This window comes from Vulpes vulpes, chromosome 5 (genome assembly GCF_048418805.1).
Source record: "Vulpes vulpes isolate BD-2025 chromosome 5, VulVul3, whole genome shotgun sequence".
NCBI lineage: Eukaryota > Metazoa > Chordata > Mammalia > Carnivora > Canidae > Vulpes > Vulpes vulpes.
Window position 1 is genome coordinate 127,883,184 of NC_132784.1, and position 125,632 is coordinate 128,008,815.

Sequence of the window (125,632 nt, forward strand, 5' to 3'; positions counted from 1 at the left end):
ATTCAGCTCACGTATGGGACCAGCCAGAAGGGCCAGGGAATTAAACGTCCCAGCTGCCGTCCTCAGCTAACGACTGATGGAAGCCTGCTGGGTGTATTTTGAGTAGGATGACTCTGAAGCACGTTCTACGTTATCTCCCAGGTTTCCAGCGAGTCTGAGCACCACTTTTTCACAGTGGTAATCTGATACTCAATGTATCTGAAATACTTACCCTTTTTCATTCCCTACTGATACTTGCTAGGATCACCTCTCAGACAAACTGATTGCACTCAAATGCTTGTCTCTGGGCCTGCTTCTAGGGGCGGTCAATTGAACCGGCGACCCATTAGGTAATGGGCTACAGGCAGGATTTGAGAATGGCTACACAATTTTTACTAGGGATGACTGGCTATTTGGAGGTATCGTCAAGTCACAGATATGAAGGAGAAAAATACGTATTTTTTTTTTTTTTAAATAAAATATTGGATAGGTGAAACGGAGGTGCTGGCAGGGTCACCCAGCTGGATGTGCTCAGTAGACAATTAAAAATATGGAATTAGGGCAGCTCGGGTGGCTCAGCTGGTTTAGCACCTGCCTCCAGCCCAGGCTGTGACCCTGGAGTCCCGGGATTGAGTCCCACATGGAGCTCCCTGCATGGAGCCTGCTTCTCCCTCTGCCTGTGTCTCTTATGAATGAATAAATAAATTTTAAAAATCTTTAAAAAAATATGGAATTAGGGCAGCCCCTGTGGCTCAGCTGGTTTAGCACCTGCCTTCAGCCCAGGGCCTGATCCTGGGGACCGAGGATGGAGTCCTGCATCGGGCTCCCTGCGTGGAGCCTGCTTCTCCCTCTGCCCTCTGTTGTGTCTCTCATGAATAAATAAATAAATAAAATTCAAAGAACATATGGAATTAGAGTCGGGGAAAAAAGTACAGACTGGACCTAGGGATCTGGGGGCTACCAGTGTATGAAGGCAGGTGCCAAAGCCACGCAAATGGCCAAAACGCTACGTAGAGAAAAAAGGACGACGCTGGGTTGACAAGTTGCAGCTTCTTCAACAAACACGAGGCATCATCCGTGTCTTCTCCCCGCAGACTGAGCACAGGTGGCTACGGGCTCCCTTCTCACTAGCGTGTAACCCACAGAGCCCAGCACACTGCCCCGCGGGGAAACATCAAGAAACGTGGAATGAAGAAGTTTTATCCGCAGTGTCCGGTTCCCGCAAAGCGAGCGCGGTCGGACCTTAGACCTCGGTGCTCCGTGTCGACGACGAGGGCTCTCCCCGGGTCTCTGGGGGAGGCCTTCCACCCCGCCCGTCGCCCCACGCACTCCACTTCGCTCTAACCGGCCGGTTCTCCTACTTAGAGGCGGACGCTGGTGACGCCGCGCCTGCGGGCCCGTCCCTCACGCAGCATTTGCTTTGGGGGACGGTGACCAAGCCGTCGTGCTTCCTCGGCGGAGTCCGCCTCAGGGCCTCACCCGGGAGCTGGCGCCGCTCGTAACGGCTCACGGGCTTGCCGCGAAGCGGGAGGACGCCCGCGAAGCGCCCGCCGAGCTCACTTTCCGCAGCGGGCACGCCGCGAACGCCCGGCCGCCCCGCCTCGCCCTCCAAGCACGCCGAGATCACGTTACAAGCCCGCACGGCTCCGTGCCACCGGGAGAACGGCACCGCCAGCCCCCGCTGCCGGAAAGCACCACGCCCCTTACGACAGTGCACGACTCCGCGCCTGCCGGGAACGCCCCCCGTCGCGTGCGCCCCGAGCGCGCGGGCCAATCGCGCTGCTCCCCGGCCCGTGACGTCAGCGGCGCTCGTGCATGCGCAGGGCGGGGAGACCTTGGCGAGACGGCGGAGGCGCTTAGCGGACGGGGAGGCGTTGGCGGAGGGGGAAGCGGAGCGGCGAGATGCAGAGCTGGAGTCGCGTGTACTGCTCCCTGGCCAAGGTGAGGCCCGACCGGGTGGCGTCGTGCGCAGCCCGGGGGCCCGCTGGCGGCGTCCGGGACGCGGGCCGTCCGGCCGGGACCACCCGCGCGCGGCCCCGCCCCGCCCCTGCGGGACTCGGGCCCGGGCGGCGGCGGGAGCGGAGGCGCCCCGCGGGGTGGGAGCCGCCGGCGGCCTGCGCGCGGGGGCCTGCGGGTCACGCACGGGCCTCCCGGTTGGCCGAGGAAGTCCAGCCCCGCAGCCGCCCGCTCTGGGTCTTCCCATCCCTCCTCCCGATCCTGGTCCCAAGCCCCAGAGTGGCGGCAGCGGGCAGGTCACCTGGGGGCCGCCCCTGGTCGCACCGGACGCGGTCAGCCCCGACAGGTGGCCCTAGGAACTCCCCAGAGGCCTCTTCATTGTTTGCAGCTGCAAGCCACTGTTGCCGCCGCCTCCTCCTTTTTTCGTTGCAACACCTCGTTAGGGCCAGCTTTTTCATGATAGACATGGGCAGAGACACAGGCAGAGGGAGAAGCAGGCTCCATGCAGGGAGCCCGACGTGGGACTCGATCCCGGGTCTCCAGGATCACGCCCTGGGCCGAAGGCAGGCGCTAAACCGCTGAGCTCCCCCGCCCCCCTCCCGCCAGGGATCCCCAAGCTTTCGCTTTTCGCCTACGTGCCGAATACAGCCCGGTTGTACGTAGGTGGGATCGTGGCTGGGTCCTCACTCCAGTGATGGAGACCTTAAAGGTGACCGTGAGTGATCAAACTCGTCTTTGTCCCTGAGACGGGTAATCCGTGTACCTGAGAGTTAGTGTAACCCCGGGAGGAGGCTTCCTTCTAGGCAGAGGCAGAGCTGGGGGGCTAGAAGGTAGGACTGACGTTGTGTCCGCTCCTCTTTGCCCGCTGTCCTGATCTCAGGTGCCTCGAGTTGCCTTGGAGTAGAGAAGGTTGCTACCTGAGCGTGGGTTTCGTCACTGCTTCCCATATTCCTACTGTGATAAGAGCTGTTTTGCTTTGTTTCTTCCTGCTTTACGGTTCTTAGGAAAGAGTGGACGGTTGGGATTATGATGCACTTTGTGAAACCATAGTAGCTCTCGAGCGTCCGTAACAGTGCATTTTCCTAAGTTACCTTCTCTGGTTTTCTGTTCCTAATTAAACCGTTCAGGAGCATCTTCAGAGAATTTGTACCTGGTAGTTTGAGGTCGGAAACAAGAATTAGAAGCGGAGGATTGCAATAGTAAAGATTATCGAGGACTTAAGTTGGAACCTAAAGAGCATTCGTTGTGACATTAAAATGATCCCTGGCACCAAAAATTAGCCATGCTTTCTGAAAATGTAAGAAACCGTAACACCACTGAATAACACTTTTTTATTGGCCTTTAGCCTATATTTATATGAGATGGTTCATTGAATATTCATAACGAACAGCTGTGGTGAGCGGAGGTTGAAAATCTAAATAATTACTGTTACGAAAGAGGAGAAATTGATACATAACCTCTGTGTAGCAATGGGTGATATATAAATAAGTGCTTGACACATTTGCTCCAAGTCATTACGTTTTCATTGACCTTCAGTAGTCCTGTTTTGAATTCGTATTTTACATGACATTTTCTTTTTTACAGAGAGGCCATTTCAGTCGAATATCTCATGGCTTACAGGCAGTTTCTGCAGTGCCTCTGAGAACTTACGCAGATCAACCAAGTGAGTACTTACTCAAATAGTTTTTCCTTAGATTAGTTCATAGTTCCTTTGTGTTTACATGTAAAAGCAAGTGACTATTAGAGTAATAATAATTTGTCATAGAATTCATTTGTTCTTATATCTATTATTCACTTAACGTGTTTATTGAGCACCTAGTGTGTCTAGGTGGTGAACTGGGCAAAGCCCTGCTCTCGGAACTGACAGTCCAGTGGTTAAAAACAACAACAATAAAAAAACAAACCCCCAAACAATCCTCAAGTAACAGGTAAGTATTTTGTGTAGTGATTGAAAATTAAAAAGCAGGTAATTGGGAGGAAAAAAGTATTGTAGGTAGGGTATCAGGGCTTTTCTAAGGAGGTGATGTCTGGGTGAAGAGAGGGATTGAAGTTATTTCAGGCAGAGGAAAACAGTGTTAAGGGTCTGAGGTGAGAATTAGCTTATCAGGTTTAAGGCATCGCAAGAAAGCTGGTGTGGCTGGAGAGGACACCCATGGATGTGAGATCAGAGAGGTAGGCAGGGATCACATCATGGCGGGCTGTGGAAGTCAGGTGAAGGAGTTTGGATTTTACTCCCAAGAGTGATGGAAAACCACTGAAGGGTTTTGAGCAGGGAGTAATTTTAATGTTTACATTAAAAAAGTTAATTCTGGGGACCCTGGGTGGCTCAGGATTGAGCATCTGCCTTCGGCTAGGGTGTGTCCCAGTCCTGGGATCAAGTCCTGCATCGGGCTCCCTGCAGGGAACCTGCTTCTCCCTCTGCCTGTCTCTGCCTCTCTCTGTGTCTCATGAATAAATAAATAAAATCTTAAAAAAAAAAAAAAAGTTAATCCTGTCCACTGGGTAAGATTGAGCGTGTTGGTTGTTTGACGCTGTTTAGAATCTGAGATGACTCTTTAGACATCCTTATTGAAAATTTTGATGGGCTTGTGAAAAACAGGTTTTGAAGACTAGGAGGATGTACCCTGAATGGAAGCTGTGAAATGTGGGTATTTTATTCTGCTTCTTTGAAAATAATTTTGAAGTTTCTATAAAGGATATATATTTTGTTTTTTAAAACAGGAAATTAACTTGTAGTAAGGTATTTTGACCTCCCAGTACCAAGAGGATTAATTATTTGAAATCATCTGTTTTGAAATTTACTGGAATCACCCGTATGATTATAACTAAAGTAGCATGTGGTATCTCAAAACTTCTTTGTAGAAACCATCAGCTAGGAGAAACTGTGACCAGTAGTCTCCCTGCATTTTCTGAAATAATTTTATCTTGTACCTTAATGGCTGTCAAACTAGTATCATTTGGGATATTTTATTTCCGGAAGAAAGAGTAGTAGGAGGATTACTGTCACCAGTGACCAACAGTGAATGATTACCAAGCTTTGAAAAGGGCAAGAAATCCTTTGAAAAATACTAATGTGATGGTGGGGTAAAAAATTGGATCCATTATACCCCCCCTTTTTTTTTAATGTTTCATATTTGTTTACAAAGGAAATTTTTTTTTTAAATTTATTTGAGAGAGGAAGAGAGAGAGAGATTCCGAAGCAGACTCTGCACTGAGTGCAGAGCCTGACATGGAGCTCGATCTCATGACCTCGAGATCATGACCTGAGTTGAAACCAAGAGTCTGAGGCCTAACTGAGTCACCCAGGGTGCCCCCCACCATTATACATTATATTCTTTTTTTTTTTTCTTTTTCAGTTTTATTGGGATATACTCGGCATACAGTTTGTTAAATGGGAAGAGCACTTGTTAACTCAAGCAACAGGAGAAATGTTAGATTTTCATTTCCAAAACATGCAGTTAAAGATGTTGTGGCTAATTCTTCACCTTTGGGATTGGATTGATTGACAAAGATTTATGCAGTGTCTTCTATTGCTGGGTAGTCTTTGAGCAGGATCTTAGATTTTAATGGAATGATGGTAACTAAGGGCTCATGAGTCAAATGGTTTAGTGAATCCTTGATATTGAATAAATTATAAATCCCTTAGTAGCCACGTTAATACAGTATGCAAAGGCTTTGATTGGGTGAAGTAACAAGCATTGTGTGTTCATATTTATATACTTATCTGAAGTATTTATTTTTTTAAGGATTTTATTTATTTTGGAGAGTGTGTGCAAGCGTGCAAGAAGGGGGGAGGGGGGCGGAGCCGATCAAGTAGACTCTGAACTCCATGTGGAGTGGGACACCAGGCTTAAAACTCACAGCCCTGAGACGACCTGAGCTGAAATCAAGAGGTAGACACTTTTTTTTTTTTTTTTTAAGATTTTATTTATTTACTCATGAGAGAGACAGAGGGAGAGGCAGAGACACTGGCAGAGGAAGAAGCAGGCTCCATGCGGGGAGCCTGATGTGGGACTCGATCCCGGGATTCTAGGATCATGCCCTGAGCCAAGGCAGACACTAAACCGCTGAGCCACCCAGGGATCCCTCGAGAAGTAGACACTTAACCAACTGAGCCACTCAGGTACCCCTGAGGTATTTATTTAATGGCTGTCTTTTCCTCAGGTATTTACATTTCACTAGGGCAGGGACTGTGATTGTTTAGTGCCCACAGAAGTACAGTAGGTCCTCAGTACATATTTGTTGACTAGATAAACCCCGGAACCATGTTTGGTTTAGTTACTGCTTTACCACAAGCATCCAGTATGGTGCCTGGTATAAAGTATCCAGCAACAACAGTGATAGTACTAACTGATCCCTGAGAGCTTACTCTGTCTCCAGTAGTCTTTAATCCTTGTTGCCATCTTAAACGACACATATGGCTCATTTCCACATTTTATAAGTGGAGGAGCTGAGTCAAGAGAAGTCCAACTAGGAAATGACAGAACTGGGAAAATTCTTCTGACCCGAGAACCGATACCTTTAATTTCTGTTCTGTTCGGCCTGCTTCCACTGAGTACTGATTGATCAGACCACCTTGAGAGGAGTTCAAAGTTTATTATATATAAACAGTCCCTATTAAAACATCTGGAAGATGTTTGAATATGTAAATGAGTGAAGTTCATCAAAATTCGAAGAGTAATGTGTGTTTTTGTTGATAGGACCTTCCATTTCATGACAGGAATGGACTCAGCACTTAATCGCTCACATTTGCTACCTTCATTCATTTATTAGTTCGGCAGATATGGAGTATGTACTTTGTGCTAGTTACTGGGCTGGTTGCTGGGATATAGCAGTGAACAAGTCAAACAAGATGCAGCTTTTGTAGACTTTGTCGTCCATTTTGGGAAGACAAACACCCAATAAGTAATTGTGATAGAGACTCCACAGGCTAAGCAGATGGAGCTATGAAATGTGTATATGGATAGTTCTCTCCTAAGGAAATGTTATACCTGAAAAGGGTTGGGGTGCAAGTGGTCTGGGAGGAGGTGTTCCTGGTAGAAGGAACACCGTGTGGGAGTATTTTTTTTTTTTTTTCACGTGGGAGTATTTTGATGTGAGGAGGAGCGTAGTGCCTTTGAGGAGCCTGAGAAGGGTCTAGTGTGGCTGATGTGTGTTGAAGATGGAGTTGACCATCTCTGCAGATCATGAAAGACCCTAACTCTTTAAGGGCAGTTGGAAGTCATTGAAATGGTTTAAGCAGATATGATTTGTTTTTGTTTTTTTTTTTTAATTTTTTTTAAAATTTTTATTTATTTATGATAGTCACAGAGAGAGAGAGAGAGAGGCAGAGACACAGGCAAGAGGGAGAAGCAGGCTCCATGCACCGGGAGCCTGACGTGGGATTCGATCCCAAGTCTCCAGGATCGCGCCCTGAGCCAAAGGCAGGCGCCAAACCGCTGCGCCACCCAGGGATCCCTATGATTTGTTTTTAAAGCTTATTCTGGTTGCAGATGGGGGTTTTTATTATAATGCTTTTGCTGTTTCTTACTAGATTATAAGAACCAAGGCTGTGTTATTTATAGGTATCCCTTGACCTTAGAGTAGCGTCTAAAGTGAAATGCATGCCGTCAGCATTTGTTTCTAGGTGATTGGAACAGAATATACATGGGTAGACCAGTGTAATTCTGTGAGTGTAAGCTAACAGTAATTCACTGTTTCTGAAGCGTAAACTGCTTAGTATTGATGCTGCATGAGCAGAATGTGGTGGGTGATGAGGGTGGAGAAGAGATTTGGATGCTGTATTTAGGAGCTTGGATTTTATCCAACAAGAGATAGGGAAACCTTCCTTAGCACCTGGCACTGTTGTTGTTACTTAATAAATGTTTGTTGAATGGAAAAAAAAAGGGGGGGGGGTGAGGGAACCAGTGTAGGAGGAGACCGTAATGTCTGAGTCGGACTTTAGTGAAAACACTGGCATAGCCGTGTATAGGGTGGAAATGAGATTGGAGGCCGTGAGAGTGAGAGGTGGATCTGAGAAGGAAAGAAACATTTGACTGTCTCATATGTACCTGTCTTGGCATACATTATCTCTGACTTCACAACCCTGGGATGTAGGTATTATTATATTTCTCCCTTATGGATTAGGGGGGATGTAGGGTTACCATCAGAAAGTAAAGTATTAGAATTCAAGATTTTAAAAGCTGAGTGGTTTGGGGTGATGACAAATATGGGGTGTGACTATGGAAGAGTCACTACAATAGACAGGAGATTAAGACCATTGAAAATTTAAAACAGCCCCCTCACCCCCAACAACAATTAAACCTTACCAAGTAACTCTTAGACTCATGTAATGAATTTGGTAATTAATGATTACTGCTTTATGATAACTCTTATTCCTTTTTTCTTTTTTTTTTTTTTTAATTTTAAGAATAAGCTTGCTTTATCAATATGTGCCTGTTTTCCCTTACTCTAAGGTCAGGCTATTGAAGGCAGTGGCTTCCATATAGGGTAGGTATTCATAAATATTTGTTGCTTTCATTATGATAATGAAGGAGCTTCTTGTCATTTTAGTTGTAGTTCCTGATTGCTCTGGAGATTATGGAATCATCTGAGTGTTTTGGGTGACATTAGAACTGAAAGGTGTAGGAGCAAAGGCTTCAGAATAGAAGGAACTTGCTTTGAAACCTGGCTACATCACTTTCTAGTTGGACAGCCTTAGCAGGTTAGTTACTCTTAGCCTTATTTTCTCCCTGTGAAATGGAGGTATAATAGTTGTGTCATAAAGACAAGAGGAGGCTTAAATAAGACAACATGAAACATTTAGCTCACTGCCTGATACAGAGTGTAGTATCAAATTGGTAAATATTATCTCAGACTGACTTCTTAGTGTACATCTTGCAACTAATTTATTCTGTAATTGATTTGTAACTTGACACCTTGACTTCAGTGGTAGCCTTGATAACATGGTGTGCTTACTTACCTCACAGGGATATAATACATAACATTTGTAGAATATTCCCCCCTCCTCCTATCTTTTCTCCTTCAGTTCATTTCATGGCATTAACTGCTATTTCTGTTGAAGTTAAACACCCCTAATTGTACCCCAGTATTTTCTAAAGAATTGACCTGGTAGCTTTCTCAGGATCTTTTACCACCGCCTAAAATCCACATTGCTATTCAACTTCTGCCATTATTTCTAACATAGTCCTCTTCCTCTCATGATATCAGTATGTATATCCTGTTCAGTTTTTCTTTTTCATTCTTAAAAGTCTAATGCTAATTTTGTAAAATTTTCCATCAGGTAGTCCTTGGTCTGTTTCATTGTACTATTTGTCTATATCTGTTTGGTTTTTTTTTTTTTTTTTTTAAAGATTTTATTTATTCATAAGAGACAGAGAGAGAGGCAGAGACACAGGCAGAGAGAGAGGGAAAGAGACACACACAGGCAGAGGGAGAAGCAGGCTCCATGCAGGGAACCTGATGTGGGACTTGATCCCGGGACTCCAGGATTACGCCCTAGGCTGAATGCAGGCGCCAAACGTTGAGCCACCCAGGGGATCCCCCTATATCCTGTTTTTTAAAATTGTATGTGAAAACCAAACTGAGAAATGCTCTTTGACAAGGGGATGGTGAGTCAGAAAAATGTGTTGTAAACTTTCACTTGTGAGAGCCAGCTGGTTGGTTTTTCCAACATTTTATTGTGAAAAATTGCAGACGTTTGGAAAAGTTGTAAGAATTTTACAGTGAACACTCTTAGATTCTTCCACTAACATTTGACTGTTCTTAAAATACTGCATATCTGTTCGTCCATTTATCTATTAGTCCATTTTATTTTTTTTTATACGTTTCAAAGTATATTGCAGAGATCCTGTAAATACTGGCTTGTTTCTGAATGTTTGTCACTGAATCACCCCTTCCTATATTCTCAGCTGACCGATCTTTACATAAAGACTTTACTTTTTTCCCTTCTTTTTCTGTGCTCCCTAGCACGTTAGTGGTATTCTGGTGGAATGGTACATCTAGTATCTTCAGTGAGAGGTGAATAGTTTTGAATTTCTGGTATAGTTGAAAAAAATTATCTAAGATCACATTGGGAAATGAAACTAAACTGTTTTGGCCTTTCTGTATTTAAATTTACTCCATAAACATATATTTTAATCATAAAAGGTGCTGAAAATTCAGCAAAGAAACCTGTTTTTGTAGCTTGTGTTTCATTACTGTGTATTAAAAATTAGAACCCAAATTTAAGGGATACTGTTTAGGACATCATTTGGTTCAAAACTTGAAAATACATGTTGTGCCCAAGATTGCGAATCTGAGAAACCACCAAGGAGCCGACACCGATGCAAACACATGAGGGTTTAACAAGCTTGAGCTTGGGTCCAAGTATACCCGACACAGCGGAGCAGGGACTTGGACCACGAGGCTAAGAGGCGTAGCAGCTTTATAGGGGCCAGTGGCCAATGGGATTGTAACACACATAGGAAGTTGCACAGTCATGTCAGTCCACACGCAGGTGGCCAATTGAATCACAGTTTACCCTATAGTGACCATTTGAACTGGCCTATCACTCTGGTCGGAATTGGCGGCAGTTTTGTTGGGCACAAGGCAGGGTTACATTTTTATGAGCCAATTTCCGGTAAGGTTGTGCTCAGCGGCTTGACTAGGGTGGGGAAGCGCCTTAAGCAATAAGCAGGTCATGTGGGGGTCATACAGGAGATGGCGGGTGTAGCACAAAATGGAGTTAGTCCTGCTCTGCTTGTCCAGGGGTAGGGGATTTTTGTTAAATTCCCTGGGTCCCACATACACATTTTATTATATACTTAATTCTGAACATGCATCAAGGAACCAAGTAGTGTAGCCAAAGAGCACAAATAGATCAGTGAAAATTGATGGAATACTTATTTCATGTATTGGAGTAGCTGTATATCTTTTTATGTACTGAATAATCCTAATTATTATCTGATATAACCAAGGAGAATCAGTCCTTTTACTTATTCAGTAGGAAGGGTTCTTGGATTTTTTTTTTTTCACTTGGATAACTTTAGTTCTGTGGTTCTTCAGGAGAGCAAAAGTTTTTTTTGATCAAAGTAGCACTCTCATCCCCTGGGGGGGATGGGTGGGTATTTTGTTGAGGAGGGGGTGATCAGAAATTAAATTGCTGTCTTCGTAGGTCAGAATATGGTTCTCATATAGCAAGTACTTATTATGTATGTTCCAGATACTAGGCTAAGCTATTTATGTATATTATTTTATTCTGTATTATAACCCTACGAAAGAGGTTTTTTGTATTCTTTATTTTGCAGATAGGGCAGTTGAAGGTAAAGGAGGTTAAACTACTCCCTTCCGGTCAGAAAGCTAGTAATTACAATGCTTGATTATTGCTTTTAGGATTTTAGTTGATGGTACTTTTTTTTTTTTTTTTAAAGATTTGCTTATTTATTTATGAGAGACAGAGTCTGGTAGAGACCTAGGCAGAGGGAGAAGCAGGCTCCCTGTGGGAAGCCTGATGCGGAACTTGATCCCAGAATCCCTGTGTCATGACCTGATCCAAAGGCAGATGCTCAACTACTGAGCCACCCAGGCATCCCAGTTTATGAGTTCATTTTTTAATTTAATTTTATTTTTTAGTTTATGATAGTTTAAATTTAAGAATAGAATACTGTTGAATATTGGAATGACCACTGGAAGTAGTCAAAAAGACAAAAAGCTTATTTTTGTCTCTGCCATTCACTTTCTAAGTGACTTTGGGCAAGTTAATTGACCTCTCTGAACCTAGTGTTTCTTCTCTGAAATGTCAGTTATATGGCATTCTTCCCCTCCTCTCTGAAAATCAAACAGGATAGTAGGTCTGAAAATGTATTATAAACTGCTAAATGCTTGGGGTTGTAAAGACAGTAGAGGAGGAGAAGAAGGGAGACTGTCTCCTAACTCTTAAAATTGATTATAGCTTTGTTTGAAGATGGCTTGAGAACAATGGGAATAATTGGACTTTTCCATTTGTATTATAATTATTACATTCCTAAGGCTGCTGATAACAAAGTTCATTTTCAGTTTCGTACCTTCATACAGTAAATACCCAGAATAGTTCATTTATTGTTCTGGTTAGCGTGTTACCATACACTAAACAAAATTTACGTAAAGTTCAAAACATGTTTGCCATCCATTACAGGGAACCTGATTTTTTTCTCTATATATCTCAGAAGTAAAGTACCTGAAAACGGTGTAATCAGTCCTAAATTTATTGAGAATACTAAGGCATTATACAAATAATTGTCTTCTTTAATCCTAACATTAATCATTTAAGGCAATGTTATTGTTCCTTTATAACAGAAAAATTAAGTCATGCAACTAATAAATGGCAGAGCTGAGATTTGAAGTCTAATTCCTAGGCTTTTTCCCTCATATAGATAGATCTTTCAGTGTCACTAATAGCTTGTCTTGTTATTTTTAATTAAAACGCCATGGAATTTAGGAAGGTCAGTGGATACAGTGGATATAAAACTCAGATGTGGAGGTTCCCGGATGGCTCAGTCAGTTGAGGGTCTGACTCCCTGGTTTTGGCTCAGGTCATGATTGTGGGATTGATCCCTGAGTCAGACTCTGCACTCAGTGGCAGTTCTATTAGAGATTCTCCCTCCCTCTCCCTCCATCCTTCCCCCTACTCAATGCGTGTGTGCATGCGGTCTCTCTAAAAGAAGTCTTAAAAAAAAAAACAAACCTCAGTTATTTCCATATGTCATAATGAACAAATAGAAAATGAAATTTAAAAATATGTACCATATTCAGGGACATCAAAGAATGTCAAGTGCCTAGTAATAAAACTGTGTAGAAAATGCTGGTTATTTTGTACTTTGTTTTTTTAATGCACTGTTTTTGGTCAGTATTAATTTACTGTTTATATCAATTTGTTTTTATTGTAGTCGATGCTGATGTAACGGTGATAGGTTCTGGTCCTGGAGGATATGTCGCTGCTATTAAAGCTGCCCAGTTGGGCTTCAAGGTAAGGTTTAGACTAAATGAGGTGGTGATTCATTTTTATTTGGGAAGACTTCATCATATTCACAAAGTGCTCTGCACATAAATAGTAATGGTAAATAATTTCTTTATTCTATAAGTTATATTTAGGCCTGAGACAAATGAAGAGGGTTATCCTGTTGCGTTGCTCTCATGAAATAGTGAAGTCCATTATTCCCCCCTCCCCACTATACTTTGTACATTTGGCTTCTAATTCCACTTTGGAAGCTATGGTAATAGAAATAAAGCATGTGTTTCATAATGTTAAACTAAAATGTCTTTGAGCATAATTCACTTTTGGGTTAGCCTGCATTTAGCGTTACTTTTGAAATGATGAATTTTAAAGGACTGTATTTCATTCTCACAAACACGTCACTTATTCTGTATAAGAATTAAGACAGATGTGTGGGAATTTTAGTGAACTGAGACACTGCAGGTTATGTGCAGTTAAATAATGTTTTCTTTGGTTGTAGACAGTCTGCGTTGAGAAAAATGAAACATTGGGTGGAACATGCTTGAATGTTGGTTGTATTCCTTCAAAGGTGAGCATATGTTTTGTACAGTGCAGAGGTGTTCTTCATTAGCTGTCAATTAGAGGGATGTATTAGGACTAGAACATTATTAGGCTAATACAGTTACTAAAAATAAACAACTGTGGTTGATGAAAAACATGTTTTCCTTGGTAAAGCTTAAACAGTGCTGTCACCAGTCTGCCTTACGTTCCTGAAATTGCTTTTTTGTCTTAGAATACCCAGCCTTTCCATTCAAATAGGCTCTCATGTTCCGTTTTTTCTTTTCAGCTTTCCTTTACCAGTGAAACAGATAATCGGTAGTAAATTTTTCCTTTAGGTGTTTTATGTGTGTAGATATGACTGCCTTTTTCAATTGCCACCCTGAAGAATGTATTTATTCCTTGCTTTTAAAGTAAAGAGGGTTTGTTTTTCATTCCTGCTTGTTGAACATTTTTTATGTCATTATTCTTTGGCTTAAATTAATTACATAAGAACAGAAACTGAATTGTAGTTCCTTGTACTATTCCATGTAGAGAATGTCATTTCTTGTGTTTTTTGATTGTATATTGTCTTATTATCAACATTTGATCATTTTGTCTATTTAGGCTTTATTAAATAACTCTCATTATTACCATATGGCCCATGGGAAAGATTTTGCATCTAGGGGAATTGAAAGTAAGTATACATTTCATATTTAGCAGTATTACCAGCCATACTTGGCTTTTCTGGCTGAAGCTTTATATATGTGTGATGAGTGTGTAATTTATGTTTTATTGAGGAAAGGGTAAAAAAAATGATTTTTAAAGTGTAGAGAGAGATTTACTTAATGCTTTAAATCCAGATTTTTACTATGATATCTTCTGTTCCTTTGAGAATTTTGGTGTGAGGTCTGCTGTGTGTGTGTATATATATGTATGTGTGAAGAGTTTTAATTTTCTTGAAATCTGGAGATCTCGGGGTGGGGAGTTGGTGCTGGATTCCTGAGTGCTTTGGGCAGATAAGGATGAAGGAATGTAGGTAGGTTGGTCTACCTTAATTGGTAGTGACAAGAACGAGGGGTGGGGGTACTAGCACAGTGTAAAAGGATGACATTTCAGTTTAATTTGGTATATCTTCTACCATTCTTTTTGGGCTGTTTTCATTTCATTCTTTCTCACCAGTTGTTACAGGTATATCCAGAAAGAGAGGTTCCAGGAAGAACTTAAAGATACAGGGGTCGGGGGAGTATTTTTCCTTCATTTGTTTGTAGCAGTAGGTTTCTGAGAGAATGGGCTATAGTAGGCAATCCACTGGGTATAGAGGTGATTCATATACACAAAAGCAAATAGATCAAAGTGGATGTAGGGTAGAGTCAAAGCCCACTTTCCTTAGGAAAGAAGAGACAGGCTTAGTCAAGAGGACCTGCATGGTAGGCACATCTTCCTGTTGTAGCTCTGTGACCTCAGGTCAATCCAATCTCTCAGGGCCTCCGTTTCCTCATCTCTGAGATAACATGTTGGTTCCATGGGCCAATTGCTACGATATCCCACTTCCAAAGTGTTGAGCAGCTTTATATTCTTATATTGTTGATTCAGATTTGTGAATAATATGAGTGATTAAATCCAGTTTAGTAAACTTTTATATTAAGTTTCTGTATTTAAAGTTTTCAGATGAGCATTTTTGTTTCATAAAATTGTTTCTTTTTATTTACAATTCAGGTGATGTTTTACTTTGCCGTTTCTATTTAAATCACATCTAGACTTAACATCAAAAGGTGTCTGGAGAACATGTTGCCACAGTGGGATATAATGTTTATTTTAGACTGCATTTTTCCCAAAGGTGGACTTTTTACAATGATAGGTTCTATTTATTGGAATATGATGCTGTTGGCCTTTTTGCCCACTACAATTTTTGTATCAGTTATTACACTTAGAAGTTTTATTTATTTTTAAAGATTTTTAGTCAGAGATCTAAGGAGACGGAGAGGGCAGGCTCCCTCTGGGGAGCCTGATGTGGGACTCAATCCTGGGCCTCAGGATCACGCCCTGAGCTGAAGGCAGATGCTCAACTGCTGAGCCACCCAGGTCTCCTTACACTTAAAAGAGTTTAAATACTGCCTTTTTTTTTACGGTTCTGTAAGCATAGGCTGAAATTTTCCACATCTTGATTAGTGAAAAATATATTGCTTCAGGTATTTAGCAAAGGACTAAACATTTGTTTAACAAACTACAGTGTCTGAAGTTCGCTTGAATTTGGACAAGATGATGGAGCAGAAGAGTACAGCAGTAAAAGCTTTAACTGGTGGAATTGCCCACTTATTCAAACAGAATAAGGTCAGTGTTTTATCGTGCAGACGTCTGGTTTATTTTACGTACACATTAAACATTATGCTGATAGAGTGATGCTGTTAGAACTTGGCTTCTGGGGTTTGTTTTTCTTTTTTTTTTGGTGGTTTTGTTTTTGTTTTTGTTTTGGTGGTTTTGTTGTTTTGTTTTGTTTTTGCTGGAGGGATTTATTTAATTTAAAACTGTATGTTAACCTGAGATGGATTTCCCTGACATATAGAACAAATATTTGCGGCTCCATGAGTGGCCTTACTAATAAGTAAGGAAGCATTTTGTATTGGATGTATTATTTAATAGAGTACTTTTTCCCCTATTAATCATGTTTTTTTTTATCACAGAAATCATTTTAAACTTTGTAAATCTATAAACATTATCTTATAAAGGTTGTTCACGTAAATGGATATGGAAAGATAACTGGCAAAAATCAGGTCACTGCAAAGAAAGCTGATGGCAGCACTCAAGTTATTGATACAAAGAACATTCTTATAGCTACAGGTTCAGAAGTTACTCCTTTTCCTGGAATTACGGTATGCTTTTTACAAGTGTTACAACCTCCCTTTATTCATGCTATTTGTGAACTGTGAAAAGTTTCTGACTGAAATACTATGTGTTGACAGTCATTCAGCTTTGGCAAGCTGTCTTTATTCTGTGGTAATTTTGATTGGAAATAGAACACTTTCTATTAAGATGAATTTGAATCTGTTATGAAGTTAAAACTGACCATTTTGTTTCAAAATACCAAATGATGAAATTTTGAGTGTTTTTAGTGGGATTTGGTAAAATTGAATGTATGGATTGAAGTCATAGATACCTCAAAATAAATAAATGTCTTAGTATTTTTTGTGAGGTCAGCTGATAAATCAGTAGGTTTTTCCAAATAATTTTGATTGTATATGTTTTATTATAGATTGATGAAGATACAATAGTGTCATCTACAGGTGCTTTATCTTTAAAAAAAGTTCCAGAAAAGATGGTTGTCATTGGTGCAGGAGTAATAGGTGTAGAATTGGTAAGTAATGCTTTTTATTTTCTTACTGCTTTCATGGAGTTGGAAGGGACTTAATGGTCTATTTGATTCTTTGCACAGCATTGCAAGCAGATCAGCATTGAGTTTTGCATATATACTTTTAGTCATTAGGCTTTGCAAGATAACTTATTTATGTAAGCATTGTAGTTATTAGAATATTCTTTTATTTTGAAATCTGCTTCCCTGTATCTGCCACCCTTCCTGTTCCCTAGAACTGAATTGATTTTTTTAAAAGTCTGATGGTCTTTCAGATACATCTCATGGCCCTTCAGTTATTCAGAAGATTGTTCTCATTCTGAGCAAATTGCATTTTAGATATGACTTACCTGGCTCTTCCCTTCCCCTCCATCCTCATCTTGATCCCTCTTAAGTTCTGTCAAACTATTGCAATTCTCTGACTACCTTGCCATTTCATGCTTTCTGCCTGTTGCTTTCTCCCTTCCTGTCCATCTGGTGACTTTCCTGTATTACCAGTGACCTCTCGATTTTTAAAAATGATTTTATTTATTTGAGAGCGAGCACAGGAGTTGGCGGGGTGGGGAGGTGGGCAGAGGGAGAGTGAGAAGCACGCTTCCTGCTGAACAGAGACCATCACCCCCCCCACACACACACACACCCCATCCCCCACCCACCCCTCACACACGTACACACACACAAGGCTCGATCCCAGGGTCCTGAGCCAAAGGCAGGCACTTAACCAACTGAGCCACCTAGGAGCCCCCCTTCTGTCCATTTTAAGGTATCCTTTGTCAGAGCTGTTTTACCTTGGTATCACAAAGAACTCCTACTTCTGCAGTCACAAATCCAGACATTTTATTCTCTAACCATAACATTCTTTCCTCCCTTACTCAGTTATTCTCAACATATAGGCAGTTTAACTTTATCAGGTGCTCTAGTCCTTAGGTCCCTCTGTGTTTTTGCTCTCATTTCCTGTCTTGACTGCTTTCCTGATGTGCTTAGACTCCATAGTCCATCACTATAGCTGCTCTTCTTGAGTCCCTTACCTCTTTGTTGCATCATCACACCTGCTTGGCACAACTGTAGTCCTGAATAAATTCAGCTGTCTGCTTTTTTTTTTTAAATTGAAGTATAGTTGACATACAATGTTATATTAGTTTTAGGTATACAGCATAGCGATCCCATGACTATATATTTTGCTGTGCTCACCACAAATGTAGCTGTCATCTGTCTCTATATAACACTATTAAAATACTACTGACTATATTATTTCCTGTGCTGTACCGTTTATCCCTGTGACACTGATTTTGTAACTGGAAGCCTGTACTGCCCACTCCCTTTGACCTATTTTGCCAGTTCTCCCCCGCCCCTCCTCCCTTCTCACCTCCGGCAACCACTAGTTCTGTGTATTTACAGGTCTGTTTCTGCTTTTTTCGTTCAGTTGTTTGTTTTGAGATTCCACATATAAGTGAAATCATATGGTATTTGTCTTTGTCTGACTTAATTTCACTTAGCATAATACCCTCCATGTCCATTCATGTTGTCACAGATGGGAAGAATCCATTCTTTTTATGGCTGAATAGTATTCTGCTGTATATATAGGTACATCTTTATCCATTTATCTATCAATGGACACTTGGGTTGCTTCCATATCTAGGCTGTTGTAAATATGCTGCATTAAACAAGAGGTGCATATATCTTTTTGAATTAGTGTTTTCATTGTTTTTGGGTGAATATTCATCAGATTACTGGATCGTATGGTATTTTTATTTTTAATTTTTTTGAGGAACCTCCATACTGTCTTCCACAGTGGCTGCACCAATTTACATTCCCATCAATAGTGCATGAGGGTTTGTTTTTCTCCAGGTCTTTGCTAACGCTTATTATTTCTCACTTTTCAGTGCTGGCCATTCTGACAGGTATAAGGTGATATCTCATTGTGGCTTTGATGTGCATATTGATGTAATGGTTAGTAATGTTGAGCATCTTTTTATGTGTCTTTTGGCCATTTGTATGTCTTTGGAACAGTATTCAGATCTTCTGCCTGTTTTTTAATTGCATTATTTGTATTTTTGGTGTTGAGTTGTATAAGTTCTTTATTTTTGATATTCTTTATAGGATATATTATTTGTGAATTTCTTCTTCCATTCAGTTAGATTGCCTTTTTGTTTTGTTCATGATTTCCTTTGCTGTACAAAAGCTTTTTATCTCGGTGTAGTCTCAGTTTATTTTTGCTTTTGTTTCCCTGTCTGAGGAGATCGATCTAGGAAAATATTGCTAAGACTTATGTCAGAGAAATTACTAGGTATGTTCTCTGCTAGAAATCTTATGGTTTCAGGTCTTAAATTAGTTCTTTAATCCACTTTGAGTTTATTTTTTTGTGTGATGTAAGAAAGTGATCCAGTTTCATTCTTTGGTGTATGGCTGTCCGATTTTCCCAACACCATTTATTGAAGAGACAGTCTTTTCCCCATTGTATATTCTTGTTTCCTTTATCATAGACTCATTGACCATATAAACATAGGTTTATTTCTGGGCTTTCTAGTTTGTCCTATTGATCTGTGTCTCTCTTTGCCATTAATAGTTTTTTTTTTTATTATTATTATTGTTTTGTAGTAGATCTTGAAATCTGGCATTTTAGAATTATTTGTTTTAGTTCTGTGAAAATTACTGTTGGTATTTTAATAGATATTGCATTCCGTCTGTGGATAGCTGTGGGGAATGCGGACATTATAACAATACATTCTTCTAGTCCATGAGCATGGTAGATCTTTCATTAATGTTTTGAAATTTTCAGCGTGTAGGTCTTTTACCTCCTTGGTTAAGTTTACTTGAGGTATATTATTTTTTTGGTTGCAATTGTAAATGGAATTGTTTCCTTAATTTTTCTTTCTGCCACTTTGTTATCAGTGTATAGAAATGGAACCAATTTATGTATATTGATTTTTGTATTCTGCAACTTCACTGAATCCATTTATTCTGATAGTTTTTTGGTGGAGTTTTTAGGGTTTTTTTTGTAGAGTGTCATGTCATCTGCAAATAGTGACAGTTTTACTTACCAATTTGGATGCCTTTTATTTCTTGTCTGATTGCTGTGCCTAGGATTTCCAATGGTATGTTGAATGAAATTTGTGAGAGTAGACATCCTTGTCTTGTTCCGATCTTAGTGGAATCAGTTTTTTTTACCATTGAGTATGCTCTTATTTGTGGGTTTGTCATATATGACCTTTTTTATGTTGAGGTATGTTCCCTCTAAACTTTGAGAGTTTTTATCATGAACAAATGTTGAATTTTGTCAGGTGTTTTTTTCTGCATTTATTGAGATGATCATATGATTTTTATTCTTCATTTTATTAATATGGTGTGTCCTATTGATTTGAGGATTTTTAAAAAAGATTTATTTATTCAGAGAGAGAGAGAGAGGGAGGAGAGACAGAGACATAGGCAGAGGGAGAAGCAGGCTCCTCGCAGGGAGCCCAATGTGGGACTCGATCCCCGAATCCTGGGTTCACACCCTGAGCTGAAGGCAGCTGCTCAACCATTGAGCCAGCCAGGTGTCTTTGATATGAGGATATTGAACCATCTCCAGAATAAATCTAATTTCTTCATGGTGAATTACCCTTTTAATCGGTATTTTGAAATTAGTTGCCAAGAATTTGTTTTGGATTTTTGCATCTATTCATAGGGATGTTATTCTGTAGTTTTCTTTTTTTTAAGTGTCTTTGTCTGGTTTTGGTATCAGAGTAATGCTGGTCTCATAGAATAAATTTGAAGCTTTCTTCCTATTCTGTTTTTGGAATAGTTGGAGGAAGATAGGTTTTAACTCTTTTTTAAATGTTTGGTAGAATTTACCTGTTACTCCATCTGGTCCTGGACTTTGTTTGTTGGGAGGCTTTTGATTACTGATTCAATTTTGTTGCTAGTAATTGATCTGTTCGTTTTTTATTTCTTCCTGATTTAGTTTTGGGTGACTGTATGTTTCTAGAAATTTAATGGTTTCTTCTGTGTTGTCCAGTTTGTTGGCATGTGATTTTTCGTTGTAGTCTTTTACAATCCTTTGTAATTCTGTGCTATCGGTTTTCACTTCTCTTTCTTACTTCATTTATTTGGGCCCTCTCTTTTTTTTCTCGAGGAGCCTGGCTAAAGGTTTATCTATTTTATTTTTAGAAACAGACAAAAATCAAACTGAGAGCTGTTTCTTTTTAAAAGGTTTTATTTATTTATTTGACAGCACAAGCAAGGGACTATCAGACAGAGGGAGACAGACAGACAGAGAGAGAGAGAGAGAGAGAGAGAAGCAGGCCCCCTGCAGAGCAGGGAGCCTGTGTGGAGCTGGGATCATGACCTGAGCCGGAGGTCATGGCTTAACTGAGCCACTCAGGAGGTCATGGCTTAACTGATTTTTCCTTCCTTTTACCCATGTTGGGCTTTGCTCTTTTTCCAGTTTCTTTTGTAAGGCTTAATTGAGATTTTTCTTGTTTCTTGGCTATGTCGCTATCAATTTCCATCTTAGAACTGCTTTCCCTGTGTGCCAGTGATTTTGGACCATTATGTTTTAGTTTACATTTGTCTCCATGTGTGTTTTTATTTTTTTTCCTTTCTTTGTTGTATAGTAGCATGTTCTTTAGCTTCTACATGGTGTTTTTTTTTCTTATAATTGACTTATAGTTGTCAGAAAAGATGCTTGAAATGATTTTAATCTTAAATTTGGGGAGACTTTTTTTGTGACCTAACATGTGATCTCTCCTGGAAAATGTTCCATATGCACTTGAAACGAATGTATTTTGTTGGTTTTGGATGGAATGTTCTGTATGTATCTGTTATGTTCATCTAGTCTAATGTCTTATTCAAAGACATGATTTCCGGGACGCCTGGGTGGCTCAGTGGTTGAGTGTTTGCCTTTGGCCCGGGGCGTGATCCTGGAGACCCAGGATCGAGTCCCGCCTCGGGGTCTTTGCATGGAGCCTGCTTCTCCCTCTGCTTGTGTCTCTGCCTCTCTCTCTGTGTGTGTCTCCTGAATAAATAAATAAAATCTTAAAAAAAAAAAAAAGACATGATTTCCTTACTGATTTTCTCCGCTGATGCAAGTTGGCTATCCCCTACTGTTACTGTATTACTGTCGATTTCTCCCTTTATGTGTTAATACTTGCTTTATGTATTCAGGTGCTCCAATATTGAGTACATGGATATTTGAAACTGTTACACCCTGTTGTTGGATTGATCCTTTTATCATTATGCAATGCCGTTGTCTCGTTAGAGTCTTTATTTTCAAATCTATTTCATCTAACGTAAGTTTTTTTTTGGCGGGGGGGGGGGGGCTACCATTCTACCATTTGCAAGGAATATCTTTTTCCATCCTTTCCCTTTTAGTCTGTATGTTTCTGTAGGTTTGAAATGAATCTCTCAGCATATAGATGGATCTAGTTTTTTTATATATTCTGTCAGCCTATATCTTTTTTGGAGTATTTAAACTATTTACATTTAAAGTAATTATTGATAGGTATGTACTTATTGCCATTTTGTTGATTGTTTCCTCATTGTTTTGTAGTTTTTCTCTGTACCTTCCCTTGTTCTTTTTCTTTATGATTAATGACTTTCTTTAGTGTTATGCTTGGCCTTTTCTCTTTTTTTTTGTGTATGTGTGTATCTGTTACAGGTTTTTAGTTTGTGGTTATCATGAGGTTCGTATATAACATCTTAACTATATAACAGTCTGTATTAAGTTGATGGTCATGTAAGTTTGAACGTCTTCTGAAAGGACTTCATGTTTATTCCCCTACCTTCCATGTTTTATGTATATGTTAGATTTTACATTCTGTAATTGGGTCCCCTTAACTAATTTTTTTTTTCTAATTTATAATTGTGCTCATTGAAGTGGGCTGGAGCTGGGAGTGCCTTGGCCTTGTGGGGGATGGCTGGAGTTGGTGTGGGCTATAGGCCCAGGGCTCACTGAGGCAGAAGGCCATATAGAGTTTCTGGCCCCTGCTGCTACCTGCACTAGGAAGGTGGAGGGGGAACGTAAACAGTGGCACTTGGCAGCATCTCCAACTCTGGAGAGATTTCCAGCAATTCCTTGTCCATTTAGCCCATGCTATAAGGTTAGTAAATGAGGTTTTTTTCGCTTATATAGTCCTTTGACCCTTTAAAAAGTTGTGTTTTCATTTTGCTGCGTGGGCAATTCTGCACATGGCTCCTGAGTGCTGTCCCTCTCCCCCGCTCCCTTTTTAAAAAATATTTATTTATTCATGAGAGACGCAGAGAGAGAGGCAGAGACACAGGCAGAGGGAGAAGCAGGCTCCCTGCAGGGAGCCCGACATGGGACTCAATCCCGGGTCTCCAGAATCATACACTGGGCCAAAGGCGGCGCTAAACCACTGAACCACCCGGGCTGCCCAGTGCTGTCCCTCTCTACTGCAGTTGGTGATGTGGGGAGTCGAGTTCCCATCGTTACCACATCTCAGGCTCTCCCCCTGTTCTCTGCATGGTCCCTCTGTCCTTTGTTGTACAGAAGCTGTTCAGTCATTCCTCAGTTCTTCAGGAGGAACTGCTGTAATGTAGATGTAAACCCCATCTGTCTGTGGCAGGTGAATTCAGTCTTCTGTGCTGCCATCTTGGACACTTCTGGACTTTTATATCTAAGCGCCAATCAGCATCTCTACTTACAGGTCTCACAGACGCTGGGTTCAGTAAATTTATAACTTAACCTTTCCTTCCTCTTCATTCTTTCAACCCCAAATAAACAAAAACTATTTCTTAATATTTCTCATCTCAGTGAGTCATACTGCCATTCATCTAGAAGCATAAGCTGGAAGTTTGGGAATTACACATGATTTGTGTCATGTCATCGTGCCTCATATGAAGCCAGTCAGCGGGTCCTAACATGATGCTTCAAGACCCGTATTTCATGAATATAGCTGCTTCTTTTGACACATCTACTTGATCCCATTTTGGGCCAGTGTCATTTCTTACTCTAACTCTCTGACTTCTTTCATCCTTTTCTAATCTCCCCAGAGTGGCTGAAGTCCTCTCCTGTAACACGAACATAAGCCTGTCTCTCTTGCTAAAAATCCTTCAATAACTAATGATAGTCATTAGGATAAATCCAAAATCTTTAATGTTGTTGAAAGGCCAGTGTGATGTGGCACTGGCTCAGTCCAGCCTTGTTTTTAGCTCCTCTCCCTCTCAAACTATGTTCTAGATATAGTGAAATACCAGTTTCTGAACTAGCTGCCACCCTCTCTTTTATCTGTAGGCCTTCTAATTTGGAAAATGATTTCCTCTCCCAGTCTCTGTGTTCTCAGAACCTTCCTGGACTACCCCACATGCCCTTAGGTAGTAACTCTTGCTGAGCGTCCCATTGCACCTGTATTTGCTACAGTATTTATCTCACTTAACTGATAGTACTTGTTCATTTTTCTCTCCTTCATTAAATCACCAACTGCCTGAGGGCAGAGATCATGGCTGTTTCACTGACTGCATCTTCAGCCTGTAGCACAGTGGCTGATACATACTAAATAGTCACACGTTAGCTATTATTATTGCTGAGTAAACATTTGTTAATAAATACCTTTCAGAAGTCAGCTTGGGTGTTACCTTTTTAGCCCAGACTTCGTTTTTTTTTGGAGAAAGCGCAAGTCTTTCTGTCTTTGAGTCTTTACTATATGTCTGCATCTTTGTATCAGCTCCTAATTAATAAACAGTGTATTCCATTTATTTGTTTATGTCTGCCTTTCCTACAGGACCATAAGTTCCTTGAAGGCAGGGACTTAGTGTCATTCATATTTCAATCTCTGTTGCTTTCCTTAATTTTTTTTTTTTTTTTTTTTTTTTTTGTTGTTGTTGTTGTTGCTTTCCTTAATGTTGCTTACCCAGATCTTGTAGATTAGCATAGCATCCATTATGTTGTTGTCATCCTTCTGATCCAGTCTAGTCAGTCAGGGTCACTTGGAAATAGTGTTGAAAACTAAGCATAATATTCTGGATAATGGAGAGAACTTATTTTTTTGTTTTTAAGGATTTTATGTATTCATGAAAGACACCAGAGAGAGTCAGAGACACAGGCAGAGGGAGAAGCAGGCTCCCCATGAGGGGCCTGATATGGGACTTAACCCAAAACTCTGGGATCACACTCTGAGCGGAAGGCAGAGGCCCAACTGCTGAGCCACCCAGGTGTCCCGAGAACTTGTTTTTTTTTTTTTTTTTTCCGAGAACTTGTTTTTGATATGTAATCTACTTTGTTTAATGTAATCCTTCAGGATCAGTTTAATTATTTTTTCCTTTTTAAAGCATTAATTGAGCTTATAGTTAGTTGAGAACTTCACATCTTTTGCTTGAGGAATTCTTAGTTTTTAAACCTAAATAAGTAAATAAACCCAAATAAAGGATTTTGAACCTTTTTATCCTTGTTTAAACCTAAGGCTCACTTGTACCCATTATTCCAGTCTTTGTCTTGATTCGGTCGTCCTTACACTTAACTGCCTTTTCTTGTGTGTAATTCATAAATGTGGGAAGCATGTTAACTAAAAGCATGTTGGCCTATCATCTGATCTTATATAAGTTGGCTAATGAAACCGTCTCTGGTGTCTTTCATGTCAGTATGAAGTATTGAAAGCCATCTGACTCTACAGTTTTTAACCTGTTTATAAGTATATTTAAATCTCCATTGATCCATCTCATCTAAGGGATATGAGATTTTCTTTCTTTCTTTTTTTTTTATTGAAGACTTTGGTGATAAAAATACCCTATATTATTATCCAGTTCAGAAAAGCCTTCAGAAAATAGTTTGTATGACCTCTTTGGAAGACTTGAGGTAGTATCTAATGATTATCAAACCAGCTATTTAATCATCTCTTCTAGTATTTAGCAGGGGTTGACCTCTGTTCCACATTTCAGAGTCTATTTTCCAGAGTCTATTCTTTTCCCTTTTGAAAATGTTAGGCAGTTTATTGCCAGTCTGGCTCCATTTGACAGTTCCTTATACTAATTAAGTTGGCAAAGTTCACTGTGTGTCTGTCATCAAATTATGATCTGATTTGTTTGGAGAGTTAACTTATCAAAAATGACTAGTTTTCTTACCTTGCTTAGTATTTCATACCCTGTTAATTCCACTTTGAAAATCATACTCCTGGGTGGATAAAATGAGCAAGAAAAAGGAATAACATAGTTTTACTTTTCTTGGTAAGTATAATAATATCCTGAAGCCATAATTCTCTTTCATTTTAGCATTTTTGCTTTTGGATATTTTTATAAAGATTTTTTATTCTATTAAAATTTTGCTTATAAATATATATTTGACCTCTCGAGAGAGTGGGCACATAAGCAGAGGGAGTGGCAGGCAGAGGGAGAAGCAGGGCTTCCCCCTTGCCCCCCACCCCCCAGGATCATGACCTGAGCCAAAGGCAGACGCTTAAGCTTAACCGCTTAATGAAGAAAACACACTGTACTTATTTACTTTCTCATAAAGATTAGTCATGTGACCATCTTTTTATTTTTTCATAGTTAACCTTTTTCCGTACCACTTTAATGTAGTGCTTAAGAATGTAGGTTTTGGGGCAGCCCGGGTGGCTCAGCGGTTTAGCGCCGCCTTCAGCCCAGGATGTGATCCTGGAGACCCGGGATCGAGTCCCACGTCGGGTTCCCTGCATGGAGCCTGCTTCTCCCTCTGCCTGTGTCTCTGCCTCTCTTTCAGTGTCTCTCATGAATAAATAAATAAAAATAATCTTAAAAAAAAAACCAATGTAGGTTTTGAATCAGATTTAAATTTGAATTTTTGGGGGATCCCTGGGTGGCTCAGCGGTTTAGCGCCTGCCTTTGGCCCAGGGCGCGATCCTGGAGTCCCGGGATCGAGTCCCACATCGGGCTCCCGGCATGGAGCCTGCTTCTCCCTCCTCCTGTGTCTCTGCCTCTCTCTCTCTCTCTGTCTATCATAAATAAATAAATCTTTAAAAAAAATAATTAAATTTGAATTTTTGGCTCTGCCTTTTAATGACACTGTGCCCTTGTTAAATGAGTGAGCTGCTCTGAACTAGTTGATTCAGCATAAAAATCCCCATTCTAGTAAGAGTAACTGCCTCGTAGGGTTATTGTTGGGATTTAGTAAGGTAATAGATATAAAACACTTAACCCAGTTTCTGATATCTAATAAGCTTTAACGCAAAGCCTGACATAATATCTGGTAGTTACTACTGGAATTTTCCTATTTCTAAGGATTTTGAAATCCATTTTCCTAAAGAGGAAGGCATTTGTCTAGCTCTCTCTGCTCATTGTTCCCGACTTTTCTTTTTTTTTTTTTCTAAGATCTTATTTATTCATTCATAAGAGACACAGAGAAAGAGAGAGGCAGAGAACACAGGTAGAGGGAGAAGCAGGCTCCATGCAGGGAGCCTGACATGGGACTCAATCTCAGATCTCCAGGATCACACCCTGGGCTGGAGGCAGCGCTAAACCGCTGAGCTACCCAGGGATCCCTTGTTCCTGACTTTGAGTTCAAGATGCTGCTGCTTATCATTTCCCATTTTCTTATTATTTCTTTTTGTTGTTGGAATGTCAAAAACGATTTTTGTTCTCTTTTATGGCTGAATAGTATTCTTGTGTATATATACCACATGTTCTTTTTTTCTCCCCCTCTTGTTTTTGTTGAGTTGTAATGGAATATATTATTAGTTTCACGTGTACAGTGTTGATTCAGCATACTCTTACTATTTCTTACTTTGTAGTTTAGATTCAGAGGAGTGTGTCTTTGCCACCTTCATTGAGATATAGTTCATATATCCTTCACCCATTTAAAGTGTTGTACAGTTCAGTGATTTTTTTTTTTTTTTTTTTAAGATTTTATTCATTCATTCATGAGAGACAGAGAGAAGCAGAAACATAGGCAGAAGGAGAAGCAGGCTCCTTGCAGGGAATCCTGTATGGGACTTGATCCCAGGACCCTGAGATCATGCCCTGAGCTGAAGGCAGACACTCAACCACTGAGCCACCCAGGCGTCCCCAATGATTTTTTTTTTTTAAGTATGTTCACAAAGTTGTGTAGTTGTCACCACAGTCTTAATTCCAGAGCATTTTTGTCCCCTCAGAAACAAACACCATGTCCACTGGCATTGACTCCACATTCCTCCCTTTTTGCAGGCCTTGGAAACCACTAACCCTCTTTCTTTGTGGAATTACCTGTTTTGGACTTCTCTTTAAATGAGATTCATACAATATGTGGGACTTACATGTCTCTAGCTTCTTTGCTTAGCATGATGCTCTCAGGGTTCACGTATATACTTCCTAGCTCTTGAGAGCCAGATACTCCGTTCTGTGGCTGTAGCCCATTTTGTTTATCCTTTCATTGGTTGATGGACATTTGGCTCATTTCCACTGCAGGACTGTTTATGACTAATACTGCTGTGAACGTTTTGTCTGGACATCTGTTTTCATTTCTCTTGCGTGGATACCTAGGCATGGAATGGGAGTTCTGTGTTTAGCCTTTCGAGGAGCTCTGCTTTGCCAAGTGTACAGTGCCACAGGCCCTGTAAGTTGCTGTTGTATTTCCTGACCAGCAGAAGTAGTAGTGCCTTTTTAGAAATTTGAACCATTGTGATGTGTGTAGTAGTATCTCCTAGGGGTTTTAATTTGCATTTCTCTACTGGCTCATAATATGGAGGATCTTTTTATGGACTTATTTTCTATCTCTGCATTGTCTTTTGTGCTGTACCTGTTTATCTTGTCTTTTTTTTTTTTTAAATAGGGTTTCTTTTGTTTATTTTGAGAGATCTTTGTGCAAAGGATATAAGTCTTTTATCAGAGATTTTGCAAGTATTTTTTTTCTCAGTCTGTGGCTTCTCTGTATTCTTAATATTAGCTTTAGAAGAGGAGAATTTTTCGATTTTGATGTGGTCTCTTCTCTTCTCTTCTCTTTTCTCTTTTCTCTTTTCTCTTTTCTCTTTTTCTTTCTTCTTACGATGTTGCGTGACCCTAAGTGAGGGTCACTAAGATTCTTTCCTACATTTTCATCAATAAGTTTGATAGTGTTGGGTTTCACAATAAGGTTCATGATTTATTTTGAGTTAATTTTTGTATTTGTTTGTGATTGGATTTTAAGTGCCACCGTACTGCCTTTAGTTGACTCAGCTCTCATTCCCAAAACTCAGAACAATGCATAAGCCTACTTGGAAAGGTCAACCTCTTATTTTAAATTACTGGATGATTTTAATACAGTTGTATTAAAATTTGATTTTAGTACAAATTCTTGGAAAGGATAGGTTCATAGTTTTTCATATTTTATATAATGCTATAAAATTATGTTCATCTTGCTGATTTCACAGATAGGCATCCTGAAGTTATAATTGTTAAACTGCATGCTGGTTTTTAACATTTTAAGTTATAATTTGAATGAAAAAAAATAAGCACATTTCTGTTGAGAAAATAAAATCTGAAGCCAGTTTAACATTTTATAAATACCAGTGGTTAGTAGGAGGAAGAGGCTTTTTCTCCTCAAGACCTTCCTTCCCACTTGTTCCCCTCTTCCTCCAGCAGTTCCTGTGTAGTTCATTCTCTCTCTTTTTCAAGTCTTTGCACACACGTCACTCACAGCAAAGCTTTCCCCAATGACCATGCTCTTTAAAACTACAGCCTTCCTCCTCCCAGCAGTCCTGGTTCCGCTTCCTGATTTATATTTTCTCAGAGCGCTCTACTAACCTCTCCATGAATTCTACTTATCTGCCTCATCTACCAGAGTATAAGCCCCCTGGGGGCAGCATTTCATTCATCGATGTGTGCCTAGTATATAGTAGGTGCTCAATAAATAAATGTTGCAGGAATGAACAAATGAATACATGAAATATATGAAGCATATTTATGTGGCACTGTTCATTTTAAACCTCAGAGCTTCTGACAGGGACATATTAAAGAAAAACATCTGACAAATTCTTTATGATGCTTCAGTCAGTAAATATTTGCTATAGAAACCTTTATTTTTATGAGTTTTAAAAATTATTACTTACAGGGTTCAGTTTGGCAGAGACTTGGTGCAGATGTGACAGCAGTTGAGTTTTTAGGTCATGTTGGTGGAGTCGGAATTGATATGGAGATATCTAAAAACTTTCAACGCATCCTCCAAAAACAAGGATTTAAATTTAAATTGAATACAAAAGTTACTGGTGCTACCAAGAAGTCAGATGGAAAAATTGATGTTTCGTAAGTATGCTGCATATGCTTTTGATACAATATCTTTATCTGTGTGCTTAAGAAAAATACTCCTTTTTTTCAGAATCAAAGTTTGTTACAACCTAGGGCCATTTTATTGCTTAGTATAACTCCATATTGCTTATTAAATCAGTCCATTGAAATTCATGATTAAGTTGATGCTAGGAAAATTAATCTAGTGTTCTTACTTTCTCATAGTATACAATCAGAAATATTTAAACTCTCAACGTTTCACAAAACTCAGTATTATTAGATACATGGGGAGAGCTTCTGCCCCTGGACGCCGCCGAGTAAGCATCGTTAAAGTCTCCCCTCCCACCGCCGTCATGTCTAAGTCAGAGTCTCCCAAAGAGCCCAAGCAGCTGCGGAAGCTCTTCATCGGAGGTTTGAGCTTCGAAATGACCGATGAGAGTCTGAGGAGCCATTTTGAGCAATGGGGGACGCTTTACGGACTGTGTGGTAATGAGAGACCCCAACACCAAGCGCTCCAGAGGCTTTGGGTTCATCACGTACGCCACTGTGGAGGAGGTGGACGCAGCCATGAACGCCCGGCCGCACAAGGTGGACGGAAGAGTCGTGGAACCAAAGAGGGCTGTCTCCCGAGAGGATTCTCAAAGACCAGGTGCCCACTTAACTGTGAAAAAGATTTTTGTCGGTGGCATTAAAGAAGACACTGAAGAACATCATCTTAGAGATTATTTTGAACAGTATGGGAAAATTGAAGTGATAGAGATCATGACTGACCGAGGCAGTGGCAAAAAGAGAGGTTTTGCTTTTGTGACCTTTGACGACCACGACTCTGTAGACAAGATTGTCATTCAAAAATACCATCCTGTGAATGGCCACAACTGTGAAGTAAGGAAAGCCCTATCGAAGCAAGAGATGGCTAGTGCTTCGTCCAGCCAAAGAGGCTGAAGTGGTTCTGGAAACTTTGGTGGTGGTCGTGGAGGTGGTTTTGGTGGGAATGACAGCTTTGGTCGTGGAGGGAACTTCAGTGGTCGAGGTGGCTTCGGTGGCAGTCGAGGTGGTGGTGGATACGGTGGCAGTGGGGATGCCTATAACGGATTTGGTAATGACAGAAGCAACTTTGGAGGTGGCAGAAGCTATAACGATTTTGGCAATTACAACAATCAATCCTCAAATTTTGGACCCATGAAAGGAGGAAATTTTGGAGGCAGAAGCTCTGGCCCCTATGGTGGTGGAGGCCAATACTTTGCCAAACCACGAAACCAAGGTGGCTATGGCGGTTCCAGCAGCAGCAGCTATGGCAGTGGCAGAAGGTTTTAATTACTGCCAGGAAACAAAGCTTAGCAGGAGAGGAGAGCCAGAGAAGTGACAGGGAAGCTACAGGTTACAACAGATTTGTGAACTCAGCCAAGCACAGTGGTGGCAGGGCCTAGCTGCTACAAAGAAGACATGTTTTAGACAATACTCATGTGTATGGGCAAAAAACTCGAGGACTGTATTTGTGACTAATTGTATAACAGGTTATTTTAGTTTCTGTTCTGTGGAAAGTGTAAAGCATTCCAACAAAGGGTTTTAATGTAGATTTTTTTTTTGCACCCATGCTGTTGATTGCTAAATGTAATAGTCTGATCATGACGCTGAATAAATGTGTCTTTAAAAAAAAAAAAAAGATACATGGGGAGATCAGTAATACTGGATTGTTTACTATATGCCTGGCTCTCTTTATTACTCATATAACATGATGAAATTATTTAGTTAAGGTCACATAGCAAGCGAGGGGCAGAGCCATCGCTTGATCTTTCTGACTCAAGACCTGGGTTATTAACAGGTGCTTTTCTACCTATAATTGTGAGGTTTTAATGATAGACCTCTAGAGGATTTGTAGTTTTAATATTGCCTGACTCCTGTTTGTTAGAAGTGTCAGCAACACTTGGGAAACATCAGGTCTTACAGGTCTCATTCTGTCAGCTGTTTATGTCCATGCACATTTAACGGTGACATACTGTTTGTCATCTAGTATTGAAGGTGCTTCTGGTGGCAAAGCCGAGGTTATCACATGTGACGTACTCTTGGTTTGCATTGGCCGACGACCCTTTACTCAGAACTTGGGACTAGAAGAGCTTGGAATTGAACTAGATCCTAGAGGTAGAATTCCAGTCAATACCAGATTCCAAACTAAAATTCCAAAGTAAGTTGGATAATTTATTTGCATTTTCAAAAATTTAAACATTTATTTTAAACACTGTCTTAAAAATAAGACTTTTACTATGTTTAAATGCACTGGCTTTGGGGAAGAACAGTAGACACGTATGTGGGAACAAAAATAATTGCATTTTTTTTCATTACCCAGGATGAGAACCTGAACTCAGAGATGTTTGAGGAGCTGTATATTATATATTTTTTTGGCTACTTAGTAACTAGAAACTTTTGTTACTATGGCATAATGAAGATGAATATCTGTGATGGCAGTGGTTCACTGTGTTTCTTTTCATCTCTGTGGTAGTATCTATGCTATTGGTGATGTGGTTGCTGGTCCAATGCTGGCTCACAAAGCAGAGGATGAAGGCATTATCTGTGTTGAAGGAATGGCTGGCGGGGCTGTGCACATTGACTACAACTGTGTACCATCAGTGATTTACACCCACCCTGAAGTTGCTTGGGTTGGCAAATCAGAAGAGCAGTTGAAAGAAGAGGTAATTCTGAATGCAGGGGTAGCTGTAACTCCAGTGCATGAGTTGGGTTAATGACACTGGAGGCTGTGACTCATTTTATTTATTTTTTATTTATTTTTTATTATTTTAAAGATTTTATTTATTTATTCATGAGAGACACACAGAGAGAGAGGCAGAGACACAGGCAGCGGGAGAAGCAGGCTCCATACAGAGAGCCTGACGTGGGACTCGATCCTGGGTCTCCAGGATCACACTCTGGGCTGCAGGTGGCGCTAAACCTCTGCGCCACCAGGCTGCCCTGTGACTCATTTTATTATTGCATTAATGCATTTTGAAATCCTGTAGAACATTTTATATTTTTCTCCTTTTCAGTAATGCAGAGGAAATCGTTCACTTGCCTGCAAACTAGTTAATTCCTGAGCTTTTATATTTTCCTTTGAAATACACCCAGATAGACTGACATTTGCATTTGTTTGTTGTTTGCACACAAAATGTATTTCATTAGTAAGCAGTTTTGGTCTTGCCCTCCATGTACTCTGAAGAATTGCCTTCTTAGGATTTATGTTCTCAATAAATGGTAGATGAGTTCACCAGCAGGAATGTGTTTTTTCCATTTATCTAGGTTCTCCTCTTCTGTCTCTCACAGGGCATTGAGTACAAGGTTGGGAAATTCCCCTTTGCTGCTAACAGCAGAGCTAAGACAAATGCGGACACAGATGGCATGGTGAAGATTCTGGGGCAGAAATCAACGGACAGGGTGTTGGGAGCACACATTCTGGGACCAGTGAGTATCATACAACCCCAAATCCCATTACTATTTCTGGAAAGCATTGCTATTTACTTTTAGGCCACCTGCTCTTTACATGCTGGGGTTAGTATTTACCAGCAGAAGTTTGTTTCTGATAAGGTGACCAGCAGCGTGCTCAGAGGCTGGCCCATCACATCATCTGCTTTCCATCCTGCAACTGACATTCATCTAACTCTTGAAACAGGTCCTGTGCCCGCTGAAGACTCTCCAGTGGCCCTTTTCCACTGTAAGCTGTTACAGATAACTGGTACCGTCTGCCTTCCTGACCTCATTAATTCCCTGCCTCATGCCCCTTCGCTCAGTTTCCTAACAGGCAAATGTTCCCATTTTAGAGCTTTTTTTTTTTAAGATTTTTTTAAAAAAAAATCTATTCATGAGAGGGAAAGAGGCAGGGACACAGGCAGAGGGAGAAGCAGGCTCCATGCAGGGAGCCCAATATGGGACTCGATCCTGGGTCTCCAGGATCAGAACCAAAGGCGGTGCTAAACCGCTGAGCCACCCAGGCTGTGCTAGAGCTTTTGTTCTTGTACGACCTGTTGCCTGGAATGCTGTGCCTCCAGGTCTTTGTACATCTGGCTCCTGTGAGGTTTGGGCTCAAATGTTACCTCCTAAGGGAAGCCCTTCCTACCACCGAACCTGCAGTATGCACCTGCCCTAGGGATCTGACATGATGATGATAAAACATTACTTACTCTCTAATACATTCTTCTCTGTATACATGCAATAACCATTTTAATTTTTACCATTCTGGGAGGCAGGAGTTGCTCTTCCATTTTTGAAGTGAATAAATGGAGGGAAACACAGAGTGTTACACTTGAGGAAGTGGTAGGATTTGAATCCAGGCCAGCTGGCTCCGGAGCCCAGACTCTTCAGTTCTGTGCCACCTTTTCTATTAAGCTTTTCCTGACTGGAGACAGTTAACTGCTCGAACCGTGAATCCTGTTAGCTTGTAGTTTTTGCCATGGGAAGAAAATTACTTGGTCTGTTATTTTAAAGGGTGCTGGTGAAATGGTGAATGAAGCTGCTCTTGCACTGGAGTATGGAGCATCCTGTGAAGATATAGCCAGAGTCTGCCATGCGCATCCGGTAATTATTGACAATATACAGAATTAATGGCTACAAGTTTCTTCTCACCCAGATATTTGGTATTTAATTTTAAATTTCTTCCCTTGCAGACCTTATCAGAAGCTTTTAGAGAAGCAAACCTGGCTGCATCATTTGGCAAATCGATCAACTTTTAAATTAGAAGATTATATTTTTCTGAAATTTCCTGGGAGCTTTGTGGAGGTCACATTCCTGTACAGGAAATGCTCACGTCTCCAAGAATTTTTAGGACTGAATTATGAAACTTTTGGAAGGCTTTAATAGGTTTGGACAGAATGGAATAATCTCATCTATTTTAAATAAATTTAATATTTTGTTTCAGTGCATTAATATTGCAGAAGAAAGCTACTTATCGTAGCATCCTGGAAAATTTTCTTCAACCCTTATTTTCATGCAGTTTCTGAAAGATTCAACTTCACTGAATTTATGTTACGTAGCTTTTATCTCTGCTATTGTAAAGTTGGATTTACGTGATGGAGCTGGCATAGAATATGTGAACCAGCTGTGTTTGAAGCAAGGTGACCAAGTTATTTTAAACTTGGTTTTCATATTGGAAATAGTTAATCATTAGAGTAAGATTAAAATATGTATAAACCAAAATGATGTAAATAAATGATGGTCTCTCACTTCTTTATTTAATCTCCAAATTCTTGCAGTTTAGAGGTAGAATTTATGTTTAAATTTTTAAGCACCCATTAAGGTCTAGTCTGTAGGCAGTTAATCAAATTAAGGAGGTAGATCTGTGAAATTCATATATTAAATGAAGACACAAATGTATTACAGCGGGGAATGAAAATACAGAAATAAACAGTCTTAAATATTCATTTACTGGTTGTTTTGAGTGGATGTCCAGATGGTCCTAGTTCTTTTATGACTACCTGTAGTGTATCTTCTTACTTTTCTTTATTACTCCTCTTCTGGCCTGGGTGTCTCTTTCTACCACACTGGAGGACAACATTTAGGTATTTGAAAGGTCATTACCCTTTCATCTGTTTTAGCGATACCAACTAACTGTGGAGCGTTCACTTTTGGAGACACAGTATATGGGAAAATTTATTTTTATTTTTCATATGGGAAAATTTAATCTGTCTTCTGTCGATTTCCAGTGTATCCATGGTTGGGTAAATGACTGTTTCTTTAAAGAGTGCTATAAAATCGTATCTGTTCATTAATGTTTAAAATAGCCAGCCCTTGAAACCTATCAGTATCAAAGTCTTAAATGTTAAAATAGGCTTCTGCATATTTTAACTAAATTTAAGTAGTTCTCACATTTAGGATAGCATATTCGAAAAAGGAAAAATTAAAGTACTAGAAATATGCAAACCATAGATGCTCAACATGATTGCAGCTTAAGGAAAGTTTAGAGAATGTATCAGCAGAAAAGCTGTGCGGGCAGGGGGACTGGGTGGCTCAGCGGTTGAGCATCTGCCTTTGCCTCAGGGTGTGATCCTGGGGTCCTGGGATGGGGTCCCGGGATCAAGTCCCACATCAGGCTCCTATCTCTGCATGGAGCCTGCTTCTCCCTCTGCCTATGTCTCTGCGCCTCTCTGTGTGTTTCTCATGAATAAATAACAATTTAAGGAAAAAAAAAAGTGTGGGCTAGGATACTATCAGTCGCTCACAGAAGGAAAATGTTGAGTCATCTTCAGGTTTTAATTGCATCGTTAGTAGGTCACATTTCCCTTTTTCCTTCTGTGTCCACTAGTCTGAGATTGTATTATGGTCATTGTGAATTATTCATTGTAAAGACTCTGGATTCTGTTACCTACCTCTGAAAAATAGGCAATTTCTGTTTCAGTAGGCAGTTAACCTGGCTGAACCCCAGCTCCCAATTCCATTGTCTTTGCTGGAGGGCAGCAGCTAAAGGATCTACCCAGTTATTTCAGCTATACCTCGGCTGGATTACGTCTGGCCCTACATGTGTAGTTCAGAGGTCAACCGGAGACTGGGCAAACGATATGCAGAGTTGGGAGGCCCTCCCCACCATGCCTCTCTCTTGTGGGGCTCTCCTTTCATAGTTTGTTCTAGTTGCCTCCAACTCTGTCTTCTGATTCTATAACCAGTAAAGCTTGGCTTCTGCCCAGTATGATACTTCTGGGACCCACTGTCAGGTGAAAGCCCCTAAAAATGGGAATTGGTTTCACCCACTGCTGTCTTAGCTTCCCTCTACCTTCTGCCTGCTGCTGGTTGGTCTCCGGGACCTTTACTTTTAAAAATGTGTATTTCCGTTCAGAGTTGGCAGTTGTTATTAGCAAGAGAGCTGGTCTGATATGTGCTACTTTGCCATGATTAGAAATGACCTTTGTATTTTAAAATCTGAAATCCCAATACTATGTGAAGTGCTAGTTTATTTAAACTTCAAACATGGGGATTCCTGGGTGGCTTAGCGGTTGAGCACCTGCCTTTAGCCCAGGGTGTGATCTTGCAGTCCCAGGATCTAGTCCCACATTGGGCTCCCTACATGGAGCGTGCTTCTCCCTCTGCCTCTCTGTGTGTCTCATGAATAAATAAATAAAACTCTTAAAAAAAAATCAAACATGTCCCCTACTCTAGAGAAAAAATAGAAATATAATTTAATATGAAGTGCTAGCTATAGAAACAAAATAGTTAAATCTGTAGGTGAGAATGAATTTGTGGATATAAAATTTTCAAATATTCACTTATTATTGACTAAGTTCTCAATATTTTCTTGGCTTGTAAGGATGGCAATTGTCCATTCCCTGAGCTGATTAAAATGAGTGATTTCAAAGTGACATCTTTCATTGTTTAGCTAAAAAAGGAATATAAAGATTTCTTTTTTAAAATATTTTATTCATGAGAGACACGACACAGAGGCAGAGACCTAGGCAGAGGGAGAAGCAGGCTCCTTGCAGGGAGCCCGAAGCAGGACTCGATCCCAGGACCCCGGGATCACGACCTGAGCCAAAGGCAGATGCTCAACCACTGAGCCACCCCAAGTGCTCCCAAAATACTTAATTTTAAGGGGGGGGGGGGGAACTAGTTGCTGTAGTAGATAATGAGGTAAAACCACTTTGCTAGGTATTAGGATCTCTACCTAAATGAAAGTGACAAATAATTGCCTTGAGGGAGGGGGAGGTTGCCTTATTGTTTAAATTACATCTGTTTACATACTTTTTGTTCAGGCGGGGCTTCAAATGCAGCTGCATCGTATGTGTGGGTGGCTGTTAAGTAGTACACAGGAATTGTCTTGCTCTAAGAAGAATTGGTGAAAAAAACCACATAGGGCTTGGCCTGTTACCCAGCTAGCTCAGCTATGAAGCTGACATAGGTTTGGCAGTTGGAATACAATTGTTTTCTTTATTGTTTTGGCCTCACTGATGGTAGCAGAGAATCTATGTTGAACTTCATTAGATTTCACAAAATAAAAACACAGAACTTACAGCATCGTTTTGTACTTTGATTGGCACAGCTCAGTTGGCAGGAGCAATGTTCATGAACTCTGGCTGGATTTAATTTAAACCTTCCCACCTCACCACTAGAACAGGGCCAGGATTGCTAACACTTCAAAGCCACAATGTTAATTTTCTAAAAATTGCTTTTTCTCTTTCTCAGAGCAAGGAATACTTAGAGGAGTCTTGGAGATTGGAGCAACCATTGAAATGGTGAAGGTGGGGCTCAGGCTGTATCCTTACCCTCCACCTGGGCATCCCACTGGGAGGTGATTTAGGGGGCAGATTTGTGGAGGATACTGACCTAGCAAACAGCCTGTTCACAGACAAAACAGAAAGCAGGGGCCTGTGGAGGCCATCTGTTTATAAAACCATCTTTACATTGACAGTACCCTTGCTTAAAAGGGATTCATGAACGCTAAATCCGTAAAATTTAAGAATTATACTAAATATATATTTATACAAAAGGACTGTACTTTATTGAACTTCATACAAAATGTGATTAAAAACATTAAATAGGTAATGAGTTTTATTTTGAAGATCTTAAAATGTAGCTCTTTTACTTTGGTCACCTCAGTCACCTTCAAGCCGCCTCCTGCTCTGTTATAGGCAGGTGCTATAAACAGCAACCTTCTGGCTTATATCCTTTAGGAGCGAGCGGACTTCTCCTTCCAATCTTACTAATTCTTGAGCTTTATCTTCTAAATATTTTTGATTGTCCTCATATTTTCTTTCTAAATCTGTGGGAGATAAAAAATGAGTAAATTACACTATAATCTCAACCTCCTACTGATCGTTTTTGCCTATAAAGCCTAAGACTGAATAATTTTTCAACCTTTTAAATAACTCAGTGCATGTTTTCTCTTTACGTTGTGAAAGCACGAGCCTAAGACCTACCTTTCAGGAGCTGCAGCTTGCTGTTTGCTTGAGCCAAAAGTGTTTTTGCTTCATTTTGTAGCATCTCCGCTTTCCTCCTGGCATCTGCTGATTCTTCGGTTTTTTGGGCAATTAATTTTTCTACCTTCTTATACTTTTCATCAACTTCATTGTCCAGAGCCTGCAGTTCCATTTAGACACAGAGAGGTGATAAATGTAATCTCGGACATTAAGAGTGTCATTGTGGCAAGCTTGGAAGGGTACTCAGGCGTTAAGCTATTAGGTGTAAGTAATTATTTTGAAACAGTGGAATTAAATAACAACACTGACATGAATTTTCTTAATGAAAGATCTGAAAGATACTTTGGAGTTGTAGTGGGTCTCCAGGGCTAAGGGACCTTTCTCCTGTCGGCACTTTTCTCTGGCTGTGTCATAGGACAGTTATATGGACGCAGAGTAGTAGATTTTCTCTGTAAAGTAGATCCACTGTGATCCAAACACTTGGGAATCAAAAAAGGCCCATTTTTAAGAGCTGATAGGAGGACCAGTGTAGGGTGTGTAGAGATTTAAGGGAAGGAAAGGAAAGGGGAGATGTAGCATACACAGGGATGGGTGAGGAGATGAGAAGTTTGTGTGGGTTTGACAAGGTGGTTGCAGCAGGTGCTGCTTTTGAGAAACGCTGTTCAAACCATAGCCATTGATAATAAGGATTTCAATGTTGGGGAGTCGTTCATCTAATTATAATCAAATGCTATATTTTTACAAAAAATGCTCTGTACAAAGGATACTTGTGAAAAATGCTCTGATTTATGCTCTCAGAACCGCACGAAAGTACAAACCATGATAGAAAAAACAGGGTAGGGTAGTCCAGTTTTCTTACTGTTCTCTTCCCCAAGCAGAGGTAGAAGGAAGTCCCCCTTCTGTAATGGCTAAAGGCTACATTAAGTTGAGGAAAAATCTTGACTATATTTCAGTTTGTAACTCCCTAACTATTCATTTAACGGTTGGAACACTCCCCTTAAAAGTGTCAAAAGGTTTCTCTGGAGATAAACATTTGCCCCCTGAACATGTGTTTTAAGGATTACTTGGCTTCTGATGAAAAAATTTGGGTTGTAGGAGATTTTCTCTGCACAACACAGTACCTTCCAAGTGAGCAGCAAGAGGTGGTTAGTGAGTGGAAGACGTGAGATTTAGTTCCCCACTAGCTGTTCTGTGGTGGCTCCTTTAGCTTTAGCTAAAAGCTAAAAAGCTTTAGCTTTTTCTTTTAGCTTTTAGCTACCCCGCTTTAAAGATTTCTCAAATGGCCAGGTAATCACCGTAGGCCACCCCAGCCTTCCTAATTGAATTACCGAGGTACAAGCTCAGTAGGCTTGCTCCAAGACCTCCACCCCTCAGTTAATTTCATCTTCCTGCCTCCTTATCCAAGTTTGGATGGGAGGGCTAAGGTCACGCTTCTTGGACACTTGCAAATCCACTCCCACTCTTTTCCATCTGTGTCTCTAAAGGCTGCTATTTCAAAACAGGTCACTTAGGTCCACGTCCCTTAACCGATTCCAAGGAAGGGAACGAGGAGGCTCGTCGCTCCTTTATGAACACAGCTGTGAAGTTACAAAGCTGGACTTACCTTTTTCACATCATCTGCGCTTTGTTTCACAGTGTACACTACTTTCTCGATGTACTCTGCCTCCCCCGAGTTCTGGGCAGCCTTCCGCTTCAGCTCTTCCACATTTCTCTCCAGCTCGCTGATGCGCTGGGAGGCGTTGAGCAGGGTCTCCTCAGAAGCAGCAGTTTCAGATTCAATCTACAAGTACAATGTCACAAGTGGTAGGGCGTGCTAGGAATACAAATCTAGAGGAAGACTAAAAGACCACTATGCTCTTTTGCTCCAGATCCAAAGAAAAGAATTGCAAAAAGGAAAAGCTTATATCAAGTGCCCAGCTTTTTTCGCAATTCTCATGATCTGGAAATCATGTAAAATTCTTAACCGAACCACCCCCAGACAGCCTGATGTGTTGAGAAAGCATTTTAAGGACACCTGCAGGCCTTGGCTAAACACTGGTCACAAATAAGCAGATGTGAGAAGGATTTCCACATTGGTTTCCAAATTAACGTGGGTGGGGAAAATGATAACTCCCAAGTCACCTTTAGTTTTTCCTGTCAACTCTAGATGTTCAACTCTAGTGGAGGTTGTGGGTCTTCAGAAACTGTTGGGAAAGTTGAGTGTTCTTAGCTAATTACTAAAGGCTGACCAGGAATGTTGAAAACTCTGTAAAGTCACTCTAGGACTAGGAGATGGACTGTCATCTGCAGAAGTGATAGCTGGAACCCATATATACTAAAAAGTCATTTAGGGAAAAAGTATCTGAGTAACTGGTGAGGTTCCACATACCTCTTTTCTAAGAATAATCAGTAAACATTGATTTTTAAGAGCTAGCCCAAGTAAGCAGTCTGACCCACAACAGAAGAACCAGTTTCCCTGAGCACCTAGTTTTTCTCAAAAATTATCTTCCAGGATGGGTCTATTCCATAGCATTAAGTCTGAATAACAATAATGTCATAGTGAAACTAATTAATACAGACATGGTAAAATTTGTATTTCAAACCAAATGATTGTTAACCTAGAAGTTCAGCCATTAATTAACATAGAATTAACATAGAAAAATAATCTTTGAGAGCAGTTACACTTCTTAGAAGATGAGCTTTATAGTTTTATTTATAAATGAGGGAATAGGTTTTGACAAGCTTTCACTAATAGCAAAGTTCTTTTTGCTTCTTATCCTTTACCTAAAATGCTTCCTGTCCCCCAGGGTCCCTGAAAAAAACTCATTATCCACTTGGATCGTTAAGCCAAATATCCCACTTGTAATTTGATTAAATCCTATATTTGCCACTCTGCTTTTCAAAACTTAGTAATTTTTTAAAAAAGTTTATTTTAGTGATAGTATGCACAAGTGCACAGGGAGGGGCAGAGGCAGAGAGAATCTCAAGCAGACCTTGAGCTGAGCACGGCTCGATCTCACAACACAGAACACAACCTGAGCTGAAACCAAGAGCCGGAGGCTTAACCACCTGTGCCACTCAGTTGCCCTAGAACTGAGTAATTTTTTTTTTTAATTTTTTTTTTAAAGTAATCTAAATAGATAAAGTTCATTAAAATGTTGACAGCACACTGAGAAATTTGCTAAACTATAGAGACAGAAAAATCGGAATAATCAAAGGGTTAGAACATAGTCTGGTGATAAAATGTAATTTTTCTACACTTGAACAAGTAGCCTGAAGGGGCCTTGTATATACTCGAGATTTAAGAAGGAAAAGTGGCTGAGGAACTGCTGAGTCTCATTTTACTGAGCACAGTAGAATAAGGGAAGACAGGCTTGTATCAACCAGTGGCAGGAAAAGCAGGCTGAAAAACTACCTGCCAGGTTTTCAACATTAGGGGTTATTGGCTTGGGAAGGATGACAGTGCAAAATTCTAAGGACATCTAATCTCAAAGTATATTCTGAGAAGATGGGTAAGGGATCGCAGGAGTCCATTTTCCCCCCATTTTTTTTTTTTAAATTTTTTTTTTTTAAAAAATTTTATTTATTTATGATAGGCACACAGTGAGAGAGAGAGAAGCAGAGACATAGGCAGAGGGAGAAGCGGGCTCCATGCACCGGGAGCCCGACGTGGGATTCGATCCCGGGTCTCCAGGATCGCGCCCCGGGCCAAAGGCAGGCGCCAAACCGCTGCGCCACCCAGGGATCCCTTTTCCCCCCATTTTTATAAAACAAATGAACTTTCCTAAAATTGGATGGGAAGATTCGCTCATAGGACTGCTTATTGAAAAATGAAAATTATATTTGGATTATGTAGGATTTTTACAATTAAGCACTAAATCCCTGTGAAAGGTTCTTAGTGTGTGCTTTTAATATCTTGTAGTCACTGAGTCAAGAGTATTCTGCTTTGAGAAGTTTCTGGGATGCTTGGCTGGCTCAGTCAATAGATCACGTGACCCTTGATCTCGGGGTTGCGAATTTGAACCCCACACTGGACATAGAGTTTAAGCTTTCCATGCATTCTGAACAAAACAGATCATTCCATTAGAAGATCCCCATTAGATTCATCTAGAAGTGGGGGCTGGAAGCATTTGACCTTCACTGCTCTCCAGTGGTTTTCAAAACTCGACAGTAAAATTCTTGTGAGCACTCACCTCATGAATTTTGAGATAATGGTCTCCACTATTAGGTTGCTTTAGGGCTGCTCGATAACAGCAGGAGTTTCCTAAAACTAACTTTTGAAATTAATCCTATCCTTCATACTACTGAACAGAGTCTATGTGAGTCCTTGAAGGAAGAGGAGATAAAAACACGTATAGGATAAAAGTGAAGGGGGCTTAACATTCCAGTGTCTTCAGGGTCCTTTTATCCCTGAAAACAGCACGTGTAGCATCCGTGCTAAGGGAATCGATCGGATTTACTGACATTAGAGCAACCTTTTCATGTTCAGCTCTGAGAGTTTTCATGTAACTCAAGTACACGGAGTTTCCTGATAGAGTTTCTGTTCTCTCCCCCACCGGTAAGGAATCGAGTCTCTTACCGAGGTCAGCAGGTGCTGGGTTCCTTGGATGTCTTCGTCTGCCTGCTTGATTGCCTTCTCGGCTGCAATCTGGGCCTTCTCTGCTTCCTCCAGCGCCTCCTTTACCATGTCTGCGGTGACTTTAACATCAGTTGCACTTTTGCTGAGTGAAAAAGAATGAGATCATCTATGTGAATATGACAAAGTTACTTCCCCTCGGAACATTAAAAAACAAAAAAAACCAGCAACACATTTCTTTTAAAGAACAGCCTTCTTGGAATGACCCAGAGAGACTCACAGAGGTCACTCTTATTAGACATTTCACTGGTTAAAGAAATACTTAATAATCCCCTGCTTGACACAAGCCCCCAACATGCCACAACCTCCGCAGATACCTGGCTCTTTTAGCTTCTTCCAGCAATGCCTCAGCTCTGGCGACATCAGCAGCGCTCTGCTGTAGAATCACCTCCACTTGAGAAAGGCTTTCGACTCGTTCGCGAATATCCTCTGTCAAGTTCTGTAACTGCTGTGGGGTGCTGGGCATTTCCATCTTCAGCACTTCGTTAGCAACCGCTTCAATGCTGTCCAAATCGGCACTGTCCTCTGTGAAAAGCAAAGACGTCCCCACGAAGAGGTGAAAGTCACAGACGGTTTCACTCCATCACTTCCGGTCACCCTCCAGGTGAACAGCATTTGGGGATCACACCAAGACATATGCACTTCCTGTTTTAAGAATTCATAGTCTAATCGAGTAAGTTGCATGTGGAACAAGAAACTACTGGAATTTGCTGTAGGCTGGGAAGGTCAGGGAAGCCTTCATACAAGATGAGGAACTGATCAGGTTTTGAAGGAAAGTAGGATTTGAGCGAGGAAAGAGGGACATCTCCGGATGGAGAGACTATGGGGAGAGCAAGTCATGTGAAAGTCAAACACAGCAAATTGATTACAGAACAGTGCTAATTTTTTTAAATTATTATTTTAGAAAGAGCGAGCAAGCACATGCAAATGGAGGGAGGGGTAGGGGGAAAGGGAGACAGGGAATCTCAAGCAGACTCTGTGTTGAGCGCCAAGCCTGACATGGGGCTCCATCTCACGACCCTGAGATCATGATCGGAGCCAAAACCAAGAGTTGGACACTTACACCTAACTGACTGGGTGTGCCACCTGGGTGCCCGAGTAGTGCCAACTTTTAATCGAGGTTAAAAAAAATAGCTAGGAGAGGACTGTAAATGCAGATGTAAAGAGGTGATATTCCTTATGTAAATTATCTGGATTCTGGAAATTACAGAAAGGGAGGAATTCCAGTCAGAGAGGCAAGGGAATCTGATAGTGTATAATCAAAGAAGCCAAGGAATTTCAAATGTGTAATGTGAAAGGTGGTCAGAAAAATGCCCAAGAGGTTAAGCTTCAAATATGTCACTGATTTAAGACTTTTTGTTTTTAACTATTAACATAAAAACGGACCCCTAAGGTTTTAAGCACAGGAAAATATTTTGATCAAGCGATGGCTTCCACAGGATAGTTCATAAGCTATCCCTAGGAATACCACTGGCTCCTTCCTTATTCCCCATTTTCCTTGCTAACAGAACACTATTTTGTTCAGGCTCCTACTCTAGGGTAAGGTCAACTTAGCAACTCAGAGTTAAATGTTGATTAGTCTACCCCATTCCACTGGACATTTATGCATGGGCATGGGATGCTTTTCTGGCCAGTGAGATTTATGGAGATGACTGCTCAAGGCTTCTGGGGAAGATTTCCTTCCTTTAGGGGCAACTGGGTGGCTCAGTGGTTGAGAGTCTACCTTTGGCTCAGGTTGTGATACTGAGGTCCTGGGATCCAGTCCCGCATCGGGCTCCCCTGCAGGGAGCCTGCTTCTCCCTCTGCCTATGTCTCTGCCTCTCTCTCTGTGTCTCTTCATGAATAAGTAAATAAAATCGAAAAACTTTTTTTTTCTTCCTTTAAAAAAGATACAACAGAGGAACAGGTGGTCTTTTCTTTCATTAGGTATTACTGAGACTTTGTGTGAAGTCTGTAACTTTGGCAGCCACCTTGCAACCAGGAGGAGCTGGCCTGAGAACAAAGCAGATATCCTTACTACATGAGTCCCAGAACCTCTTGTGATACAATAAGCATCTTTTTTTTATTAAGTCCATTTCAGCTGAAAGTTTTGTGTAATTTGAAGCTAAAACCATCGTTTCCTGATAACGCCCAGACTGTGACCAGAAGCAGTTATGAGCTGGACCACAAACTCTAGAGATTTTCTCTTCCTCTACAGAGCACGAAGGGAGAGCTAACAGTAAGCATACTATTCTGTAAATAACAGGATTACAAAGCTCCGCAGGCAACGCCAAAATAAGCTACTACTTTAAGGACCTAATGACACTATATGTCATCGGTAACAGATCCCAAATTCAGTTCTCACAGGGTGTGTCTGACTTGATTTCCTACTTGGGTATCCCGTCTGTGTCTGCATGACATCAGAGAAGATTACTTACATACACGTAAGTTTAAGAAATGCCACCATTTCTTCACATGGGCTTTTGGGGCTGGGGTGGGGAACGCTACTTTATTCCCAGCTAGAAACTGATTTTATCTAAAATGCGGACTTGAATTCTGGTCTCTCAGACAACTCTTACAAAAACGATTTTTATATTCCAAGAGAGGAAGAAATGTCTAAAAGTCAAATGAAAACAATTCCTTACGGGTCAGAAAGTTTCTGATTTGCTTGATCAGATTTCTCAGGTCCTCATTACTCTTGTCCACTTTCTCTTTGGTGGCATTGGTTTTCTGCAGGACATCCTGAGCGTTCTGTTTTGCCTCATCTGCTCTCAGTTTTGCTTCGGAGACCTAAATACGAGGAACAAGTTACCCAGGGAACAACGTGACTCTTCCTACAGCCGACCAGAATACTACAAATGGTCCGGAAAATGACGACGGAACACTATATATTTGGAATCATGGATTTTAGAAACAAACGTCTCTCTTTCAACTGTATTCTGTCCCTATACAGAGCGAAATCACTCGGTCTACGGACTGCTGCACCATATTCTCATACAGATAAGGCTAGCGTGTCAACATTTTTTCTAATTGTTTCTAACTCCCCCAAAGCATCTGGTGGCCCGTATGTTTTCTCAGGTACCAACGTAAATACTGCCGTTCACACGGTCACTTTAGAAAAATACACGCTCAATTGCTCAGCATGGAATTTTTACAGTACAGCTCAATGTATTCATAACCCTGGACCCACGTGCTAAGTAACATCATTATTGCAAATCTCCATCAGAAGAGAGCAAATTCTTAAATTTTCTATGACTATAACCTCCCTGTGCACTGATTTCCCTGACCTCACAAAAACTTGCACTTTCAGACTTGACATGTCCTTGACATGCCCCTTTCATTTTACCACTGAGAACGGATTCCTCCCAGATCTCCCCATCCGTCACCGACAGCGAACATCTGATTTACCATCTTGGAGAGCTGCTCCACCTCAGCCAGCGCGCTCAGGACATCTCGGTCGAAGTCCATGGCTTTCTGCCAGGCACTGTGTGCAACCGTGACCAGGCCCCCGCAGCCAGGCCCCCCACACTTCTTCTCGCCTTCGTCCGTCCTGCAGTTGGGGCCGCCACAGTCCGTCTCAGAACAAGAGGCCCCCGGGGGCGTCCCGCAGGTCTGCAACAAGCCAAGGGCAGGCACGAGTGTTCAGAGAGGGCGTCTGCTGCTCAGAACAGCTGTGCAGGGCCTGGGTGGCCCCAGAGAGCGTGTAGGTGGTCCTCAGCAAGGGTGCCTGGGAACACAGCGTTCAAGGAGGAGGGAGGAGCACGGAGCTTAGGGAGAAGCTTACCCTACTTACTGCCAAGGAAGCTGAAAATTTGCAACTCTTCTCCAATACCTCCTGCCCTGATGACCCAGAATATCATATGGGCGCTGCGTGGGGTGCAGACATTACCTGCTGTTAAGCTGAAATCTGCCAATATGAGAGCCAAAGAATGCTTCCCCTCTAGCCTAAACCGTTGGATTAAAAAAAGAAGAAGAAACAAAAAGGCACTGAGAAATTTTTTAGACCGATCCAACATCATGGTCAACTCTTCCGGTTCTGGTCAACAGGGTAGCCTTAGAAGGCTCATCATCTGGAAGACAATTTGGAAGACAGGCTCGCTCTCCGTAAGACAGCCAAGAAGCGGTCAGGTGCTGTAAGTCAGAAAGAAGGCAAAGGGAAGAGACACTACTGAGGGTTGGCGCTGTCGTCGGGGAAGGATGTGCTGGTTGGTGGGATCTGAGCAGGGGAAATAGAAACGTTCCAGATGTGAGAGGGAAACAGAAAAACAGTAGGAACAAAGGTAGATTTGACTTTTACGAGTAAGCAACCCTCCACAATTCTCCGTCCCTAGACTCCTCTTTCCTTACCTACCAGAAACTTCCAAAGATCAGAGCCTGGCCGTGATATACACTTGCACGTGGATAAATTATAAGCTTGCTCTATGTTGGAAAAGGCGGAGCAGGAAGGAAACTGTGGAGCTGTCCTCTCACACTGAGCAGAGGCAGTGAGGAGCAGGTCATGCGCCCCACAAGGAAGGTGCTCTTTTTAAGAACCAAAGTAGTTTCTGCATAAACAGTCGACTCCTTAGACTAATCATTTTATGATAATTATAATCCCATTACATCTCAATTTAATAATCTTTCATGTATCTGGTTTACAGGTCATAAAAAGCTTCAGAAAATAAAGTTTATTCTGCGTGCTGTAGAAGAACATGGTTAGGGACGCCTGGGTGGGTGGCTCAGGGTGTGATGCCGGGGTCCTGGGATGGAGTCCTGGGCTCCCTGCATGGAGCCTGCTTCTCCCTCTGCCTATGTCTCTGCCTCTCTCTCTGTGTTTCTCATGAATAAATAAATAAAATCTTAAAAAAAATAAATAAAAGGAAGAACATGGTTAAGTCTTAAGAGAAGCATAAGGCCCCAGGGATGCTTTCTAAAAACAATCTGACAACACACAAGGAGATCTGTTTTATTTCAACTGACAGGCATGAAGAAAACCAGCACGGGTCTAGCTACATACACACAACATGACAAAGAACTGAAGGTACTCGAAAACCACAAAGGGACAGGAACCTCTCTCCCCAAGAAATGCCAGTATGGAACCTGACCAGGGGGATCTCGGAGGAGGCACACACACCCAGTGGGCGACCAGGAGCTGGCCAATGCTCGGTAGCAGGGAAGGGACCCTCAAGGCCCCTGCTCGCCTGCTACCTTCTGCTGCAAAGCAAACATCCTTCAGCACGCTCGGCGGCTTTCATTTCAGTGTGTGGGTTTTGCTGGTGATGACCGGTTTTTATGAGAACTTCTCAGGAAGGCATCTACCCCGAAAGGAAGGAAGACGCGACAACTGGCATTTCCTGCCTGTGCATAGTGATTTCGTCGCCTTATGAAGTGCAGCGGACACACCACTCTGGGTTTAATGGTTTTCCATTAAACCATGACAGGAGACCTTAAAGGTTCATAAGATAATATATAACCTTGCAGGCATCAATTAAGTTTGGCACAATATGGTATTGACAGTGGGTTTTTGCCAACAGCAGAGAAAGCGAGATGGGGAAGGCGGGTGGGCAGGGAGGGAGGGGGCTTTGATGGTTACAAAAATCCTGAACCATTTGCTCCCTGGCTTCTTGGCATCCACCTGCCTCCTACTTTCACTGATCCTCTGGGGGTTCCTAAGCTAGGAGCGCACAAGCCTTAGTCTGTAAACAATACCCTCCAAATTCTCTCGGTAGGGGTCCTTCCGGGAGAAACAATAAGGAAAGGAGAGGACGAAACAGGCAAGAGTTGGCTTTTTGGGGGGGTTTTGTTTTTTTGTTTTTGTTTTTTGGCTTTCTGCCTGATTTTCACTAAACTCACTACTCAATTTCATTTGGCTCCATCCAGAATTACTCTTTAAAAGCTTCTGGGAAATGAATCTACTTTCTCGGGTTGGTCTCAGAGTTAATCTTCACCAGGTAAAGTTACGGGAACAAAGGAACATTTTAATTTACACCCAGGGGAAAAAAAACCTCTTTCGCTCCTTTAATTTTTTAAAGTCCCTCCCAGAATGATTCTTGAATTGCTCCACGGAGGAGTTTGCACTTCAAATCGCAGCTGGGGGGGTGGGGGCCGGAGGAAAAGCCCACAGTCTGGAGGGTTCCAATTTGCATAAGAAGTCACACCGATTCAATTTAACAGTCTTGGAAAGTAGTTCTGATTCTTTGCATCACAGAGAAACCTCTGGAACCTTGGGGGGTTGGGGGTGGGCTGGAGAGGCACACGCTGTTGTTTTTATCTGGCTTGACAGGGGATACCCAGAGGTGGTCCAGAAACCTAAGGCCAGTTTCACTCCTGCTGGTTCATTTGCAAAGTGAATAGTACTACAGACAAAACAGGGTGGATTTTCTTATTGCATCACAGCCTTGGGGCCAAACCCTCAAACCTTACCATTTCGGCAGCAGCAGAAAGGTCTAGACTTTGTAGTTTGCCTGCCAGTTCATCCAGAAGGCGGGCCTGTTCCTCTTGTTTTTCCCTAAACTGGGCCTCTCGGTCCATCATCAGGTCTTCTACTCTGTCCCGAGTGAGAGCCGACTGCTCCACGGTGCTGTTGGAATCCGTGGTGGAGGCATTCACCCTCTCCTCTGCCTCGAGAGACATCTGGAAATACTTGGTAATGCTATCCAAGGCACCTAGGGCACGAAGTGAAATTGCCCAGAGTTAAACCTCTCGTACTCACTCTCAGTACGTGATGCCCGTATTTGGTGTCTTCCAGCCTTAGGGAAGAACTGCATGGTTTTGCTCTAAAATTCAAGGACTAAAATCTTTATGAAGAAAGACAACTTTCCCCTCATGATCAATGGCTACACTTTGTCCTATTAGTAGCTATTCTGGCTCTGGAGGATGCCAAACATCTGGATGAAAAATTAAGTCAATCATGCAGATGTTTCTGCATATAGGCCCTCTTCCAGTCCTTTCTCAATGGCTAGTAGTGTCAGGCAGCCTGCAGATTACACATCCAGATATTTTTTCTCTTTTCCTATTTAGCTATTCAGATCCACTCAAATGGTATGTATAAAACAGCATGGCATGTTTTGGCTTTAAGGACCCAGCCCGAAAAATAAACGATCATGTGTAAAATAGGATGGTTAGTGTGATCTGATGCTGCAAAAATTCTCTCCCGACCAGGCAACATTCTTGAATATAAAAGAATTTGCTGAAGTATCAGTTTAATTTCTTAACTCTTCGAAAGAGCCCATTTCCAAGAAACACCAAGGTTAAACCATTCACTGAAAAAAAAAAAACAAATCAGGAAATGATGCCACTTTGCTGCTGGCTCCATGGAACGAACCTCTGCTGTGTCTCTTAGGCTGTGTCCCAGGTCCCACATTTCTAAGTGGGGACTTTAATCCTTATTTGTGCCAGAGACTGGGTGAGAAAAGGCTTTAAGATTATTAGAAAGCACTAGATTTTATTCTAAAAGTGCTGTCCTAAAGGGCTAGACGGCGGGTTAAATCCATTGTCCAGGACTGCATATTTGCACAAAAGATGCTCACCCCGAATATCTGAGTTTTTGATAAATTCCAATTGCTCAGCAAGCTCTTTCACTGTGTTGTCTAGGCTTTCTGCTTCTGTCTGTAGAGAATCTAGTTCTCTGGCTGTGCTGTTGCTTAGTGAAGCTGTGTCAGACAATTTCACTTCGACTTGAGCCATCTTTTCCGAAACATCTTTGGTTAATTTCCTGTAAAGAGGAGAAGTTTGCCTAAGTAAAATAAACCAAAGGGGAGTTCTGAAGTCTTATTTTTACATTTTCTACAAATACAGTACCCATGACTCTGTAATTTCAAACCAATTCTGTACTTTGTAACCATATCCAAGTCCTGGTTCTATTCTCTTCATCATTAAGAGACTATGTCAACTCTATCAACTTTTCTTTCTTCAAGGACTTTGAAGAAAGACACAGAAGTGCCAATCAGCTGCACTGTGGTGGATGTGGCACATAAGGGATTCTGAGCACTTGCTGCCATCCGAGCAAAGGTCCAGGGCATGGAGCTCCTGCTCTGAATGTGACCAGCATCAAGCCCATGCAGCCCCACAACTCAAAAGACGTAAGTGACTCCAGGGTAGAACTATGTCTCCCAGCCTCCTGCCAAAAAAATGCTCTTATCTGGACCTCAGGGATCATCTTCAACATGGGACACACAGTCAGGATGCCTGGGTGGCTCAGTGGTTGAGTGTCTGCCTTTGGCTCAGGGTGTGATCCCGGATTGGGCTCCCTGCAGAGAGCCTGCTTCTCCCTCTGCCTATGTTTCTGCTTCTCTCTCTCTCTCTCTCTCTCTCTCTGACTCTCATGAATAAAAAAAAAAAAAAAAAAAAAAAAAAAAGATGGGACACACAGAAAGGAAATCCCACAGCCACCAGGAACCATGGGAGCTACCCATAGGAGCTCTCCATATACTTGCCCTGTCGGCAAGGTCCCATGCAAGGACCCTCCTGCTTCCACCAACAAGCAACCCTTTTATTTTTGATAAGAAAGAAGGTAGTATTGGGGCACCTGGGTGGCTCAGCGGTTGAGCATCTGCCTTTGGCTCAGGTCGCGATCCCAGGGTCCTGGGATCGAGTCCTGCATCGGGCTCTCTGCATGGAACCTGCTTCTCCCTCTGCCTAAGTCTCTGCCTCTCTCTCTGCCTCTCATGAATAAATAAATAAAATCTTTAAAAAAAAAAAAAAGAAAGAAAGAAAAAAAGAAGGTACTATATACAAGGGCGGACTTCAATACACCTTTAGCTTTCACAGCATTTCATTTGGAATCTAAACCCAGCTGCATTTTCTTCTGTATTTCCCATCCCCAAAGCTTTATTTTAGGCATCTATTTGTAGATATACTGATAAATACAGCGTGTGTGTGTGTGTGTGTGTGTGTGTATCCACAAAGAAAGTAGTATTTGCGAAGACTGTAGCTCTGGGCTTTACTGGGTCACCTAATTAGATGTAATTGTCTCCTCAGGGAAATACTAGTCGGGGTAAAACACTGGGAAAATGTAGGGGGGCTGAAAGGCTGGGGGCCAGTCAAAAAATGCCATTTAAGGCCGAGATAAAACAAAGACCCAACTCAAAGAAAAAGTCCTTAAATGGATTTGTAGGTTAAATTACATTTTATAAGCTCAACCACTTTTTCCTGAGACAATTATAATATAGTTTTGGTTTTTTTTTGCAGTGAATTCTTCTGTTCACCTGCTGATTCACATAAGGCTTTCGTTTCTTCTCAGCTCTCCTACACATTTGATTTCTTTTTTAAAGAAATCACATACAACATTGTGTATTTTTTTAATAATGCCACTTTGGGTCCTAAGATACGTATCCTTGGATGTCGTGTTGAAAAAAGATGAATGAAACCAGTTTCCCTGAGTTGATTACAATCTCTCCGGTGAGATAACTAGTGAGGGTAGAGCAACAGAGACATTTCAGGAATGTAATCTCTCCCCTGGCAGGTCCTCCAAGGACACCCAGCTCGTTTGGTTCTTCCTTGGGTGCAGGAGACCAAGGCTGAGAATCAGGCTCTAAATGGGCTTGTGCTCAGACCACAGCCTTCCAGAACTTATCATTATGTGTTAGGAGACTGAGCTGCACACCATCTTTTTAATGAGCTAAAATTCCTCATTAAATGCATTATTGCCCCACTTTGGACATTTCCTAACACTCTGGTCACCCACAGGGTCTTGGACACAAAACCTCCGGCTGGAAATCAAGGGACCGGTTACTTGAAATCTCGAAGGTCTAGGAAGGATCTCCCACAAGATGCCTGAGTGCAGGTCAGCTGTTCCCCTGCTGCTGCTTACAGCACTGAGATGAAAAGTCCATCTGGCTTCCTAGAGAGGCTGATTCAGGTCCCATCACACAGAAAATGTGGAAAAAAGGACTTGGAACGTCTGGGAGCAGGAGAAATGGTAGAAAACTGATCCCAGAGAACTTCAGCATCACTCAGAGCTCAGTTCTCTCTGCTTTCACCCGCGAAACCGACACTATGCAGAGAGAGGATGGCCCAGAGAAGGGCCACGAGGAGAGTTTTTCCCTGTAGAGAATTTCTTACAGTTAGAGAATGGAGCCCTGCTCTAGTGAACCAGCAGCAGAGCAGCAGAAAAAAACTTGGAAATAGGGGTCTTGCTGTGATAATGTATTTCCTCCCTAGGAGCAAAATACAGTAACGATGATTTACAGTCGTCATGTTTTTGGCAATTACATTGATCATTCCATCGATCAACCCTTCGGCTACCCTGTAAGTAAAGATAAGCACTGCCTCCGCCTCCTCCAGAGGGGAGAAAAGAGACGCAGGCATGAGTGAGTCATTCAAATTCTCAAGCCCAGCACCTAACCCACCACAACTCGGGATCCTCGGGTGTCCGAATGGTTCCTGCCTATCTTCTCCCCGGAGCACTACTTGCAAAGAGGAGCGCTCCGTGGAACTGCACACACTCCATTCTGCAGCCTCGACAGTTTTGTCAGTGTTCACTCAGCCACAGGCACCAGGGTAGAGGCTGCTGGGAAGCCGATGACCCAGCATCTGTTTCCACTCACGGGCCTAGCCGCGCCTGATGGACGCAGCAAGCCTGGGCATCTCCCATCAGCTTGAAACAACACGGCGAGGGCTTTCCCTGGGCTCAGGGACTACTTACTCCGCTTCCTCAAAGAGATCCCCAATGTTTTTCAGCGGCTCCGCGGCTGGGCTCTGGGCCAGGATGTCTCTGATCTCGTTGACCTTTTTCTCCACCGAGTCCACAGTCTCCCGGTAAGGCCCGATCACACCACTGATCTTCAAGGCCTTGGCTTTCTCCAGGAATTTGCGGGTCCGATTGGTCAGCTCGGCGACGATCACGTCCCAGAGGGCAAAGCACTGGTGGCAGGGAGCGCAGTCGGGGAAGACCCCCGAGTACCCGCGAGTGCACTTGTCACAGCGAGGACCCTCGACACCCTCGACGCAGACGCACTGGCCAGTGGACTGGTCACACTGCGGCGTCTCAATGCCCCTGGGGTCACAGTCACAGGCTGGAAGGGAAACAGCACTGCTGATGATCCACTAGACCACAAACCTCAGCAACTAGGCACTCAGAATCCTCGGTCTCGCTCCAGTGGGAAGGTGCCAGCCAGGCCGGCAACATACCGAAGGCTCTCGTAGAGGCTAGGGCAGCCTCCCCCAGCACATGCATCACCTCCACACCCACTAGCCCCTTAATAAAAGTAATAATCTTTCTTTCTTTTCAGGTGACACTTATTGTGCCTGGCACCGCGTAAATGGTTTACATGCGTCGTGTCACTGAACCCCATGGGATGGGTGATGTGCCCCAAGTCTTACAGCAAGGAACCGGCCAGGCCAGGGTTCTACTCCAGCCTGTTGCAACCCCAGTCTGTGTTCTTCTAAGGTCTGGCCTGCCTCTACCTCCCTTCACTCTGACTTCCCCACAGATAATTCCAGTGATATCCTGATGACACCAACGAACAGCTCCTACCATACTTCACCCGACCTGGTGACCCAACAGAACGCTGCATACTTGATGGAATGCGGTGAACTTGGTAAGAAGGAAATTCAATGAGAAACAAGTCACAGGCCCTCTAAGGACCTAGTTTAAAGGCTTTCAACAAAGTATCACTGGAGGGTACCTACCACTGTGATAACCGGCCCCCGCAGGGTCCGTAAGAACACAGGCTCATGAAAGGTCAGAAGTGAGAGAAGGGACCTGGGAGCCAGTCAGCCCCAAATTCTCACTGGCCCAACAGGCATCTTAGAACCAACCAGTTCTGGGCAAACTCCCCGTTCTTGGCCAATGGACCTTGGCTGACATTACTTACCACAATGTCTGTGCTATTGAATCCTGGCTTAGAGCCCCAAACCTCAGGGGATTAATGTATTTTTTAAAATATTTATTTATTTATTTTGGGGGGGGAGGGGAGGAGGGAGGGAGGGAGGGAGGGAGAGAGGGAGAGAGAGAGAGAGAGAATATCTCAAGCAGATTGAGCGCAGAGCCCATCATGGGGCTTGATGTCACGACCCTGGGATCCTGACCTGAGCCAAATTCAAGAGTCAGACACTCGACTGAGCCACACAGGTGCCCCAGGATTAACTTGTTTTTATACCAACACTTGATTATTTCACAGTATTTATATAGTGTCTGAAAAACAAAAGGCCTATACAAACATCTCTGGGCTTAAATCCTTTCTAGGAAAAGGTGGGGAGGGGATACAAAAATATACAAAAAACCTACCCCCCCCCCAAAAAAACAAATATAATATTTCCCTAAATAGCCTGAGGACTCCGAGGGCAGGAGTACATCTGCAACCATTTTTTCCATCCTCCGCAACAAGCACAGGGTTAACATGCAACTGGCGCTCGACTGTCTTTGCCACCTGAGGTTCTAACTCCATTTTCCGTACAGGCATGCAAGGCACATTTACACAACCCTATAAAACAAAATAATCCTCCTAAAAATGCAATTTCGACTGTGGCAAAACACAACAGACTCATACTCTCAGATCGTGTTAGACCTTCTTGGGTCGACAGCTGCTCCTCGTCTCTAATGAAATATCTGCCAGAACCAGTCTCACTGATGGCCCTGAGATTTGCTCACTAACCTCCAAGCCCAGAGAGATGTGTCTGATGCCCACTCATGGGACCTGTGCCACTTCCCGCCTTTTATTACTAGTTTCTCTCTTATTGCCTGTGTTGGCCAAGGCCACTCGACGGTCTTGAGCAGCAAGTTTGAGAAGTCAGCAGTGGGGCTCGATCGCTCAAGGCTGCCTGGCTGTGAATCCTGCCTTCCCCGCACCCGACCTATGCAAATGAGGAAACTGAGTCACGGCCTCCATATCTGTAAAATGAGGCAATAATTACAGCTACCGCATAGGATCACTTCCAGGATATGAAATAGCTGAATTCCAAAGTGCTTAGAGGAACGGCTAGCTCATAGTGAGCATTTACACTTTTTATTATCATCACTTTCTGTGTCCCATGGAAGTGTCTGGTAGTTTCCTGTCCAGTCTTGCTTGACCACATTTCCACTGGGGAAAAAAAAGCTGTCATTGCCTTATGTTTATCTTTGTATATTTGCCAATAACATCACGATTTTTTCCCAAAGATTTAAACTATGGAACATTCTGGTCTTCAACCTCTGGGTTTAAAACAGAGCATTCCCTTAGTGCCTTGGGTTTTCAAAACTAAACTTTTTTTTCCCTCCTCCTTAAGCATATTGTTTCTTTCCAGGAATTTCAGGCATGTTTCATTTTCCCTACATTTTGGGGGCATTCTCGAGTCAGGGAGCAGCTGGAGTGAGCTGTGAATAACTTCAAGTGTGTTCCCTACACCATTGTTTCTAGATGTTCCTGGAGAGAAGGGCTCCATGAGCAGTAAGTTCAGGAAATACATTCTCCTCTCGAAGATTCCAAACAAACATCAGCATATTGAAGACTCAGGGAGTTCTGCAGGGGAAATCTTGTTTCACATCGTTTTTACCCAACTGTACCTTAAACTCATTTGACCATGGAATCTTTTTCTAGTGGGAGACATCCCCAGAGAAATAATGGGGAAGGTGCTGGAAACCATGGTCTTCCTCAGTTTCTGAGGATCAGAAGAACACGTGTGAAGAGCTCACGTTCTTTAAATTTTAGAAATGGATTTCCATGTCATTTGGTAAAATTTGGTCATCGTTTAGAAAGCTAGAAGTTACGAAGTCATCCAGGTCCTAGGTCCTAGCCTGTCAAACTCGGGCGTACATCAGAATCACCGGGAGGGTTCATGAAACACAGGCTGCTTCCCCGTCCCCCTTCCTGCAAATCTGAATCCGAAGGTCTGGGGTGGGACCTGAGAATCTGTATTTCTAACATTGCCAGGTGCTGCTGACGTGGAGGGTCCCTAGACCCCATTCTGATCTAGTTAACTGACCTGTCAGTTCTTCACCTCTTCTGGCCTTCCTTTTGTATGTTACTGTGTGCTTGTGGGGGTGAGAGAGAGGAGGCGGCAGGGAGGGAGGAGGTGAGGGAATGTGTGTGTGCACCCTTCAAAGGTTGGAGGTGGAGCAGAGTCATGACTTTGGAAGCTGACCAACGTAGGCTCATGCACAAACCTAATGGCCTATGTAACAAGAGGAATGCATGACGCCATTTGTAAGAAAATTGGAGGGGGCGCCTGGGTGGCTCAGTGGTTGAGCCTCTGCCTTTGGCTCAGGCCCTGATTCTGGGGTCCTGGATCGAGTCCCGCATCGGGCCCCCACAGGGAGCCTGCTTCTCCCTCTGCCTGTGTCTCTGCCTTTGTGTGTGTGTGTGTGTGTCTCATGAATAAATGACAATTAAAAAAAAATGAAAATTAGATTGCTCAGTCTGCTCCTGCCCCGCTGCTCCCAGTGAGCAGCCCCAGGTGGGGCTTTTAGGTGGCCCAGTAGACCTGCGCCTACTTTATCATCTCTCCTAGGCTTGGGACAACTGAGGCAGATGGTGCATATGCTTTGAGTTTGCCGAGAAAATTCTTTCCCCTAGACAATGCAAAGGTACACGTGTTAATTCAGTCCTAGAGAACCCCTAGAGGGTTCATACTTAGGGCGAGGGATGGGTGCATATAATTTATTTTTTAATTTGTCTACTAATTTTTCATTGACTTTACCGGTAAAGGCCCTTCTTGCTCTCATCCTGTCACGGGCACCTTTGCGAGGACAAACACTGGCCCTAAACTGTAGGATCTGAAAGGCAAGTGCACCCCCGTGAAGGCTTTCCTCCTTCTCTGGGGACAGGGCTGCAGTCCAGGCAGCACCCCAAGGGCCGGCAGGACTTTGGCCCTCTCCAGAAGACAGGACCAGGTCAGCTGAACAGACCAGCATCCTGTCCCCTGACTGCAGTGTCCTATTTCACAGATGGCCGGACCGCAGTTTCATCCCTGAGAACTTCCACCCTGAACTTTCTCTGGAAGGCACCAAAGGGCTATGCAGTATCAGGTTTTCAAACTGAAGTGAGGACACCGCTAAGCTCCTGTGTAGACACGTGCTCCCTTCTCTGACTGCTGCACTTCCAGAACTGCCTCCCTCCTGGGGATGCCCGGGAGATGAGCACCGGGAGGCCCACAAGGACGACCACAATCATAAAAAGACCCTCTCACCCAACGGTACTTCCCGCAGTAAAGGTTGGTTCTCACCTGACAACTGAAAGCTTCATGGATGCCGGAATTATGAAGGGGACCCTCTAACCCCATCTCACATTCAATGGGATCTTAAACACACTAATTAGGGGCGCCTGGGTGGCTCAGTGGTTGAGCATCTGCCTTTGGCTCAGATCGTGATCCTGGGATCGAGTCCCACCTCGGGCTCCCCACATGGAGCCTGCTTCTCCTTCTGTATCTCTGCTCTCTCTGTGTCTCTCATGAATAAATAAATAAAATATTTTAAAAATAAAAATAAAAAAATAAAACACTCGAAATATGTCCGTGGTCTCTGACCATGAGGGCCAATGGCTGTCCTCTTTGCTTCAGAGGAAGGGCTAGGGGTCTAAGTGGACCTACAGCTCAGCACTGCTTTAAGAAATGGGATTCTTTACCAGAGGATCGAAGCCGTTCTCTTGGAAAGAAAAGGAAAGTATTTAGTAAAACTGCGGCCTGATCTTTAAGACGAACAAGTCATGAAGATGAAGACTAGCATTTTCAATACAAGACCGTAATCATTTTAATGAGCCAGTAAGAATTCCACCAGCTGTAAATATGTTCTCGGTTATGTGGTCACTAGGCTTCCTTTGTTTTCACGAAGTTTTCTCAGCATTTAAAAATGTGATCTCTAAGAGCTAGATACGTGAAGAATAATGCGCCCGTTTTATAGATCATGAGGCCTAGAAGGAAGCCCTAGTGGTCGATGCTCGAACAGGAAACTTGGCCTATGTGCCTCTTTATCAGTAGGTTGAACTTCCTGCTTCCTTCGCATCCTTCCCTCTCCTCTTCCAGCCCCTCCAACACCTGAACGAAGCGCATCCTCCATGGCCTGGCATTCAAGGCTTTCACAGTCAGTGAAACCAAATCTCGCCATGGGTCCCCAGGGCATGGTTTCCTGAGGGCACCTCTGCCCCCCACAGCCTTGCTGCTGCACCCTGTCCTTGCGTCCTTTAGCCAGGACAGCACTTTCTCTCTAAAACCTGTCAGCGAGGACCTGCCAGGAACAGAGACCCTGGGCCACCCAGGCCTGGCTTCAGAGCCCAGCTCTGCCCTCACCTGTGTTCTGTCTTTGGGCAAATCACTTAACTTCTCTGAGCCTCCGATTTCTCAGCTGCGCAGTGGAGATTCGCTTCATCCTCAGAGATGACTAGTGGGAAGGATAAAAGCAAGAGTATGCACAGACTATCCCTACAAGCGCTCAGCACACAGCGGTCCTCTGCGCGCGGCCCCTACAGCTAAGATTTTCCATGGAACCTTGCTGACCGACTCCGGGGCCTGTGGGTCCGGCCTCCCCTGGCAGAGGGAAAGGTCTGCATCGCTCTCGTCCTGCCTCTGGCCATCAGGTGCCTCCGTGTGCCCTGTCCTCACAGGGCCTGCAGGGCCCACGCGTCCAGGTGGCCGTGCTTCTCTGCTGGGTCCAGGCCCACGAGGCGGAGCGCACACCCCGCGTGGTGCCGGTAGCCTGCCTTCCTTCTGAGACTTGACCTGCCTTGGGACAGGGAAAGTGCTAGGTCCGAAAATCTCGGAGGCCCATGTTACTCCGAGATTTGCTACACTGCCCAAAGGTTCACTGATTCTCTACCTGGGCATTTCAATTTCACTGCAAGGGAAATTTAAATAGTTTAGTCTCTTAAATGTGATTTTGCTTTAAATTCTCTACCCCCTCAGCCCCACCATTTTTTTGGGGGGGGGGGCAGGCCTTGCTAATCTAACTGGTTTGGGAATGAAAGGTGGGAAGTAATGATTTCACCTGCAGAAACGAGCTGGCTGGCTCGTCAAGAGGTCGGCAGATTTTTTTCTAATTCCTGTTTTTTTTGTTTTTTGTTTTTTTTTTTTGTTTCGTTTTTTAAAGATTTTATTTATTTATTTGAGAGAGAGAGAAAGAGAGAGCGTGCATGCACAGGCAGCGGGGACAGGCACAGGAGAGGGAAAAGCAGACTCCCTGCAGAGCAAGGAGCCTGACACCGGGCTTGAACCCAGGACCCCGGGATCACGGCCCGAGCCAAAGGCAAACGCTTAACCAACTGAGCCACCCAGGAGCCCCAAACTTTTTCTATAAAAGCCTGGATAGGAAACAGTTGGGCTTTGCAGGCCACAGGTCTCAGTCACGACTACTCAACTCTGGCGCTGTAGCTCGAAGACAGCCCCAGACAAGATATAAACGGGCACAGGCCATGAGCTGCATTTGCCACATCGGCTGTAGTTTGGGGGTCCCTGGCCTGGCCCGCCCTGCAGGGGACACACACACACATGCCATGACTAGGATCATATAAGCCTTCCCTCTCCTAACAAGAGTATCCGTGGCCTTCTAAAGAATCAAATTAAACCTGATTTCCCAAGTCACGCTGCAAATAAGGTGGGTAGTTGTAAATGAATCTCAGCCTGAGAAAATACAAGCATTCTAAAAATTCATGTGTGAGCAAAGGAATGCATATAATTTTTCTATTAAAAACAAATTTGAAATGAGAAACAAGCATGACGGGGAAATGGCCATTACCCAGAGCCTCTCATCTATTATGCCTCACATTTCCAATTTGTGCTGGTTTAAGAGACACTAGGCTTTTCCAACAGCCAGAGGCCCTCCCTTTGCTATCTATGAATCAACAGAAAGATTCCTCGTGTGACCCTTTGACTCCCGGGGGGCACAATGCAGGGCTCCGAGCTAAGGGTTTCTCCAGCACGTTCGCTGGTGGGTGGATGAGATTCTCTCCATCCCCAGCACAGTGGTGGGCTTGTTCAAACTTGGGCGACTGGCCGAGAGCCCCAACCCGGGTGGACAATAGGAACATTCATCAAGTTATAAGCTGGAGGCTCAACTCATTTGTCTTTCACACAACTGCATTTTTTTTCCATAAGGAGAAACCTTTGCTATGACCTGTCTTCCTAGAAGCATGCTGTTTACGAAGTGGCACCAGAAAGTCTGTATTTGTGCCCTTCAAAGATTTGAAATTGAAGACGGTTCGGCAACTAATTACCTATTTTGAGAAAAGGAGTCACCTGCTTTCCCCACGGTTGCATCTAATTTCAGATGACACCTGTTCTCGTCCTTATTGTTGGCTCCTGTCCCTTCTAGACCTTGTCCCCCCATTTCCCTTTGTGACGACACTCCAGCCCATCCAGAGCTCTGACCTCCACGTGCTGCTTTTTCACCCCTGCCTCATCTGATCATACAACACCATCCCACTGCCATCCTGTAACGCTCAGGGTCCGGTGGCAGCCACGACCTCCCCATTGTTAAGTCCCGTCTCTCTCTCTGGAAGCTTTGCAGGTTAGGAGCTTTCTCTACTCCATGCAGGTTGCCAAAAACACTTGGGTTCCAAGAGTTTCTTATGTAACAGGGTGGACTTTTGTCTGGATAAAACAAAGCAGTTGGTGAACATGGACACCACGGATTTCACTCTTTGCAAAGTTTCTAAAGCACGATCTAACTTTTGACCCAAACAAGTTGATATTGTTCCTATAAGCCTCAATTCCTTTTACAGATTCTGAGCTACAAGTCTGAAGATAAGAGTGAGGGATAAAGTTCTACGCACTAAATGAACAATTCTCTGATTGACTCTAATTCTGGGTAACAGGCTTTTCATGCTCACAAAGCTTAGATGGAGTAAAAGGTCAGCAAGCTTTGGTGGCCAAGGCTGTTTTGCTAATGACACATGCTGGCGATATCAGGGTACAAGCAATGACAGAACCATTATCTGGAGAAAATCAAGCCCCTTGGGGCACTACGAGATTGAAGAATCTGCGAGAATAGTGATTGAGAGCCCTGGAGAAACCCTATTTTCAACAGGATTTTACTGGTGAAAGACAGTCTAGAGCAAGTGGCCCACTGAGTATCACAGAGCTTCTCATGGAAGTGAGAAAATCAGACCCCATTAAGAACCAACATCTAAAAAAAAAAAAAAAAAAAAAAAAAAAAAGGGATGCCTGGGTTGAGCGTCTGCCTCTGGCCCAGGGCGTGATCCTGGAGTCCCAGGATCGGGTCCCACATTAGGCTCCCTGCGTGGAGCCTGCTTCTCTCTGCCTATGTCCCTACCTCTCTGTGTGTGTGTGTGTGTGTGTCTCATGAATAAGTAAAATCTTAAAAAAAAAATATAAAGAACCAAGATCTGCACTAATGATGGATGAGTGGAGAAGCACTTGCTCATCCACACTGTAATCATCATTTCTGTGCAACAAACCTTAACTTAAAATGTTGGTACGAACCCTTCTGGTTAAGCCTCAATTAAAAAAAAAAACAACAGACTGTATACCATTTATGCAGGTTTGTCCACTGAATTTCCCCCCCACTGGTAAAGAACAGACCCTGAAGGAACATATAGTATGTCTGTTTCTGATCTTTGGTAGGAGATACTCAGTGACCTGCTAACTTGAAGATCCCTATGATTTCGTGCCACCAAGAAAAAGGCCGTTTTCTTATTTAGCGTCCAATAAGGATCTAGAATTTCAGACGTGTTGCAAGGAAAATACGTCAAACAGCTGATGTATTCGTTGAAAAATCTACACAGATATTTATCCATACTTATAAGCCTAAAACGTAGGGAAGAAAAACTCAAATAGGAAAGAATAGGACAAAAGAATAGAAGCAGTCTGTTAAAATCCTTCCCACAAAGGCTTTTGCTTTAAGAGCCGCAAAAATATCTGGCAGATCCAAACCAAAATTGCAACAGCGTGAAAATTAAGCAATCTTTATGATTCACATGATTTTAACAAGTTTTTGTTCTGAAGGAAATGTCAAGTTTTCCCTCATCCTTCCGTTTTATCCTAAGTCTAAAGGAAAATCTGGCTTTTATTCCCATTTAACAGACCCGGAGCTCCTGTCACCTATTCCTTTGCGGTGCATAGTGATGCTAGGACAGTGCCCTCTGGTTCCCTTCCGTGGGGACATCACACTAATGCACATGCCCCGAGGGCCTTAACTGTCAGCAGAGTCTACCTGACATGCTGGAGTCAAACGAGCTGACCAGAACAATCATTCAGCTCTGCAAGTGCTGACAAGGAGGCCAGCCACGGCTACCAAATACTGCTCACGGGGAGCGGAAAATATCAGTTTGCAGAAATATGTAGTTAATGTGAACCCATCTTGGTTAAGAGCATTTTTTTAAAAAAGCCATTGAGTGTCTCTTCGTGGTGTGTACATGCCTCCGTGCAGAGATGAGGGGGGCCTCCGGGGCATGGAGCAGGAAGTCAGCAGGTCCCCTTGTAGCACCTGCCCCCCCACAGGGCTAAGGTCTGTTGTTAGGTCGCTTTCGGAACAATGAGCACGAATTTCTTGTGTAACGAAAACTAGGAATAAATTCATTTGTCCTGATGTTTTGAGTTTGCAAAAGGCTCTGGCACCCGTCTGATCCCTCCGGCCCCATCAGCACCCACCAAGAATGCCCGTGGCCTCACCTCGGCACTCCACGTTGGGGTCTCCCCAGAACAGCTCCTGGCACTCGCTGCAGGTGCGCCCCCCGAAGCCAGGCATGCACTGGCACTGCCCCGTGAACTGCGGTCAGAAGACACAGTCGGTCGGGTGGTTCGCTTCCTCGGCCGCCCCCCGGGGACAAGGGACACCCAACCGCTTGCCTGAGAAGCCCCCTACGTCTTGAGCCAGCCACTCTGACCTCCCTCCTGCGTGCCAAGGGTCCCCTGGCGGCATGTCCTAACTGCTCTTCAGCCAGCAGGGTTGCAAAGGCCCAGAGCACGTTGCACTGTGTGTGCTTCACACGCCGCTAACCTCCTGGGCCACCCGCGACAGCCCTGCCGTGGAGACCACTGCACCGTCAGGGTGCGTCAGGAAACAGCAGCACCTTTTACAGGGCCGGCGAGGGCTGTTTGCTTCCTTTCTGGCTGGGGGGTTAAGGTCTGATTCAGCAGCGGGCGCGGACGGGGAAGAGCACAGGCCGGCCCATTCGGGGGGCGCCCGCGCTGCAGCAGGGTTCTCCCCAGCTGAGCCACCAAGCAAGGGCCCGTCTCCCAGTCCATGCACATCCGCCACCACCGGGAGGGGTGCCCTTCTCTACCTGGGGCAAAGCCACCGGCTGGGCCAGCCGCCACCCCGACGCCCAAAGGAGAGTCGTCTCCCCATGGAGCGGCCTCGGCCCGGAGCCTCACCTCGTTGCAAGACGGCCCGAAGGAATGCGCGGGGTCGCAGTCGCACGGGTCGCAGCCCGTCCCGCTGGCCAGCTGCCAGGTATTGGGCGCACAGCGGTCACAGTTCAGCCCAACCACGTTGGGGAGACACGAGCACTGGCCGGTGGCTTTGTCACACTGGCAGTCAGAGCCATCGCAGTGGTCCTGCTCGGTGCCCAGGGAGTTGCAGACGCACTCTGGGAAAGAACAGTGTGATCATGTTAACCTACGTTCAGAAAGTTTGCAGAATTAGCGAACTACGTAGACGGTACAAAAATCAGCTAGTTCTACTGGCTAAGACTTTCCCTCCCCAGATTTTGGCCTAGAGATGCAAACAAGGGAGAAGGAAATGAAGGGAGGGAATGAACGAACAAATGAATGAATGAATAAATAAAACCCTAAACACACACAAAAAAGGGGGAAAAAATACCATCCCACTAAAACTGCCATTCTTCAGAACGTCTTACGACATAGACGGTTTTGGCATTTCCCAGGCAGACGGGCACGGGGACACATTTTGCCTACCAGCATTTCTTTTTCTTTTTTAAATATTTTATTTATTTATTCATGAGAGACACAGAGAGAGAGAGACACACACAGGCAGAGGGAGAAGCAGGCTCCCTGCGGGGAGCCCGACATGGGCCGGACCCTGGGATCGCGCCCTGAGCTGAAGGCGGACGCCCAACTGCTGAGCCGCCCAGGCCCCCAGCCTCCCAGCATTTCTGAAATACTCAGTTAATAAGCTGCGGTGCATCGTTTTCAAATCGAGGACTGGACTGGGAATAACAACAACAACAACAATAACTATGCCATGGGACTGGAGATCTCAAATGACTTCAAACTCTTGGCAGGGAGCAGCCAGGAGCTGAGGCAAAGCAGGAAGAAGCCCTCCAGGCCGCGGGGCCTCAGCATTCCAGCAGGTTTGTGACAACCTGGGGCGTGCAGCTCAGCTGGCTGATCTCTTGATAAGAGAGCAAGAGTGAGTTCTGGAAGAGTCTTCAGAGATGTTCCTCCCTCTTTAGGCTGCAAGGCACGGACAGGTGGACAGAGGCAAGGTGGGTATTGTAGGACCTCGGAGTCCTGGCCCGGGTGTGGGGGGAGGTGGGCAAGTTCGCAGGCAGAACAGAAAACCCATCCGCTCTCTGGGGTGGTGTTTATCACGGTGACACAGCTACACCGGCTCTCTTTGGGTCGCCTCCCTCAGGCACTGAGCCACTTCTTGAGACTTCAGGCCTGCCCCAAAATGAGGATGTAGGGCACAAAGGAAAAGGAAAGAAAAGGTCTATCTCCTCTTTGGTCAAAGAAAGAAAACTTCCTAAGTGGTTTCCCACATGGAACAAACACCCAAAGGGGCGCCCGGGTGGCTCAGCGGCTGAGTGTCTGCCTTCGGCCCAGGGCGTGACCCCGGGGATCCGGGATCGAGTCCCGAGTCCCACGTCCCCGCAGGGAGCCTGCTTCTCCCTCTGCCTGTGTCTCTGCCTCTCTCTGTGTGTCTCATGAATAAATAAAAAAAATCTTTAGAAAACCCCACAGAAACCAACAAGCCCCAAAGAGCCGAGGAAGACCCCCGGTGGCAAGGGAGGCGGACGCCCCCAGGGGCCGAAGCGGGGCGGCTTACTGCGGCAGTCCTGCCGGAGGGCGTCCCCGTAGTACCCCACGCGGCACAGCTGGCACCGCTCCCCTTCCGTGTGGTACAGGCACTTGAGGCACCTCCCCGTCTCCCTGTCGCAGGCTTCCGGGTCCGTCGTGTCGATGTTGTGGTGACACTGGCAAGGCCGACAGGAGCCCCCGACGTCCGAGGGGTTGCCGAAGAAGCCGGGGGCGCAGCTGTCACACCTGGAGCCTGGGGACCAAGCAGAGCCCATCCAGCTTGCTGGTGGGAGGGAAGCGCCGCGTCCCCCCCTCCACGCCCCTGGCCGGGGGTGGGGGTGGGTGAGTGGGGGGACCGTGCGCCTCGCCCAGCCCTGGATGACCGCACATTAGGGGGAGCCCCGGGGGGTTGAGAGGCATATGACAAACCAGACGACGAGTCAACGATCTGGGGGTGATGTTCTGGCCTTCCCCCGCTTTGGGACTCCTGGGCCCGGAGGCGGGAAGGGGACACGCGAGGACACTCGGGTGCGGCCGCGCTCGTGCCGGGGAGCAGCAGAGCCTCCCCGAGACTCGGGCACCCGCTGCGCTCCATGGGCCCCACAGGAGGAGAGTGCTCCGGGTGTCCCCCCCCTCGGTTTTCATTACGATGATAAACATGACACCGAACCGTCCCCGTGTTCCCTCCCTTCCCTCCGTTAGCCACTAGGCTCAGGACGTCGTCTCTCCCACTGCAGGCCGGGCCCTTGCCTACCGACGTATCCAGGGTCACAGACACACGCCAGCTGCAGCGTCACAGGGTCTTGATAGCAGCTACCGGCGAACTGGCGTCCGCTGTCGGGACCGTCCGGGCAAGGACAAGGGCGGCAGTGGTCCCCTGACCCGATGATGGGATCACCGTAGTAACCGGCCAGGCACCTGCATGGGTGGCAGAGGAGAGCGGGCCGTGAACCCCAACTGCGAGGAACCTGTTACAAGAAAGAGTCTTACAAACCGTGCTCTCCGCTCGGGACCATTTCACTCCCCGCGCCTCATGCTTCCACTTGGAGGACTTCCCATGAGGGCAGCGGTTCTCCAATGTGAGCTCCAGTCGGGATCCCTTGGAGGGCTTGTTACGACAGCTTGCCGAGCTCAGACCTTCGTGTCTGACCTAGAGGGTCCCGTGGGACGCTGATGCTGCTAGTCTGCGGGTCACACACGCAGGGTCAGCAGCAGAAGAGATACACCTCCTCCTGTGCATCCGACTGTCCCATCAGCTGCCTGCCTGCCCTGAGCATTAAAGAGTTGGGGTGCAGCGGGGGGTGCAGGAAGGCAGCGTGTGATTGTCCGTGTGCCCACCCGGGGGGCACGGTGAGGAGTTAGCAAGCCCATGGCGACACGCTCCACATTCCAGCCTTTACCAATAACAAAGCTGATAAGCAAGCTCTCCAGCTGCAGGACTCTTATGTCTGTCTGTCAGGTGGTTTCAAAGTAGGAGAGGCACGAGGGATGTCATTTATCAACTCCCAACTCCTCTCCTTACGAGGAATCCGTGGAGGTTAAATGACTTGCAAGGCTTACACAGCCCGTCAGTAATGAACCAAGATCAAGATGTGAATTCAGCATCCCGACTTGCAGAAAGGAATTCTTTTACTATGTGATGCTGCTTCTCAACGTGAGTGATGAATTCGGGTACTTTTTTCTTTTTTTAAGATTTTATTTATTTATTTATTCATGAGAGACACAGAGAGAGAGAGAGAGGCAGAGACGCAGGCAGAGGGAACAACAGGCTCCACGCAGGAAGCCCAACGTGGGACTCTATCCCGGGTCTCCAGGATCGGGCCCTAGGCCAAAGGCGGCGCTAAACCACTGAGCCACCCGGGCTGCCCTAATTCAGGTACTTTTTTTTTTACTTCCCGTAACATAAAAGGACTTTGGAGATCATCTATTCCAGCCCAGTTATTCTATCAGCAGACAGCTGGACACTCGGAGAGGTGAGCTAACTTACCCCGGGCTCTGGAACAAGTTAGAAGCAGAACTGAACCTGAGGTCTAAGGATTTCCAACTCATTTTGTTTTTCATGGTTTTATTTTTTTAATTTTTTATTTTAAAGCAGAGGTAGTATTTTTTTAATGGGTGGGGGAAGGGAGATGAAGAAATAGGAGGGAACGCTGTTCAAAGGAAACTAACCTTCTATTTAATTAGATACAGACACAGATAACAAGAACATGTTCTCCCCAAATTTGTGCTGGGAAAGTCAGCCGAGATGAAGCAATTTGGTACAACGGGTTCTGAGAAAGTTTTCTAGGAGGCCTTTTTCTAGGTGAAATAAATCCAAATTTCATGATAGAAAATGAGTGTTCATTTCCTGCCTCTCCCTCCACTTCCCCCCTTGGGAATGAGCTGAGCCTAGAGCTGCTTCTTAAATTCACAGGAGTGAAACTCTGATCATCCTGGAATGAAGAAAAGAATGGTAAGTTGGCTCACAGGATCCCAGATATTTTTAAAAACTTTGTCATCCATATGTAGGGCTAAAATTTTTTTCCCTTCCCACACCCTTTCACATTCTCCTACAAGAAACAAAACGCTTTGCAAATAAAATCCAAAAACAGTCACAAACATCGAGCTAGCTCTTCTCACGGGATGCTGGTCCCGCCACGTCGCCCCGTGTGCCAGATTTCACACCCACGTGGTGGACAGCCACCTGTGTTCCCTCTCTCTCTCTCTCTCTCTTTTTCTCATTCTTTTTAATCTGATTTTTTCCTCTATATGTCTCTCGAACCTATTCTCCAGCTCTCAAAGAACACTAATGAAAATCTTAATGCAGAAAACAGGAGTCAACATCAATATATTAATTTCTTCCAGTCTTGTATAACTGTTTCCTTATTACCCTCTTACAAGGCAATTTTGTGGCTGGAAGGAATAACTTTTATTCAAAGGAGTAGTTACTGGAACCTCCAAATTCTTTTTTTTTTTTATTTAAAGAATTTATTTATTTATTTGAGAGAGAGTGAGCAAGAGAGAGACAGATCATGAGCAGGAGGTGAGAGGGAGAGAGAGAAAAGCAGGCTCTGCACTGAGCAGGGAGCCCGACGTGGGGCTCGATCCCAGGACTCCCGGATTATGACCGGAGCCAAAGGCAGACCTTTCACTGACTGAACCACCCAGGCGCCCCTGGAACCTCCAAATTCTTGAACACCACTCTAGCAGTTATCTGCTTCTATGAACATCTTTCCACCATAAGTTAATCACTTATTCAATTTTCACTGGCAATCTCTCTTTCATCTGATGAGCAATTTTTGTACTGACTGAAGCATTTGCTGACATTTTAAAAACAAAAGTCCCAGATAGAGTGGACGGATATTAAAAGACAGAAAATTATTGAGGTGAAAGGTGTAGACTATTACTCCAAAAACACCCAATTCTCATAGCAGGTCTAGCTTTCATCTGTAATGAGCGGTGTAAGTCAGCATGTAATTTTATCACATGGCTTACTCTCTACTGAACTTGACTGTAATGTTATTAGGGGCACATTCTAGGTTCCTCATTTAGCTACAGCTAGTGCGGTGTGCCTTATAACCATAATAATTACTCAATTAATTTGCTAAGTGGAGAAGAGGTCTACTTTCGCACATTTTATGCAGCCTCCTGGCAGCTGGAGCTGCAAAAAGTGTTTCAAAAAACAAAGCTGTCTGAAATGACTAATTCTGTTTGGATCTGGTTTCTACTTTGACCCCAATTAGGCGTTCACATTTCAGAATGCTCATCCTTGGCGAGAATCTGCTGAGACAGAGGATTTCTGTGTAGGTCTACGCTGACCTCCAGGATGCTGCTCCAAGAGAAAAGCTCATGTTGGCTTTGTCCTCTGCTATATCCCCAGCACCAACACCGTGCCTGGCACACAGAAGATACAAACTAGGGGATCCCTCGGTGGCTCAGCAATTTAGCACTGCCGTCAGCCCAGGGTGTGATCCTGGAGACCCAGGATCGAGTCCCGTGTCGGGCTCCCTGCATGGAGCTTGCTTCTCCCTCTGCCTGTGTCTCTGCCTCTGTCTCTCTCTCTCTCTCTCTCTGTGTCTCTTGTGAATAAATAAATAAAATCTTAAAAAAAAAAAAGATACAAACTAAATACCTGCTGGATAGGGGCACCTGGGTGGCTCAGTTAAGCCTCTGCCTTTGGCTCAGGTGATGATCCCGGGGTCCTGGGCTCCCGGATGGGGCTCCCTGTTCAGCGGGGGGGCCTGCTTCTCCCTCTGCCTGCTGCTCGTTCTCTCTCTCTCTCTCTCTCAAATAAATAAAATTTAAAAAAATCTTTAAAAAAATAAATGCTGGATAAAGTAATGAGTTCCCAGGAAATCCTGGGGCGGTCAGAAATGAATGAGCCTTCGAGAGTCTGATGGAGCTGCCGCCTCGGGTTTGTCTAAGATGCTGTTGGCTGAGCCAACGCCGAGCTGGTTTGCCCTCTACGGGCGAGGGCGGCAGCGAGCGCGTACCTCTCACAGTTGTGCCCGGTGCTGTAGTCCTGGCAGCTCAAGCACGCCCCCGTCCCTGGGTCGCAGTCCTCGGCGTGGCCGTTACACTGGCAGGGCTGGCAGCTGGGGAAGCCCCAGTAGCCGGGCAGGCAGCGGTCGCACTGCCGAGCGTACACGCCCTGGAAGCAGTGGCACTGGCCGGTGACAGGGTGGCAGGAGGCGCTGACGGACCCTTGCAGGTGGCACTCACATGCTGGAGAGACAGGCAGCGGTGGAGCCGCCTTGAGAGACTCATTAAACGCAAACACGCCCCAGACAGAAGCACCCCCACCCCCCAACCCCCACTGGGCCCCACGCAGAATGTTCGCTGGAGGCTCAGCTCAGGAGGCAAAGCCCCACGTCCCAAAGCCGTGGGACCCACACTGGCGGGTCTCAGATTGATCTCCGTGGGTACAATCCCCATAGACCTACGTTTGCATCCATTGGGGCCGAAGCCAAAAGTGCCAGGAGCACATCTGTCGCAGGTTCTCCCAGCCACGTTGGGCCGGCAGCGGCACTGGCCTCCGTTGGGGTCACAGACAGAACTTAGGGAGCCCTGGGGGTCACACTCACAAGCTGCAGGGAGGGAGAGAGGTCAGAAGCTGCCACACGCCAACTCGCCCTCATCCTCCCCCCTTGACTAGCTGGGCTTATTCAGAATTCCCAGTGAAAACAATGTCATCGCTCTGATGAGTGGGAGGGAAGCGACAGGGGACGGAGCTGCCGGATAAAAGCCGTTTTCCTCGGAAGGAGGTCATCAGTGCTTTCTTCCCTTGCCTTCAAAGCTCAAGTGGCACGGGACCTTAGACAAAAGTCCGGCGACCTTGGGAGTGGTCTGACCTCTCAAGGCGAAAGTCTGCTGCTGCTCCCTGGTGCCGTCCCAACTCCCCACCTGCCTACAGGATGCATATCCTCATGGCTTTGCCCCCAGGCACTCTTGTGATTGCATTAAAAAAAAGTTTTATTTAAATTCAATTTAGTTAACATATAGTACATTAGTGCCTGGGGTATTATTCATCAGTTGTATATAAGGCCCAGTACTCACATCAATGCCCATCACTCAGTCACCCCATGCCCCCCATCCACCTCCCTTCCAGCAACCCTCAGTTTGTTCCCTATGGTCAAGAATCTCTTATGGTTTGTCTCCCTCTATGTTTTCATCTTATTTTTCCTTCCCTTCCCTTATGTGGTTGCATTTTCAATGCAATTTCCCCATCACTAAAATATTCTTTACAGATGAAAAAGACAAACCTCTTGCTGCCTGCCCAAGCAGAACTACAGGGCATGCCTTCCAATGTACCTTGTGGCCTTACTACTCTCGGCCCCAAGAAAGGAGGGCCAGGGACACTTACCCAGGCCTGTCTGGTGTAACAGGGTAGAAATACTGAAGATTATGTTTCTGCATACGTCCGTCATTGGTGTTTTCACAACGCTTCTGCTATTCTCCAGACATCTGTATCTCTGAAAGGTTTCCCAGGCACTGTTGGTGACCAACCCGTCCCCTGATCCTCCTACAGTGAAGATGTCCAGTGACTTACAGAACGGCATGAGAACTAGCTGTGAAGAATCAAGAACAGCGAAGCGCTCTTACGGTGGGGCCTGTGTCCTCAACCAGAGCCAAGCAAACACATCAAAGCCCTCAATCCTACTTTGACTCTGGAACAGAAAAAAATCCGACTCATTCAATATAGTGAAAACATTTTCATTCTTAAATATTCTTGCCAGAAAATGTTTAGATATAGCTTACATAGTCTGGTGGCTTTTGAAATGCCATTTCTAAAGATACTTTTTCTTTTCTTTTTTAAAAGATTTTATTTATTCATGAGAGACACACAGAGAGAGGCAGAGACACAGGCAGAGGGAGAAGCAGGCTCCCTGAGAGGAGCCCGATGCGGGACTCGATCCTGGGACTCCGGGATCATGACCTGAGCCAAAGGTATACGCTCAACCACTGAGCCACCCCAGGCGTCCCGATACTTTTTATTTTCATCAACGATCAGCTTGAGTACATCCTTTGCAGAGGGTAGTTTTTGTTAAAATAAATAAGCCAAGTGGCTCTGTAGGCAAGAGAAGATGATTGTGCCTATCCTCTCCACATCACCCCTCCATAAAACCCTCTAGGGAAAATGAATACTCTCTGCCCAGCCTTCCCCCCACGACCTGCAGCAATGACCTTCCACTTACAGAATCGATGAGCGTGTAGGGACTCTCCACGTCGCTATCCGAGGAGGTGTACTGGGGCAGCTCCAACCTCACTGTGTAGTTCACACCCTTCTCAAAGCACACGGGGCGTGGAAGCACCACATACCTGTCCCCAAATAAGAGGGAAAAATACCAACACAAAGTCAACTTGTAGGTATCCAATCAATCCCTCCCTCCCTGGGATCCCTGGGTGGCGCAGTGGTTTGGCGCCTGCCTTTGGCCCAGGGCGCGATCCTGGAGACCTGGGATCGAATCCCACGTCGGGCTCCCGGTGCATGGAGCCTGCTTCTCCCTCTGCCTGTGTCTCTGCCTCTCTCTCTCTCTCTGTGTGACTATCATAAAAAAAAAAAAAAAAAAAAATCCCTCCCTCCCTCCCTCCCTCCATCAAAGCTCTACGCAGACCAATGCAAAAAAGGCAATGGTCCATGTTTGGTTCGGGCTCCGAAACGGTAACTGGACGACTCACAAGGCAAGGTACCAGAAAAAAAAAAAAGATAATAATTTGCATATTCGTTTTATGAGCTGCAACCCAGCATCACACTGACCTTGAGCCAGGCGATAAGGACACCACCTGGTTGTCATCATCGGGAATTGTGTTACCACATCGGCTGCTGGTTGGGATCTTTCCAGGTCGCTGCACTATGATGACAGCTTTTTCCCAGCGGTCGGGTAGCTGGAGTAAGCAACAAACCATCAGAGGACCATCGGCGCTGGCCCGCTGCTGCCCAACTGTTTATAAAGACCTCTCCCGATCGGTCACTTGCCAAGTTTAAATGAAAAACACTCGCTTGCATTTCCCTTCGCTCTTTCCGACTTCCTCTGCTCTTGCCCTAGCCCCAGCCCTAGTCCCCTCTCACCTGGACACTGGACAGCCTTTCCTGCTGTCCGTGCCTCTCCCAATCCCCTCCCGGGCAGTCAGGAAACACAGCTCCAATCAGGACAATCCCCTACTCAAAACCCTACTAATGCCCATGGCCAGGCTCATGGTTCGACCCCAGCATTCTGCCCATCGGTGTCTCCAACAGTGTCCTTAGCTAGCTCCAAGGAAGCACTCTCAACACACTCTCCCTTCTCTGCTCAAGTCATTCCTTGGTTCCTTTTGCAGTGAAATTCCATCTGTTTGAAGGCCTAGAACTCATTCTTTTCAGGACATTGTGGCAGCGTCAGGCACTGCTGGGCTGATGTGAACCTTTCCGTCTTCCAGGACTCTACATCCCTGCTCTTGCCCTGGCCACCTTCGGCTTTTGGGGCGCATCTAAGCCTGGGTCGTGTGGGCCGTGAGATCAAGCCGAGGGTCTGACACATTCTCATCTCAGCAAGGCCCAGAGCCTAATGAGGGATCACTCAAGGTTCGCAAAACTGAACTTGGGAAAAATGTACAGTTTCGCTTCCACGGGGGATACAAAGTCAGAAAGGTTCCTCTGTTCTCACGCAAATTTCAAAAAATGGTGTCCTTGAGAGGAAGAATTTCTACCACCCCCAGTAGCCCATGGAAGGTTTACCTGTGGTTCGTAGCGAATTAAGATGTCATACTCCATGGAATATGGTATGTTGTCAATGAAAAACTCCAGATAAGCCCCTTCGGGCACTCGGACGAAGCCCGGTCCGGTCCAGGAAGGAATGCGGTCCTGGATGTACTGCCGCTCCACGATGCTCACCCCCTGAGGACAAGGCGGACAGTGGCTATGCTTTACTTGGAATGGAATTCAAGGAAATGTAGCAGTTACAGAAATCTGACATCACCCTAAGGTCCAAACTACAGGCATGAATACCTATTTTCTGCAGTCACATTTTCTCTGTAGAGTGTACAAGTTTTTGATGTATGAAGAGGAAACTGGTTTTTTTTTTTTTGGTTTTGTGGTTGGGGTAGTCTTGAGACACTGGAGATGGGACCCAAAGCCATGGGCGATGCCCTCTATGATATAACCAGGAATGAGCATAAAGGAAGGAGAGAGAACATCTCAAATGCTTTGGAAGCAAGCCGAGAAGTGACGAGCTATTTCCCAGATCTTCTACAAGCCTAGTCCAGTATCTAGTGGATGTGTTTGCCTTTCTCTCTGGCATTCATTCCAAACCCCAAGTACGAGTGAAGGAACCCCACCATCAGGAGTGCTCACTGAGGGGTTCATTCTGATGGTCACTGAGGCTGAAGATCGATCAGTTTTGGTCAACTCAAGCACACCTTTGGGTTTGTTCACAGGATCATGTGAAACCACTGTGGTCAGCCACTTCCGAAGACCAAGTCTTTCATTCTCCATATGTATGGGCATTCGGCTCAGCCCTTCAAGAGCTGGAATCCACATTACCCTGCCCTCAGACCTGGTCTGGCCTTGAGACTTCAGAACCACAAAATGTGAAAAAATGAGCTTCTGAAACTTCTGAGCCCAGGCTTGAAGAGACCTGGTGGTTTCTCTTTCCTCCTTCTTGGAAGCCAGACACCGTGTAAGAAGTCTCAGTGTCCTGACTCCACCATGCTGTTGGGAAGCTCAAGCAGCTGCTTGGGGTTGCAGGTATGTGGCGGGAACTGCCCAGCTGTTTCAGCCACCCCAGCTGTGCCAGGCGTCCCTCTAAAGCCACTACATTTTGGGATGGCTGATTTCACAGCAACAGACAACTGAAACAATGTCCCCTCTGAGCATTTACCATCCTAGATCAACAACAGCTTTGGAGTAGAAGTAGAGGAATGGAAGTACGAAAAACAAATACTCCCCCATCCCACGCCCCCAAAGCCTCACTAGTGAATGTTCCAAAGTCTCTTTGTGAGTTATATTATTGACTTAGGTCTAAATAGGACTGTTCTCAGGAAGGCATGCTCCGATCCTGTCACTGACAAGAGCTGGAAAAATGCTTTTTAAACCAACTCTTTACAAAACGGGTATATGCCATGACTGTCCCCCAAACACGGCTTTGCCCATCTGCCCGGCAACCCCCGACTTACAGGCCCAAAGTTGGCTTCTTCTGCTTCATAGATGTAGTGATCCAAGGTGGTGAAGTAGTAACCAGGTTCCACTTCGTTGCACTGACGCCCGATCACGTGGGGTCGGCACACACACTGGCCTGACTCCGCTGAGCAGCTGCGGGGGAGGGGGCGCACAAAGCCAGGTCAGCTGGGCCCCCACATTTGTAAATGAGCCCCCTTGACACAGTTCTACATTTTCCACCATACATCAAATGGGTGAAATCGGTAGAGCTTTCGTATTTCCTTCAGAAAATAAGTATGTGGGAAAAAAATCCTGCCTATGAATTAATCACCCACTCTGGAGTTGAAAGCTCCCCCATGACCTGGTCCTTTTGATATCATCTGGCTTGTCTTTCTTCCCTATGCTCCATCCACACCAGACTGAGGTTTTCACCAAAACCTTTTCTGAGGTTTTGGATACCACCAGTGTTCTTGCTTCAATGTCTTAGATCTTTTGCCTGATTTCCAACTGTGACCCCTTTTTTTCCTGGGCCTCAGACCCAAAGATCCAGCTCCCAGAAGGATGGCTGTGACCTAGCTGTCCCCAAGGTTAAGGACAGATCCCAACAGGCAACACTCAATCCTTCTCATGTTCTCTGCTGGGAAGAGGACCCTGGCAGCCACTAAGTCGACCAAGTCAGAAAGCTAGATTCCTTCTTGAGTCTTTCGCATCTAATCAGGAACCCAGTTCTGTAATTTCACTGCCTAGAAGGACAAGAGTGTCCTCGTCCTCCTCCTTTCTGCTGGCGATGCTACGCCTTTCTTTGCACATTCCCAGCAAAATCAATTCCACCCTTCTCATCCGTGCCCTTGTTGCAGGTCTTCCCATTTCCCAACCTAAACCGCCACTGGCCACACAGCTGCCCGAAGGACCTCTCCGAGATGCACTGACCATATCACTTCCCGGCCTTGGGCAGATGCACCAGGCTTTCCACAGTCTCGCTCCTTCTCTACCTTTCCAGCTCCATCTCCCCCTTCACTTCTCCAACCATACGGGACTGTTAAAATTTCTCCCAGGGGCAGGGTGATTCATGATGCCTTCCCTTGGCTTATGTTGTTCTGCAGCCTGGAACACCCCAGTCCCTTATTCACCCAGCAAAGGGCCACCTATTCTTTCAAGATTTGGCTCCCAAGGGACTCCTGCCGTGACATGTCCTGACCATCCCTCACCACCCTCGCAGAATGAACCACCTTCCCCTTCATGCCTCCACCTCTCCGCAGGAGAAACGACGTGGTCACAACATGTACAACCAAGTGTGTCACATAGTAGGTGCTCACAAAAGCTGAAACCCTACTGGTCATTCAGAGCCCCACCCAACGTTCATCCCTCTCATGGAGTCTCGTTTGATTCCTGCTCTTCTCAAGTGGTGCTTTCCGAGGCCTCTGCTGTTCTTTACTTGTACTGTTAAGACATTTATTGCTTTCTCTCTTGTAGTGTAACTCCTGGCAGACTCATCTGACCCCCTACGAGGTGGCAAATTGCTTAAAAGCTTGGACTGGGGGACACCGGGGTGGCTCAGTAGTTGAGCATCTGCCTTTGGCTCAGGGTGTGACTCCAGGGTGCTGGGATCAAGTTCCGTTATCAGGCTCCCCACAGGGAGCCTGCTTCTCCCTCTGCCTATGTCTCTGCCTCTCATGAGTAAATAAATAAAATATTAAGAAAAAAAAAACCCACTCCCAGAGGTCAAATTTTTCCTCATCCCAAAGTTCACTGTGAACCAAGTACCCGGGGTAAGTTATAATCCTAGGAAGATGGAACGCCCAACGCCCTGGGGGTTTCTTACCACTGCCCCCCACAGCCCTGCCACGATCCCCTGGAATCTTCTTCCTGCAGATCACACGAATGGTTCCCACCACACAGGGATACGAGCGTTTCATATCCTGTAGCCACCTCCAGAGGAGGAATGCTTGTTGCAGGTGGGATCTGGCCCTCTTTGGGCCCAGTCCACCAACAAAAGCCATTTTTAGAAACCCAGGCATCAGACATCACATCATATGGACAAGAGAAAAATCCTTCCTTGCTCCCCAGCCAACGTTTACTGAGGGAATGCATGAGTAAAACACGAGCCATCAAAGAAGAAAACATGCCATGACTAGAAAGCAAGCAAATGAAGGTGAGGATAAAGACACCTGATTCGTAATTCTGAGGATGAAACAACTCACGAGAAGCTGATTATGTGAAAAGGAGTCCCTATAACATCAGCCCTGGCGACACAGGCCTCTTTGTGTCCACAGTCGCCAGGTGCTGTCTCTGGCAGGCTGGCTCCACTTGGAACTTACTCCTTTGATGCATTCTCGGGGCTCCCCCCACCCCAACCCTGCACACCGAAGCTCTGGCCCTGACTCCACTGTGCCCTACCTGTGCGTTTCCAGCCATGAAGGCGACATTCCCCTGGCTGGCCCGCTTGTCATCTCTGTCTCACCTTTGTCCCAAACTGCTTGTTGCTTCTCACAATGACATTCCTTCAGCTCTACTATTTCAGTCACATCTAAAATTCTTCTGATTTGGGGTGAGACATGACCTTTCCTGTCCTTCATTTCATCCTCAATACCCAAGTCTTAATTCAAGATGTCTCTTCACTCAGCAGTGTCCTCTCATGGTGACTGCCACTGCCACAGTCCAGCGTGTCGTCACGCCACGCCTGTCACTCTAACGGCCTCCCACACTGACCTCCCGGGCTCTCCCAGCTGCCCCATCCATCCTGCCAGCCATCACCAACCCAGTCTTCCCCCAGCACTGCCTTTAGCATTTCATCAAAACCCACAACCATTTCCTCTCTGATTTTATCGAGTTGTGATGCCCCTGCCTGGTTGCCAGAAGCCTCTATGCCCCATCCTCTGAAAACCACTGCTGCTCTTTCTAGTGCCTGCCCTCTGCTTTCTGATGAGCCACACTGCTCCCCCTCTTTCGCAAATATTGATTGAACAAATACTAGCCCTGGACGTTGTGCGTCCTGCTGTCAGTACTCTCACATGTTAGTCCATTGTCAGTTTTCCTCTGAACCAATCTTTACTTCCTTGGTTAGTCCATTATTCTGAAATGATATGGAGAAAGAATGAGTGGGGAAATAGTCCCTGCCCTAAAGAGCTTACCACCTACCCGGGGAGATAAACAGTAGAGCAACTGACCACTCCAACAAAGCAAAAATGCAGCGAGTGGTGAAACAGAGCTACGAGCGAGGTATTCAAGCTACAGAGGAAGCCACTTGTTCACTTGGTTGGGAGACTAAGGAGGGGATCATAGAAAGCCATGCTCTGAAGGTGACAGGATCGTGACAGGCAGAGAGACGACAGCAATGACAGGTGCAAAGAAGGGTCATGGAGGAATGTGAGTGGAGCCGGTCACGGTCTGACTAGGTCTTGACCATGTGCTGCACTCACTCCATCTCTGGGGCTTTGCCCATCTTCCTTCTCCCTTGTAGAAGGCCCTCCTGCCCCTCGTCACACCTCTCACACCTCTGTCTCAGCTAAATCCTACCTCCTCCATAGTGAGACAAAAGATGACATGTAATTATCCTCCCTGTGTTCAAGTAAAAATCCTATCACACAGAAATGGTACATTCGACAAGTTTATATGTCCCCCCGCCCCCATACCACCAAATTTCCGTGTAGTTAGATACAGATTCCATTTGCTGGATCAATAAGGTACGTTAGTGACATAAGACAAAGTAAGTCAGGGCCTGGGACAGGCAGAAAAATGGCCCCCAACGATGTCCCCACCCTCAACCCCAAATCTGTGGATATGTTCATATGGCACCAGGGGGTTTGCCGACATGATTAGATTTAGGATCTTGAGATGCGGTTGCTCAATCAAACCGCATGGTTTCTTAAAAGTAGAAAAGGCAGACAGAGAAGTGGGTCAGAGAGATGTGACTTGAGGAGGGTCTGACTCACATTGTTGGCTTTGATGATGGAAGCTATGAGTCAAGGGATGCAGGCAGCCTATGGAAGCTGAGAATGGCCCCTCGCTGACAGCCAGGGAGATATCAAGAACCTTGTCCTACAACCGAAAGCAACTACATTCTGCAGATTGTGCCGACGACACAAATGGGCAGGAAACAGATTCTCCCCGAGGGCCTTCAGATAGAAACACAGGCCTACCAACATCTTGATTTTATTCCAGTGACCCGGGCTGTGTCTGACACATAGGACTCTAAGATAATAACCTTGCGTCGCTTTAGGTCACTAAATTGCAGTAACTTACTATGCCTGCAATAGAAAACTAATACAAGCTCTATTTGTTTTTTTTTTCAACGAGTAAAGGTCAAGATTTTTAAATACACAGGTTTCCCATAAATGCAGACATTAGCCATTTATTTAACAAATATTCTATCAGAAGGGAAATTTTAAGTAGTGATAAGCAGAAAAAATACCCTATAGTTTCAACTTTTCTCTATCACTAGGAAATTAGCACCCAAAAAAGGGGGAAAAAAGATCATGAGAGCTACGACCCTGTTCAACACTGGTATCTCTTCCATACTTCTGATTACAAACAAAAATTGGTTCTACGCTGATCAACGCCACTGATTTCGTCCAGGGTAGCTTCCCTCCCAAGCCTCTAGCCAATTAGGATACTTTCTTAAATGACTCCTATAATCTTTACAAATCCATCCATCATAGTAACTAGCAACGGGTTGGATACTATTATCATTCACTACAGTGATAGAAATACAGATTAGGGACGCCTGGGTGGCTCAGCAGTTGGGTGTCTGCCTTCAGCCCAGGGCGCAACCTGGAGACCCAGGATCGAGTCCCACATGGGGCTCCCTGCATGGAGCCTCCCTCTGCCTATGTCTCTGCCCCCCCCCCCCCCCCCGTGTGTCTCTCATAAATAAATAAATAAAATCTTAAAAAAAAAAAAAAAAAGAAATACAGATTAACTTCTGCTCTGGTTCCCAAGTTTAATAAATTTCCAAAGAATAAATGGAACACCTAGAAGGCCCACAAAGCTGAGTATGAAGAGAGACACAAAAACAAATAAGACTCAATCCCCGTCCAGGGACCTTTTAAAATACCAACAGCGATAATACAGAGCAGAATTAAATGAGTAGTAAAAGAGATCCAGAAAGAATGTGTTGCTGAAATGTCCAGGGAAAGCTGGGGACTTCAGTCCCTAAAGCAGAAATCTTCAAAAGGGTGGTAGGCTTCAAGCCAGACACCCAAGTTCTAAATTTAATTGATGCAATAATTTTGAAGGATGCTATAAAGTTGTTCGCGTTTTTCAGTGTTTTCAAGCATTTACAAGTACATTTCCCTAGCAACCATTCTGATTTATTTATTAAAGCAGGTTCCTGACGAGGCAAAGCTTCATTAGCCTGGCTTAAGCCACATTATGTAAATTAGGGCTTACTTCTCTAAAATACTCCAAAATTCAGATTACCTGTCAACATAATAGACATGGATTACTAAGCTTTTATTCTACAAGAATCCGTTCGGCTCATTACACAAAACGCTTTAAAACTTCTTCCACTTTGCACGCTTTTTACACTTGATTCTGTCCCTGGCCCAAAGTACCTCAGGAATGTCTCAGATCACATCTAGAGTTTGCCTGTCCGAAGGAGCACAGGTTTGGGTTTTGTTTTTTGTTTTTTTTTTACATCGTAAATATTTCTATTTCTCAAATTCTTTTACCTGATCATATGTACCCAACGCAGAGCAAAGGAATAGCATCAGATAGAAGATATTTATGCATGGTAGCAACAAATCAATCATTCAGCAAGTATCTCCCAAGTGCCCTCTATGCACCAAGCATTCTTCTAGTAGAATCGGTGCTTTGGAAGCCTTCGTTAGAGCCTCTGTCACCCTATGGGACTCCTAGAGAAGGTTCTCATGGAGGAAAACTGAAAATGATCATTACCAAACACTGCAGAGTCACAGGAGTAGAGAAATCTGTAAAGGTTCTTTTTTTCCCCCCACCAATGATGCCAAGAGATAGGGTATCTCCTCAATCTTGCTAGGAAGATCAAATTATCTGCTTTAAAATCTTCACTACAACTTTTTACTTCCCAAACTTGCTTAGCACACCCTGACTTCTATAGATTCCTGCAGGAGAAATGAGGGATAGGTCAGGGGCTCTGTGTGGGCGGATAAAGACAGGAAGCATGTGTGGGATAGGGAAACGGACAAAGGGAAGGTGAGTGGCAGAAACCATTTAGGGTAGAGGCCCATAGGACACTCCTGAGTTTATGATGTCATTTGGAGAACCGTGTATGCACTCTCACCTAATCAAGGATTTTAGGAAGGAGGATGGCTCTGCCTTGAGCAAGCGATTACCAAAGGAAGCAGTAGGTGTTCTGGGATTCACAAAGGAAAGTTGGAGAAGTGATTCCAGAAGCTGACTAGCAGCCTGTCTTCCCTGCTTTTATGGAACTGTCCTTGCTTCCTCCCCTCTGGAGGGGTTTTCTAAGAACAGAAATTCACCCTGGAGTTCCAGAGGCTACACGCTGTACTGAGATACTGTGACATCTGGAATAAAAACCCCAATCCGGAGGCCAAAGAGAACATGTTCTTGCTGCCTCCAATCCCGTTCCTTCCCAGCAGACTACTGTGGTGTTGGGAAAGAACCTTGTGAGAGTCAGCTCTTTTTTAGTACATGGAGCTTGCTTGATGGATTCAGCTTGCTGTCTCAGGGGAGAGTCAGGCCACAAGGAAACATCTGCCAATTGCCTCAGCAACCACTTAGACGGTCTCTACCAGATGTTCTCAGTCTGACCCGGTTACAAACAGAGAGTGAAATTCTCTTGGACTCCAAGGTGGCTAATTTAACTCCCACTAATCTAACCTCTTGCCAAACGTGTACCGGGATCGATCTGTGGTACAGCCTCACATCTATTCAGGGAATGCCAACCGGTTTCAATAATTAAATACGATTTTGTGCAATTTCATTAAATAAACTTGGAAGTTGAAAAAAAAGGGAAGAAAATGAAAAGATTCTTAACACAAATAGAAATGGGAGTTCGTTTTCCATCTTTTATTTCATTTTTGAAAGTAATTTATTATTTTTATAAGTAGACCCCACACCCAAGGTGGGGCTCAAACTCATGACCCCGAAGTCAAGAGTCACACGCTCTACTGACTGAGTGAGCCAGGTGCCCCTCATTTTTCATCTTTTAGATTGGTAAAAGATAAAATGAGGATACTAAGTGCTGGTGGGAGAGAGAGAAAGGTGCTTTTGTAACCAAGTGGTAGGAAAATAAACTAGCATTAATCTGTCTGGAGAATAATCTGGCGATCTCTATTAAAAAAAAAAAGTGCATATGTGCTTTGACTTAGCAGTTCCATCTTGGGAGCCTCATCTACCCAAAAAACTAGAAATAAATGGTGGCACTTCTATATGATGAAATCTTACCCTCCCCCCCACCCCGCAAAAAAGAGGTAGATGTATATGTGCTGTATAAAAGAAAGAAACACATGAATACATGTTGAAATGAAGAAAGAGTTCCAGATAATAAGCAAGCTTGCAGAACAGGGTGCATACATGGATTACTCTGATTTTCAAAAACTGTCAATAAAGCTAAATGGGAAATCATAGGCTTTTTCATGTGTGTACTCGTTAGGCTTCTTTTTTTTTTTTATTTTAAACCTGTTACTTAAAAAGAAATGAGAGGATGGGACACCTGGGTGGCTCAGTGGTTGAGCATCTGCCTTCAGCTCAGGCTGTGACCCCAGGGTCTTGGGATTGAGCCCTGCATCAGGCTTCCCGCTGGGAGCCTGCTTCTCCCTCTGCCTGTGTCTCTGCCTCCCTCTCTGTGTCTCTCATGAATGAATAAATAAAAATCTTTAAAAAAAGTAAAAAGGAGAAGAAAGAAATTATAAGTTTTGATAGGTATTCTGAGTGTTATTATTAATTCCTAGAATATGAGAAATTGCTAATGGTGGTACTTGTTAGCAGTGGATTCTGGGTGGGAGAAAGGGCAGGGAACCTGTCTTAACTGTTGGATTTTTTTTTTTTAATGGGCATACACTGTTTCCATAATCTAAAAAATACCATAAAGTACAAAACAACAACAGCACTTTTAAAAACCAAGACCAAAAAACATAAACACAGTTGGAGTCTTCAAAGCGAACTCTTGGAATGACTCAGTCTTTGAAAACATTAAGACCACAGGTGAGCTAAAGATGAATATACTCAGCGCCTCTTCTTCAGAGGCACTGGGTGTCGTGTTTCTCCTGGAGGTCAGGAGGGCTCTCCTTGGGGACTGAGCACAAGAGTGTAAGTGTGGCTTCACTCACCTGTTGTTCAAGGCTCCTCCAAGGTCACAGTCACAAGGCCGACATCCATCCAAATCATTGCTTAAGCCCCAGTGCTCTGGCTGCAGAACAAAAGATTTCACATCTAAAGGTGGGTTCCTGTCATGACACAATAGTCTCAACAAGAAACAAGTTACGGCATGTCTTGCTTGTTCCACCGAAGGAACTTGCTTATGTACTGTGTAAGCAGAAAGCTAACAAGGGGAACAAGTACGAGTATTCTGAACGAAAACCCAGGCGGCAGGTCATGGGGGGTCCTAATCATCCAAGGCCAGATCAGAGGAGCTTCTCTTCCAAGCAAATAGCCTTTGTCCAAAAGTTAATAGGAGCCAGCAGCTAAGATGGCAATTTTCTTCATTAGAAGTACTGTGGCAGTAAGAGAGTTTTGGCAAATATTTGGCAGGCCTTTAAATGTTCCCTGAGTTCAGCCTGTCAGACACTCCATAAGCAAAGCACTTCAAAGGATTTATTTATGTCTAAACAGCATAAAGCAAGCATTTTCACAAGTGAAAGGCGAGCAGATCACTGAATCATGACAGCACTGGAGGTGGAAATAAAAAGAAATAGGACAGAAGCTATATAGGGGAGAGGAGGGCTCTGTACTTCGACAAACTTGTATTTACTCAGGAGCAGATAAAATGAGGGGTGCTGATTGATTTTTTAAGATTTTATTTATTCATGAGAGACACAGAAAGAGAGAGAGAGAGAGAGAGAGAGGCAGAGACACAGGCAAAGGGAGAAGCAGGCTCCCTGCAGGGAGCCCAATGTGGGACTCGAACCCAGGACTCCAGGATCACGCCTTGAGCCGAAGGCAGGCGCTCAGCCGCTGAGCCACGCAGGTATCCCAAGGCGTGCTGATTTAAATCAGACTTCCAGAAATTTATGTTAGGACTCTCTCTGGATATATGCAAATATTCATATTTACAGGTCATAATAGAAACACAATTTGGGGTCAGTGGATCCCCCTCTCACAAATTATAAAGGAAATCACAAGAATGTTATAAAAGATACAGGGTAATTTTAAAAATTACTCTTGTGATTACTCTACCCAGGATCACTACAGTGAACTTTTTGGTGTATTTCCTTCCAGATTTTGTTCTTCTTGATGAAATTTTTTCCTACACAATCAAGACACTACTCACATCCTATGGTTTTATTTTTTTTATACCGGCATAAGCATTTCCTCATGTTATAGTTGTTTTCAACGGCAACCAAATACCACACCATGCCCCCAAATTTACTTAACTATTTTCCCCACCGTTGCTTCCAAGTTTTTTGGCTATGATTAGTATGAGATGCAATGAATCTTCTGCTGAATACATCTTTGTCCAATTTTCTGCTTATTTCATTAGGAAAGATTCCCAGAAGTGGGATTACTGGGTCAAAGGGTATGCGCATTTCTACAGGCTACTGATAACATACTTCCAAAATGCTTTTTTTTGCCAAGTATGAGCCAATGTGCATTTCCATTGGCAGCTTAGAAGACCAGTCCCTCTTTATGTCCTAACAGCCAGCCCCATTTTTAAAAATGTGTTGATTTTGTCTATAAAAATGGTATTTTGCTGTGGTTTTATTTTACAATTCTAACAGCGATGGCGAACATCTTGCCGCAAGTATTCATTAGTAATTCTTTTGTGAGTCGTTTGCGTCTTTTAACATTTACACGTAAGGGTGACCGTAGACTCTACAATACTCAACGCGTCCCATTCACAAACCACCCTTCCTGGGTAATTAGGATCCACTTACCAGACACTGGTCACAATGCTGTCCTGTCACCAGACGCTTACAGTAGCAGTAACCGGTCTCAGAATCACAAGGATTCCCACCAGGGATGGTTCCCAGAGGATTGCAAGCACAAGCTTCATTAAAGATAAAATGAAGTAAAGAAACACAAGACAAGTGAGCGCAAGGGGGAGTCCGGATTTAGAAGTGCAGGCTACACTGGGAACTGCGAACACGAGAACTCCCCAACACTTTCACGGATGTACTCACATCGACAACCGAATGGATCCTCAGCACTTAAACCGTAGAAACCTTCTTTGCAAATTTCACAGTGTTCCCCTTCCACGTGTAATTTACACCGGCACTGACCAGCAATGAGGCCGGTGGAAAAATCAGTGTGACCGTCACAGACTCCCTCGTTCTGAGATCCAGCTGGGTCACAGGTACACCCTAAGAAGAACCAAAAAAAAAAAAAAAAAAAAAAGCACCAGGTAACAATGTGTGTGTTTGTATAAACACGTATGTCCCCTTCACCCACCTGTCCCAGAAATAGACGAAAGAAGACAGGACTGCCAGGTCCCGCTTCTTCTTCCAGCATCCTACACAGCACTTAAAATAAAGCTGAGTAGGGCACCTGGGTGGCTCAGTCGGTTAAGTGTCTGCCTTCGGCTCAGGTCATGATCCCAGGGTCCTGGGATCGAGACCCACATTGAGCTCCCTGCTCAGCGGGGGTCTGCTTCTCCCTCTCCCTCTGCCCCTCCTCCCTACTTGTGTGCTCTTTCTTTCTCTCTCACTCTCTCTCAAATAAATAAATAAATAAAATATTTTTAAAAAATAAATAAAGCTGATGCTCGGGAGTCCCAAGAGAAAGATGGTGACCATCTGACTACTCAAATAGGCCCTACGTCATGACATCTCCCCACGTACGTTCACAGAGGTTAGGGTCTCGGACGTCTCTCTCTGGATGCTGGAAGTAAAACGGCTTGCACTGCTCACAGTTGCGTCCCATCGTGTTATGCTGACAGTCATCACACACTCCTCCAGTGACGTTTCCAGTGGCCAAGTACACCGCCATGTCGAAGTGGCACGAGCTTGAATGTTCATTGCAGTTACACTCTGCGTGACAAGACCAACGTCAAAAAGAGCCTTTGAAATCTACTTACTAATGGAGGATGGGGTTGCAGGAAGAAGTTCATTCTGGAAACTAGGGATGAAGTTCAGGCAAAATAGCAACTAACAATTAGGCGCCCATGAAAAAGGACACATCCGCCTGACATCATGTTGGAGACCTTCAAAGCGTGAGCTTTATGAACCACTAATCTGCCCTCTTTGGAAGAGAATGGGCTAAAGAGTAAAAAGTAGGAAACCTCTGGGGAAAGCCCCCTTGGTAGCTTATCAACAGAAGGCTGCCACCATGTGGAAGATGCCTCTGGGTTCCTTGGGGTAGGACCAGAACATGTCGCTCCAGAAAATCTCCTAGGAAAGCCTGTTTGGGCTGCCAGCTTAAAGGAACATGGTGTGAAGGCCTGATCCTCTTCCTCTCCATTGCCACCAGCACACTCGACCGGGCTCTTGAGTGAGAATTAAGGTCTGCTGAACAGCCACCTGGCAGCTTTCTGGGCGCGCTCTGACCACCAGGCAGTCCCCGTGGTCAACTTGGCTTTAATATCATCTCGCTCTCTGCTCAGCGACACATGTGGGCTCTTGTCTTCTCAAAATGGCTCAGCCCTCCCCGGGGGCTCCGCAATCTGGCCTCCTCTGTCTCTACCTGCAACACAACCTCCCATAGAATGGGGCTGGGTCGTATCCATTGACGCATCCTTGGTGCCTAGCAGAGAACTGTCCTTGACACTCTGGTTGAATTAAACCTTGGAATCAGGGATGCCTGGGTGGCCCAGTGGCTGAGCGTCTGCCTTTGACTCAGGGCATGACCCTGGGGGGTCCTGGAATTGAGTCCTGCATCGGGCTCCCCTTAGGGAGTGCTTTTCCCTCGGCCTGTGTCTCTGCCTCTCTTTCTGTGTCTCTCATGGATGAATAAAATCTTTTACAAAATTAAATAAATAAACCTTGGAATCATTTCCCACTGTAGACTCTGTGTTGGTCATGAGACCATCCTTGGGGCCTTATGCTCTGTGCAGTTCTTATCTGAACTCCTTCCCCTTTACCCACCCTCTTTCCCTCCCGCCTCCTCCCACCCCTTTCTTCTTACCTAAGCAATCTTAGCTATCATCAAAGGCTGCTGGGTGGTACTTACAAACAATCCTTGATCACACCAGCCCTCACTGGTTTCTGAACTTTTAGAACAGTCCTCAGTGGGGGAAGGGGCAGGCATGCTGCTGCCCAGAGGGGAGGAGGGTAAATCAGAATCACTGTGGGGAGAGGGGGGGTGGGGATGGCAGGGGACAGTTTCAAACTGCACCTCTGCCCAGAGAATACCCTGGGGCTGGCTGGCTGGAAGCATGCCAAGGGCTTTAGCCAGGCTGGGCAGAAACAAGGCCAAAAACTCTTGCTCCATATTTCTTAGGCCTTAATGGTCTATCATGCCACAGTTTTCTTTCATTTTTCTCTCACCATCATGTTGCCTTCAAGACAGGTACGATGTCAGGGACACATTTCCGCCTTCTACTAAATGTGCCGAACACATGGCTGCTGTTCTGCATACTAACGCTCTCGTTAAACCGAGTGGATATTGGTTTCCTAAGAGTACCCGGGCGAAGCTGGCAGCAGGGTAGTAACTTTTCTTCCTTTTGCAGACTCATGTTTGCAATCAGCAAATGGATACCGGAATCTGAACGGATTCAAAACGTCCCTCTGTTGGAGACTTACTTTTACAGGCGTTGCTGTTTCGACCCTCGGCGGGTCTCCAAGGTAAATCGTGGTAGAAATCCATGCACTGCTCACAGTTTAAGCCCTTGGTATTATGCCTACACATGCAGTGTCCGTGAACCTTGAAAGTCAGAAAAAGAGGAGGGAGCAAAGTGAGAGAGATGCTGCTGGCCAGACTTTCTCCATAATCAGTGGGAGATGCAAACCCCTTTGCCTGTGGATCCTCATCTCCAGCTCACCACAATGAGGATTTGTCTTTATTTTGTCCCTCTCAGCAGTGAGCTCTGCCTTTTTGATGGCTCCAACTCCCATCCCTGGGAATGGTTCCTATTATAGGACAGCTGCTCAATACATATTTTATCTAAGTATCAATGAAAAGAAACCCAGATGAACAAAATCAGCCAGTTAAGAATTAAAAACCAAAAGAACCAGTTACTTAAGAGCTAAAAAAAAAACAAAACAAACAAAAAAAAAAAACCCAAAAAACTTTATGCCCCAAAGAAACCTATTTTAAGAGAAATCAACAAAAGCTCTAATGCAGAATTAAATATACACACACCACCTGGAAACCAACTCCCATCACTGCAAGTTTTACCACCACGCCACCTAAAAGAATGGGTTGTTTGCTTCTTTTGTTTTTTGTCTCCAGGCATAGCACTCCATTGTTTCTCCAACCAAAGCGAGATTCAAAATATTAATCATTTACTATGTTCGCATTTACTTTTTTTTTCTTTAAGAAAGGAAATATAAAATCTCAGGGAAAAAAAAATTATTTTGCTTTATGAAGGGCCCAGGAGGTGCTCTTCTGCATTGCGTCTCAGGCAAGATACACCTAAGCCCCAGAGGCAGGTAAAAGATAAATTCTTCAGTCTCCCAAATATGCGTGTACCTGGGCACCTCACCTTAACACTAGTTTCTATAGAATGGAATTCAGGAACAGGACAGACAGGTCTGCCCTGGACTCACCTTGACAGGAGTGCAGTGAGCAAAGGAGTAAGATCATCTCCTTGCAAGCTAGTTTTACAGAGAATAAAGAGACACTTGCAAAGCACACACCATAGGACTCCACAGGGTCTGAATCAACAACATAATGTTCTATGAGAGCTGTGACAGCGACAGGGCTACAGGACATTAGCTACACGCCAGATTTGTTCTGCTGAAAAATAAACATTATCTACCTAACAGTCTCTGAAAGATGTAGCAACAAGATTACAAGGACACGTCCTCCCTTTAGGCTCTGCTAAAAACACAACTTTATCCATGGCAAGTGTTCTAATTGGAGCAAATGGAAAGCAGAAGTTCAGACAGTTGAATGCACTCAGTCTTGGACCCTCTTAGATGAGGAGTAACAATCTTTGAAAGAGCAAATAGCAAGGAATGAAGACACGCTCTTCATCAAGGGAGGCCTAGTGGCTGATAATGGAAAGAACCCACGAGCAGAGTCCAGAGAGCTCCATTTGAATTTCCATCAGCCACTTCGGGCCCTTCTCACAAGGACAGTTGGTTGAGTAAATCCCGTTCGGCTCTAAAATCCTACAGATCTATAAGAACTACCAGTTCACTTAGAAAGTTGGCTAAATACCCTAACTTTATCCATTTGGCAAATCACCCCAATCCCCAATTTTTAGAAGTACATGAATTGACAACACAGCCTAAAAGTGGGAAAAGAATGAAACTAGAAAAAACACAAAAAGAAACAAAGCCCATTGGATTCCTAAATCATATCCCATGGTTCCAGGTTCAAATGTCCTGGTTCTCCGGGCTGGGCTGGTCACTTTATGCCTCGTAGCATAAAGAAGGGAATGCTTGTGATGTCTAATCTCCCCTAATAGAAAGGAAGACATGATGGCTATTTAGAAAACTTTTTAATCCTTATTGACCAAAAAAAAAAAAAAAAAAAAAAAATCTATGGTAGCAGCGACTGGCTGCAACAATTTCCAAAAATTAATTAATTGTCTCTGACACGAGTAGCCCTTATATTTCTTCTCATAGTCCAAGGAAGTTAGCAAAGAGAAAACCAACCATCAACCACCAGTATGATGCAAAGAGCTTAAAGTCAGTCTGGAAAAATAAAACCCTAGAAACTGTGGAAGGTTTAAGGTAAAACTAGCTTCAGATTGCTTTTTGGAATCATTCATCTAAAGGAGAAAGCCCCCCGAGTGCTTGCTTACCATTCCTTCTACTTCCTCACTGAATCCCTCCACTGGGGCGCATTCGCTGGCATGTCCGTAGCAGAAGCAATTTCCTCGAACCACCATGTCATAAACAGCGTAGTAATACTTCTCTCTGATTTCCATCCTGGAATCCAGAAGGTTATCTCCCAAAGTGTGCAGCTTCACAAACTTGATTCTCAAGTTGGTGATTTTTAAGAGATCTACGAAGGTCACCAAGAAGATGAAAAGTCTGAGCAAACGAGCAGGGCTTCTTTTGCAATTATACAGCCTCTCTTCTCTTTATAGAAAGGCACAACAAATAAAAACGTAAGTTAGATGTTACCCCCTTGCATGATCTAGACGACCATACCAGTAATGCTTAACATAACGTGACAGCCTCTGGAAGAAAGGAGGGTTACGATCTCCTCACCAGTGTAAAAAGAACATTGGGGCTGTTTCAGGAAAAAGCGTGAAAGCACAGAAAATGAAGAACGCAGCTGCATGACTGCCAAAACCCATCGGCCCACAGTGATCTGAACTATTGCAATGCCATCAGGTGCCCACAGCAACCAGTGTCGGCCCCAAAAGCAGAGGATTCCATTCAGGTGGGAGAGGGTTTATCAACACACTCCAATTCTCTTCATTATTATAAGATAGTTAGGATCAAACATTTTTGTGTTAATTTTTGGAGAGAAAAATACTATCTGAAATTTCCCACCACATAGATGAAATCCACGTTGCTAAAACAGATTTAACACTATGGGGGGCACCTGGGTGGCTCAGTGGTTGAGCATCTGCCTTTGGCTCAGGGCATGATCCTGGGGTCCTGGGATCGAGTCCCACATCGGGCTCCCTGCATGGAACCCTACTTGTCTCTCTGCCTGTGTCTCTGCCTCTCTCTCTCTCTGTGTCTCTCATGAATAAATAAAATCTTTTAAAAAAATAATAACACTATGGAATAACCCCTACCTAGGGACAGATCTCCACCACATTTTTACATGATATCAGAGTCCCCCGACTTTTTTGTTCTATTTTGATGGCCGAAGGAGCCCGGTATTAGGAGGTTGGGGCAAGTTGGTTTTTTTCCTAAATATTAAGTCACTTGTAGATCAATTTCTCTTATCTTTTCTTCTCCCTCCTGGGTCTATAGATGTATGCTTATCATAGAAACTGGGCTACCATTTAGCTTCTATAGTCACGGGATAACTCAAGGGATAACTGTTCATCCTTCTCCACCAGTGTTTCCATCAGTGACTAAGTTGCTCTTGTTGAAGTGGACCCCAAAAGACTCACTTGTCCATCAGTCCTCCCCTGTCCTATGTAGCCTAAAATTACTCCTGAGCTTTACTTTGATTTGTGCTGATGCATTCTCATTTCCAACCCAGGACTACAGGGTGTTGGCCCCATGTATCAGAGACTTTCAAAGCCCAAATACAATCTTCACTACTTACAATACATGCATCGCTTACAATGAAGACTATAGAAATGGCTGTGGGTTGAAAGGGAAAGTCCGTGAGTCCATGCATTAAACTTAGGCTCTTTGTAAAATCAAAAACTAAACAGAGAAACCCGTGGTACTACTTAGCTGAATGGAATTTATGAATGCCAACATTTCCTCCTGCACAAATGCTCCTGCACAGAACGAGCACAAGCGCCTATTGACGAGAGGCCAGATGACAAAAGCCGAAGAACAGCTGGAGTATTTAGAAGCCCTTGAACCGATCTTTGTGGAAGCCCTCAGAAGAGCAAATGTGTGCCCTCCACTCTCTCCTAGCACAGTTAAAAACAACCGAGCCCTGTATGATGGACTTTTGGTGTGAGGCAAAAATCCCTTTTGAAGTAAGGCCCCAAGGTCCCAACAATAGGGACAACTAAAGAGACTTCAGTTGTTCCCTTGAACACAAAGTCAATCACAAGCATCATCAGTCAAAACGGATGCCTCTCGAATACAGAAATAGATTTTCTGATGCCGTTTAGCAACGAAAGACAAGGGAATTGTCATGGCGGGGCGTTCCCCAAGTCCCACAGATTTCACCTACAAAGGAGCCAACCATGAGTCCTCTTAGGACTCCATGAGCAATCTGTCATGGAGCCCATGTGGACATTCCCCACAACTGGATTTCGATAGCAGGGGGCGCGGGCCTCACAGCTCGCCCAGAAAAGGCACGGGGCTGGAGGTGCCATAAATATTTGCTTTATAATACAATGAATGAGTAAATCACAGACCAGAGATGGTCTGGGCTACATGTAAAATTAATTTAAGTGGGGAAAAAGCACTTTTCTGGCAATATTTCCTGGATGTTTTCCAATTTACTCTTCCAAGTTTCACGCTGGGTGGTTCTATGGGGCCCTGGTTCCAAACAGGGTCATCCTCAGCTGGAACTATCAGCAAGAATCAGGCCTGCCTCTGCTCAGCTGACCACACCTTAGTAGCAGAAGAGCTACTCTCATCCCCTCCCCTCTGAGGTACAGGCCCAGGCCACACTGGTGGCAACAACAAGACCAGCAGCTGCTTCAACTTGCTGAACACTTTCTGTATGGCAGGCATGTCTGGAGGTCATTTCTAGAACTCATTTTCCCTCCATAGCAATGCTCAAGTCAATATTACGGTCTCTATGTATGGATGAGAAAAAAGAGCCTAAAAAAAAAAAAACAGGTTTAAGCAGCTTCCTTGCTCAAGGTCACAGAGTTATGATCTGTTGGAACTGGGATTTAAACCCAGGTCTGTCGGACTCTAAATCCTATTCTTTCAATTAGTGCATAATTTGCCTCCCAAGATGATCAAACTAATTTTCTAATAATAGAAGCATGGTTGTCACATGTTGGAAAGAGCCCTAAATTCAGAATCATAACATGGGTTCAGAATCTGTCACCTTACGTACACTATTCCAACTCTCTGAGCCTCAGTTTACTCATCTGTTAAATGGAAATACTACCCTCACCTTACTGAGCATATTGAGCATGGCTGACACTTCTGATTCCTGCCTACCCCCCCTCCCCCCGTACTCTTTCTTCTTTTCTTCCTTTGACAAGAAGAGTCCTAGGCAAGAGTGTGAGAAGGCACGTGGCCACCTAGCTAGAGAGGTTTCCCTGTGTGTCCTGAGGTCGGCCATGAACTAATTTTGATCAACAGGATATGAACAGAGGTGATGTACGGCTTCTATGTCATTTGCCCTCTTCTTCCTCCCATTCCCATAGGTTAAGACAACAGCATGGTAGTGCCGATCCAGCTCCAACCATGTAGATGACAAAGACTACAAGACAGAAGGGACCTGGGTGGCCTAACTGCTAGGGTTGCCAGATATAGCAGTAAAAATATAAGCTGCTCAGTTAAATTTGAATTTCAGGTAAACAATATTTTTTCAGTGAAGCCTGTCTCAAACATTACACGGGGCATAGTCACACCAACCACAAATGTTGCATGGGATATCCTTGTACTAGTCACAAATATTACATGGGATCCAGTCATACTAAAAAAAAAATAACTTGCTGTTTATCTTCAATTCAAATTTAACTGGGCATCATCCTTTATTTTATCCAGTAAGCTTACTTGTAGCAATTGAGCTACACTTCTTCTCTGGAAAGCCCTCTTGATGATTTCATAAGAGAGAGATAAACTCCTATTTTATTTGAGCCACCGTATTTTGGGGGACATTTTGTTACAACAGCTTAATCTATACCCTAATTTACATATATAAATATATATAATGTATTTTTAAGAAATATATATAATTTGAAATATAAAATGTTTATATAACTTACATATATTACATTATTTAACATATATTTTATATATATTATACTGAAAAATAAAATAAATATGGTATTATGACCAGCATAATTGTTTGAATACTTATGACATAAATCTTTTACTCTAATCAAAACATGTTCCCCATCAGCAAGGACTTTGATTCCTGCCAATTTTAGGATTGGGTATTGTGAAGATAAAAAGAAATAAAGAGGGTGGATTTAGCACTGAATATTTAGATTCAGGGTAACAGTGCTCTGGGTAAGAGTTCTTCCATGATTGCTGTTTTCCATCAAAGCTTTTATTCGAAAACAAGCTTACTCTGTATCCTTGGACTATAAGGATCTTCTATTCTGAAAGCAGGATCTAAAGCACGAAATATCACCTAAAAATAGATATAAGAGTAATGGGTATTTTTGCAATGATCAAAAAGGATTTGTAAGTAGAATGTAAAACAAAAAAAGCAAACAAACCTCTCCCTCCGTTGAGGGTTCAATGTCGGAATAGCGAGAATCACAGATTATATCATCCACTTTCTTCATGGGGCCAGTGGAAATGCCTGGAAATGAGCTCTCGCAGTCATAGGCAAAGTATCTGTACACGCCCCAGGTTTTCCCAAAGTCAGACGATCGTTCTATCAGCATAGCGGCAGGCCGGAATGTCTAAAGGTGGGTTAGAAAAGGCTCATTTCATGTTTTTTTTTATTGGTAATCTGCTTTTGTTTTTGTTTTTGTTTTTAATGTCAGATGAACATATCACTCAACTGTGCGCCACAAACCCTGACTGCATGTGGTTGGTATTTTGGGTTGTGGCTAGATTTCAAATACTTCAGGCTGTTCCATGGAGCCTCCTCTTGCAGGCAAGTGTTTAGCCTCGAAATGTTGCACTTTCTCCCACCCTAACAGAGATGAGTAAGCTGTTTCTCTTTAGGAGCTGATTATAAGTGGGACTGAATAGCAAAAACTCTTTGGTATAGGCAGTTGGCACCTGTTAGGCTGCGGGCTTGTTCTTCATGTAATCATTCAACAGATGTGCAATGACTGTTGCTCAGTATCGGGCAGTGGTCTGCAGGCCACAGATGGCCCAATGAAGCACCTAGGTATAAATCATTTATGATACAAAACCCCATAGTAGGGTCTCCTGCAGCGTGCTTTGAGGAAGGAGTAACAAACTCGCTATTCCACTCCCCAAAGAACTGAAACAGAGACTTAGACAGATGCTCGTACATGAATGTTCAAAGCGGAGTTCACAATGGCCAAGAGGCAGAAACAACCCAAGTACCCATCAGAGATGAATGGATAAACCAAACACGGTATATACATCCAAAAGAGTATTCTTCAGCCATAAAAAAAAAAAAAAAAGTCGATACTTCCTACATCATGGATAAACCCTGAAACCATTCTACTAAGTGAAAGAAGGTAGACACAAAAGGGCAGATATGGTGTGATTCCACTTATAAAGGAAACGTCTCGAATAGGCAAGTGAACAGAGACAGAAAGTAAATGAGGGGTTTCCAGGGGCTGAGGGGGAGGGGGCCATGGGGAGTTATTGCTTAATGGGTAGAGTTTGGATTTGGGGTGATGAAAAAGTTCTAGAAATACATAGTAGTGATGGTTGTATAACATTGCAAAGACACCTAATGCTACTGCACTGTATACTTGAAAATGGTTAAAATGGCAAATTTTGTATTATGGCTATTTTACCACATACACACACACAAAAGCTAGGGAATGCTCCAGAGCATTCCAGGCATCAAAGTGGACCCTAAAAGGGTAGGTGTTTTCCGGGCAGTGGGTAGAGGTGGCTACAGGTGGCAGAAGAGGTTGGCGAGGGGAGGAAGGAATTGGTTGGCCATACGAAGTGGTTTCCTTTATTTTTCTGCCACGAAAGGGAAACACTGAAAGATTAAATGGACAGAATGAAATGATCAGACTGTAATTTCAGCATGGTTCTGGGACATGGAAAAACAATAAACAAAAAACCAAAGAGACAAAAAAAAAAAAAAAGAAAAACAAAACAAACAAACAAAAAAACCCCCCAAGAGACAAGGAAACCAAGTGAGAAGAAAAAAGAGGAAGGTCTTAACTCCAGCATTACAGCATGGACAGAGAGAAAGGGATGCAATAGGATGCTCTGAAAATTTAGGGGGCTTAGTAAAATATATTGAGTTGTACCTGCTGATCAATCAGGTTTCAGTGGAAAGGGAGAGAAGGAGAGAAACATGGGCACCTGAGCTTGGACAGTGGTGGGGGGCGACTGTACTGCTAACAGCAAAGCCACAGAAGAGAAGGAAGCCATCTGGTTTTGGACTGGTTACAAGTGAGACATCCACAAGGGGACGCCTACTGGACAACTGGAAGCTGGTCTGGCATCCAGCTGCATGAACAGAGCTTGAACCACGGATTTGGGAATCACTGCTGGCGTGCAATATTTGAAACCCCCAAAGATATGATTCCCCACTCTCCCCTCCACCAAAAAGTAAAGGGCAAGATTAAAGAGTCAAAGTCATCGCTCCAGAAAATGCATCAACACGGGGCTAGCCAAAGAAGAGAGTAGAGCCAGGAACCTTCATTACATCATCTCTTAACCTCCTGTTACGGGCCGAATGGTGTCCTCCCCAAATTCTTATGTTGAAGACCTAATCCCCAGCCCCTCAGAATGTGACTGTATTTGGAGACAGGGTCTTTAAATAGGTAATTAAAGCAGAATGACGTCTTACAGTGGGCCCTAATCCCTTGTCACTGGCATCCTTATAAGCAGCAGCAATTAGGATATGGACATGTCCCAGGGAAGACCAAGAGAAGAGAAAAGAAAGACTGCCATCTCCAAGCCAAGGAGAGTGTGGGCAGTGGAAGGCATGTTCCAATGCAGGGGGTACAGAGGGCGGTTGGGCCGGCCCAGCAAACAGAACCCCAACAGACCCTTGCTTCTGAATTAAAACCAATGCTTGGAAGAAATACTCTAAATTTGACTGTTAATGGTGAGACTGGTACATTCCCAGGCCTCCTTCTGCCTTCCTTAATAATCTTGATGGCCTTTTTCATGGATAAAAGGAGACAAGGGTAAGAAAACAGAACGTCACATTTTCAGATTCTTTGACTTACTACTTGCTTGGGTTTTTTCATTTTTATCTATTCCAGAATATAAGAAAATGATAGTTGATTAAACTCGAGAGTATGAGATGAAGGGTTTTTAAGTAAGGGGGAAAAAAAAAAAACCCGAATAATTAACTCAGCCATCAGACCTGCCTCCTGGGTGGTGACATCTGGGGACAGCCCAGCCTGATGTCTCTGTATCAGAAGTGAGCAGAGGAAAAGCCTTACAGCAAGTGCTCGCTGTGCCTCCTTCTCCCTCCCTTCTGGAAACTTCTGAGTCCCAAAGGGCCACTGACGAGTTATCCAATTTCTTGTGGAGTTAGCAAGCTGCTGGAACCCAGGACAACACTGGTCTGTTCAGAGTGGAGGCCCTTCACCCTCTTCACTTACGCATCAACCTGCTACCTCTGAATTTATACTCAATAAAAAGAGCCACGATTTTGGAAACAGCGTGTATATATTTCATAGGTTTCACTGGTGCACGAAAACCCAATCCACCTAAGCCAGCAGCTACCTCCATGGCCAACGTGTGTTCTTCACCACCACCTGCTCCTGCCCTGGCTCCTGTCACTCTATCACCACGCTCCTGCTTCCACAGCTTGGACTTCCAAGAGACCTTTGCTTCATCCCATTCCTTGCCCTCCCTTCTATTGTTCTGCTTCTTATCCTTCTCGGATTTGTGGCTGAACCTTTGATTCCAAATGGCCCAACTGAGGACTCCCAGGAAAGTGGGTGAGGAATCTCCAAGGCAGTCGTGAAGTGGAGGGTAAACAGTATGGTAGCAAGGGGATCGTGTGGGACTTGAAAAAGCATTTCTGGTGATACTTCTGGGAAGAACTGGCTTCAGGGGTGGCTCCTTCCTACATGACAGCCAGGCCCGGCTGCGCGTGAACAGCAGGTGCTCTCCTAGGTGAGCCCCCCATCAACACAGACGTCAACAGGGGCCTCCCCATGAGCCTCGGTTCTCATGGTCCCAGGCCCTCCTCTGTTTCCTCTCAGCCACCTTCCTGAAATCCAGTCTCATTTCCTTGTCAGTGGCTCCCTGTTTCCTATACAGTTCACACCCCTTAGCCAGTAGGCCCAGTCCTTCTGTCATCTGACTCTCCTTCCCCCCCAACCCCCCCTCCCACCTCCCGCACATCTACACCTAAGAAACCCTGTGTGAACTGTCCACCACCAGGGCTTTGCTCTCAAGACAATGTCTCTTGGCAGAATGGTTTTTCTTCCACGCCCTCCCACTGAGATCCTGCTTGGCCCTCCTGGCCTGGGTCACATACAGCCCCAGACCTCTCCTTATGAAGCTTTCTCCTTTATCCCAGGCAAGGATTTATCTCCCCCCTCCTCCGTGCCCAGAATGGACACTGTCTGAACTTCTGCTAGGGCACTTAGCACACTCCATGATAGAAATTATTTGCAAGTCTACGTTCCCCCCTTTTAGTAGATAGGAAGGTCTTGGAGAAAAGCAATGGTGGTATCTTTAAAATCTCCCATAGGACCTAGGGCAGTTTCTTACAAACAGAAGACGGCTGAATTCCTTTATCCACTTACTCATTCAGTAAATATTTGTAGAGTAAGCACTATCTGCTAAGCATCAGCATATGTAAAAATGATCGCATGCCCATCATATGCCAGGTAGCAAGATTACGCCTATTCCCGGAGCAGAGGCCCAGGTCACCCAACCCTAGAGTAGAGGTGTTCTTATTCTTCCATTCTTCCTTCCAAAGAGGAAGCTCTGGCCACACGGGCCAGTAATGGGCAGAATGGGGACTCATACCCAAGCCTGTCCAACCTCCTGGATGTCACTTTTCACACGTGAGCTAGAATCCAAAGGATGAGTTTTCTCTCACCAGCTCCAGTCTGGCAACTCGTACCCATTTCCTCATGTCTCACCGCCTCCTGTTTGACCTTTTGCACTTGTGTGTGCAGTTTCATCTTTGGCCCATTGTACTCATTTGAATGACTATTTAACTACAGACTATGTACCCAAAGGACCTCTGGATATACAGAAACTCAGAACTACCCACATAGGCAAACAACAGATGCCCCTTCTGAAGTAAAAGATAGGACCATCAACATGAGTGACAATAAATTTTGTGTATTTTTAGGCGTCACATAACATGAAGGTAACATCCTCCTGCATGGCTGAGTTTTACTTCTAACGGCCAAGCTCAGGGGTTAATGAAGGGAGGAGGCACAGTGTTGAGTTGCTTCCTGAAAGCACCCCCCACTCCTGCACCCACCCCCTTCCCGCCTTCCCCAGTATCAGGTGTCACCTTGTAAACTTTCCTCTCCATCAGCAACAGGACCTCTGGGGGGATGGGCAGGGGATGACTGGTTCAGGCCTGGAAACCAGCAGTCCGCCATCCCTCCTAGTCATGTTCCAACTTCCGTGCCCATCCATGCTCCCTGGCCTCCAGGCTTTGGTAGAAGACATGGTAGGACTTCCATGGCTACCCACACACATGGTAAAGCTACCCCTGGCACCTTTTCCTAATCTGAGAGGGTACAGATAAGGCCCCCTACTCCAACCAAAAACTACTCAAAGTGATTTTAATCTGAGAAGCAATAGGTAAATTATGGGTTTTATGTGCATCAACATGTACTTTAAGCCATGTGAAGTCTGTCATTTCCAGGCAGCTGCTTATGAAGAAACAAAGGGACTTTGTACAGAGAAATTCCCTAGCCCTGGAGTCATTTTACATCTCTAAAAGAAAAAGGATGAGAAAATCCACATTTAAGAAGGCATACACATTTCTTAAGGAATGGTAAAACTGTTCCCACAAATTTTGCAAACCCTTGCAAATGAAAGATAATACACTTCCTTTTCAGTTACCAAGCTCAGCATTAAAACATCAACACAAGGGATCAGGGATTTACTCTCCAGATGTTTTATTGTGGTTTGGGAGAGAGTCAAAGCTGCCTCTCTCCGTGGGGAAATAAAAAGAGATCTAATTAAAAGTTTACAGTTGAATTACCTTAGAATAGAGGCGCTCTCTCTCCTTCTTGCCATGAAGATAGAGTATTTGTTAAACATAGTTATTCATGCCCATCTTAAAAAGCTGCTCAATTATCCCAATTTATGGCAACAATAATATTTAAGTTCCCATTTAGGCCGACTCACAACAGACCTCCATACCGAAAAGGGAATTACGCCGTGCTCCTAACGTGTCATTTGAGAGAAAGCTATGAACTCCTTACCTTGAAAGTCATGATGAGATGAGTAAAATGGAATTCTGCTTCCAAATCCAGTTGGATAGTTACATTTTCCACACCTACAGGACATTTTTTAGAAATAAAAAAGGAAATGGTAAGGTAAACAGGGCCATCTGTGAACAGTTGGGACGATTTTCTTAAATTCTCCTCATGCCCCTCCCTAAAATCCTCCTTGCATTCTCTCTGGATATGAAGCTGAAGACTTGGTTTGGGTGGTAAGGCACAAAATCAGAAGGATTCTCCGGTTTTCCCCAAGTCATTCCAGAGATCGCCATATTGAATCTACTCACCAGAACAAGACATCTCACAGGATGCCTCTAGTTACTATCAAGTAAGACAGCTTTTGCTGAGGAAAAAAGTAAAACATCTTCCCAATCCTCCAAGCCAAGCGACTCTCCAAGGAGAAGGGGGGGGGGGGTCACTTCCTGTGCACAGTAGGGGTTCAGCTTGCAACCTAAAGCAGGGGACCTGATCCTCCTCCAGGAAAAACACAAATATTCCTTTTTTTAAATGCAGCCGCAAAGAAAATAAATAAGATATTAGTTATGCTCCCATTTAGAAAGACCTATCCCTGATGGGGATGCCTTTGGATGCATCACCACAACGGAGAGACAATGCCAGAGACAAAGAATCGGCCAAATAAATAAACTGGCCCAGAACAAATACTAACATCTTCCCTTTCAGGGGGAAGCCTGAACAAACAAATGAGCCTTTGCACCATGCCCCGAGGGTGGGTCAGTCCCACGTTAACACACTAAAAAGGCCACTGGAATTCCAGAGACTGAAAGTACCTCCTCCTCTCTAATACCTCAGGCCCTCCAGCCTGCCAGTTTGCTAATGGAGACCTCTTGCATGTTTCCTGTGCTTGAGAGAGCTTTTGGGGTCCACCTTCTAGAGCAAAAGAAGTCTTAAAGCCGGGATGACAGGAATGTGTCAGAATGAATCATGTCAGGGGCTGGTGTATTTTCAGGAAACCAGTAGGACTTCTGAAATAAACTCTCCCACTGGAAAACTGCCAAGCCAATTGTAGGGGGTGAGGGGTGGTCACCGAAACGGATATGAGTTAGTTGGAATGTTAAAGAAAAACATTATAATCACACTAACTAACCTTATCTAACTTATTAAAAAGAGCCATATTAAAACCTGACTCTGGACATTTCGGAGTGAAATGTTAGCTCAGCCACTATGTGTCCTCTTCTCTCCCAGGCTTTCAAAAAACCTGCCATATTTGTTCAAAATGAAGATAACAGAATAATGTAAAGTACAAACAAGACCAGTACCCTTTCTGTAACATAAGAACATACGCTGCAATGCGCGCCCCAAAAGCACATTCCATTTTAGATTTATAACCTGATAACGCATTACAGTTTTTTTAATACGGGAAGAAAAGTCCACAGGGAAAAGAAACAAGAGGATTCTTTCACGGGGTATTTGATTTGTGTCAGACCTAGGGAGAGATCATCAGGAAGGGGAGGTGAAAACTAGATTTACACCCCAAGCCTGGTTCTTTGACTGAACACCGATAATTTAATGCCGCCACCTAAATCTCAACTTGGACAAAATCCACAGAAAATGGATAAAATCACATCCATAAAGAACAGGGTAGGAACAATCAGTCTGATTTTCCGAAGACCAGGCTTCAGCTGAACCTCCTCTAATCTCCTGTGACAGAGAATACAAGCCCCTCTACTCGAAAATCCGTCTTTCTGGCATTTGGCCTCTCTTGCTCCACAAATTCAAAGTTGCAGAAATTGATGAACTCCTGATGTGACCAAGAAAAACCCTCCCCTGGAAGTACAGCACGTGATGAACAGTTTTCCTATCAACTTGATGCTAAGGTTGAGGCGTCCTTCTAATTGTCTTTTCCCGTCACTGGAAGAACGCGGGCAGTCAGGACATGCTCTTGCTGTTTGGAATAAGCTCTATGCTATTGCAGAAGTCTTCTGTGATTTAAGTGCAGAGTTACAGAAACTTCTCTTTCACACTGAACGATCAACCCAGATAACCTCCTCTAAGAATGGATAACACTCTAATCGGCACATGTGCTCTGAAGAGCAGTCTGTCTCAGTCTGGTAACCAATGCAGTGCCAAGGCTGACCAATGAATAATCAACCCTTCCCGGAAACCAACAGTCTTCTAGAAAGTAAGTGTAACCTCGTAGTCAATGACAAGGAAGCCTATTAAGGGAGTTCCTCTTTACAGAACGTTAACCGACAGCAAGCATCCGAAAGCTTCCCAGGGGTAGGGCACAGAGTAGAGAGATCCAGCAGAGTCCATGCTCTCGATGGCCAATCCTAGGTATGCTTCTTGGAGGGCCAGAATTCTCATAACTTTCTGGAGGGTCTAATGGTACCATTGCTACTTAAGAGACATAATAACTCTACCTTTATGTCCCAAAGTTCAGCATTCAAGTTTGAAGCAAATGCAAAACTACCTGGGGCTTAGTTTCCCAGCGAAGTAACATCCCATTCGAAGAGTCTCCTAAACCCAAACCCAAAAGCAAAAAAGGGGAAAAGGGGTTGGATTCACATACTCACTAGAAAAATTGAGTTGGGGTCATATCCAGGTTGACAGAGTCTTTGAAATATTACATCTAGTGCTGATTCATTGTACTATTACTGGATTTTCTCTAGATGGAGAAGGTGGTGATGGTAAGCTAGGGGCTGGTTCTGTCCTTTCCTCAGGGGTTCGATCAAAATGGAAGATGCTCTATTTTGTGGAAGATTAAGGGCCATGCAAGGCCTTCTCACACAACCAACAGATATATCCTGCCCCCACACAGATTCCCCTGGGATGAGGACTACGAAATACCCCTCTGGTCTAGCATGAAAGACTGCTTTCTCATAGAGAGTGAATGTTGCAGGAAGAAAGATCAGATTTTCCCCCGAAAAGTTAGTGCTTCAGGCAGTAAATCTGCCAAAGGCCATAATTACAGGGCAGAGAAACCAATCAAGATGACCAATACCCAGGACCTGTAAACCCCTTCCAGGTGACCAATCACACTCCATGGAACTTGTTTCCACACCAACCACATACCATTTTCAGATTGCCACCAAATCTTAAGGCGGTTTGGAGCAAATGTAGTGACCACATTTTCAATGAGATGACTGTCAGGATTGAGGGTCTCGTGATAAGGATCTTGTGAATTGCAGATGAAGCATTTTTTGTCCTCCTGGAAGAAAAGTGTGTTTCATGAGTCTAAGAAGCAATCATTCTTACACACACACACACCCAAAATTAAGTCCACAGTGCAAGAATCACACGTACTTGCTTCAAGAAAAATCCACGTGCCAAAATTACTTATGTGACATATAATAGGCCTTTAGCTTTTTAACTTATGGAGTATGAATGACTTTTGAAAATCTCCTCCACTCTTGTAAATTCAAGGTCAAAAGTAAAAGCAGGCATTGTTTCCACAAGCTATTAATTTAATCGAAATGAACTTTCAAGGCATAAGCCTTCCTCTCCATGAAAAGCTAGAGAAGCTTACTCTTCAAGTTAAATGCAGAAGAGGTATTAGAGAGTTTTTGCTGACATAAAGCAAACTGAAAAATGAAAAGGAAAGAAAAAAAGAACAATTCCCTTGGCCTGATTATCTAAAACCTACATAAGGCAGAGGCCAAGTATTAGGCAGATGTATTTAAGAAGCTTTGGGAAATACAGAACCAGTTTTCTCAGCTTCTGCTCTGCCCCAGCACTGAATCTGTGGCTGCAGCTTGTTGTAGGCAAACCTACAAACTGCTCAGAATATTTAGAAGTGGGTACCAGGCTGTCTTGCTGTATTGGAAGCACTGAGACCAATTCAAAGAGCGTCAACACGGACCTCAATAAAGCTCAGAATGGCATCTACAGAGAGCCACAGGTATCTCACATTTGAGTAGGAGTGATATTCTGATAAGGACGCTAACAACAGATTGTACTTCTAGGTCTGTATTTATTTAGCTACTGGTTATCCTCTTCCTTCCAAAAGGATTTAGGGACTAGCAAGATGTACTAAGAAAAAAGAGAGAAAAAGAAGTCAGGAATGCAATGAGACCCTGGACAAAATACTTAAGATTCCTGCTTCGATTTTCAGACCCATTAAATGTTTGAGAGAAGTGCACACCCAGTCCCTTTCTTTAGGCTCTGATATCTGTAAAGAGCACTCCACACTTTCATGGCTAATCACATCAACCGGAGAGTCTGCCTCTACTTGGCTTTTAAGACAAACGCTGCAAATTCTCATTCTGGTCAAAGCCGGTTTCAGAATCTGGTGATTCATTTACAGGATATCCTCGCCTCTGAGGTAAATGTTAACATAATATTTTAGGTAAAATGTACATGCTAATATTAGACAAGGTAATGTCGACTGCCTTCATTAACTTGTAGTCAAGGAAACTAATACCAGAACAATTACCAGAACTTAAAAAAAGTTTAATTATAGCCACCCTTCTAATCAGGAGGAAGCAGTCTAGACATCTCCGTATAAACCTGGAAGCAAATGAGCAGAATCCACTTTACCGCATTCCTTTGGTTTAATTTATCAGGTCTCCAGTCTCTGCTTTGTAAAAGTGACTCCATTTTAAGGCATCCGTGGTACAAACCACACAACACTGACCTACTCCCAAAGGGCAGGGACACAGCTAGGTAGAGAGACCAAAATTGGAGGGATCAGCTCTGGCGCTTGCCCTGCATGTTAGACTAGCTGCCTTTTGCTTGCTTTAGAGACCAGAAATACCGGTCTACTTTAACAAAACAAAACAAAACAAAAAAACAAAAACAAATTTTCATGGAAAAAGCTTCTGATTCGAAGCAGTTTGTTTTGGGTCCTTTGTTTTGTTGTTGTTTTTAAAATTAGTTTTGACTTTGCAAGAACGTGACCTTTGAAATCTATGATCGAGGCACCCTGAAATTTCATTTTGGTTCTCCTCTATCAGGGTACCATGGCAACCAGGGCATTTTTGAAAAAGTATCTAATAGAGGCAGGTGGGGAACAGCACCACATGAGAGAAAATCAGGTTCAGTGATTGGAGTGACCTTGCAAGGTGTCTCTGCGCGGCCATACCCTTTATCCAAAGGAAACAGGAAACACCCAAGATCACCACTCAGCGTAAGAAAGAAGAGGATAAACTATCTTTTATGCACATTTCCAAGAAGGTCAGATTTAAAATAAAGACAAAACCAAGAACGCTCAGGACTTTTGAAGTCTCTGGGTCAGGATTCCGGGCAGGGGCCAGGTCTGCCTGCAGCCCGGCCTTTCCATACTGACTATACCCTTGGTGGAGGCGGCAGGAAATGTTTGGCGGATACAACTGTGCAAACTGAGATGGTGAAAAAAAAAAAAAAAAAAGAGGGGGGTGAGCAACCAGTCTAATCCCGGGACTCCCCGACTGGCTGCGCTTCCTCTCTGGCTAGCGGGCAGGATGTGGAGTCCCCAGGGCCCGGCCCCTAGGTCGCGCGCGGCAGGAGGCGGCGCGCAGAGCCTGGAGCTGGTCTCCGCCCTCACCTGGAGGTGGCTGACGATACAGTAGGGCTCAGGCTTGTGCAGCCCGCACGTCGAGGTCACCGAGAGCCTCTGCGCCCGGCCGATGAGAAGGTCGCCGGTGGCGGGGTAGCAGCTGCCCTCCGCGCAGCCGTAGCTGAATTCGGGTTCTTGAGCGCGCACCTGGGCTCCGCACAGGGCTGTGGAAAGGGCAGGCGACGGGGCAGGTGGGGGCGAGGGCACAGGAAGGGAGCGAGCCCGAGCAAAAGGAACAAGCAGGGGTGGGAACAGAGCAGGGTCGTTGGAGAGCAGAACGCGCCGGAAAGAGGCACACGGGGAAGATGAGCGAGGGAGGGGCCGGGACGTGGAGAGGGTTCGGGGACAGACACGATGTCACGCTTGTCCAGCAGCCCTGGACCGCATTCCCGGGTGACCCACGGACACCCAAGCCCGCCCAGATCTGCCCCCCGGGGGGAGGGGAGGCAGCTCCAGCCGCAAAGGGCAGATGTGCGGACCAGCCGCCTCGATGCGCCTGTGCCTGGACCTGCGCGCAGGGAGGCGAGAGCCCAAAAACCCACGCGCGCGCGGTCGGCGGTGAGCGCACGAGCCTCGGTGCCCGCGGCAGCCCGCGCATCTTCGGTGCGAAGCCGGGTGCGCGCGGGTGCGGGTGCGCGCGCGGGTGCGCGCGCGTGCACGCTCGGGGGTCCCGGGCGCTCCGCGGGGGGCGAGGCAGCGGGACTCGCAGGGGGCGCCGCTTCCCCGGCAAGGGGCGCGTGGACCAGTCCCTGCGGCTTTGGAGCCGCTTCAACGCTTCGTCATTCCCGGGAAGCGCCCGGTCCAGCTGTTTCTGGCGCCATCCGGGGGCCAACGGCGACGGTTAATTGAAGCCACATGGCCCCAATCTGTTCCCGGGGCCGAGCGCAGGCTCAGCCCGAACACCTCGCTGGGAACGCGGCTCCGGGGAGCCCTCGGCGGCAGCCCCCACCCCCGCCCCGGGAAGCCTGCGCCCCGCAGCGAGGGCCGCGCCGGGGTCCCGGGTCTCTCCGGGGCGCGCAGTGCCCAGGAGGCGGCTCCGCGGCGATCGTCGCGCGCCGACCTCCGCCGCCACCAGCCCTCTCCGACCCCCCAGGCCCGCCGGGAGCCGGGCAGGCGGCCTCGGGGTCGCCCTCCGTCCGCGCCCCCGCGCCCCGCCCGCCCGCCCGCCCGCGGGGTTACCTGCGAAGCTGAAAGCGAGCACCTGGAGCGGCCCCATGGCAGCGCCCGCAGCCGCGGCCGCGCGGAGCGAGGGGAGCACGCGCCGCCGCCCCGGGCCCCCGCTCGCCCTCGCTGGAGGTGGAGGAGACGGAGGGGGGAGAACCCGAAAGAAGAGCGGACGTCAGGGGGAGGAGAGGCCCCTCCAGGTCCTGCCGCTCCCGCGGGGGGGGCGGGGGGTCGCGCGGCCGCCGGGTCCTCTCCGCCGTGCGAGCGCCGTCCCCGCCGCCGGCAGCCCGAGCCCAAAGAAGGGAATTAGAAAGTTTCGCCTCGGGAGGAACCGGGGGAGGCGCCTCCGCTCATGCGCACACGGAGCAGGGGCCGAGGGGGCGGGCGGCGGCGGCGGCGGCGGCGGCCGGGGAGGGGGTGAGGCCGGGCCACCCTCCTACCCTCCCACCCTCCCGGGGCGCCGCTTTTGTCTTAGGGCCGCGCCGCGGTGGCCGCGGGCTGCGCGCTGTCCCGGGGGCCGGGGTGGGGGTAGGGGTGGGGGAGGGGGAGGGCTGCGGGGCCGCCCGCGGGGGGGCGGCGGCGTCGGGGCGGGTGGCCGATGTAGGTGCGGGGCGCGGGGTGCGGGGCGCCGGCGCAGGGGGCGGGCGTCGGGGCGGGGGGTCGAGGCACGTGTGGGGGGCGGGGCCGCCCCCGGGGGCACGCGGCGAGGGGCCGGGGGTGCGCGCGGGGGGCGGCCGGTCTGGGGGCGCGCGGCCGAGGGGGGGCGGGGTGCGTGGCGCCGGCTGCGGGGCCGCCCCCGGGGGCGCGCGGCGAGGGGCCCGGGGGGCGCGGGGGCGGCGGCGTCGGGGCGGGTGGCCGAGGTAGGTGCGGGGCGCGCGCGGGGGAGGGGAGGGGAGGGGAGGGGGCCGCGGGACCTACCGCGCGCTGGGGCGTTCACACTTGCAAGGAGTGAGTCACGGAAGGGCACCGGGGAAGGCGGCTTAACCCTTTGGAAACGGAGGGTCGACCTGTCAGGCTTGCTGCGGAGAGGGAAGGGCACCGGTGTCCCCGGGCTCGGCGGGACCCGACGTCTCCCAGTGTCCCGGCGGCGGCGGGGGATCTGCCCTTCCCCGGGCTCCCTGCGCGCGCATCTGTTCGGGACCCGCCTGTGGCCCCTGCCGCCCAGGTGGCCGCCGCACTGGGTTACCCACTTAATTCCTTTTTTTTTTTTTTTTTTTTTGATCTCCTTCTTGCTGTCATTCAGGGAATTTCTCCAATGACACTACTGTTGGTGAGGCTTTTCCCCATCTCACCGTGACAGGGTTGATTCACGCACGCACGAGACACAACCGCCACGAAGCGCCACCTCGGCAGCTCTAGAGAGGAGCTAACTCCACGGTAGACAAGTGGGGGGGGGGGCGAGCACTGCATCTGGTTAATGCAGAAGCTCACCCAGCTCCCGGGGGTTGGGGCGGGAAGAGAGGCTGGCGTAGGGCCACCCTTCCAGTGACAGCCCGATTCTGCTGCCCTAGCAGAGGATGGAGTCAAAGCTGGGTTTGTGGCAAAAGTGCCCTGCGTGTGGGGAGCATCGTTAGCTGCCAGTCCAGCTGGGAATCTGCCTGCTTTTAGTCCCCCCCGGGGAGGGGAGAAGGGTTTAAGTGGCTAGTTGGTCAGCGTTTAACTTCACTGCAATGAAGTAGGGCCCAGGGAAGGTTTAATCATTAGACCGCAGAGTAAAGCTGCTTTATGGGTTTCTAAACCTCCTCTGTGCGGCGGGAGGCAGTAGCCTCAGGTCTTGGTGATATATTAATTATTCACTAAATCAGCACTTGCCCTGTTGCAGCCCCAGGAGAGGTTTGCCTCCAAGCAACAATGTCCAGGCTCCCAGGTGCTGGCTGGCGGGCCCCGACCACACAGAGAAAGCAGGTGCCGTCATGAGCCTTTAACATCGCAATGGAGGGTCTGCAGAGCTTAATTAAAAAAAATATTCGGAGGCAACTGCTTCTCCCTCCTTGTTGAGCTCTTAATACCCTGGGCCAAAGTTGCTTATTAGTTTTTCATCCGTACACATGGCAAGCGTCGTTCAGTTCTGCCTCTCGCAGGAGCCTGGCTTCTGCTTTGACCTCGGCTGAGCCCTCCCGCCCTCCCTGCTACTCAGCAGTGATTTTTGTCCCTGGGCAGTGTCTTCTCGTAGATCGTAAGGAGTTAACCCTTCAGCACTGTTCTAAAGCCCAGGGCTCTGACCACCTCACTCTCAGGGGCAAACGTAACGTTACCAAGAAAGTTAGGAGGCTTGTCGAGGGTTTCCTAACACGTATGTGCAGGGGATAATGCGTATCATACACGTGCACCGTCCAGCCATTCCCTCTGAGTTTGTCTCCATTTCCCATCCCGGAATGTACTTCTGTTCTGGAAGTGTGTGCCCTCCTCTGCCCTCTTAAGGGCACTGCTCTCACATGCAAACTGCTCGATTTATGCATCTTAAGGGAAAAAACCAGAACCGGTCTCTATTCTCTACAATTCTTTCCTCCTCTTGACTTCTTAACCCATGAGCTCGAATGGATAGTCTGCTCTTCTGTTTCCTCTTGGTTGCGCATTCCATCCTAATAGGACCTCCATCTCCACCTGTGGTCCCAGTGATGCCCACGGACCCTCTAACCGCCAAGCACAGCGGTCTTTTCCCTACTGGTCTCTTTGTGGCTTATCTCACGTGATCACTCCCTTCTTGAGACTTTTTCCCTTGACTTCCAGGACACAATTCCAAAATTTTCCCCATAGGACTCTGACTCCCCCCTATCCCACTTCTCTTTCCCTTAAACATAGATGCTCCCAAAGGAGCTTCTTTTTCCTCTAAACAGTCTCATTCATGCGCCACCTCCCCACACCTTAGCCTTAGTACTTCCTACATCTGTAACTCTAGCTCATACCTTGCGTGCAATTTACGTCCAATTTCTAACAGCCTATTGAGTAGCTCCACTTTGATAGCCCATAAGTACCTGCCTTGCAAAACTGAACTTGTCTCCCCACCCATCCTCTCTAGAACAAAATGTGTGCTATTTCTAATGTCTGTTATTGGCACTGTGCTCCACCTCTGCGCTCAGGGTGAGCCTGGGAACAGGACTAGCTATAGGATTTGTAGGGCCCAGTGCATGATGAAAATGAGCATGTGGGCCCTTTGTTTAAAAATTAGTGGTTTCAAGATGTTGACAGAGCATTAAGCCAAGCCCGAGACCCTAAAGATTCCCACGTCTTTAAACCCAGCCCGGCCTAGGACTCCTGTTGGACATTCCCCTCTCCTTACCTTTCCCTAGCACGAGGTTCCTGTCCTTTCTATTTTGCTAGCAGCTAGCCACCATATTCCATTGCTCTAACATCATCACCCTGCCCAACATCATCTGTCCTCACGTCGGTCTGAACCCCTGCCAGAGCCCCTCTGGCTGCTGTGACTATTCCAAAGTCTCCCCTTCTTGTCCAATCCTCCCTGACATCACTAGGATTTCTGAGGCACGTTTTGATTACATCATTCTCTTGTTCGAAAGCCTTCAATAGCTTCCCTCTGCCCATATGAGCTGCTTAAAGTTGCCTGTTCAGGACAGACTTTATACTTTGGCTCTCTGCTCCATGGACCCTCGGTGACCTCATCAGCTTGGTGAACTAGACCGTGCATCTTAAAAGCCTCTGCTTACAGAGTTCCTCTCTTCCCTCTCTCCACCCCCAACTCTGTCCACCAGCACCTTATAAAAGCCTGTTCCGGCGTAAATGACCTAATGCTGTAACTATTTGTTTATGCTCTTATCTCCAATAGACAGGGAGATGAGGCCAGCTATTGTGCAACATTGATTTGTGCATAAACACCGCCTAATGTGACGGGGGCACATCGTAGGTGCTCAATAAATGTTTCTTGAATGCAAGTAAATAAAGACTAGTCTCCATGTTCATGAAACGTCTTTAAATCTTAAATGTTCACTTTCTACCTCGCATGCGTTTAGAGTCAAGCAGAACGAGAAATATCACCAAACTGGAGTTCGTTTTAGGAATACTTCCACATTTCACTCAGGCACAAATTCTTCCTCTCTGTTCTATTTCCTACAGCTTCCTCTGGTTTCTGAAGAGGTTACAAATTTAGAAGGAATGAATCACTTTTGTTAGTGGAGCTCCTTGAGGCTTTCCTCCCGCTGACACGACCCTTACCCTTCTTTTCCATTCCATACGTGTACTCACCTGGCGCGCTACCTGCTGCATCATAAGGCAGTCTTTACTGGAAAGTTCTGCAGCATTCTGAATGGCAGATGGGACTGCAAATTGTTGGCTCCTTTGACTCAGAATATGTAAGAGTTGTTTCTCTGAGGCATTATTTGAAGGAAAAACAAGAACTGCTTTCAAGGTCACCTTCATAGTCTTAGAATGCCACTTATGTGTCTCATTTCAAATCCTGGAATGACGTGAAACAAACCAGGATGTCACGTTCTAGACTTTGACCTTTTGGTTCTAAAACCTGGCTGTTGACGTAACATTGTTCCCATGAAAAATACTAGATTTGTGCTGTTTTGAAAATTAGATTTAAGTGTGCTTTGCGAGATTCAGAAGGGAGCTAAGAAAAAGTTCAATGACCAGGAAAATTCAGAACAAATGTCACATAGCACTTTCTACATATCCCTTTTAGAATGTGTGGGACAGGAATTTGTAATTTTGTGTTAAACGCCCTTGTCCTTAGGAGCTCTTTGAGGGCAGGTGCCGTGTTTTATTGGAATTTGTATTCCCATCCGGTAGCAGTTTTTGGTGTACCAAATACACTCAAAATCTGCTTGCTGGATAAATAACAAAAATCGAACCTTTCCTTATGACCATTAATGGAGCACATAAGGGTGCTATCACCTTCTAGAAGATGGAAGACCTGAATCAAGCAGTGCATCGTGGCATTTTGTCTTGGACCATACAATAGAAACTGTTATTTGGGCTTGTCGTAATATCCCCTTGTCTGGTAACACCAGCCAGAGGTTTTTGAAGGACTTAATCCTCTGACATTGTCAGCCCACATAATCTGGATGGGGCCAATCCCACCATGGGCTCCAGTATTTGGTTCAGGATGGGTATACAACTCATCTTTTCCAATTAAGTGATTGCTGGGATTTTTCTGGGAGACAAAATCTCTTTCCCCCTGGACATGGAGTTATCTGGATGGAACTAGTGGAAGCCCCTTGAGACCAGGGCTAACCACAGAGGAAGGCAGCCCCTTAAGGACCATCTTGGAATACCCTGATCCTGCTATGCCTGAAGCCAGCAGACATTACACAAGCCAAGACATTTTCCTGGATATGTAGCACAAGAGAGTTTAAACCTTTGTTGTTTATAGCCTGAGATCCAGGAGGTTTTTGTTTGAAACTGCAGCATGGCCTCGTTTACCGTGATTCAAGCAGGTCTTTATCATTAGTGTCTTAAGAACAGTCATCTGTTTATTCTTAAAACGCCAATGGAAAGGTCACAAATGAGTACCGAGGTCTGAGTTTGAATGTTTTAAGATAGTCACGAAAATAGGTATAAGAAAGTCACATCCATGCTCTTTAGAGGCTTTCTGCAAGGCTGCATATCCACCAAATTTCACCTCCCACAAAGGTGGCAAGAGGATACTTTAGATCCCACTGGAGGTAGGGTAACACTTTGTACCCGCCTATGCCCGTGAATTCCAAGCCTCTTTAAAAATTTCTTATCTATATTTAACAGGAATGCCATAGAAACGGTCTAAATGGGACACCTTTTCGGCTCACTGTTTATTCTTTGTTTATGGATTTTAGCATCTGGTTGCTAACCTGACATTTTAAAAATGAGTAGGAGAGAGATTAATGGTTGAGGTAAGGCTAAAGAACCTTAGCAAAACTCTTAAGTTTTTTAGAAAACTTAATTAGATTCATAGCAGGATTAACCTAAATGTAGTCCATTAAACATATTAAGACTTGATTATTAGTCACGAACTAGTTTCACTTTTCTGGCATATCCCATCTTTACCTTCGTGCGCGAGTGCCCTACCGAAAGAAGGGGTGGGGGGGGGGGGCAGTAAGAATGGAAAAAACACGAATACTTGCCAGTTCACATATAATAAAGTTTAAGGCCTTTAGAAGTAAGGGTTTTTGTTTCTCTGGCCAGCTTTTGTCAACTTTGATTCATTCACAAACATCTGTATGACTGGAAGTTTAAGAAATTATTGCAACTACTTACTTTAGAAATATTTTAAAAGTTTTTTTGTTTTAATATGAGCCTTGTGCTTGGACAGAATTCATTGGCATCGAAAATTTGAGGCCTGCTTTTTGTTTTAAAACTGTTGCTTGAAAATCACGAACATCCGATTGAGTAAGCAGCTAGCTAACACTCTGAAAGTTTAGAAAAACTTTTAAACTCAGTTCACCTCTTATAACAATCTACCTAGCATTGTATTTGAAAGATTTTGAAAATTTTATTTTGGTGGATGGTGTCACTTTCCTTGGCTTTGTAAGGATGCTGAAATTCAGTAATAGCCAGAGGTGGAGAAAAGGACTTTCTGTGTTCCAATATTTTAACTCTTCCTTTACTCTTTGTAAATCCAGATTCTGTCTTTCTCCATTTGAAATGTCAAGTTCAGTTCCCAATGAGCCCCTAAAGTCCTCCTCACATTTCCCCAGGAGTTTCCAGTCCCATGTTCTGGCACATGGTAGGTCCTTAGGAAATGCTTATTGAATGAAAAAGCATTTATTGCAGTGCCTGGGTGGCTCATTTGGTTAAGAGTCAGGCTGTTGGGATGCCTGGGTGGCCCAGTGGTTGAGCATCTGTCTGTGGCTCAGGTCATGATCCCGGGGTCCTGGGGTCAAGTCCCATATCAGGCTTCCCACAGGTAGCCTGCTTCTCCCTCTACCTGTGTCTCTGCCTCTCTCTGTGTGTTTCTCATGAATAAATAAATAAAATCCTTAAAAAAAAAAAAAAAGAGACTCTTGATTTTGGCTCAGGTCATGATCTCAGGGTTAGGAGATGGAGCCCCATGTCCGGCTTGGTGCTAGGCAGGGAGCTTTCTTAAGATTCTCTCTCTCCGCCTCTGCCTCTGCCCTTCCACCCTCTGGCTCTCACCTGCCTGCTTGCTCTCTCTCTCTCTCTAAAATAAAAAAAGGACAAAGCATTTATTTAACCTCTATTTTGAGTACAGTAAGGTTCTGGCCATATCTTTGTACCAGAGGCTTGAAGTGATAGCCTCAACTCCTGTCTGCAAACCTATGAGCTGCAAACCTAGCTCATAGTTCTGGGTTATTAATTATTACCTAGGGTGATCCAGGAAACTAGGTTTAATTAGCAAGTTAAACGCTCCACTACCACTTATGGCTTATACTCGAGTGGATCCTAATTCCCAGTCCAGGACTTTTGCCCCAGGAAGACACAGCCTTTGATCTGAATACCTTTCACAAGTGATGGAAATGCTAGTAAAAGGGCACCTCGTCTCTCATAGCCACAGTCCAGCCTCCTCATCCCCAACCACAATGCCAGGGGTCTTCTAGAAGAATTAACTCTACAGTTGCAGTTCCTCTAGGAGAATATAAATCTGTTCCTTCTGGAAAAAGCATTTATTTTATCAAGGCCGTCGCGCCTGTTGCTGCCACGGCTGGTAATCAGATTTGGGAAGGCCGGCCCACCCAGAGCCAGGTGGTTGCATTTTTATCACATCACCAACAAGTCATCACTAGGCTTCACTTCTGGAGTAGATGCTATTTCACATATTGGGCCATTTGCCAGACAAGTCGTAGGATGTGTTTGCCTTTTCCAAGATGGCTAATGGAATGTTGCCATTAACCTAACTAAGTGAGGTCTCGGTGATCCTATCTGGAAAGCATGGAATATGGAGCTGAGGATTCAGTCATCTGCCCAGGGCTTTTTTAATCTAAAGATTTATTGATTTATTTATTCCCGAAGCACACATATACGGAGAGAGAGAGAGAGAGAGAGAGAGAGAGAGAGAGAGAGAGAGAGAAGTAGAGACAGAAGCAGGCTCCCTGCAGGGAACCCATGCAGGACTCCATCCCAGGACCCAGGATCACAATCTGAGCCAATGGCCAGACGTTCAATCACTGAGCCATCCAAGTGCACCTGCCCAGGACTTTTTAATCCAAGTGCTGATCATCACCACTAGTTGGTGGACTTTGACAGCTCCACATATCTACCTAATTAGTACCTTAAGCCTTAGCAGCAACCTCTCTCTTTAACTTTTTAGTGTTTTCTAGGTGCCAATCACTGCTATGTACTAGTGATAGGTCTTTTACACTGAGAGAAGGCCAGGGTTGTCTCTACATGTATATACTATTGGTAAGAAGATCAACAGGGGTTAAAAATGGAGGAAGAACATTACAATGTTCTATTTCTATAAACATATACACATACATACAGGAATAGACAAGGATATGGTCCTAGAAAGAGGCACAGCAAACAGATGATGGTGGTACTTTCAGGGAAGGGACTGGGACTATGTTTGGGATGAGGTTAAGGGATGTTTCAACTATTTTTTTTAATGACAATCTACTGGTATAATTAAACAACAGCAAAAAATTGTAACCCACGGGAGTTTTTTAGGTATAAGTGTATGTTATATTTTGAGTAAAGCATATGATACGTGTTGGCTAAGTCTGGGTTTTTATCTTAAAATACAAATTCAGAGAGCCAGGAAATTAAAATTCATTATTTCTAGTCACTAATGAATTTACTGAAAGTGACGGGACAGAACTCCTCAATCTCATCTGTGAGACAAATACAAAGACCAGGTACCTTAGCACACGCTACAGGCTCTTTGAAATCTGGCCCCTATGAAATTACGCTCACCTCTGCATTCTCAGCTATCAGTCTCCACTCCCAAACTCTACTCACTGTTCTCAAACCCTAAACCTTGGTGTTTGGCTCATCCAGTTCCTTCTGCCTGAAATGCCTGCTCACTCTTCTCTGCCAAGACAGCCTCTCCTCTGATGGTACTTCACACGCGGAATCTTCTCGATTCCACTGCCCAGGCATAATATTGGGCATACACCTATTAGAAAAGATCTTTCTAGATTGTTCTAAACCAGCTGTGCTATACACCTCATCTCTTGCACTCACTGCTATATCCCTAACACCGGCACAGAATACATCCTTGGTATATAATGAATGTCCACCAAACAGATTGTTAGCGTAGGAGTGTATTTTCTGGGTTTGCTCAATCTCAAGTGCTTTGAGAGCATCCTAATTTCCCCAGCACTGAGCACAGGGCTCATCAGATAGTTGTTGAATGTGTTCATTCAATAAATGCCTGGAACTATGCCCATTGTGCTTTCTGGGGAGAAATAATTCACAGGTAATTCTTCAGCCAGAATGAGTCATGCCCAATATACATTAGTACTGTGTATATACAGCACATTTTATTTTATTCCGTGGGAAATACAAGTGAGGAGTTTTCTGTGAAGTATTAATGAGAATACATAATGTTAACTCAGCATAAACTTGCTCAGCCACTTTTCTATCCCATGCTGTGGGAGTGTGAATCCACGCGAGGAGTACCAAGAAGCAACCACACTTTCACCGTTGTGTGAGAAGCTGCAGGGTGGTGAGGATATAATGGTAAGTCAATGTCCCTAAGTCTTATGGTGTCATCTGTAATGAGATTCCCAAGGGCAGCAACATAACTAATTGCCAGGAAAGTAAAAGTGTGCCTTTCTGGAGGGCAATCTGAAATATTAAAATTTAAATTATACATAACTGACTCTGGAAAAATATGCCAAATCAGGCAGATAAAGAGGTGTATGCTGTTGCTTTTAAACAAGAGAAAAACTGGAAAGTGGCTGGTCCTCTATTGATGATCCCTTAGGGAAAGTAATTATGCTAGACCCCTGTAATGGAATACTAGACAGTTGCCTAAAAAGATGGAGGCCAATTTTTAGGATATAGCTGGGGGAAAGTAGGCTCCAGTTATGGGGAAATAATGTAATATATGTATTACATGTATACATATTTCTTAAAGGATTAAAAAGGGAGACCACCCAAGAATTGCCTATATACAACCCAAAATATTAAATGATGGTTTTCCCTTATTTGAGGATTTTTTTCCACAATGAACATGTATAGCCATTGTTCTAAAAAGTATTTCAGGGATGCCCGGGTGGCTTAGTGGTTGAGCATCTGCCTTTGGCTCAGGTTGTGATCCCAGGGTTCTGGGATCGAGTCCTCCCTGTATGGAGCCTGCTTCTCCCTCTGCCTGTGTCTCTGCCTCTCTGTCTGTGTATCTCATGAATAAATAAAATCTTTAAAAATTTTTTAAAAATAAAGATTATTTCAAAATTAAGATAGTTTCCTGTGATTGCATGCTCAAATGTGACCTTTTATGTTCAAAAGGGACGTTCACTTTAATAAACTCTAGGTTGGGAGTCATGCAGTCTTCACATCCCTGAGCAAAGAATGCTTTCTGTCCAGTCAAAAATGGAAGAAAACAAATCAAACTTCCTGATGTACTTTAAAATATGCAGGCATTTCACAGAAACTTGAGTTTTAGTAGAGTAGGAACTGTTACGGTCTATTTGGGTTTGAATGCAATGTAGAGTAGCCATGATTAATTTTTCTTAACCACTTCCTTTGCTTTTATGTTCCAGTCAAAATATAGTCAACTGTGTTCACAGTTGAAAGTTGATCTTTTCCTTACAAAGAAAGGTGTTTATAAATATTTAAATCTTTCATGTTGTCTATATATTAGAGCTACCTCCTCCCCAAAGTTGATGGAAGCAAAAAACATGGAGTTTAAGGAGAAATTTTAGTATACACATCTCTAGAGATCTGCTGAATGGAATGGATGGTGGTAGTCTGAGGAGTCGAACAGAGCAGAGATTTTTAAAAGAAAATTGCAACTTGAAACATATCCTATCTAAACAGATGAACTTTTTTGCATTGGTTTGTAAGAAAGTTTAGACCTCTTTCCAAATGAAGGCAATTGTTCCTTTAATCCTGAATATTTGATCTTTTCCGTTAGTATTTTGCTTCCCTAGATGAATCATAATGCAGTATGGCTAACACAAAGCTGAACCTGAATGTCATAAAGATCCCCAAGTGTTTATCTTTAGATATGGGATGTTTATACAGCCTTTCCAAGCTTTGAGCTTCTTCCCATGGTACGAATCTCTGCAATCCTCAAACACTAGTTTGCCTGTTAGATTTTCAGGCTCCATTTAACTTCCATTCCTACTCCTTTCTAGAAAGTTCACAGTATAGTGATGCTTTTAATAAGCTCAGTTGAGAATCAAGAAGAAAAACCAACTTGGATTAATGTAAATATTCATTTTAACAGAGCTAATAATCTAAATAGCAGTTTGGTTATTACAGAGCCCTAGAAAATGGTTTCATATCCTATAAGAACCACTGCACCCAACCAAGGAGGTTTTTGTTTTCCTACCTAAAGAACTAACAGTTACTAGGTCAAGTGAATTTTGCTGAAGACACACATATTGTAACAAGTTTTATATATAATAGAACTTAATATTTTAAATTTGGCCTACCTTGTTATCTGTTACATTGTTGCTTTTTTTTTTTTTAATTTTATTTATTTATGATAGTCAGTGAGAGAGAGAGAGAGAGAGAGAGGCAGAGACACAGGCAGAGGGAGAAGCAGGCTCCATGCACCGGGAGCCCGACGTGGGATTTGATCCCGGGTCTCCAGGATCACGCCCTGGGCCAAAGGCAGGTGCCAAACCGCTGCGCCACCCAGGGATCCCTGTTGCTTTGTTTTTAAGAACTACATGGAAAGGGGTGCCTGGGTGACTCAGTCTGTTAAGTGTCTGCTTTTGGCTTGAGTCATGATCTCAGTCAAGGCCCTGGGATTGAGCCTTGCGTGGGGCTTATTGCTCAATGGGGAGTTTGCTTCTGCCTCTGCCCCTCCCCTCCTGCTCTCTCTCAAAAATCTAAACAAAATAAAACAAAATTTCTCAAAAATAAAACAAAACACTACATGGAAAGTTTTGAGGACTGAAAATAATTCTGTTGATTGTTTGATGACAATTATATGGTCACTTAGTTGGCTATTCTTAAAAGACATAGTAGGGGCATCTGGGCAGCTCAGTGGTTGAGCATCTGCCTTTGGCTCAGGTCGTGATCCTGGGGTCCTGGGATCGAGTCCTGCATCGGGCTCCCCTCTGTGAGCCTGCTTCTCCCTCTGCCTGTGTCTCTGCCTCTCTCTCTGTGTCTCTCATGAATAAGTAAATAAAATCTTTTTTAAAAAAGACATAGTCCTACAAGAGTCTACCTGTTTGTTCACTAATATTAAGGATGGAGTAGGTCTATTCGGTAAGCCATTTGGCCTTTGTTTTCTGTCAAGCAGAATTCCTTTCTGTGAAATCGTTTCTAAGACCATTTATATAAAAAATAGGTTGGTCGATTTTAAGAAAATGTTTTCCTGTATTTGATGGTTATTTTAATAGAGCCTAAGATCAGTTAAAAGAGCAAACGGTCTTGAAAGAGAGGGTCCAATAGAATGAGCATTGTCGTAAGATGGGTTTTCTATCACCCCCGCCTTGGCATTTCTGCCCACTAGGCGTGTGACCCTTGGCTAAGGTCACCTCAGTGCTCTTCTGAAAATGAGGGGAGGGGGTGAGGGAATTCTTTAAATCTCCTGCAGGTTGGATTTCTTAAACCTCTTTCCTGAAGGAGGGGCAAATGGGGGAGATGATCATGTGCAAAAGCTCCAAAGAAATGCCTGAAGCCAGTGTCTCTAAGGGTTTGCCCAGTTCTATCTAATACTTTCTATTTTATATCTTTTCCCATTAGAGGAACTATCATCTACCAATAGATTTTAATTTTTTTTTTTTTACTATGAACGTTTTGTGGGCTATTTCAAAGTCCTCCCTGCAAGCAAGTACCAGTACTAAAGATTAGATTTTAATTCTCCGTGCCAGGTAGGGAGGACCAGAGGGCTTTGAATGTAGTAAACTTCATTATCACCTGGAGAATGTAAGATAAAATTAAGCCAGCCCCCTATTTCCTAGACCTTGGTGTTTGTCAAAGAACCATGGTTGTGCATGGAATGAGGTCAGGCATGGCTATGAATCAAACACAACCTTTAAGAAAACCACATAATTCATATGAACATGAGGAAAATACTCAAAAATCCTGTACATGCTGATTAATATGTTTAATTTAGATTGTGGTAAGTTTGCTTTGTCTAACAAAGTTTGTTCAGTCAGCAGGCTGGGTCTGAGGCAGGTTGGTCTAGCACAAGCAGCCTTCTAGAATGATCCAAAGCATTTAATGAATAAAGCTAAAGATCATATGTAGTTTTGGGACACCTGGGTGGCTCAGTGGTTGAGCGTCTGCCTTCGGCTCAGGGCGTGGTCCCGGGTCTGGGGATCGAGTCCCACGTTGGGCTCCCTGCATGGAGCCTGCTTCTCCCTCGGCCCGTGTCTCTGCCTCCTGTGTGTGTCTCCCGTGAATAAATAAATAAAATCTTTTTTAAAAAAATCATATGTAGTTTGAAGCTACTGCCCAGAAGAGAAAAGCTAGATGCTGATGGATGAGCAGGTTAGAAGTCATGCTTGGTCTGCTTTATGTTGGAAGGAGGGGTGGGGGGGTGGAAAAGATCTCTGTCTCTCAAGGGTTTGAGAGCAGGAAACATGAGAGAACAAACGGGGGACTGTCTTCTAGTGAAGTATAAGCAGGCATCTCTGTTCCTAAAGCCTTAAAGCTTATAGTGGGAAAAGCCTGTGAAAACTTTAGTCACCAAAGTTTGTCACTTTCCTGAAGCAGGAGAATCAGGGCTGACAAAGCTTTTAGTCAGAAGCATAAAGTGAGTGAAAAACATTTCTCCTTGGGCTTGTTGGGGGGGGCGGATTGTTGACAAAGGAAGACAAGAAGGGGTATGTATGTGTGGGGGTTTGCACACAGGAGGGATTGATTAAGGTAGTTTGCTGAGTGGAGGAGGATTAGCGAGGAACCCAAAACTTATAGCTGTATTTACATAAAATTTGCATAAATCTTATATATAAATATGTAAACCTTTGTATTTATCTATACAAATGTACTCCTTAAGGCTTTTTGCATAGCCACTTCATGCAATCGCTTTTCTTCTTTTTAAAAAATATTTCTTATTTATTCGGGAGAGAGAGAAAGGCAGAGACCTAAGCAGGCTCCCCGCAGAGAACCTGATGGGGACTCGATCCCAGGACCCGGATCACACCCTGAGCCAAAGGCAGCCGCTCAACCACTGAGCCCCCCAGGGGGCCCACAATTGCTTTTTCTACACAAAGCCTAATTAACTGCAAAGCAAGGCTCTCCCTCACTGTGGCTCAGTGAGCTCTGCCTGGGGGGTGTAGCCCTGGCCTGTCTGTGAGACCATGACCTTCCTCTGGGAGTGGCTCACTCTAATTTATGGCCCCGTGGCTTGGAAAATATCAACAGTCATGTAAACCAACATCCGTGGCAGAGGAAAAGGGAGAGGGACCAAGTGCCAAGGGAAGAAGGGGATCTGAGAGGCAAGAGCCAGAGCCTGATTGGCGGGAGGGGGGGGGGGGAGTTTTGACAGCAGAGAAGTTTCCAGAGAAGGAATTTTCAGTGCTATAGGGTGTCAGTTACGGAGAGCGGGGAGGGACGGGAAAGAAGGATTTCTTTTGTCCTATGCATGGATTTGATTCCCAGTTGACAGGGTTTCCTCTAAATATGGACTTAAAGACTTGCATTGTTCTCAACTACATTTTTAGAGAGGCCAACCCATATGGTGAGCTGGTTTCGTGTTACAGTGCAAAGATTTGTCATTCCGGGATCGTGCCAGGACTGTCCGAGCTGCAACAATGTGGAGTCAATGTATGGAACGAAGATGTCGGGGAAGACTTGTAGAATGTTCTGCACCCTGGGAATCCCTGGGTGGCTCAGCAGTTTAGCTCCTGCCTTTGGCCCAGGGTGTGATCCTGGAGTCCCGGGATCGAGTCCCGGGATCGAGTCCCGGGATCGAGTCCCGGGATCGAGTCCCGGGATCGAGTCCCGCGTCTGGCTCCCTGCATGGAGCCTGCTTCTCTCTCTCTCTCTCTCATGAATAAATAAAATCTTTAAAACAAATGTTTTTTTTTTTTTTAAAAGAGAATGCTCTGCACCCCGAGTTCTATAAAGGAATAGACACGTGGCTGAACACGTGTTCTACATCCTCACCTACTCTCTGGTTAGGTAAGGCTCATCAGCATCTGGCGACCTAAGAGAAGACTCCAGAGAGTGTTTTCAGCTGAGCCAGGGAGAGAAGCCTTCGGGTGGAGGGAGGCTCTTTTTAAGGAAAAGTCCAGTTTGGTGAAGAGACAGCAATGGGGCTTCCCAGGAAGGCAGCACCGCAGGAGGGGAGTGCACCTGCCACCCGCAGGGTGATTGCTAGGAATCGGGTCTCTAAGGACTTCAGGAATCTCTTACACACCTTACAGCCCTCTCACCTGGGCGGGACCCTGGCGCCAGACCAGGTGTAGTTATTAGCATTTCACAGCGGCAGGAAACACCGAGGGCTGGGAATTCAGAGGCTGTAAATCACGTGAGGTCATGTAGGGGACAAGCCCGGATTTGCACTTAGCACCTGACCCTTGGTCTGCTGTCCCCATGACGCAGGACAGAGAGGGGACTGTCCTGGCAGTCTGGATGCCACCTCAGAGATACTGAAGGGGATGTTGGCTCAGTGGTTTTACCAGAAACCAAGGTCACAGTGACATCACCAGAGAGGTTTGCTTTGCGACCTCATACAGGTTCGAGCTGGCAAGTAGTCCCGGGGAGCCAAGCATAGACGGCCTTGATGCCCAGCGTCATCGTGCCCCCTCGAAGCCCAGGATGCTGGTTTACGTGGCAGTATCAGTCTGGCCTCTTGGTTTAGGGAGTGGAAAAAGCTAACAAGAGGTTGCCTGGGACCGGGGACAGCAGCCTGGGGGTGGTCACGCCCCCAGATCCTTTGCAGAGTGGTTACAGCTCGCCGCATTCCTTAACAGTGACCATAGGTCCTATGAAGTGGCCTTCCTACACACTCTCTTCGGGTGCCCAGCTGTCACCTGCTCTCCTCACCTGTGGCCAAGGTGAGGACCCCCTGTCTCGTGCTGCCTTACCCCTTACAAGATTTCCTGCACCCTCACCGCATCCTTGTCAACCATCCCCTTATTACAGGGTTCCAGCTTGTACCCTCCGCGTCCTGTGGGGACCCTGACTGGTAGTCGAGTAGGGATCTAGGTTTCTTTTGCCTTGTTTCACAGGATTACCCTCCTCTACGTGGTGATACCTGACCTGCCACATCCTGGCCCACTTGAAGGGGAAAAAGACAAATGGGGAGTGTATTAGAGCTCTCTTGCTGCTACAACCAATTGCTATAAACACCGTAGGTTAAAAGGACACATCTTATAGTTCTGTAGGTTAGAGGTCCCACGCGGGTCTCGGCCAAAATCAAGGTGTTCCACAGCTGTGCTCTTTTCTGGAAGCAGTAAAAAAGAATCCCTTTCCTTGCTTTTCCCAGCTTCTGGATCCATCTTGAAAGCCAGGAACATCAGGCCACGTCCTTCTCATGCCCATATCTCTCCGACCCTCTCTCTCTCGTGCCTTCTCTTCCACCTTTAAGGACTCTTCCGATTACATTGGACCCACCCAGATAATTCAGGCTAATTGCCCCATTTCCAGGTCAGCTGATTTCAACCCTAATTCCATCTGCAGCCTTAAGTTCCCTTCATCATGTAACATGATGCAGTCCCAGACTATGGAGATTAGGCCTTTTGAAGGCCATTAGCCTGCCTGCCCACCATGGAGGTTGAACAGCTTCCTTTTATGGTTGTGTCCTTGAAGCTGCACACAACACTCTCACTGACATCCCTGCGGCCAGATTCAGTCACTCGGTCCCAGTGGACCGCAAGGGACATTGAGCAATACAGTCTCTCTCCCTGGGCAGCCGTATGCCCATTTAGAAGGTGGAGGAGTTCTAGTCCCAGAAGGAAGAAGGACACCAGACAGCAGTTCTTTTGGTTTCCCCTCATTTTCCACCTTGGTGCTTTGGGCCCTTAACTGCTGGGCCCGAGCTGCCCGTCACCTGAGATTGGTTTCTAATTTAGGAGGAGATGGAATGGCTTCCTTAACAGACCACACCAGCTGCCTCATGGTGATGTTTCCTGATCTTCATTAATGATTTGCTGATGAGACTAGCTGGTTTGCAAATGTTTCTGCCTGACCTCTGGTCACAGGGCTGCCCCACGTTTCCTGGCCACCCCAGTGTGTGTGACCGACCCAGTGCGCTGTCTGCCATCTTGCTCTCCCACCTTCAGAGTCATGGATCCCTATTATTGAGTCTTGCTGTCTCCGTCTCTGTAAGTCTAGCCCCTGCTCTCCTCCGTCTCAACCTTGGCTCTCTACCTCCTCCCCTTCACCCCGCTCCTGCTCTGACGCATGGAGTCTAGACTCAGTCTAGACTGCTCTATGCTGGCCCCTGACACGCCTCAAGAGACTTCCCAGTGCTTGGGTAGATGTCATGTTCACTCAACTCAAGTTTAGGAAACTATCTGAATAGTTGTAACAGAAGCAAAGAAAATGTATTCCTGTTGATGCAAGGCAGAGCCATGCGTTCTTCCGTGAAAACTGATGGAGCCTTCTCGATGCAGAGTACGTGGATCTATAACCAAGAGAGAGTGAAAACCTGTCTGACACTGTTCATAATTCTATCCAAATGCCTCATGGGCAAGACTTTACTCCCTGTACCTGACTTTGGGCTCCGATCTCTAAGGAAGTACGTTTTTACGAGATGACCTGACAGTTGCCCCGTTGAGTTGGAGTACATATGAATACCCAGCTGCTTCAGACTCCTCAGGCTTACAGAGAGGGAGGGTGGGAATTATCATTCTGATTGGGGTAACTGATCTCAACTCTTAATGAGAAATAGAGCTTTTGTCACACAGTGGCAGCAGGGAGGGTGATGACTGCAGTCCAGACAGTCCTGTCCTGCCAAGTCCGAGGGCAAAATGTAATACAAGGGCACTCTGCCCCTATACTCGCAGGACCTTCCAAGACAGCATCCTCAGGAAAGAAGATCTGGGTCCATTTCCTTGATAAAGAGATGCTTGCTGAAGGCAGAGGGGAGATGGAATGAGTAAAGGGAAGGTGGGATGATGGAA

At 44.9% G+C, this 125,632-nt stretch overlaps 2 protein-coding genes and 1 pseudogene across 6 annotated transcripts; 2 read left to right on the forward strand and 1 right to left on the reverse strand.

Annotated features, from left to right (window-relative positions):
- Positions 1-1,385: 1,385 nt before the first annotated feature.
- DLD (dihydrolipoamide dehydrogenase) lies at positions 1,386-35,317 on the forward strand. Its single transcript, XM_025984030.2, has 14 exons — positions 1,386-1,920; positions 3,520-3,598; positions 12,840-12,919; positions 13,407-13,475; positions 14,051-14,120; positions 15,657-15,757; positions 16,153-16,296; positions 16,677-16,778; positions 29,743-29,933; positions 31,927-32,097; positions 32,413-32,602; positions 33,228-33,365; positions 34,386-34,475; positions 34,565-35,317. Exons 1-14 carry the CDS (start codon positions 1,882-1,884, stop codon positions 34,628-34,630), a joined length of 1,530 nt encoding a protein of 509 aa, XP_025839815.1. The 5' UTR covers positions 1,386-1,881; the 3' UTR covers positions 34,631-35,317.
- On the forward strand, positions 30,065-31,571 carry LOC112908554 (heterogeneous nuclear ribonucleoprotein A1-like; annotated as a pseudogene).
- A 3,040-nt stretch (positions 35,318-38,357) lies between the features above and the next one.
- On the reverse strand, positions 38,358-111,779 carry LAMB1 (laminin subunit beta 1). 5 transcript variants are annotated; one of them, XM_072759972.1, is made up of 34 exons: positions 111,741-111,779; positions 108,459-108,559; positions 106,365-106,540; positions 103,916-104,051; positions 100,865-100,938; positions 95,045-95,233; positions 94,893-94,956; positions 90,842-91,044; positions 88,671-88,791; positions 86,772-86,960; positions 86,115-86,294; positions 85,869-85,981; positions 84,105-84,184; positions 75,852-75,987; positions 74,416-74,574; positions 73,459-73,586; positions 72,896-73,019; positions 72,064-72,268; positions 71,144-71,287; positions 70,694-70,925; positions 66,976-67,139; positions 66,250-66,474; positions 64,614-64,828; positions 63,909-64,005; positions 54,019-54,388; positions 50,903-51,087; positions 49,797-50,038; positions 46,803-47,006; positions 46,040-46,184; positions 43,733-43,940; positions 43,359-43,500; positions 40,404-40,580; positions 38,801-38,960; positions 38,358-38,643 (listed from the first exon to the last, which is right to left on the reverse strand). In XM_072759972.1, the coding sequence occupies exons 5-34, from the start codon at positions 100,874-100,876 to the stop codon at positions 38,507-38,509; spliced, it is 4,950 nt and encodes a 1,649-aa protein (XP_072616073.1). In that variant the 5' UTR covers positions 100,877-100,938; positions 103,916-104,051; positions 106,365-106,540; positions 108,459-108,559; positions 111,741-111,779; the 3' UTR covers positions 38,358-38,506. The 5 variants fall into 5 exon arrangements, with proteins under 5 accessions (XP_072616073.1, XP_072616072.1, XP_072616071.1 ...); XM_072759971.1 differs by lacking the exon at positions 111,741-111,779 and adding an exon at positions 108,833-109,153 and having other exon boundaries at positions 108,459-108,526; XM_072759970.1 differs by lacking the exon at positions 111,741-111,779 and adding an exon at positions 108,833-109,119.
- Between the last annotated feature and the right edge of the window lie 13,853 nt (positions 111,780-125,632).

Bases quoted from the DNA above. Each gene is read 5' to 3' on its own strand.
- DLD (XM_025984030.2), top strand. From the start codon at position 1,882: ATGCAGAGCTGGAGTCGCGTGTACTGCTCCCTGGCCAAG. The intron at 15,758-16,152 runs GTCAGTGTTTTA...TATCTTATAAAG, and splicing joins ACTTATTCAAACAGAATAAG to GTTGTTCACGTAAATGGATA. The intron at 16,297-16,676 runs GTATGCTTTTTA...GTTTTATTATAG, and splicing joins CTCCTTTTCCTGGAATTACG to ATTGATGAAGATACAATAGT.
- LAMB1 (XM_072759968.1), bottom strand. From the start codon at position 108,779: ATGACAGCAAGAAGGAGATCAAAAAAAAAAAAAAAAAAAAAGGAATTA. The intron at 100,939-103,915 runs GTATGTGGTTGG...AATGTCCTGTAG, and splicing joins TTGGTGGCAATCTGAAAATG to GTGTGGAAAATGTAACTATC. The intron at 94,957-95,044 runs GTTTGTTTGCTT...ATCTATTTTTAG, and splicing joins AACCCTCAACGGAGGGAGAG to GTGATATTTCGTGCTTTAGA.